This window comes from Hippopotamus amphibius, chromosome 5 (assembly GCF_030028045.1).
Source record: "Hippopotamus amphibius kiboko isolate mHipAmp2 chromosome 5, mHipAmp2.hap2, whole genome shotgun sequence".
Classification (NCBI taxonomy): Eukaryota; Metazoa; Chordata; class Mammalia; order Artiodactyla; family Hippopotamidae; genus Hippopotamus; species Hippopotamus amphibius.
Window position 1 is genome coordinate 166403459 of NC_080190.1, and position 144179 is coordinate 166547637.

General features: G+C 50.0%; 1 protein-coding gene across 2 annotated transcripts; it reads right to left on the reverse strand.

Annotated features, from left to right (window-relative positions):
• Positions 1–22260: 22260 nt before the first annotated feature.
• ST3GAL1 (ST3 beta-galactoside alpha-2,3-sialyltransferase 1) lies at positions 22261–120933 on the reverse strand. 2 transcript variants are annotated; one of them, XM_057736373.1, is made up of 9 exons: positions 120701–120933; positions 99699–99852; positions 63643–63697; positions 38214–39121; positions 32412–32608; positions 31078–31257; positions 29780–29825; positions 28513–28632; positions 22261–26699 (listed from the first exon to the last, which is right to left on the reverse strand). In XM_057736373.1, exons 4-9 carry the CDS (start codon positions 38514–38516, stop codon positions 26526–26528), a joined length of 1020 nt encoding a protein of 339 aa, XP_057592356.1. In that variant the 5' UTR covers positions 38517–39121; positions 63643–63697; positions 99699–99852; positions 120701–120933; the 3' UTR covers positions 22261–26525. The 2 variants fall into 2 exon arrangements, with proteins under 2 accessions (XP_057592356.1, XP_057592357.1); XM_057736374.1 differs by lacking the exons at positions 99699–99852; positions 120701–120933 and adding an exon at positions 74765–74812.
• Positions 120934–144179: the final 23246 nt, after the last annotated feature.

Consider the following 144179-nt stretch of genomic DNA (forward strand, 5'->3'; position numbering starts at 1 on the left):
AGCAAGAGAAAACATGGATAGTGAAGAGGTGGAAAACACAGCTCCCCTCACCAGCAACCAAAGAAACATACATCAATTACCGAGCACATCTGTAAAGTTAAAAAGGCTGATACTCGTGCTCTCAAAGGTCTTGAAACAAATTTGTCAGAAATCAATTTAGGCTTCTGTATTATTTTGAAAACCTCATCTTCTCTGACCCACTAATTGCACTAGAAGTGGACTCCTATTCAAAAGGGAAAGAAGACAAAACTGACATTTGAACAGTGATTTATGTAGAAATATCATCATTGCCATGTTAGATACAAGAATAAAAAAAGGACAATTCAAAAGTCAAATTAGGGTATCAGTTACAGTTTGGTAATTCTGTATGAATGCAGGCTGCATAGAGTATAAAATAAAAATTTTATAGAACTTTAATAGCATGAGAAACTTTTTTCTGATAAAGGATTATGTGAAAATGAGAAAATATAAATGTGTACATACTGTGATTCAATAAGGATGCAAACACACACACACACACATTTTTAAAAGAGTACACCAGAATGCTAAGCACAGTTATCTCTGTGACTACTAGCTATAGCTTTTATTTTCTTTCTTATAATTATTTGCATTTTCCAAAATAACATTATATTAAGCTTTGGTTACTTTTAAATCAGAATAAACACAGGTGCTATTTATTTAATCCACATCAGAGATACACTGTCTCCTTCATTCATCACATTTACCAAGTGCCGACTCTGCAGTCAGTACTAACAAACCCAGGTGTTACCGAGATGCTCAGGCCACAGCGACGAGAGCCCTCAAGTTCACAGAGGCAGCGAGCACTGTGGCCGGCCCAGTGACATGGAGCCCTTATGAACCACCTCTTACAGAAAGAGGCAGCTCTGTCTGTGAGCTCCACCAGCAACTGCACATTGAAGCAATCAGCCCCCGGGTGAGTCAGCTGACCTCACCTTGGCTTCAAATGTGCCTTCCCGGGAAGGACTCCAGGCCCCTCAGGTGGACGTTTATATTTTTGGAAACAAAACTGATCAACAACAGGCAAAAGCATCTTCTGCCACCACTTTCAGAAACCCAGCTCTGATCTCACATTGCGGTGTCTCAGACGCCTTCCTCGCCTCACCCGGCAGCCCTGGGTGCCCGAGCCCCAGACCTCTTCCCTTCTCCTTCCTGCGGTGTAGACAGTGCTCTTTCCCCAGAAGACATGGTTATGCAGACGGGAGGCTGAGAGCAGAGTGGAAGCCAGAGACCTGAGTCTGAAGTCGAGCTTCACCGCTTACAAGCCGTGTAACTTTTAGCAAATTACTAAACCTCTTCAAGCTCAGTTTCCTTATGCGAAAAATGGGCACAAGACAGTGCCTCTTCCAAGGAAACAGATTTGTGAGTGTTCCTCAACTACTGAGTTCTGACTGTGTGCGGTATGGAGGGCGAGAGGCCGCGCTGGGAAACCACACTCCGCAAAAGAAGAAAAAAGCCCTGGTGTGTGGCCTTTGCCAGATGCTGTGGTGTGAACACGCCCACCATATCCATTCAAGTTTAACTGGCTGGCAAGATGCCTGCATCTTTAGCAATCAGGTTCTCAAGAGCTTCTGCACCCCATCTGTCCCACGAGGACAGACTTAATCCTGATCTTCACGGGCTTGCGGTTTAATGGAAGGAAACCAAGAACTACTTGTATAGTAATTGAATATATATCTGTCCCACCTCTGGGCTTTGCGATGGCAAAGACAATTTTTATTTTTAAAAAACTTTTTCTTGCTGTGTTATCTTCGGTCCTGGCAGATAGGAAGGTACCTGATAACACATGTTGAATGAATGAATAAATGTCTTCAATAAAAACAAAATGATTGAACACTGAGTCAAATGCTGATGCAGAGTAACAGGAAAACATCTTTTCAATAGGTGGCGTCTCAGAGGAAAATATATTTAAGAATTAAATGAAACAATATTTTTAAAGGATGTAGCACAGATTTCCATTATATAGAAACTATTCAGTAAGTCAATATATGACACCTAATGTTTCCTTTCCTTTTTTTAAATTAATTAATTAATTAATTTATTGGCTGTGTTGGGTCTTCGTTGCTGTGCATGGGCTTTTGTCTAGCTACAGTGAGTGGGGGCTACTCTTCATTGTAGTGCACGGGCTTCTCATTGCAGTGGCTTCTCTTACTGCAGAGCACAGGCTCTGGGTGCACGGGCTTCAGTAGTTGCGGCACACAGGCTCAATGTTATGGCTCGAAGGCTCTAGAGCACAAGCTCAGTAGTTGTGGCGCACGGGCTCAGTTGCTCTGCAGCATGTGGGAAACTCCTGGAGCAGGGATCGAACCCGTGTCCCCTGCATTGGCAGGCGGATTCTTAACCACTGCACCACCTAGGAAGTCTCCCCTTTCTTTGTTTTTTGAGGCCAAATCTCATCACTACCCCAGTCCGAATGATACCTCTCTTCCTGTCACAGTTTGCTCCGACTTCCTGGCCCCCACCATGGCCCTCTGTGGAGACCTGCGTGGCGGCCCTCACAGCTTCCTGGAGGGATCTGCATCTTCTCTTGCCCACGGTGCTGATGGATGAACAGAAGCATCTGCCCGTTCTCACACCCACACTCTGGAATGTTCTGGCTCTTGCTGCCCAGCCGAGAACACTGGGTCTCGACAGGGCTGGCCTGGGAGCCTGAGGCTGCTGGGAGGAAGCCTGCAAGTTTAGGACTGGCCTGCGTGAGGTCACAGGTCTACCCAGGGCACAGCCCTGGTTAGGAAAATCTGGCCAGTTACCCAGCTGTCACCTTGGGCAAAGCCCCATGCTTTGGGGTCTCAGCTTCCCAATCTATAGAATGAGGATTTGGACCCAATAGGGTCCGCGCCTGCTTGAAGCTCTAACATGTTATGATTATACCAGTTGACACTCTCTGAAATGTCCTTCAAACTCTCCGGACCTCAAGAACCAGCTGTGCCTGGGACTTCCCTGGTGGTCCAGTGGTTTGAGCTCCATGCTTCCACAGCAGGGGACACAGGTTCCATCCCTGGTCAGCGAACTAAGATCCTATATACCACATGCTGCATGGCCAAAAACCAAACCAAACCAAACCAAAAAAGCCCAATAAAACAAGCTGTGCCTTAAACACAGCCACAAAAGAGCTTCTAGCAAGCACACCCAGCCTGGACCCTGTCCTGGTAGAAGGCAGGTCTGAGGAACAGACGTGTCCTCTCGACACCATCACCTCTACTGTTCTCCCCTGAAATTTCTTCCCATCTCCCTAATGGTCAGCATCTCTGGAGACCCCTGCCAGGAACAGGTGTCTCCGCAGAACCTCAGGCCACCACAGAGGTCCGCATATGTCAATCTTTTCTTCCTTTCTTTCTTTTCTTTCTTTCTTTCTTCCTTTCTTTCTTTCTTTCTTTCTTTCTTTCTTTCTTTCTTTCTTTCTTTCTTTCTTTCTTTCTTTCTTTCTTCTTTCTTTCTAATAAATTTTTATTTATTTATTTTTATTTAAAGAAATTTTTTGGCTGCACTGCACAGCCTGCAGGATCTTGGTTCCCTGACCAAAGATTGAACCCAGGCCCCAGCAGTGAAAGTGGAGTCCTAACCACTGGACCGCCAGAGAAGTCCCTCTGTCTTTTCTTAATAACCCACGTGTGCAAGTCCTATCTCTCCTGGAAAGCTTCCAGCCACGGGGAGCTCCCTACCATACAGAACAAGGCTTTCCATGGCTGGGGGGCTCTGAGTGCACGGCTGAGGGCTGTGGAGCTGAGACAGGGAGAAGGCAGCCTACCTCTGCTGCGTACCTACCACACGCCAGCCACACAGGGCACAGCGTCCTGTCAGGCATCTCACTGAATCCCCCTCACTGGCGGCCTCACTATCCTCGTTTCAGACCTAAGGAAACTGAGGCTCTGAGACACTGAGTCACTTGCTTGAGGACACACAGCTGGGATGCCCGAACCTGGCTCTTCACCTCGTGCCACTTACTGCCTGGCGCACAGAGCCTGAGCCTGAGGCTGCTGGGATGGCCACCCATCCCGTGTCCACCTGAAAGATGCCCGTCACCAGCCGGGCATGCCTCTCCTAGAGGCCCTGGGTCAAACTCACACCACCTTGGGTGACATCTGGGGAGTGAGGGAAAGGGGCTCCTTATTTATTAGGTAATTATTAGGTAAGTACCTGATGTGCTTTCCTTCCATCTATCACATACCCCTCAGCGCAGGCGGTAGAGTTCATGGTTAATAAGCGTTGGTTGAAAGGACAAAGGCATGCCCGTTGCAGAGGCAGACTCGGAGGCCTTGAGAGGCTGGGTGACCCACAGCAGGTCAGGAGAGCTGGGCCCAGAACCTGAGACCGGCAGGCTCAGGGCTCAGGTCCCCCTCCCCACGGGAGGCCGCATGTTCTCCACCATGTCAGATGTGTCCCCAGCCCAAAGTCCCTGGGGAGACTGGGCCCAATGAGCCATGTTTATAAAAGGCAGGTATGGAAGCCTCAGGACCCGGGTTACTCATTACATTTTATTAAATGCTGATATCGTCAACCCTCATAAATAGGCCAAGGGGTGCTAAGTCATCAGAAGGCCAGGCCAGACAAACAAGAGCCTTACTGATTAACCAAGCCCTGCTTTCCAGGCCTGCCAGCTGCTCGGCAGCCTTGGGGAGACCAAAACCGCCACCTCTGCCAACATCACCAAGGATGAAAGGCTGGGCTGTTTGGGGGCCCCACTGTCAGGGATCTTGAAAAGCAGCAGTGGAAAAGGCCCCTGGAGTCTCCCAAAAGCCCTGCTGTGGGCTGTTTTTCAGGGAAGGTGCTCCTCGAGTCCGGTTTCCTCTGACCCTACAAGTCCCACTGTAGGGAAACCGACTTTCCCCCGCCTGACCCCAGGGCATCCTGGGGACTTGGCTGCCTCCTTCCCACTGGTCCCGGGGTCTCCGCTGCATCTCTGCCCTGGCCCTCACGCTGGCTCCAAGTCGAGCACACTGGCAAACATTCTCTGGCCCTCCCAAGACGCACCCACAGCTCTTCTTGGCTTCAAAGTTTCCATGCATAATATTCGTAGAGAAACAGAAAAAAGAGAAGAAAAATGACCATTAAGAGAAGCAAACAACAACTGAAAAGTCCTGGAATCTTCCCAGGTCCCCAGGGCACTGTCTTAGTTGATGGGTGTATGAGTTTCCTGTGGCCGCTGTAACAAATTGCTACAAACTTAGGGGTTAAAGCAACAGGAACTGGTTATCTTATAGTTCTGGGCGTCAGGAGTCCAGCACGGGACTGTGTTCCTTCTGGAGGCTGGAGGGGAGATCATCTGCTTGCTCTTTCCAGCTTCCAGGGGCTGCCCCTGTCCTCAGCTCAGGGCCCTGTAACACTCTGCAGTCATCGCACCTCTGTCTGGGACTGTCTCTCCTGCCTCCTTCTTCTTCTTCTTTTTTTTTTTTTTTGGCTGTGTTGGGTCTTTGCTGCTGCTCACAGGCTTTCTCTAGTTGTGGCAAGAGGGGACTACTCTTCGTTGCAGTGCGTGGGCTCCTCAGTGAGGTGGCTTCTCTTGTGGAGCGTGGGCTCTAGGTGCGCGGGCTTCAGCAGTTGCAGTATACAGGCTCAGTAGTTGTGGCTTACAGGCTCTAGAGCACAGGCTCAGTAGTTGTGGCTTACAGGCTCTAGAGCACAGGCTCGGTAGTTGTAGTGCACGGGCTTAGTTGCTGCAAGGCATATGAGATCATCCCAGACCAGGGCTCGAACCCATGTCCCCTGAATTGGCAGGTGGATTCTTAACCACTGCGCCACAAGCGAAGTTCCCTGCCCCCTTCTTATAAGGACGCTTCTGATGAAATTAAGCACAGCTACATCCTGCAGGATGATCTTTCCATCTCAAGACCCTTAACTGAATCACATCTGCAAAATCCCTCTTGCCGCCACATAAGGTAACATATTCCCAGGTTCTGGGGTCAGGATGTGGACATCTTTGGGGATGGGGTTATTATTCAAGGGGGCATGTGGGTTTGTGCTCTCTCTGCAATGAGCACGGATAGACCTGTTATCCTAAGGTCATCAAGCTTCCCACTGACCCCCCAGGCACAGGCATCCCAGAATTTCCTTCCTTAAGGCGTGCTCCCCAGGGCTGGGAGGAGCCTTCCCTCAGGGTGACAAGGGGCAGCTCTGCTCTTGAGGGTGGCACTCCTGCTGCCAGGCATCAGCCTCTCTGGGCACATCCTCACCCCCACATCCTGATGGAGCTCTGGCTTCTATTCTCAACCAGGGCTCCTCTCTCAGCCTTGGCTTTGGAACCAGACTTGGCCACGCCAAGGTCATGAGTAACCCTGGACAAATTACTCCCACCTCTGACCTTCCATTTCCTCATGCGCACAAAAGCATCAACACCATCTCCTCCCCAAAGCTATTGTGAGGATTGGAAATGGCAAACTATAATTCAGATAACTCAGACATCCATAAAGGTCTCCTTGCCCTTTGGAACGAGGATAAGATCTCTGCAAAACACAGCTTGGATGCTGACACTCCCGGCCTGAAATGCTGCAGTGGCTTCCGGTCGTGCTTAGGTTAAGACCAAGCTCCCTCGCGAGGCCTCCAGCAGCTGCAGAGTCCAGCCCCTGCCCACCTCTCTGCTCTCACCCCAAATCACCCCCACTGGCCCACTTCCGGTTCCTTGAATCCATGCAACCCACTTCTGGGATGTGTCCTTCTCTTTGTGTCCAGAACACTCTTTCACAGCTGTGTGAACCACCATCTCCCTCTCAGCCTTTGGCTCTTAGCCCAAAGCCCATCTCTTAGGACCATTCATTCCTAGTTGGTTACTCCCACTTACTCCCCATCTGCCCTCTGTGCCTCTCTCCTTCATCACACGTGTTGTCACATTCCTCCTCCTCCTGGGCATCCAGCTGGACCACACCTCCCACCTTCCTTGCAGGCAGGTGTGGTCATGGGGCTGTGTCCTCACAGCCAGTGGCACATGGGCAGGGAACGGGGGGGAGATGTCCTTCATTACATCAGTCCATTATACAGACTTCCCGCATAGCCCTCCCTGCTCTCTCTGTGTCCCCGTTTGTTAGGCCAAGTACAGTGGATCCGGTGATGATTAGGAAGTCCTAGCAGATGGTGGGGGCATCACAGGCTAGTAAAGCCTGCACCCCCTAATCAGAGAAGCCCTGATAAACACCCACACCAGGTTTCTCCATGAGTAAGAAATAAAGTTCTGTTGCGTTAAGCTGCTGAGATTTGGGGGTTGTCGGCCAACCCTGACATGTTTGTTTGTATCTGCTTCATTGTTTTTTGTCCACTCACTAAAAATGTCAACTCCAGGAGAGCAGGGGCACTGGCTGTCCTGGTGCCTGTTGTTATCTCGGCTCTGAGCACAGGGTCTCTGACACAGGTAGGTGCACAACCTAAGTTTTTTGAAAAAAATAAATACATGAGTGAAAAAATAAAGTTGTCCTGACTCCCATTTCTATGCTCTATGGAAATCCAAAGCCCACCCCACGTATTCGCAAGTTCCCATGCACTTGGGCTCAAGGGTTCAGCGTTCTGGCGTTTTGCTTCCCTTTCCCCTGGATCATTTTAAGCCTAAGCGTCTTCATTTCATCGTATTCACAGTTTGATACATCGAGCACGGAACCCCATCTCTTTCTGTGCACACACACACGGGCACATCAACCCAGGGCATGTGTGGGTACAGGATACTTAACTACAGTTAATGGAGGGCAGAGGATGACATTCACCCCAGTGCAGCTTCCAAACGAAGTCAACCACCCATTTTTACTTTCCAGGGCTACCCCCTGCTCCACCCAGGCACTCTCCCCAGCCAGTTCCCTCTACACGTTGTTCTACACGTTGTTCTCACCATATGGCCCCTTTTCTGGTTCTTTTTCCTTTTCCTCCTCTCCTCTCTCTCTCCTTGTGGCAGACTGTGTCAAGATGGTTGTGACACCATCTCCCAGCCTGCACACTCTTCAACTATGGGACCTCACCACCCTCTGGTCAAGAGGTGTGGTCTCCGTCCCCTCCTCTTGACTCTGAGCAGGCCTGTGACTGCTTCATCCTGATACCACAACGGGGAAGTCATGTCACATGATTTCTGAGCCCAGGTCATGACAGGCAATGCAGCCTCTGGCTTGTCTGCTGGGATGATTGCTTTTGGCAACCGCGCTGACATGTAAGAGGTCCAGCTCCCTTGAGGCCACCACGGTGTAAAGATGCGCAGACCACATGGAGATGCTGTGATGCTGGCCCTGGTCACCAGCCCCAGCTGAGGCTGCAGTGCAGATGCGGGCAAGTGCAGATGCCTTTTGATGCTACCTGCTGTTGAAACAGCCCATTCGGCCAAGTCTCCCCAGCTGAGCCACCTTTCTTTGTTCCACCCCAATTTCCAACCTACTGAATTCATGAGCATAATCAAGTTGTGGTTTTCCACCACCAGGTTTGAGGGTGCTCTGCTCTCCAGTAATAGAGCAACTGGAACATCCCTTCCCAGCTCTGCCGGAGGCAAAAAAGATTTTCCTCATTTTCTTAAGCATCCCGTTAGTCACTTCTTTTGTTGTCCTAGACTCTGCCCTCAGGGTCTCAGATTCCAGCCCAAGTGGCTTGTTAAGGTATTTTCCTAAATAAAACCTCTCTGGGATGTGTCCTGATGACAGCAATTAAGATAGCAAAGTGTTTTATCTCTGCCAAGTTTTTGAGTGCTTGGCATCTAGAGATGCTGGGTTAATGTTAGTTTTGAATTCTGCCTTCTTTGAACTCCTGGGGAGGTGGAAGATGAATAGAAGGTTGGGGTAAGGGAGCAACTTTAGAATTCCCAAAACTGGCCATTGGATCCTGCTGGACTTGGCATTTATACCAAGCAGGATCCAGCAATGAGAAAGCCTTTACCAGGAAGTTTAATAGAGGACATTTAATACAGAGAGTTTGGTACAATGGTGTAAGAAGAATGGAGAGGCCTTACATGTAGGGTTGCCAAATAAAATACAGGACGGCCAGTAAAATTTGCACTTCAGGGAAAGGAGAATTTTTTTTTCATGTAAGTATGTCCCATGCAATATTTGGAAATGCTTACTTATATTAAAAAAAATGATGTGCTCTTTATCTGAAATGCAAAGTTAACTGGGCTTCATGTGTTTTTACTTCTTATTTCTTAACTCCTGGGGGACCTTGAGGCAACCTGGAGGTTAGCAGTAGAAGGAAGCATCCCTTCCTGGGGCTGGGGGACAAAAAAGAGACGCTATTACCACGGTCCAGGGACTGAGGCTGCCCCCTGGAGCTGGCATCCTGGCAGGGACCACCTCGCTGGGGCTGGGACCAGAGAGGGGATGCAGCCACTGCAAAGATGCTGCCTGAAGCAGAGGGACAAACAGCAGCACCTCCTCCTCCCTCCTGCCCTCTATTCCTTGCCAGTGCCTCCCATTGGCTGACCCCAGCTGGAAGTTGTTGGCAAGTGAGCCTCGGAAATGTAATTTATAGGGGTCAGCCCTCTGGGCCACAAGCAGAGCAGACAAGGGTATGGTGCCTACACTGTACATTTCACCGCATTTATCAAAAATGTATTAGACTTATTTAACCATTTCTTGAGCCCTCACAATGTTTGTGGTAGTGTTATAAGCAATTCATAGGCATCATTTCCTTTAATCCTTAACCAAACTGTGATGAAGACACAATTCTCTTTTCCATTTTAGAGATGAAGACATTGAGGCTCAGTGAGATTAAGAAATTTGCCCCAAATCCCACATAACGTATGTGGCAGGGTCAGGTCTTTGCTGTATCAGCCAGAGGCACTTCAGCCCTGTGGCAGCGTGAGGGAAGGGTTGGAGTCAGAGAACCATGGCAACATCAATTCATCATAGACCGTTGGATCTGGAAGGGGAGCCATCTTGATCCATCCGTGTCCACAGGTTTTGGCTAACACGGTACCTGAAATGCCTTCTCATTCTTGGTCTTCCTAAAGGCATTCAATCCATTAGTTCTTCCATTCCAGCACTGCAAACTCACATGTTGGCAGGCCAACATGGTAGAAAATAGCAGAGTGTAATAGTTCAGAGCTTGAACTATGGAGTCAAAGGGCCAGTTCAAATCCTGGCTCTGTTCTTTACTGGCTCTGTGACTTTGGGCAAGCTCCTGAAGCTCTCTGTGGCTCTCACGCTTCATTCATAAAGTGAGCCTGCTACCGATGACAATGACATGGTGACAAAGATACTGATGGTGTCTACATTACAGGTAGGGTGACCACTCACAGTCGTTCGTGTTGGTCACTGCTCAAGGCTGCCGCTACAAGTGATGGGCCAGCAGCAGCCCCACCTGTAGATGTGAACGTTCAATGAATGTACCCACGGGAGGCACCTGTGCGGCACCTGGCCCACAGTCTGCACCCGATAACTGTTGGCTGTTATCATATACGCATACACCACAGAATCGACTAAGCGCAGGGCAGTAAGGGAAGCACTGAGAGGACAAAACTAAAAGCGCCTGTGGACCGTGTGATGGGGGAGGCAAGAGGTGTCGAGGAACCGTGCCGTTTTAGCAAGCTGTACTGTGTGCTACTTAGGGCACTGTCCTTAGCCCAGGGGGACAGAGGACAGAAAGGACCAGTTCTGGCTGGAAAATAAACATCAGGACTGGGAAGGAGTCGGTCTTGTAGAAAAGGACGTCAGAGGTGGGAATAGCCGAGGTGTAGGCAGCGGGGAGAGCATACCCAGGAGCTGTGGGGTGATGAGATGTGGGGCCCAGGAGGGCAGGTGGCAGAGGGAAGGAGGGGAGGAGGGGGATGCAGATGCAGGAGGCTGGAGAGCTTGGCAAGAGGCAGGGCCCTCACAAGGAGCTCTGGCTGTCCTCAGTGGCAGGGAAGGTGTTCAAGTTGAGAGGTTGCTTGGGCGGGGGAGGGCGGGACGGAGCATGCTTGGTGTCCAGCCTGCCGCTGCTTTCCTCCCCGCTCCCCACCACCCATCAGCCATCACTGCTGCACGGAGGCTGGCATGCCAGGCGATTTACACAGAGGATCCTGGGCATCCGGACTTACTGAGTGCCTTCTCTTGGGTCAGTTTTGCCTGTGGACAGAGACCTTCAAAGGCTAATGAAGGATGGTATTGCTATGTGTTTTGGGGCCTTGATAAGTCACCGCACCTCCCTAACTGTGGAGCTGTGGCCTCTGCTCCCAGCTCTATGCAAGCTTGCATGCAGCAAATATGATTGTGGACCTGAATGTATAAAGGGAAAGTCGGAATTTGGAATCCTGCACGATATTCCTGGGGACCCTGATCCTAGCACAAAGTGCGCCCCTGTCCTGTCCACCCAGCTCCCCACCCCAGGTGGATCCTTCCAGGTGATGTATCGTGGTCCAAAATTCTGCTGACCTGAGTCTTTGGCCCTGGGAAAGCCCCCTCCGTCCCACCGAAGGCCCCAGGCTCTGAGTCTCATAGATGATCAGATTAGGAGAGGCCTTCTGGGATCCGGTCGCCCAAAGCCCTTACTTTATGGCTGAGAGATCCAGGGTCAAAGGAGGGACAGGGTGGTCCTATGGCTTTCCAATGGGTCAGGAATGATTTAGGTTGGACTCTCTGATCTTCTCACTTCTCGCCCCCTATCCTTCACATTCAGCTTCATCTCTTTCATTTACCTGTTCACCTATCCAGCCAGCATTTTTAAAGTGATGCCGGGACTTCCCTGGTGGCGCAGTGGTTAAGAATCCACCTGCCAATGCAGGGGACACAGGTTCTATCCCTGGTACGGGAAGATCCCACGTGCTGCAGAACGATTAAGCCCGTGCGCCACAACTACTGAGCCTGCGCTCTAGAGCTTGTGAGCCACAACTATTGAGCAGGCATGCTGCAACTACTGAAGCCCATGCACCTAGAGCCTGTGCTCTGTAACAAGAGAAGCCACCACAATGAGAAACCCGCACATCGCAAGAAAGAGTAGGCCCCATTCGCCACAACTAGAGAAAGCCCGTGTGCAGCAAAGAAGACACAATGCAGCCAATAAGTAAATAAATATATTAAAAAAATAAAATGATGCCCTTTCCCATTCAGTCAGCACTGATTGAGCACCTGGCATCTGTCAGACACTGTGAGAATACAAGGAGGACTTCCTCAGTCCCTGACTAAGAGCTGCCCAGGGGACAGGGTAGACAGGAAGACAAAGAAAATCTTTTTTAACTAACCATTTTATTTAGTCAGTTAGTTAGTTTTTGGCTGTACCACGCAGCATGTGGAACTTCCAGACTGGGGACCGAACCTGTGTTGGAGGCTGTGGAAGCACCAGGTCTTAACCACTGGACCACCAGGGAAGTCCACAAAGAAACAATTTTGATGTGGAATAAGCACGTTCTTCTGAGGGTGGATGGCTGTCCTGGGGGCTCTGGAAGCCCAATGAGACATGGGATATGGGTGCCAGGAGGGAAGGGGTGATCTACCCTGCAGACAAAGCTGAGAGGGCAGCGGATGACTTTCCAGTGGCCCAGAAGGCTGCTCCTGTCTCCACCCGGCCAGCTAGCGTGAACGCAGGAAGGGAGGTGATCCACGGTGGCCCAGCAAGGAGATGGCAGAGCGGGAAGTGGGGGATGGGGCTGGGACAGGGCCTTGGTCACCTGGGCTGGGACCTGGTTTCCCAGGGACTCAGAGCCCCGGGAAGAATCTGACCCGAGGCATTACCTGATCCGCTCTGCTCTTTCCAACCCCCCTACTTTCAGCTGTGCCTACGTGCACCAGGATGGAGAAACTTCCACTGTTTACGCAATGATGACCTGGAGAGGCTGGGCTGTGCATTTTCCACCTTTATTCGGAAAGTTCAGCTGGTAAAGGGAAGCCACGTGTGTGTAACAGGAAGTCGGATTTCCAGGACATGGCTGCAGTCACAGCTCTATTTCTGGAACAATTCTGTGGGCTCCAATCTCTTTAGAAAACTTACATGAAAGCTTGCAAGGCCAGCTTTTCTCTTTCGTTATTTCTGTCCTGACTCGCCCTCCCTGCCTTTTCCCCATCCCTCTTCCATCGCAGAGAACTGGCTGAGGGGAATGTGTAACCCGGACGCCTTCCTTCGGGGCTTCGAGAAGAATTTCCTACCCATCGGACACAGGGCTGGACAGCTGCCTGGGGAGCCTGCCCAGAGGGGGCTCCTGTCTCCCTAGCCTCTGGCCGTGGGCCCAGAGATGCAGACACTGGCCCCTAGATTCTCCCCCAAAAGCTGGACCGTCGGGAAATCAGGGTCTGATCTCCCTGCTGTTGCAAAGTCCTTGTTAGACTCTGAGCAAGCCTTTAAGACGCTGGGCCCTGGTTTCCACAGCCTTAAAGGGGATCATTAACCCATATTCTGTCCCCCTCATAGGACTCATCTAATCAAAGGAGAAAATATAAGAAAACAATTATTGATTACTATTTTAAATGATTTCTTTATTTAATTTTTAATTTTTTAAGTGAAATCCAAATACTACAAAAGTAAGCATTTTATAGTATACTGTCCAGTGGCATTTGGTACTTTCCCAATGGTGTGCAATTACCACTTCTAGTTCCACGACAATTGCATGAACCTAGACTATCACCCTGTACCTGTTCAACAGTTACGCCTAGCCCCACCCCCCACACCACCCCCAGTGCTGGCAACCACTAATCCACTTTCTGTCTCTGGATTTACAAAGTGTGGATATTTCGCATGAATGGGATCATATCATATGTGAACTTTTGTGTCTGGCTTCCTTCACCTGGCATAATTTGTGGGGGGTCTACACACACTGCAGCGTGTTTCAGTACTTCATCCCTTTTTATGACTAAATAATATGCCATTGTGTGTGTACATCACCATCTAGCCCCTCTTCTGTTGATAGACACTTGGGGTGCTTCCACCTTTTGGCGATCGTGAAGAGCGCTGCTACAAACCGTAGTATGTCAACAGCTGACGGACACAATCAAGTTTGGGTGTTAGTCGGTTAGTCCACACGCCTGTGGATGATGAATTGGAGAGTGACAGGATGAGTAGTAGAGAGAGGAATTTATAGTTAGTAAGTCCTTGATATTATCTAATCGGAAGGTAAAGGAAGGCTTAACGGGGGCTGGGGAGGAGTAGAAGTCAGCAACACGTGTTACAGAAGCAGAACTGACAGGGCGTGGGGGTGGGATAGCTGTGGTGGGGGAGAGAGAGGGAGCCCCAGGGATGCTGCCTTGCCCATCGGATGTGCCAACCAGGGAGGCCAGTGGAGTCCCCAGGGGCAGGAGCAAGGGAAGAAGATGATGGATTTGGTTTGGATTTGTGGAAGTTGAAGGGCTTTGGGACGTTGAAGGGAAGATATGCAGCAGACAGATGGATATGTGGGTCTGAGAGAGGAGAAAGAGAAAAAGTAGAGCGTCATGGCACCAGCAGTGAGGAGCAGGGTGACTGTCGTTTGTAAGACGATATTTGAAGGTGAAGTGGGGGATGTTCAACTTGCAAAGGGCCAAGAAGGAACTAGACAGAAAGGAGGCATGCCACAGAAGCCACAGGAAAAGTGCTGGCCTTCAGCTGGGGAGGCCATTTCCCTTGTTTTCTCCTTTTGGTAAACTCCTATTGTACCCTCCACACCCAGCTGGGTGTGACCATCGTCTCTTTCTGGAGCTGCACCAGTACTGCTGCACCCCTCCACCTCAGTCTGATGAGCACTCTTGGCCAAGGTGAAAATTAATCTTCTGGCAGCCCTGGCCATTCCCTGGACTGGGCTGGCTCTTCTGTGATGAATGAACCCACAGGGCTCACCTCCAAAATGCCTCGGTTTAGAGCAAAGCTGAGAGTTCCCTGTCCGTGGCCTTGGTGGGGGATGGAGCACACATAATCCTCAGTCATGACTCATCTCATCCCTAGCAGCTTGTACCTTCAGGCGCTTGTCCTCTATGTGTTCCATGGCCTCAGGCACCTCGAAAGTGTTTGACAGCTATTTTGGGAGACACTGCAAGGAGCTTAAGGGTTCTGAGTGCAGGCTCAGAGACTGGCCACCTGGTTTACAGTCAGGGTCCACTGCTGGTGAGCTGCGTGCCCCTGGGCAAGATAGATTACCTCTCAGAGGTGTTTTTTGGTTTTTTTTTAACTTTTTCTTTTATATTGGAGTATAGTTGATTAACAACGTTATGTCCGTTTCAGGTGTAGAGCAAAGTGATTCCATTATACACATACATGTATCTACTCTTTTTCAAATTCTTTTCCCATTTAGGTTGCTACAGAATATTGAGCAGAGTTCCCTGTGCTATATAGTAAGTCCTTGTTGGTTATCTATTTTAAATATAGCAGTATGTACATGTCAATCAGAAACTCCGTAACTATCCCTCCTCCTCCCCTTTCCCCCTTCCCCTGCCCCACAATCATAAGTTCGTTCTCTAAGTCTGTGAGTCTGTGTCTGCCTCGGGAATGAGTTCATTGGCATCAATTTTTTTTAAGATTCTGCATATAAGGGAAATCATATGATAATTTGTCCTTCTCTGACTCATTTCACTCAGTATGACAATCTCTAGGTCCATCTATGTTGCTGTAAATGGCATGATTTCATTCTTTTAATGGCTGTGTGATATTCCATTGTATATGTACCACATCTTCTTTATCCATTCCTCTGTCAATGTACATTTAGGTGGCTTCCATGTCTTGACTACTATAAATAGTGCTGCAATGAACATGGGGGTGCATGTGTCCTTTCAAACCATGTTCTTCTCTGGATATATGCCCAGGAGTGGGATGCTAGGATCATAAGGTAGCTCTATTTTTAGTTTCTTAAGGAACCTCCATACTGTTCTCCACAGTGGCTGTTTTGGGTTTGTTTTTGTAGGTCATTTTTCTTCCCTTCCTTTCTTGTTTTCTTCTCTTGTGGTTTGATGACCAGCTTTAGTGTTGTGTTTGGGTTGCTTTTTCCTTTTTATCTGTAAAATGTGCATGCCAGGAAGTGTACCTACCCCTGGAATTCTGTAGCAGTTAAGTTACATCCTGCAAACACTGCGAACAGACTGGAACATGGGAGATACTTAATAAATGTTAGCTTTTTCTATTTAAATAGAATAAATTCCCAAAGGCCCACTTAGTCAACCAACACAATTTTTGAGAGCCTACCATGTTCCTGCTACTATGCTAGGAGCAGGGGATTCAGAAGGGAAGAAACCATGTTCCTGGCCTCAGGGAAGTTCTGTTTGTGACTTTGGGCAAGTAGGGGACTAAGACATCCTTCGGCGTAAAAGGTTGAGATGCACAGATTTTGTCCAGGTCCTCCAATGTACAGATCTGAAGATGGAGACCCCAGAGCCTGTGTGTCAGCAGCTGCCGTGCCATCTGTGAGAATGGGAGGGGCTTGGAGTCACAGGGCAAAATCCACTCTTTCTTCCCGGTGTGTCTTCCCTGACACCAACATTGCTCTTAGCATCTCCCCAAAGTGGTTCTCTGGCCTTTGCTGAGATAGCTGCCCAGGACAGAGCTCACTGCCCCTATGAGACAGAAGCTCGTGCCATCGCTGGTGGGGTCTACATTGGGAAGAACCATCTTGCACAGAAGGAGCCAGGCAAAGGTAATGGTAACAGCCACCCGGATACACCAAGCTCCTCGTCCTCATAACAGCCCTTCGGATAATAGAAGGCATTGATGAAGACGAGGCTGAACAGCCTTGATTCCACTACCCCCTGTCTCTGGGGTCCCTCCCTAGGGTCTGAGCTGGCCTGTGCATTTCGCTGAGCCCACAGAATGGGCAGAGCCAGGGGGCCTCTCACCAGCCAGCTCCCTGAAGTCTGTGACATCAAGGAAAGACATGGGTGGAGACACTTCTCCTCTACTATCCTAAATGCTCTTCAGCATTCCCAGCCTCCCTTGCAGTTTTGTTTGGACCACATGGGTAGTTCTGGCCTCTAGACCTTGAGTGGAAGTGATGCGTGTGGACTTCAAATTAAGAATTAGTGAGTCATCACCATCCCCTCGTCCTCTTGCCAATGACCTTGAAGGCCACAGATTGAAGTTGAAGTTGGCACTGTCATAAGATGAAAACATTAGGGAGCTGAGTCACCACATGGAGGGCCCATGGAGGGAAATTGCCAAACCTATCAGACACTGACACAGCAAGAAATAAACCTCTGTCGTTCTGTTCTAAGTCACTGGGATTCGAGGGCTTACTTATTGCTGCAGCTCTAGCCTGTCTCATCCTAACTGATGGAGTCAGGTCTGATCTTGAATCCTCTGGTCTCTCATGGAGTGTGTGGCCACAGGCAAGTAACTTAGAGTCTCTGAGCCTCAGATCTTCCATGATGGTGGTAGCACTATCTCATCCATGGGGCTCTTGTGAGAATTGAATGAGAAAATGCATAACAAATGCCTGATACAGAGAAAGGACTCAGAAAATGTGATGTTGCCATCTTTGCTTTCCATATACCTTGTCATTTAATACCCATTTTACAGATTAAGAAACTAAGTCTAAGAAATCAGGTTTATCCCATAGGTTACAAAGCTAGTGAGTCACAGAGAAAGGGTGGAGTTTGAAGCTAGGGGAATTCTGAGGTCCAGAGGTCCATCAGGGGCCTGGAGCCACCTATGTTCTGTGACAATGTGACACCGTGTATAGCTTTTTAGCCAGTTCACATTTGCTTGGGGTTTTGACCTGTTCCAACTGCACCTAGACTTTTCCTCTTGACCCAGTTCTCTTGGCTGAGGGGCAGAGACCTCGATCTCCTTATCTGGAGGGTGTGGACTTCATAATAACCAATGCCGAGTCTTTTTAAGTTCTCATCTGGGTGTGTGTGTGTTTTCTCTTGTGGCTTTCAAACCCTTTCTGTGTTGAAAATCTGGCTGAAGGTGATTCCATTGCACCCTCTGGTGGCCACTGTCTCTTGGCTTTCTGGTCAGGCTCTTGACCAAGGTCACTGTGAAATTTTAGCAGCTCCCAGGGCAGGGAGAACCAGCCGGCGGAGGTGCGTCTCCAAAGTGCTTCGGTTTAGAGCAAAGCAGACAGTCCCCTGTCCCCACGCTATTGCGGGGAACACAGCACCTTCATTTTGAAGTCCTGGCTCTACCCCTCCCTCCCTGGCAAACTACTTCATCTCCTGGAATCTCAGTTTCCTTGTTAAATTCTCTAGAAGGAACAGTGGCTCTTGGCAGGATGGTTGTAGGATTAAATGAGATTAGCATAGGCAAAGCACTTAGCTCGTGTTGACAGCGTGTGAAAGGGAAGTATGATCATTATTGATAATCTCCCACTTTTCCTGGTGTTACCATTGTCCGCCCATGAGACTGTGACCTTTCAATGGCAGAGAACCTGTCTTGTCCAGCCCCAGCCCCCAGGGGCTTTCAGTACCTGTTTATCAAAAGTATGTATATATAACGTATGTCCGTTTCTCACACACTCCCAGGAGGCAGGCAAATCAGGAATCATCATTCCCACTTTACAGAAAAGGTCCATGTCTGAATCCAGGTCTTTGCCTCCCAGCACCTGCGGGTGCCCGTGATGCAGCCAAGCTCCCTTCCTGGGGGACTTACAAAGGGAAGGAATCTTCCAGCAATACACAAACCTACACCACCTCGAGCTCCCTGTTTTGGATAAAGTGTCAAGAAAGCCAGTCCAAACGTTTTAAAACATGGAAGGGAAGGAGTTCTCAGAATTGGTTGGTCCCCACAAGAAGTTGGTCTGAAGGCGCCTTCAGGGCTCTCAGCTTTCCACAGTAATAGGTTATACGGTAACACCCCTTCCCCAGGGATGGAAAGGATGCTGTGAATTGAGAGCAGTCAGGACCCTTTGCTGAGGTCTTCCGCATGCCAGGAAGTATGCCAGGCCTGTGGCATCAAGGGGCACCCCAGTCCTGCAAAGAGGCTGGCTTGTTGCCCTGACTTCTGTGATGCCTCAGAGGGTCCTGCAGATGCCATCCCAGCCTCTGGCCTCTCTTGTCCACCTCCCAGCTGCAGTGTCCAGGGTGAGAACCATGTCTCTGTTGGCCACACTGACATTTCTGGACGTCACACATCCCCACTCCCCAAACCTTCCTTTAAAGCGTGTGCTGTCTGGGTGCAGCATGTTCCCTTTTCCTATCACTGGTACCCAATGTCTTACTGCCTACATCCCCCCACTCAGGGAAGACTACAGATGAGTGATGTGTGTTTCTACCAACTTGTGCCCTTGGCCTGCAGGCTTCCATGCAGACGCACGGCCCCCATGGTCCATAGCCTGACAAGGCCCAGGTCTCTGACTCCAAATGGCTGCGGTCATAGAGCCTCAAGTCCACCTTTCCGTCCTGGGCTCTGGGCTCATGGAGCGATCGCTCCGGGAGACAGTCAAATCAAATGCTAATTGTACTCTGGGTCAAGCTGAATTGGAGAGTGTGGCTTAGAATTGGAGCAAAATATTCAGTTCCTTCTTGCTTATCTCAACCAATTGAACTGACTTTTCTGTCCCCAACTGCAGCGTCCTGCCTGCAGCAGCCAGGCCAGCCTGATCAGTGGGCCCCGTGGAGGTCTGGAGACAGGGGAGAGATCGGGGGAGGGATGTGCTTCCCAGAGCCCAGCTGGGATCTGGTTTTGCTGAGCTGCCTTCTCGCTATGTATCTTCTTATAAGGGCACTAATCCCACCCTCACACTCTCATCTAAACCTAATCACCTCCCAAAGGCCTCATTTCTAAATACCATCACATAGGGTGTGACGGCTTCGACATATGCATTTTGGGGACACAATTCACTCCACAGCAGTGGAACTGGAGTTGAGTGTAGCCAGTCTCTGAATCCTTCCATGTGCCCACAGATAAAAGCTGTGGTGAGGTGCCCAGTGTCTCTGAGAAGCAGGTTACCTGGAATTTGCCGATTCCATGAGGACCTGATGTTTCAGCTGAAGATGACTGAAGATCCGCGACTCTGACATGGGGAAGAGGCCTCGTCTTGCTCTCCAGGGCTCCGGAGTTTGGACAGGCCCCGTGGTGGGCACTGGGGGAGGGGGTGGACGGGGCAAATGCCTCATCGTCATCATCCCGCAGATGCATATTGATGAAGTCGGCTGGGTAGCACCTGGGCCCTGGAGGTGTTTGGTGGGTGCTGAGTCAGTGAACACAGCAGAAGTGAAGGAGAAGCCAGCCCCTCCCCAGTGGCTACAGAGGACCTGCAGATCAGTGGGGGGTTTCTCCTCAGGCCCCAGAAGCACAGCGTCCTGGACCTCACATGATATCCTCACTTAGGAATGCACAGACCTTTGGTGACATGACTTTAGTGAATCCTGGTGTAAATAAACCACCTTCCAAAGGCATTTGGATGCTGGGGGGCCAGAGGGCCCAGGGACACCTCCACTTGGTGGGTGACACGCAGACGGATGGGACAGGCACGCTCCGAGGGACCCACTCTCTCACGCACAGGGGCAAAGCGACATCTGAGGCGGATCCCCAAACACAGCTGGACGTGAAAAGTGATGACGAAAAAGAAGGGAAAAGAAAAAATGAGGGGGGCGTATGTGGAAGACATTGACGATCGTTGAATCTAGCACCTGGGATCATACACTGTTTCCTTTCAGTCCTTGTGTACATGTAAAGATCCTTATGGTAGAATGTAAAAAGAAATTAGAACCGCTCCCTGTCCCGTACATTTTTTGGTTGGTTTGTTTTTATCTATTTTTTAAAATTTAATTAACTTTTTTAAATTTTAAAATATTTTTATACAGTTTTAAAGGTTACTTTCCATGTAGTTACTACAAAATATTGTCTGTATCCCCCGTGTTGGACAGTACATCCTTGAGCCTGCCTTACACCCAGTACTCTGTACCTCCCACTCCCCCCACCCCACCCCTGCCCGTAACCGCATCTCTACATCTGTGAGTCTATTTCTTTTTGGTTATATTCACTAGTCTGTTGTATTTTTTAGACTCCACATATAAGTGATATCATACAGTATGTGCCTTTCTCTGTCTGACTTGTTTCACTTAGCATAATGCCCTCCAAATCCATCCATGTTGTTGCAAATGGCAAAATTTTTTTTTTTATTCCATCAGCTCTTTGTTGAACAATCAAGTGCGTGTTTGGAGCAGACTGAGGGGGGTGTTGCTGGGTGGATTTCCCCAGGGTTCCCACAACCAAATCCTAGGGGACCTGCGTTTGTGGGAGGGGTCGCGTGGTGCAGAGCAAGCCGGCTTCGGCTTGTATCTGGCAGGTGCCTGAAGGGTCCCAAAGAAGTGCCTTTAGATCCTCGGGGCTCCCTGTGGAGGGTCCTGGCTGATTCCTTTCCCAGCTGGGGGCTCCAGCCTCGATGGCCTGGGACCAGGGAGTGATGAGTTTCCACCTGGCCGAGTTCATCCGGTGGGACTGGGCTTCATGTTTCGCCACCTGGTGGCCACCTGTCCACATTGCCGCTCTAATGTGATCCCAACCAGGAGAGAATATGGAGGAAGATGGGTCCCTGATACAAGCAGAGGGTCAGGAAGCCTGTTAACAACTGATGAGAGCAGGGCCCGGGGAAGGATCTCACTCACTTAACCCTCAATGGATGTTTATATGGGAGGTACTTCATCACCGCAACTTTATCCATAAAGAAATATGCACAGAGAAGTTAAGTAAGTCACTCACACGCACACAGCAAATAAGTAGGAACCCAGGCAGCCTAAGTCCTGGGCAGCTGTGTTCATCTCTGCACCATCCTGCCTCTGGGGGCTGCCTTCAGAAGGTCACCACAAACTTTTCAAGTGACTCGGCAGGTGTCACTGCAGAGAACATGGAGCCCCAGATCCGGAGAGAGAAGGCTTGGCGTGAACCTTACCTCTGCCTTCAACTGCTTGGAGTCGTTCACCAGCCCTGCAAGGCTGTTGAGAGTTCAAGATGGTGCCTAGGGAGGTGCTGTGCAAACTGTAAAGTGCCACAGAAATCGGGAAGTAGTATTATTTACAACAGCTTTACACTGCAGAGTGCCGGTAGTGCACGGCTGGATCTATTTTAAAACTTGGGAGATTTGTGTCAACTCCGGATCAGACGTGCATCCACCCAAGGATGAAACTTCTTTGGGAAGGATGGACACTAACTCTGTCCACATTGGGCTATTTCATTCAGCAAACACATGCATCTCCCTCCAGCATCCGACAATGCATTTGTTCTTGATCTCACAGCCACTCTGATGGCCCGTATTGTGGTCCCCATCGGACAGATGAGACTGAGGTTCAGAAAGGTTAGGCGACTTGCCATAGTCACACAGCGGGGAGAAGACACAGTTGCATCTGAGGTGATGTCTCCGTGTCCTGAAACTGGGCACTAACCCAGGAGGCGTCCTTTTAGGACTGAAAATATCTCCTAAGTGGAAACTCTGAGAGACAGCACCAAGGCACAGCCCCCACAGAACAACAACAGAAACACCCAAACGATAAAATAGTTTTTTTTATTCACTTTGATTCAGATCATTGGAAATATTCAACAATAAATTAAAAATAAAAAAACAGAGCAGAGGCTGAGGAAGGCAGACTCTTGCCAACTTCACTCAAAAAGTATCCAGATGAACTCAGCTGCAAAAACACAGGAGCGAGGCAAGGGGACGGCGGCGGGGAGCAAAGAAAGCAGATTTTAAAACACCACCAACCAACCCAACAAGATTGCGAAGAGGAAAAAGTGCTCAGGAAACTTTGGCTTTGACATGAATTCCGTTAAGTGTGAATGTGATGGTGCACCCACGTCCAACCTACACAGACCCAGGTGAAAGCTGGCGTCCGGACCAGGACCTTGGGCAGGTGGGCGACAATGGCAGTTCAGAAGCTGAGCAACGGGGTCAAGTTCAACACAAGTACAGGAGTCTGGATCTCTGACGGGCTGGGAGGGAAACAGGAGGCCGGAGGCAGGCTGGCTGCTCATAGGAAACGCAGTGCTTTGGGTAAGAACAGGCTGTGTGATGCTGCTTTGCCCGGCCTGCTGTGCCTCCTACACCCTCTTCTTTTTTTTTTTTGCTGCTCCCCCCACCCCAGGAGGGCTCAAAACTTGTTTGCCCAGACCCCACAAGAGGATGACCAGCTGGTGGCCTGTGGCCACATCTGCTGCAAACCAGATATCCACGATGGACACCGTGACAGCCCCGAACTCTGGAGGAGTGAGGACAGTTGCCCGTCCCTTTGGCTTCCCCGGAGAAAGCACTTCCGACCACAACCACGTGAGGGAGACTGAGCTCTTTTCAGTTTTCCATTTTGCCTTTGGGTTCAGAGAACACTTAAAGCAAACATCACAGTCCTAAATGTTCGCTGTGATTCCATTCCGTCTTTGACCCAGAGGCCCAGTTTGCATCGAGGTAGGATGGGCCTCTCGCTGGTCCTTCTGGCCACAGCAGAGCCTGGGACACCATCAAGCCTCCTATCTGCCCTCCCCCTACAGGAGCTGCCTGTCCCTCCCCCCTTACCTGGCTTTTCTCTTTTACATCCTATTGCCTTGGATCTGGCTTCTCCCACTAAGCCCAGCCCACGTGGTGTGCTGGATGACACCCGATGAAGCCAGGGCAAAAGGCATCAATTCAAGAACTTCCTTCTCTGCCCCAGATCACTACAAACCCATCCTCCTTCCTTCCCCTACAGGTGGGTGAGGGCAGGGGCTCCAGCAGGGTGTGGCTGCAGGTGTTGGTTTTGCTCCAGCTTGAGAAAGCAGCCTCCTCGTTCCCTGGGGGAGTCGGAAGCCTGGGATGTTGCTGACATCTTTCTCCCTCATCAGCCTGGCCTTTTTTGGCTTCAGGCTCAGCACTGATTGTTGCAGGCAGACACCTCTGCTCCATGCCCGGGGCTGGTCTCTAAGGAGCTCTCCGACTATATGCACATCAGAGCCCTGGGCTGGGATCCCGGGAAGCCCAGCTGCATATACTGGTCATGAGAGGAGCCTTCCCATGTGGGTCCTTCTCATCCTCCAGCTGACGGCCAAACCCCCACGGGAAACCCTCTTTCCCAGTTCTCAGCCGCCCTGACCCCAGGTATGGGCCCCGCTGGTTTAAGGCAATGGTGCATTAATCCCGGCCACGTTGGCTGGCTCTATTCGGTTAGGTGGCCGTTGTTACGCCAATGAGACAGACACAGAGTGACGTCTACCGCAGCTATGGGAAAGCACGCTGCTGTCTCCTCCACTGGGAGGATGCTGTGAGAAGGCCGAGGTGCCAGCTTGTCTCGGGCCACCGTGCGCAGCCTGAGAACGAAGCCTGGTGGTGAGAGGCTTGCAGTCAGAAAAACCTACACCAACTACAGTTCTTTGAGGGGCTGGATGAGCCTGGCTGGGAAAGCCCACCTCTAGATGTTATAACATGGGGCCAATAACACCCTCTTTCGGCTCAAAATCTGTTTCACCATTGGTTCACTTTTGCAGTCACTTCCCTGCTCTGGCCTTGCTTTTCGCATCTGTAAAATGGGATCTGAGGGCTGAAAGGCATCTCACAGTGAACAGCCTAGTGGGAGGGAGAGACGGGGTGGGGACCAGGCATCTGACCAGGTGGCGTGCAGCTCAGCCGTGGACACCTGCCTACTCTGGGGACCTCACTCAGCACATCCAGAGAAGCCGAGCGCTCCCTCCGACCCCATCGTCCGGAACAGACTCGGCTTTCAGGAGAAGGGGAGAGAGAGCTTAGGGGTCGGCCCACACTGCTCCCTGCGTCAGAGTCCATTTCTGTAAGGTTTGTCCCTGGGATTAATCAGCTGACCAACACGTTTGCCGAGTTCCTCACGTCAAGCACTGCCATGAACTCTGGCCTCTGAGGATTTACGTTCAGAATAATGACCTCAAGGCAATTTACAAGGCTTTATCTGTCAAGAGAGTCTTCAGTTTTGGAGAATTTTAAAGCTGGAACAGGTTTTTGTTTGTTTGCTTTAAAAAAAAAAACTTTCTGGCTCCTGAATTTTTGAGAATCAAATAAAAACTAGAACCTCTCCCCAGGAAAATACTCGTATACAGAGACTCAGGGGAAAAACAAATGTGGTGTGTGACTTCTAGGGGCGCTTGTGAATGTCCGATACCATGACCTCTCATGATTCCTTCCTCTCCATTTGCAGAGGGAGAAACTGAGGCTGGGGAGGGCAGGGCTTATCCAGAGGGCTGCAGGGAGCAGCAGAGGCAGGCCCCCTGGCTTCTCAGACTGGCATCCTTCACACTCCACCAGGACACAGTCGCACCTCCTCAAAGTATCAGTGGCCTTTTTAGGAAATGCTCTCGACAGGAAAAATGGAGTTTGTTTTGTTTTGTTTTTGTTTTCTTTGATTAAATGTCAGTAACTGGAGCCAACAATCTCACTGTCCTCTTCTGCCTGCGACTCTACTCCCCACCCAGCCCCAAGGCAGTTCCGCTGGGTTTGGCAACTCCTAGCCTGAGAGTGAATCTAAGCCCATATGAGAAAGAAGAAAGGGAGGGCTGGGAGAGAAGGAGGTACACGGCATTCTGCAAACCTACCAACCTGACACCCCATGATTTGCCCACTAGCCTAGACATCATGGCGGTAACCCCACGTCTGAGGGTTCCTACAAACCTGGCTTTGAACACCCACACCCCAGCTGCCAGCAGAAGCGAGAGCAATTGAGTCACAAAGTGCAGACGACGTCAGCTGAATCTAAAAAACAGAACAATAAATAATCAGGAAGGCTGACAAGGAAGAAAGAGCAGCTGGGACATGAAGGATGAGGTATGACTTCTCCCCTCTGATGGTCACATTCCTAGAATGTCCCCACAACCGCCAGGACACCACGCAGGTGGCCAGGAGGGATCTGGTCCAGAGCGTCGACTCCTGGGGAAACTGCTGGCTGGTGGCGGCCCCCTGCACGGCTCTGAAGGTTACAGGCACCAAATCCAACAGTCTGTGAAAATCAGAAAGGACGGTCCATGGCTTGGGCCTCTGGATGGAGCTGAGCTTTGTTCCAACTCAGACGCTGGCTCAGGAAACTAGAAAACTGTCCCCAGATACAGAGCGAGGGGAGTGCATGGCTGGGGTCCCCCTTTCCAAGTCGGAGCTTCTGCCTCATTTCAGCCAGTGCGTGTGTTACTCTCCCAAATACAAAGGCACACAGAAGGCATCAGAGCTGCTCTCCGCCATCATGATAGCCACAAAGATTGATTACTCAAGGGAACACGAACTTGAGGAGAAGACATGTCCTGGGTATTTAAAGTCTCTGAAGACCTTTGGGGTGGGGAGCCCCCCTGGCCACTGTAAATGAGCTGTGGGCAGAAAGGGGAGGTGGGGTGGTCCTGCCACATGAGGGAGGCCCCACGTGGCTGTCCTGGAGGTCATCCTCACCCAGGAACTTCCCAGAGAAAATTAGAGCGTTGGCCCCAGGCCCCTCCGCAGAGGAGAGTCTCTGCACATCCTCCCCGGGAGACCATCCTCTCCTTTAGAACATGGGAATCTTCGAACGGACCTCTCCCGAGTGTCCCCACCTCCCCCCAGCCCAGAACAGCAGCGAGGGGGGTCTCCCCACCCGAGATTGGTTCTGCAGTCCTGGCAGGGCTTGGCGACCTTGCTGAGTAGATGCTGCCGAACGTTGGGGTGCAAGAGGCTGCAAGGGGCACCTGGGCACACCCCTGAGGCTGTCCCTCCAAGTTCCCGGAACAGAACGGCTCCGGCGAGAAGCTGGGTCAGGCTGTGGAGAGGTGCGCTCTGGTGCATCTGCCCTGAACCCTTCGCAGCGTCATCTTCCCTTGAAGATCCGGATTTTGCTGATGGATGCCAAGGTGGCCGTCACGTTGGACTCAAAGTCCCCATCGTGCACCCCGGTCTTCCGAAAAGCCCCCGCCGACGGGTTGTTCTCCCAGTAGTGGTGCCAGTTTCCTTTGCTGTCCGCCCCGAAGCCGTACAGGTCCACCTGCCGGGGCAAAACAAAAGTCAGAAGCGGACAGCAGGGCTGCAGGTGGACCCTCTAGGGAAGGGAAACTGTAAACACCCCTCCCAAGGATTCACATAAACCCTTCTCCAGCAGCCTGGAACTCCCAGGGGCTTGGCGAAGCAAAAGCAGGTTGAGGAAAAGTCAAGTCCAACACCAGAAGGTGCAATGGGAGGCTACTGCCTGTGGGTGGCCCTGAGGGTGCTGGGTCTACCTCTGCAGAGGTACAACCTCTTCTCCAAGGCTTGAGGGGCAGGGCTTCAAAGCCCAGCAGCCTGCCCTAGACCGCAGCTCTGCCTTGTATTGGTACACCCTGCGAGTGCCAAATCACATCTCTGAGCCTCACTTTCCTCATCTGGAAAATGGGGCCAAGAGTGACGACCACAGTGAGGCAGGCTGCAGTGCTGATCCTTTCCTTCCCTTGGGCTAATATCCATCTGGCCCAGGGGTCCTCACTGTCTGGTGGGTGGGGTTGGGGGGGCTTCTTGTACGTGACGAGCATTTACCGAGCCCTTATTCTGTGCAATAAATCCATCAGAGTTGAGGCAGGTGCTGGGAAATTAGGGACTCGGGAGTCAGGTCTGAGCCCTTCATGCTTCTAAATTATGACAAGCACCAACCGAGCCCTCGTGAGGGACAGGGACTGATGCCGGAGCTCCCCCAGCACCGAGGATGGAGGGGCAGGAGGCCGGAGAGAGAGCTCGTGACATTTGACCTGGGTCTTGGGAAATGACTAGAAGCTGACCAGGAAGGGACGGGGAGGAGGGGCTGCAGCGTGGCAGACAGATTTCGGGGGTGGGGACCCACCAGGGGCAGGAGACAGCTCTGTGGCGAGTGCAGCCTTTCCAGACAATGCCAGCACGGACACAGGCCCGCCCCAGAGCAGGAGGGAAGAGATGGGAGGAGCTTTTCTGAGGCAAAAGCCCACGGGCTCCGTGACCAGTGGGCTGGAGGTGGGGGCTGGGTGGGGAGATGAGAGGCAGATACGGTTTCTGGGAGGGACACCCAGGTTTCTGGCTGGAGGGCCAGATGGTGGCAGAACTACGGAGGCAGAGACGGTGGGCGGGCTTTGCTCCCCCCTCGACCCCTTCCCTGCGATGTCCAACCATGAGCCTGGTGGGGTGGGGGCGGGGATGGGCTGTAGGTGACAAGAAGGGACATCGGCGTGCCCTGCCTGAACCAGGGCCGCTGGTGGGGCCCCTGTGGTCCCCCTCCTGCTTCACTGCCCAGGGGCAGGGAGCACCCCACACCGTTGACAGAAACCCAGGCACAGCCTGAGACGGAGAGGCGAGTCCATGATGGGAAACAGAGGCTCGGCAAGGTCACTGGTGCTCAACCCTGGTGAACGGTGGAACCCCTGGGTGCCTGGTTCCCAAGGTCAGGAATTCTGGTGGAAGTGGGCCGGGCTGTGGCCTGGAACTTAGCTCCATAGGTGGTATTAATGAGCAGCTGGGATCGAAACTGCGGCCCCAGACAGCTCCCCGGATTACCACCTGCTCCTCTATTTTGCCCCCAGATCTGAGCTTCTACCCGCCGGGCCCGGCTCTGCCTTGGGAGCTCACAGACCAGAACACAGCTCCTCCCCAGCACATCCTGTGGGGGAAGCACTGCACGCCCCACCATGGAGACAGGCTAGGAGCTCCCAGAAGAGACAGGCTGTGCCGGGCCTGGAGGCGGGGTGGAGATGGGCCTGACCGCAGGCGTTCTCTCTGCCCCTCTTGGGAACATGGGATGAGGAGCCCTCAGTCCCCGTCCCCCCGGGGGGAGTGGGCAGGCAGGGAGGAGGAGGTCCTACCTCATCACAGATGTGCAGTGAGAAGATGACCGAGAGGATGCCAGTGGATGGGTACCGCCCGTGGCCCTGAAGCCAGCTGTCGAAGACGTACTTGATGAAGGCCGGGTGGTAAATCAGGATCTGTGAGAGGGGAGGACACGGCCCTGGGTGAGGTGGCCGGCAAGGGGTACCAGGCATGTGTGAGGTGCCACATGCTGCTGTGACCACAGGGGGCACTGCAGTGACTGGAACTCACACCCCTGCAGTGACTGGAACTCACACCCCTGCACTTGTGGCGGGGGAAGCTACGTTCTAGGCGAGAAGATGGACCCTGACCTAAATCACGGAGAGACAGAGGATGCTAGAAAAGGGTGATGAGATTATGGAGAGAAACAAAGCAGAGAAAGGTGATGAAGTGCTGGGGTGAGCAGGCTTGATGACAAGGTGATATCTGAAAACAACCAGATGAGGCCAGGGGGCCGGACAGGAGGCTGCAGGAGGTTCCAGGGAACAGCATGAGCTGCAGACAAGGACGCCCCTGTCACACTGCAGGAAGACGCCGAGCCACTCCTTCTGCCTGACACGGGCCTGAATGGTCTCCAGTCCCTAAAATAACCCCACGTACTGGCTTTCCCTCTCCTCGTGTTACAGATGAGGAAACCGAGGCTCAGAGAGGCTAAGTGATGTGCTCAATGTCACACAGCCACCACCAGGAGGACATTAGCTCCAGCTGCACAGTGAACTAGCTGTGTGTCTCTGGGCAAGTCACCCGACCTCTCTGAATCCGATCTCTCCATCTACATATGACGGTGTGTGCAAAGGTCTGGTGTAGTAGACAGTTCATTTCCTTCGTCCCTCTGCCCTTTACCCACATCTCAGCCAACCCCATTCCAGGGCCCACTGGGGAAGATGGAGATATGGAGACAGGAGGCTTGGAGATGCTCACACCGCAGGGCAGTGGTTCTCAAACTGTGTCAGCACCCCTGGGGGTCTTGTAAAAACCCAGGGTTCCTGACTCAGCAGATCTGGGGTGGCCCGAGGACTCGCATTGGTAACAAGCTCCCAGGTGGTGCTGCTGGTCCAGGGTCCAGTCTTAAGGAAGCTCTGTAGGGTTCGTCTCTCCACTCTCGAAGTGGAGGGCCACCACCCCCACTAGCCTGGGCGCCCAGGGGCTCTCCACAGGCAGATGTTGGCGGGGGCGGGGGGCGGGGGGAGACGGTACCCTCTGTCGTCATGCAGATCCTTGAAAGCGAGGCTGAGCTCAGAGGACATCTGAGCCTCGACTCACCTTATTCTTTTTCACTTTGATCTTCGTGGGGACAGGAACGTAGGTGCTGCAGGAGGACAAGGCAGGTGGTTACTGTGGGGAGGGGGCCGGCTGCCTGGACATCAGCTGCGGGCAGGGCTGGAGAGGCAGGTGAGGCGAGGGGAGAGGCTCACGCATTCCCCGAGGGACTCCACCTCCTCGCAGAGGGCGATCGTGGCGAATCCGAGGACCTTCTGCTGTGCTGTGCTGCCTTTTCCCAGAAAGGTGAAGGAGGGGGATTGCTCCAAGCCATCCACACAGCACAAGGTCCACACAGCACAAGCGGCAGGGGGCACAGCACCTGTTCTGCCTGCTGGGATGCTGGCTGATAGGCCCACAACGGCCCCCTTTTCATCTCTGAGGTTGCGCGAGCCCCCAAGATAAAGGAATAAATGCCCGACCACCTGGCCTCACACGGCATCTAACTCAGGTACAAGTCACGCTCCGCCTGTGGGACCAGGAGGAAGGAGCCGGCAGCTGGGTCCCGGCAGGTCCAGCCCCTCCCCTGCCTGAGCCTGCTTCCCTCCCTGCCCTCCTCCTGCGAGCACAGCCCCCCAGTTTCCTGCACCCGAGTCCTTCAGGTTTCCTACCCAGGCCTCAGACAAGGAGGCTTTTGGCCATCTGGGCAGTAAGCCGCTGGTCTTCAGGCAGGAATGGGACCCGGGGCGAGCCTGGCTCTGCGTAAAGGCCAAGCCTCCGGGTCTCCCTGGAGGACGGGCGTCACGAGAAGGACTAGCGTGAATTCAGTGAGACACGTGCAAGCGCCCGGGACCAATCAGGAGATGTGAGCTCCCCGAAGCCCAAGGCAGCCAGAGCTGACACGCGCCTCACCCGGCCTCCCCACCCGGCCTCCCCACCCTCCCCCCAACCCAGCCGGGGCCATTTTGACAGTCTGAGAAGCAGGACGCTGTCATCCCTGAACACCACAGAGATGAGGAAGGCTCCAGAACAAACACGTGCTGGGGCCTTTCCAGCAGGGGGTTTCCAGGGTGTTTGGGGAAGCAAGCCTGGGAGGTCCATCTGGGGGCCAGGGAGTCATGAGGAGGAGGAAGGCCAGAGCTCGGCGTGCGCTGGGTGTTGGGAGGAGGGTCTGGAGCTGCCCTGGGGGCTGGGGCTCTGCCTTCCAGGAGGAGGCTTGGGGATGGGAGGCGTTCCGGAGGAACCGCATAAGCACGGCTGTGCGGAGTGGAACAGCATGGCCGAGGGCTCAGGGGCCCCCACCCAGCGAGGAGCAGCGGGGCAGGCAGTGACCCTCATGTAGACGCCCTGAGGGGACTTACTGGGAGATGGTGCCTGTGGTGGTGGCGCTGACCACCCACTCCAGGTCCATGGTCTTGAAGGGGACCAGGACCATGCTGACATTGTCCGCCAGCTCCCGGAAGCTCTCGGGGTACATGAGGTGGTGGGTGGTCTTGCTCCCGACGTCAGACTCAAAGCCCACTGTGGGGGCCTTGTTCATCCTGGGGGTTGGAGTGGGGAGAGGACACGCGTCACATTGTGGGCTCTGATTCTGGGGTCAGCGTTAGCTCCGTGAGGCTGCCCTGTGACCCCTTCACTGGGCCCCAACGTCCGCATCTGTAAAATGGGGGCAACTGCGGCACAGCTCAGAGGCTTTTGTTACTTTTCTCTCATTTACGGCCTCAAGTGAACCTAACCATCACCACCACTGAGGGCCAACTCTGTCGTGGTCCAGGGACGCACCTCATTAACCCTTAATGATAACTGTGTCCTGCGTGTATTTTATGGTCCTATTTTTATGGCCAAAGAAACCTGAGCTCAAGGAATTTTTCCCAGGACACAGAGCTATACCCAGCGGAAGCCTTGAACTCAGGGCCTGTCTGACCCTGAACCTGACTCTTTCCCCTTCACCATGGACATTCTCACTGGACACCAGGTACACAGAGGTTCCCTGAGGCCAGGTGAGTGGTCTAAAGACATAAAGTCAGAGACCAGAGAAATAGGGGATGGTCCTAGAAGGTGCCTAGGGATCGCTGCCTGTGCTTCTTCCCTGGGGCACTGGTGCCCCTGGGTCAGGTGATGGGTGTGGGAATGATGAGAAACCCAGGAGAGCCACGGGGCATCTTCCTGGAATATCCACTTTCCTTGGTGACATTACAAGGATATACTTATATTATGGCCTAGATGGCAAAATAGGGATGGATTTTATTTTGTACTTTATTTATTTTTTGGCTGTGCTGTGCTGCTTGCGGGAACTTAGTGCCCAGGCCAGGGATCAAATCCCAGCCCCTGAGAGCGCGAATGCCAAGTCCTCGCAGGGAGGTCCCAAACAGGGATGGATTTTACAGATTAAACAAGAATCCTCATGTTAGTCTTGGCCTCTGGCCAGGCCTCTCAAGGCCGCGCTCCAGGCCCACTGGCTACCTCTGTGTGTGGTTTCCTCTCTGCGTCCAGCGAGGCCCCACTGGCCCATCTCTATTCTGCAATGCAGATGGGGAGACTGAGGCCCGGAGGTAAGGGGCCCGGGGTCCCTGGGTAAGTCTGGGCATCCCGGGCTGGGGTCTTGACCTCCTGACGCTCAGCCGCGACGCCCCCTGCAGCTCCAGGGGCCCCCGGGGGGCAGTGGGGTGGGCTGGGGGCGAGGGCCGGCGCTCACCTGAGCACGAGGTCGTGACTGTCTATCTGAGGTCCGTACCAGGACTCCCTCAGGTTGCCCGAGTTGCCCACGACGGCGCAGCGCCGGCAGCCCACCGCACGCTTCTCCAGCAGGGGGTCCACGTTCCCGGGCACCACCTGGAACAGCGCCTTGATGGTGTCGTTCAAGTTACTGGGCTGCTTCTCCCGCTGGAGCCTCTGCAGGCGGAGAAGGCAGGACCCGGGTCAGCTGGGCTGTGCTGCTTCCGGCCCTGCTGCCGGGCCCCGAGCCCACCGTGGTGGGTGACCCAACCCCTCCCGCGTACCCTTCTCTCTGCTGGGCCACCTGCCCCCCTAGAAGCCCAAGGGCCCCTCAGGGAGATGGGAAGGTCAGAGAGCATTCATTCATTCTACAAAGGTTTACTGAGCACCTACTATGCACGAGGTACAGCTCCGGCCTCGAGGCAATGAGACTGGCTGCTATGAGTGAAGCACGTGGGAGAAGGGGCAGGTGACCCTCCACGCCTGCCTCCCCTGCCTCTGCTCCCTGCACCCTCCCACCCAGCAGCCCCAGGACCACAGGGTTCCAACCAGACCCAGAAATCAGCCCTTTGCCGGGTGCACCAAGGAGTCCAATGTCTACTTAAGAAATTGTTTTCATCCTTTAAGACCACGCCCAAGGTCAGCTGCCCTGGGACCTCAGGGATTACTCCCTACTCAGAGTGAAACGTGGAGAGATTTCCTAAAGAAGCATCACGTCTGCCTGTGTCACCAAGCCACGGGGCTGTGTCACTTCAAAGGTAGACAAGAAAGGATGCCCTAGGGCCCAGGGGAGTTGAGCACGTGTCCCAAATCCAAAGCAGGATTTGAAGCCAGGCTTTTATAAACCCACCTTAAAGTCTCTCCCACACCACCACCCCTGCTTCAGAGCCCTGGAACCTTGACATTTGGAAAGTCCAGTCCCTGGGTGTGCGGAGGGGGAGGTGGCTGTGGGGTGAGCCCACCAGTCACTCCCAGGCCCAGGGACCTGGGCGGCGGGGGGCAGGCGGGGAGGCAGGAGGTGCTGGGAGAGAAAGGTGAGGCTAGTAGCTGTTTGGCCACTGTCTAGGAGATCAGTGTCAGGGGGATGGGCTGGGGGGAGCCCTGGGCGTCTGGTCCCCACCTGGCATGGGAGGACTCAGCATCCCCAAGGAGAGACACACCGGGAGACCCGGATGATCTTCTAGATAAAACCACCTAGCATCTCCTCTAGCCTAAGACACTGCACTTGCCAGGGGAGCCGCAGGCAACAGTATCAGGACCGTGGAGTACACTTCTCTTTACAAATATCACACCAGGATGGTTATAATAAAAGAAAAAGGGAAAATAGCAAGCCTTGGTGCGGACGTGGAGGGTCTGGAACCCTCGCGCTTTGCTGGTGGGAATGTAACATGGTGCAGCCACTGTGGAAACCTGTTTGGTGGTTTCCCGGCAATTCCATTCCCAACTATTAAAAAGAACTGAAGTCAGGGAATTCCCTGGCGGTCCAGTGGTTAGGATTCTGCGCTTTCACTGCTGAGGACCCGGATTCAATTCCTAGTGGGGGAACTAAGTTCCCACAAGGCAAGAGGGGTGGCCAAAAACAAACAAACAAAAAAGAACTGAAATCGGGTCACAAGCAGATACTTCTTCACTCGTGTTCACAGCCGCATTACTCACAATAGCCAAAAGGTGGAAACAACCCAAGTGTCCATCAACGGATGAGTGAATACACAAACGGTGGAACACCCACACAACAGGATCTCATTCAGTTACAAAAAAGGGACATTTCAATATATGCTCCGAATGGATGAATCTTGTAAACACTCATGCTAAGTGTTGTTTCAGTGGCTTATCTGCCAGACACAGAGGACACATATTGTACGATTCCACCTGTAGGAGATACTAGAATCGCCAAATTCATCCAGAGAGGAAGTAGAATGGTGGTTGCCTGGGGGATGAGAGGGGTGTGGGGGTGGGGTTATTACTGTTGAATGGGTACGGGGTTTTGTTGGGGGTGATGAAAGTGCCAGGTATCACCATAAGACAATATCCAGATTAAACACCTGCTCTGAGGATCTCCCGGGCAGCTCCAGGCTCCTGAATCCATGATCACCCAGGCTACCGTGCGAGATCTGGGCAAGAGATCCGGCATCTCTAACAGGCTCCCAGGTGATGCTGCTGCTGCTGCCAAGTGATGTGGGGACCACACTCTGAGAACCCCTGGCATCGAGGACCACAGAAAAGCTCCCTGGCAGGAACCTCCTCGGAGGCCCCCACCCAGGAAGGGCCCCGACATTGTGAAGATGCTCTCAGGACCAGACGGCGTCCTCCATTTGTGTCATAAGCTTGGGAAGCGTGACACTGTACACTGGCTTAAGGAGTGACACGGCATTCTTTAGTCCAGCGCTCAGCAACATTTACTGAGCACCTACTACGTGACACACGTGCCTGCTTTGCCTTGGGGGCCCCGGGTTTTGAGGGCTCAGGGCGGGCAGGGTACCCGTGCTGGGAGCGCAGCATCGCGTTGTCCCGTCCACCTAGTACTGACTTACTCCTCTTTACCGATTCACTTAAAAAAGTAAGTTTATTTCAAAAGGAAATCTCATATCTCTGCCACACATGGAAAGTAAGAGTTATGTGGCGGAAGTAAAAAAGTAACTGTCAAAAAAATGTGTCCAATACAATGAAAACAAAACCACTTTATTGGATTCCAGCTCCATTCTGATGCTCGTGCAGGCAAGCCACCCTCCTCTGCTAGAACCAAGATGGGCAGGTGTTAAAGGGATGCATCACGAAACACGGAGCCATATTTAATCCTTGCAACTTCAAAGACGGAAAGAGAATTAAAGCTGGAATGACTTCCTTGCCTTGCGCGTGATGCGATGCTCTTAAAGGCCCCACCCCCATACCACCAGGAATCACGCAGCCCCAGGGGCTCATGCTTCAGGAACGTTGGCTCTGTCCCAGACCCTCAGTGACAGGAGGGGAGACTGAGGCCCAGCGAGGGAAAGATCTAGGCTACAGCGGGAGTGCAGAGCTGGGTAGAACTTGGGGGCGGCGGGCTGGAATCTAGCTGTGGTTCTGGGGATAAAAGCCTCAAAGCCTCCACTCCCCAGCTGGGGGAGATGAGGCAGGTCGTGCACCCCCAAAGTCCCTGTCTTCCTTGGGAAGGAACTTTCTGACTTTTCTGCCTTTTGTAAATGACAACAAAAGTTCCAGAGGGCTTCTGACACGCACACGGGAGAGAACGGGCAGAAGTCCAAAGACACCCTCTCCCCTCTCCCTCTTCCTGACCAGTTTCCAAGCAGTGTATTTCCTTGTCTACAATCAGCGCTCAACCAGTGCCTGCGGCTGGTGGTCAGGCTCCTTGAGGAAGCATCACGTCTTAGGGCAGAGCCTGGAGGCAGAGGCTGGGACAGCCAGCCTCACCCTGATGCTGCAGGACGCGGGGGATGTTGCGATCCCAGAGGCACCTGAGCTGTCAGCCTGCAGCTCCTGAAGGCTTCTTCCTGGTCCCCCACCCCTGCCCCCCCTCCCACGTGGGTCTGGAGGGGCAGCGGCGGGCAAGAGGGTGGGAAAAGAAGGCTGCCTTGGGACGGATGGCCGAGTCCCAGGCCTGGCTCTGTATGGATGGCTGAGTGACCTCGGTCAAGTCCTCCACTCCTCCTGGAGACGCAGCAGGAGAAGAGGGAGCAGACTGGAGGGGTCTGCTCCAAACCAGGGCCGCGAGTAGGCCTGGGGAAGAGCGTGTCTAGGGCCAGCCCCCCTGACACCCGGCATCAACCACCGTCCGTGGGCTCCCTGCCCGCTGAGCACCGGGCCGGGCGTTTCCCACCAGGCTCGTCACATTTCAAAGGCAGGGGCTCTGTGTCTGGGGTCCTCAGTCCGGATCTGTCAGAGATGGTCCTGGCTGTCTTGGGGCCTTTATGCAGTGTTACAGTGCCTCCTGGAATTCCCAGGGTGGTTTCGATTTCAATATTCTGTGTCCCTGCCTGGAGGGGCAAGAGTGCTTGTCAGATGTGGTGTCCTGATTCTTGATTCAAAACATGCGGTCTGCGTGTTGTCAAGGAACCCAGAAGCTCTAAAGCCCCGTTCCTTTCTGTTGATTTCTATTCATGAGGCCCCTTCTCCTCTCCTCTCCCCTTCCAAGTGGCCACCAGAGGCTAAACTATAGCAAAGAAGGACTGCAGGTAAAGGCCGAGGTGCGGATGCGGCTAACAGCCACATGGGGAGATACTCAGCCTTCCCAAGTGCTGAAAGAATGCAAATTCATTACACCTTGCCCAATAAACCAGCAAAACTAAATAAAAACGTTAAAACCTAATGTTTGCAGTGTTGTCGAGAAACCGGGTGGGGGGAACTATTATTACCTCAATCTGAGACTCGGTGAGATGAAGAGGTTCTTCAAAATCACCCTTGATAAAATATAGAACGTCAGGAGCAAAAGTCAGGTAGTCTATCACCTACCACCTTGCCTTGTGAGTGTCTGCTTTCCCTTCTCTTCCCACCATCCCTGCAAACTGGCACGGGAAGGTTGCCGTTTCCCTCTCAATATATCGGCAGCTAATAGGTGCTCAATAAATCTTGAATGACTGGCTATTTCTCACTCCCCGTCAATCCACTTTGCATTCGACAACCAGAATGACCTTTCAAACAGCTCCATCAGATCATGGACCTCCCCTGATTAAAATTCTACAGCGGTTTCCTGTTGCACTCAGTACACACCCCAGACTCCTCGCGGTGGGTCTCGCACACTCCCAGCCCTGCCCTGCTCACAGCCCCACAGAGCTCCTCCTCCCCTAAGACACCAAGCTGATGCTGCCCCAGGGCCCTTGTACTTGCTGTCCCCGTGACCTGCAGCACGTGCCCCGGATCCTTCCACGGCCGGTGCCCTCTCTACCGCTGGGTCTCAGCTCAAGTCCTGGCGCCTCAGAGACCTTCCCGATGACCCCATTCACAAAGGCCCCCGCCCTAAGTTTCTCCGTATCACGAATCCCTTTGTTCCTCCTCAAAGTACTTCTATCTGAGCCTATCTTGTCTGTGCGTTTCTTTTCTGTCTCTCTCTGCCAGAATATAATTCTGCAAGAATAAGGATCATGTCTTTTTTCGTTTCTCAATACCTGTAGTGGGTTAAATAGTGTCCTCTAAAAAGACATGTCCAAGTCCTAACCCCTGGAACCTATGGATGTGACTTTATTGGGGAAAATGGTCTTTGCAGATGCAATTACGGCATTCGAGATGAGGTCACTAGGGTGGACCCAAAACTCAGTGACAGGTGTCCTTACAAAGAAAGGCAGAGAGGCATTTGAGACACAGAGAAGAGGGTCATGTGAAGACGGAGGCAGAGACTGGAGGGATGTGTCTACAAGTCAAGGAACTAAAAGGACTGCCAGCGACCCTCAGAAGCAGGGAGAGAGGCGTGGGATGAGTTCTCCCCCAGAGCCCCCAGGAGGAACTGACCCTGCTCACACCTTGATCTCCGACTTCTGCCTACAGAACCACGAGAGAATGCACTTCTGTTGCTTTAAGCCACCACATGTGTGGTCACCTGTTACGGCAGACATGGGAAATGACTACAGAACCCTCTGCTCTAATTTATAATATATATAGTAGATCCTCAGTAAATAGATGCTGAATGAGTGAATGGATGGATAGATGGACGACCAATACTCTAAACCTGCCAAGCGCCTGGCAGGGCCCCCAGAGCACACTGGGGTCTGAGCCCGAGGCAGCCGGGAGCATTCCCTCCTACCCCGTCCCGCCACATCATGCCCCCAGACCCACACTCAGCCCCGGCTCTCACCAGCCACCAGTTGTATGTGTCGTCCTCCAGGAGCGCGTTCTTGGCCGTCAGCAGTGGCTGCATGGACCGGTTGAATCTCTCATCGAACCAAGCAGAGACCCTGCGCTGTCCGATGCAGTGGGCGCAGGTGCAGGGCCTGAGGGGGTACTTGACGAGCTTCTTGAAGTTCTCTGAGAGCTCGAGGACCATCTGCTTGGGGAACCAGGTGGTGGTCACCATGGTATGGGAGTAGTTCAGGAAGAAGGAGGTGAGGAAGATGAGGAGGACGAGGAACGTGAGCACTTTGAGAGTTCTTTTCCTCATGGTCCTTGTTTCTGCTTTCCTGATCGGGGGCCTCCCAGGGATGCCGGAGGTAATCACACGTAATCGAGGAGGAACTTTCAAGAAAGATCCCAGAGACAAAGGCTCGACTGCAGGGCAAGGCAGGGACTCCCCGGGAACCTTAAAGCCTCCTACGGCCACTTCTGCTGGGTCACGGCCACTGGGCTGTGTGGTATATCACCCGTGATACTCAGAGGCTAAGTGGACCACTCGTGGCAGGCTGGCTCTGTGGGCATATAATTTGTCTTTTCAGGAAATAAAGTGGCCTGCTTCGTCCGCAATCCTTAAACAGACGATGATGTCTCTTGAGGAAGCTTTAATCAAAACTTAATGACAGTGATTTCCTTTCCCATCCAAAGGGGTTGAGGGATAATTAATCCTCGTGACAGTCCGAGGTCCCTCAGAGGTGAGGACCCCGAAGGAAGGGTCACGGTGCAGGAGAGGGGGAGGCCGTCTTTGCCACCACCCTCTGGAAGGGATGTGGTGTGTGACAATCCTTAATTAGCACTTGGTCTTGCCTATGCTGTCACCAGAGACGTGGCGGTGAAGCAGCCGGCTTGACAAAGGCACAGAGGGTTGTCTGTCATCTGCACAGAAAAGGAGGAAGAAAACAGGATGAACTTTATTACTTTTTTATAAAAAACCATTCTCTCTCCACTTCCTCCTATCACCTTCCGCTCTGCTGTCAAGCCGATGTGGCAGGTGGCTACGAACAATTTTTCACCTCTGGGAGCCTCAGCGTGTGCATGTGTGCAGTGGGATGTTAACACCCATCCTGCAAGGTTGCTAAGAGACACAGAAGGTGGCCCACCCATCTTTCCTGCGGCCAGAACCTAGTACATTTGAGCATTCGACCAAAGTTTGTGAAATGAGTTAATAAGGCCCGTACAGTGCCAAGCACACAGAGATTGCTGAGTACATGCTACTTTCTCTCTCCTTCTCTCTCTCTCTCTCCCCCTCAGATTCTAAAGTTCAACAACCAAAACAGCATGCCTAGGGGGAGGCCCAGGCTTCCACCTGGCCCAGACTCAAGTACTGGTTTACCAGTTGTATGGCTTTGGGAGCGTTATTCAACCTTCCTGGCCCTCAGTTTTCCCTTCTATAAAGTGGGATAATAGTATCTCCACTTACGGAATGGTTATGAAGATAAGACAAAATGCTATAGGCTGAGTTTCTGGCATTCATTAGGCAATTGCTAAACTTTCATTTTCTGTTTTCAAGGTACAAATGAATATCCTTTGATGAGGCATGAAGGATAGTACATTCACACACATCTCTTTCCTCAGACGATGAACAGTATACCGTCAGCTAGATAGGGGTTTCCCAGGTTGTCCTAAGAAGAAATGGAGATTCGAAGAGATTGAACGACTTGCCCAAGATCATGGGGAAAGGAAGAAGCGGAATCTGAAACCAGAGCCACAACCGTCTGACTCCATGCACTTGGAGGGGCTGGGGTACCAGGAACAGGGGCAGGGGTGCTGCCCCAGGCAGGACGCCTTGTCTATTAACTGGTCTCCAGATGACCATAGTTCGAGGGATATAACGAAAGCTGGGAGTTATTTAATCAAAGAAAGCAAACCCGGACCCTTCAGATGTTCGTAACGCAAGTCCCCACATCTCACTGACTTTCCGGGCTTCTGCAGACACAGCTGTGGTCACACCTCCGCACTTGAACATGACTCCCTTTGGTCCTTGCTTGGAATGTGCCCCCATCTCTATCTGTCTGATCAATTCTTTCCCCATCCTCAACGTGCAGACTATCAACAAGCAAGATATATTTTTTCCAGGAAAGAGACAGCCGAAGGGAGGTTGATTACCTCTTGGCAGAAAGAGGAACAGCTCAAAAATCAGATTAAGTCCACAGGGCCTTCCTGGAGACAGCCAGGGCTCACGATGTGTTGCTTCTACTGTTTCCTCAACGCCTCAGCCCTGATGCATTTGCCTACTGCTCCACTATCCACATGTCACGACAACGTGACTTGTATGTAGAACCTAATGGTGTCCAGAGCTGTCCCTTCCAGCCATCCCCTGCTCCTCCATCAAGCACCAGCTCTGTCATCTGAGTTAGATTAACCTGCTTACCCTCAAGGGCGGGCTCTGATTTCACTTGGCAGCAGAGGGTTCCCACCCTTCCTACCACAGTAATTGGTCCAAGGATGGACAGGAAGCCTAACTCATCTAGAGTGAAACTCCTGACTTTTTGCAGAGGAGGGAAAGAAATGTTGTTTTGCTCCGTCCAGTGTGCTGTTTGGATGTGAAGTCAGGGTGGTACTGGACATTCTGCGAGCTCGTTGGAAGAGACGAACGGTGTTGAATCCCCAGTCGAGCCAACCCCGCAGCCCACCCTGTGCCTTGACTTTTCAGTGGCATGAGAGAATAAATCCCCTTTATTGTGTAAAGCAGATTGCTTGTAACTTGAAGCAACATGACTGACCCCCAGGTCACAGCTGCTCTTGCCTCTGGGCACCTACCCAGACTGTCCCCACCATCCAGAAAAATCCACCCCCATCTCCCTGCCCCGCTTGGCTCTGATTCAGTCCTCAGACTCAGCTGGCACTGACTCCCAGAGGGAGGCCTGCCCACTCCTGGCCGACTCTGAGTAGGGGCCTCTCCTGGCTTCCACAGCATCCTGGCTCTGCCCTGCCTGCATTGTGTACTGATCTGTCTCCCTCCTGAGCTGGGAGCTCCATGAGGATAGAAACTCGGTCCCACTCATTGTCGTGTCCCTGACACCAGAAACACATGGTGTGAAGGAACGCAGAGGTGAACGAAGGGAAAGAGACACCGATTCACAGGAGAGATCTGAAGATCTGAGCCAGAAAGCACAGACTATAAGAGTCAGAAGATTCTGATTTTCACCAGGCTGCATGACCCACTGGCTGTGTGACTGCAAATAACTTACCGACCCTCTCTGAACCATCCCTTCAACTGGAAAATGGGACTGACAACCCAGATGCTGCCCACTTCTCGAGGCTGTCAACCAAGCAAGTTCTGCCCATTCATCTGATTCACTCACTACATATTTGCCGGGGTCCTGAGCTGTGCCAGGGACTGGGCTGCTGGGGCAGCAGGGAATCCATCAAGGAAGATTCTAAGGTGGGAGCTTCCCAGGCATCTGCAAGGCCCCAGTGCCTTTGGGAGGAGGCTGGTGTCCCTGGACCGGAGAGGAGCATGTAGCTGGCATGTACATGGGTGGGCTGGAGGGTGTATGGGGCTCAGAGGCCATGATCAAGACTCAGTTTCTCTGAGCAACATGGAGACCCACTGGAGGCTCTGAGCAGAGGACTCACAAGGTCTCGTTACATTTGTCTCTGTCATGAGCAGGGCCCATGATGCTCTTACTGTTCTGTATCCTGATGCCAAGGGCAGAGACAAGTTCACTGAAACAGATGATTACTGAACCATGTTGACCAAATAAAACTGTGAATGACAGGTTAGGTTCCCTACAACGTCCCAGCTCCACGAGAGATATTAATATTCTACACTGATGCTGGTGGGGGTGAGAATTGGGACAGAGGGCAAGGCTGAGCTGCAGAAGCAAGGGGACTGTGACAGCCTCCTCCCGTCCAGTGGGCATGTCCTGGTAGCTGCAACTCCGAGGCCAGGGTGCTGGTTCTGAATCCACCTACCAGCAGACACTTCCAGGCTGGTATCAATTAGCACTTTTGAAAGTCCTGGAAAAAAACTGCAGTGGAAAAGCAAGAACAGCCCTCCACCTTCCCCCCAGCCCCAGGGAAGAAACGAGGAATGCGTGACTTTCTGTACTCTATTAAGTGAGGCAGCCTGCAACACACGGGGAGCGCCAGCCCTGGCTCCCTGAGATGGAACCGAGGCCAAAACGCCACAGGCCAAAGAGCTCCGCATGCCAAGTGTACAGCGAGGGAGGTTGGCCACGCCTCCCAAAACAAAGAGGACGAGGAGAGAGAGGGGGAGAAGGACACAGCTCCCTGTCCTCTCTGCAGAGAGACAGTCATCGCACAACCACAGGCGGGAGTTCTGGGGGAGGCACAGAGGACGTGGATGTGATGGTCTAACGGGGTCACCACACAAAGTTGACACAAGTCAGTGTCCTTTCAAGAACTCAGAAAGTAAGGATTCCCCGAAGGAGGGTCCCTAAAGAAGATACCTCACCACACCCCAGCAAGGTGGCAATTACCAGCCACTGAAAGAAAAGTTGTTTCCAGTACTTGGAAAACCAAATGAATGGACAGTATGGGCTGGTGAATGTCTAGGTAACGCCTGCTGAACTGCACAGTGGTTCTCACAAGGCTGGGATGCCCCCCTACTCTCTGCAGAGCCTCCTGCCCTATGACTCGGTGAAATGACTGAGTGAACACGAGGTTGTTGATAATATTAGCACTTCTAATAAAGAGCTTCCATGACTGTCCTCCACAGGATCCTCACGTCAACTGGGTGAAATGAGCCATCACACTTATTTCCCTGAAATGAGAAACTGAGGTTCAGAGAAGGCAAGCAACTTGTCCAAAGTCACACAGTGAGATGGTGGTAAAGCCAGCACTTTGCTCCAGGCTCCTGCCTCCTCCTGGGCCATCCTCTGTAGACACAGACAATTGTTTTATTTCATCAGGACCTGCTCTCATTTTCATTTCCTTTCTTGTCATTTCTTTGGCTTTGAGACCTGTCATCTTTCCAGCTTGCTGACATGGATACTACCTTGTCCATCCTCTCTTCTGCTGTGTCTAATCTGTTTAAATTGAATACCATATTCATTTCAGTTACTCTATTTTTCAGTTCTAGAATTTCCATCTGAGTAATTTTTTTTTTAAGAAGTTCCAGTTTTCAGGTGAAAACCTGCCCCTTGGCATCTACCTTCCTGCAATCATCCATCAGTTATTTTAAAGACCACATCTAGCCCTCGTGACATCTGGATGAAACGTGGGTCTCTTTCTGTTGTCTATTTTCTCTCCTTATGTGTCTTTGGTTGTTTGGTTCTCTCTGCCAGCATACCTGGTAACGGTGGATACTGCATGTGTGAAAGTGTAGAGGTCAAGGGTAAGGCTGTTCTTATTCAGGGAGGAATGTGCTTCCTCCTGGAGGCAGGTAGAGCACGGGCACGTTAGCTTGATCCAATTGGTGACCAGGACTGGGGCTGCTGTTTGTCTTCATGATGACTGGTTATTTCTGGCTTACCCTTACTTACAGGCATAGCCCTTCTTAAAGGAAAGCTGAGATGTCTATGAAGAGACTGCCTCCTTGCATGCTCTCACTTCCAATTTCTGTCTCCCCTACACTGTAAGACTGTCCAAAGCTCAGTCTAGCTTTTCGACCTCTCAGCTGCTGTTTTCAGCTTGTTTCCTTAGGCTCTGATCCCATGCGACGTAAATCCTGGCAAATGCCTTGAAAGGAAAAAGAGGTGCAGGATGACGTCTCTCTTCCTGTAGTTTCTGTTAGTCTAGGTTTTTGGCCCCTTAATTTTAGCTGACTTGGTACTCCTGCACTCCATTCTCTCAGGGATCTTCATCCCTCAAGTCCTGGCTGCCCACTTGTTCTCTAAGACCTTAAAAGAGCTGAATTTCTATCTTATCCAGCTTTTACAGTCCTTGGTGGGATAAGTGGTCTGACACAAGCCTCAGCCACAGCCAGAAGTGGAAGGCATGGAATCTTTCCTCCACCTCGCTGTGTGCCTGGCCTGGCGTCCTGCACCTGATAGGGGCTTGGTGGATCCGGGGAAGGGGGAGGGGCAGAGAGGCCCCAGAGGTGCCAGGGCAGAGCTCCTCACAGCAGCTGAGTGAGCAGAAGGAAGGAGGGAGCGCAGCAAACCAACAGTGGAGGGCTGCAGCTGCAGCCTCTCATCAGCCACCACCTCCCTGACCCCAAAGAGGCCCAGTTCCATCTGCTTTCACTTTGCCTCCTCACACCCCAGCTTTAGGATACACAATCTGTCCTGAGAACAGGATGAGCGGTTGTGGGGAACTGGCATCTGTGAACCTCCTGATCAGTGGAAAATGGATCCCACCACATCCTGGCCTTTGAGGTCCTGGCTGGCTTCATGTGGAGGCACAGGGTGGCATGAAATCACAACTGACTGGTGAAGGGCCACCAAACCTTCTATCAAAGAAGAACAATCCTGGGGGAGTGGCCAAGATGGTGGAGTAGGAAGACCCTAAGCTCATCTCCTCCCAGGGGCCAAATAAAATTACCACATATACAGAATAACTATTGATGAGAAAGGCCAGAATCTAGCAGAAAAGATCTTCTACAACTACAGATAAGAAGAAGGACCCACAAGGAGATGTGTGGGCGGGGGAGACGCAGGGTGTATTCAGGACCCACCCCCTCAGGCAGGCAACCTACAAACAAGAGGATTATCACAACTGCAGAGGCTCTCCCCAGGGAGTGAGGGGTCTGAGCCCACAGTGGTCACCCCCGCCGGGGCTCCTGAACCAGGAGGATGAGCCCTCAGAGTGTTTGGGTTTGAGGCCGCAGGGCTTACTTTGGGGAGAGCCGGAAGACTGTGGAAAATAGAGCCTCCACTCTTGAAGGATACACACAAAACCTCATGTGCTCCAGGACACAGGGCAGAAGCAGTAACTTGCAAGGAGCCTGGGTTAGACCCTGGTGCTGATCTTGGGGAGGCTCCTGGGGAGGCGGGAAGCAGCTGGGGCTCACCCCAGGGACGTAGAACGGGCAGCAACCATTTTTTGGAAGCTTATTCTACTACGAGGACACTGGCGCTGGCAAATGCCATTTTGGAGTCCTCCCTCTAGCTTATTGGCACCAGGACCCAGCCCTGCTCAACAGTCTTTGGGTACCAGTACTGGGATGCCTCAGGCCAAACAACTAACTGGGCGAGGTCACAGCCCCATCCACCAGCAGGCCAACTGCCACAAGACCTCCTGACCTCACAGCTACACTGGGACTCAGCCCTGTCCACGAGAGAGGGCTCAAGATCAAGCCTTGCACACCAGTGCACTGGCACTAGCCCCAGGACCAGCCTCACCCACGAGCGGGCAGGCACCAGCCCCAGGGACCGCTGGCACTGGGTCCACCCACCAGCATGCAAACACACTAACTCTGAGACCCCCAGGGCCCTGCAGCCAGAGACCCTGGAACCCAGCTCTCTCCATCAGCAGACTGACACTAGCCCCAGGAGGCCCTGCGCCCCAGCCCAACCCACCTGCTGGCCGACACCAGCCTCAGAAACCCTCCTCCCACCCACCACTGAGCCTCAGCCCTGCCCACCAGTAGGCAGGCTAACATCAGCTTCAAGACACTTTGGACACCTCAGCTAGCTGCCCCAGGATCCGGCCCCACTTAGCAGCTGGCTGACACCAGCTTTGGGACACCCTGGACCTTGCAGCTAGCCATTTCAGGATCTAACTCTGGCCACCAGCAGGATAACACTAGATCCAGGAACCTCGGACCTATAAGCACTCACCCTGGAACCCAGCTCCACCCACCAGCGGGCCAGCACTAGCCCTGGGGTCCCCTAGGGACCCACAGCCAGGTGCCTCATTACCCAACCACTCCCACCAGTGGCTGGCAACCTCCATGCAATGCAGGGCCTGGCCACCCACCAGACTGGGGGCCAGCCACACCTACCAGGCCACCCACAGTAGTCAGTCTGCCACAACAGAAAGACCCACACAGCCCGCCTAGGGGACACCCCTAGACCATATAGCCCTGGTGATGGGAGGGGAGTGGGCTGTTGGGACCCACAGGATATCTCCTACGAATGGCCACTTTTCCAGGGTCAGGAAACACAACCAACCTACCAAATAAACAGAAATGAGAATAGCACATTAGGCAAAATGAGGCAGCAGAGAAATATGCTGCAAACAAAGGAACAAGATAAAACCCCAGAAGAAGAACTAAGTGAAGCGGAGGTAAGCAATCTACCTGATAAAAAGTTCAAGGTAATGGTCATAAAGATGGTCAAAGAACTTGAGGGAAGACTGGATGTACAAAGTGAGACATCAGAAGTTTTTAACAGAGATAGAACATATAAAGAAGAACCAAACAGAGTGGAAGAATACAATACCTGATTTAAAAAAAATACAACAACAACACTAGAAGGAATCAAGAGTAACTTAGATGATACTGAGGAAAGGATCAGCGTGGAAGACACAGTAGTGGAAATCACTGAAGCTGAACAGGAATAATAACAAATATCTATGCTGCCTACAAGAGACTCACTTCAGATCTAAAGACACACCCAGACTGAAAGTGAGGGGATGAAAGAAGGTATTCCGTGCAAATGGAAATGAAAAGAAAGCGAGGTCTGTAATACTTATATCAGACAAATTAATCTTTAAAACAAAGAATGTAATGAGACAAGGAAGGACATTATATAATGATCAAGGGATCAATCCAGGAAGAAGATACATCAATTATAAATATATATGAACCAACATAGGTGTACTAAATACACAAAGCAAATATTAACAAGAATAAAGGAAGAAACTGTAATAGTAATAGAAATCTAATAGTGGGGGACTTTAGCACCCCACTTACATCAGTGGACATATCATCCAGAGAGAAAAATCAATAGGGAAACACTGGCCTTATATGACACATTAGACCAAATGGACTATATACATCCATAATATTTCATCCGGAAGTCACAGAATGCACATTCTTTTCAAGTGCACATGCAGCATTCTCCAGGGTAGATCATATGCCAGGCCACAAAACAAGTTTCTGTAACTTTAAGAAAACTGAAATCACATCAAGCATCTTTTCCAACCACAATCAACTACAAGAAAAAAAACTACAAAAATAAATAAATAAATAAACACATGAAGACTAAACAAGATAGTACTAAATAACCAATGGATCACTGAAAAAATCAAAAAGGAAATAAAAAAAATATACAGGGACAAAGGAAAATGAAAACACAATGATCCAAAATCTATGGGATGCAGCAAAAGCAGGGTTTTTTTGTTTTGTTTTATTTTGTTTTTGCCACACCACACGGCTTGTGGGATTTTAGTTCCCCAAGCAGGGGTGGAACCTGGGCCCCCAGCAGTGTAAGTGTGGAGTCCTAACCACTGGATTGCCAGGGAATTTCTGCAAAAGCAGTTCTAAGAGGGAAGTTTACAGTGATACAAGCCTAACTCAGGAAATAAGAAAAAATCTTAAGTAAATAACCTAACTTTACACTTAAAGGAACTAGAAGAAAAAGAACAAACAAAACCCAGTTAATAGTAGGAAAGAAATCAGAAAAATAAGGGCAGAAATACATGAAACAGAGACTAAAAAATAAGCAATAGAAAAGATTAATTAAACTAAAACCGGGTTCTTTGAGAAGATAAGCAAAATGGATAAACCTTCAGCCAGATGCATCAAAGAAAAAAAGGGGCCCAAATCAATAAAATCAGAGATGAAAAAGAAGTTACAACCAACACAACAAACACACAAGGGATCATAAGAGATTACGAAGAACAATGATACACCAATAAAAAGGACAGTCTAGAGGAAATGGATAAAGTCTTAGAAATGTTCCATCTCCCAAGACTAAATCAGGAATAAATATAAAAAATGAACAGACCAATTATCAGTAATGAAATTGAATCAGTAATAAAAACAAAAACAAAAACAAAAAACAAAAAACCAAACCTCCCAACAAACAAAGTCCAGGATCAGATTGCTTCACAGATGAACTCTATCAAACATTTTAAAGCGTAAACACCCTTCCTTCTCAAATTATACAAAAATATTGCAGAGGAAGGGACACTTCTGAACTCACTCTATGAGGCCAGCATGATAACCAAACCAGATAGAGATATCACACACACAAGAATTACAGGCCAAATATCACTGATGAACACAGAAGCAAAAATCCTCAACAAAATATTAGAAAACAACTCAATAATACATTAAAAGAACATACACCATGGTCAAGCGGGACTTATCCCAAAAGTGCAAGGATAGTTCAATAACCACAAATTAACAATATGATATATGCCATTAGCAAATTAAAGAATAAAAATCACATAATCATCTTAATAGATGCAGGAAAAGCTTTTGACAAAATTTAACATCCATTTATGATAAAAACTCTCAACAAAGTGGATATAGAAAGAATATATCTCAACATAATAAACACCATACATGACAAAGCCACAGTTAACATCATCCTCAATAGTGAAGAGGTAAAAGCATCCCCTCTAAGATCAGGAACAAGACAAGGGTGTCCACTCTCACCACTTTTATTCAACATGGTATTGGAAGTCTTAGCCACAGCACTTAGAGAGGAAAAAGAAATAAAAGGAATGCAAATTGGAAAGGAAGAAGTAAAACTGCCTCTGTTTGCAGATGACATGATACCATTCATAGAAAATCCTAATGGTGCCTCCAAACATTAAATCAGTTCACTAATGAACTCAGTAAAGTTTCAGGATACGAAATACACAGAAACCTGTTCCATTTCTATTCATTAAGAGCAAACTATCAGAAATAGAAACTAAGACAACAATCTCACTTACAATTATGTCCAAAAGAATAAAATACCTAAGTATGAATCTCACTAAGGAGGTAAAAGACCTATACTTGAAATTATCACCAAAACAAAAAGGCTGCCTACTAAATGAGAGAAGATATTTACACATGATACAGATGATAAGGGGATAATACCCAAAACATACAAAGAACTCATACAAACTCAACATCAAAACCCCCATGACCCAATTAAAAAATGGGTAGAAGACTGGAATAAACATTTTCCCAAGGAAGACCTGCAGATGACCCACAGGCACGTGAAAAGATGTTAACATCACTAACCAGCAGGGAAATGCAAATCAAAACCACAGTGATATCGTCTCACGCTTGTCAGAGAAGCTAGTATCAAAGAAGTATCACAACTAACAAGTGTTGGTGAGGATGTGGAGAAAAGGGAACCATTGTGCACTGTCAGTGGGACTGTGAATTGGTACAATCACTATGGAAAATAATATGGAGATTCCTCAGAAAATTAAAAATAGAACCACTGTGCAATCCAGCAATTCCACTTCTGGGTATTCATCCAAAGAAAACAAAAACACTAATTACAAATATATACACACACTCCTATGTTCATTGCAGCATTATTTACAATAGCCAAGATACAGAAGCAATCTAAGTGCCCATCAATAGATGAGTGGATAAAGAAAATGTGGGATAAATATACAATGGAATATCACTCTGCCATAAGACAGACTGAAATCTTGCTATTTGCACCAGCATAGATGGACATAAAGGGTATTATGCTTAGGGTGGTCAGACAAAGACAAATACTGGAAGGTCCCAATTGCATGTGGAACTGAAAAACTACAAATGAACAAACATAACAAAACAGAAACAGTCATAGATACAGAGAGCAAAACAGGTGGTTGCCAGAGGGTAGGTGAGTGAGGGAGGAAAGAAATAGGTAAAGCAGATTAAGAGGTACAAACTTCCAGTTGCCAAATAAATAAGTCATGGGTAAGAAAATACACAGTGTGGGGAATACAGTCAATAACTTGGTAATATCTCTGTATGGTGACATAACTGGAATTACTATGGTGATCACTTTGAAATGTAGAGAAATTTGGAATCACTATGCTGTGTAACAGGAGCTAACACAGTGTTGTAGGTCAATTACACTTCAAAGACAAACAAAGGAACTCACAGAAAAAGGGAACAGATTTGTTGTTACCAGAAGGGATGGGAGGAGTAGGAACTGGAGGAAGACGGTCAAAAGGTACAAACTTCCAGCTATAAGATAAATAAGTACTAGGGATGCAACGTACAACATGATAAAGATAACACTGCCGTATGTTATACATGAAAGCAGTTAAGAGAGTATGTCCTACGTATTATCATCACAAGAAACTTTTTTCTGTCTTTTACTTTGTATCTATATGAGATGTTGGATGTTCACTAAACTTTATTACTTTACATTTACCACTTTATATTATGGTAGTGATTTCATGATGTATGTTAAGTCTAATCATTATACAGTACACCTTAAACTTACACAGTGCTGTATGTCAATTATATCTCAGTAAAACTGGAGGAAAAAAAATCCCCGAAGGTCTCAAAATGACCAATAAAAATTAAATAAAAAAAGAATGACCTTTCCTGAACTGCTCTGCAGACCCTGGTCACTGGACACTAGGAATCTTACCTATTTTCTGGTTCTGTGCCAGTGGACATGGCCAATGGTTGCTGGAACAAAAATGGCCCGGAAATACCTGGGTTCAAAGCCCAACTCCTTCCATTCCCAGTTTTGTTCTCATGGGCAAGGCACTGCATCTCTCTGACACTCGGTTTCGGTATCCACAAAGTGGGGTTGATGATGCCCAAATGGAGGGCTGCTGCAGGATGAAATGATTTGCACAAAAGTGACCAGCTTGGTGTCGGGGCACAGAGCAGGGACATTATAAATGTCAGTTCTCCTCCCTCCCTAAGTTTCAGGTTCCTCATTTGTAAAAAAAATCCAAAAGAGTCTCTGGCTTGCCCTACTGGCAGGGTTACTTAAAAGACCAAATGAAATCAGGCATGAAAGAACAAACCGGGGGAATTAAGAAGATGATGATTCCGACTCGCTTCATTAGTTGCTTCCATTCCTCGAGGGACGGGACAACCAGCCCTTCACTGCTTTCTGCTCTCCTGGCCAGGACCTCTGAGAACCTGCAGGGAAGCGGGTCCCAAAGCAATGAAGGGACTCGAGGCACAGGGGGTACCTGTAATTCACACGGTCCAGATTCTCTCTTCAAAGGGTTAAATCTCAGTGTATCAACCCTGTGTGCATGTGAGGGCTTTAAGGGCATCCTCATTCCTTCTGCTTGCAGGGCCCCCCTGCTGCTTAGTGTCTATGGGACTGGGGTTTCTTTCCTCTCTCGGTGCTGTGGCTACTGCAGCCAGAGATAGGGCCCTGCAGGAAAATCCTAAAAGCACTGAGCCCTTTGTAGTATGAGCCAAGGGCTTTACAGGGGATGCTTGAGCTTCAAGTTCCTGATGTAGAAAATGGGGGTTAAAACCTATCCCTGCCTCTGAGGGGGCTGCACAGGGCATTAATCAATCAATTATTATCAGGGAACACACTCCATTCACGGAGGCTGTCTCTTTGGGAAACTGTTTTAACCACAGTACTGGACAGTCACGACACTGGTACTTGGTACCAGCTCCATCTTTCAGAGGTGGGAAAGAGGCCCAAGTGACCGACCTGCCCGAGGAGCTGGGATTCTGGGCAAGGAGGAGCCCAGCAGGTGATGGCCCAGCCCCGCAACATCTGAGATGAGAGAGAGGAACGGTGACAATCCCCACTCCACAGTGGCAGCCTGAGCACTAAACAGGGTTTGCGTGCGGCCCATTCAGGGCCTGGTAGGGGGCAGATGTGAACTCTCCTTTCCCAGTTTTGTTTTCTCCCCGGTCCGTTCCTCCAGCACAGCCCCACCCTCTGAGTCACACACGAAATTGGTAGCCAGGCTCCGGTGGCCAAGCCTGGACCAGCTCTGCGCCTCCTCCTCCCCTGGCTCAGGAAGGACCAGCCTCGGCTGCAGCCAAACCCAGGTCCCTCCAGAAAACATCATCCAAGAAGCCCAGCCTGGGTGCGGTGAGGCCTGAGAGATGGCCCAGCCAGGCAAACAGGCCGTGACAGAAAGTAACACAGAAATCCCACCTGACTTTCCAGCCCACTGGCCTGCCCTACAGATCTCACACTTAAGACCAAGACATCAACTCTTGCCTGGCAGCCTGCAGGTCTGCCACCCAGATTCTGAATGTGCCAGCCCTACGGGTACATGAGCCAATTCCTAAAAATTAATCTCTGAATAAACGCATACATCGATCGTGTTGGTTCTGTTTCCTCTGGAGAACCAGATGATACCGCCTCCTGCAGTGTGACAGAGGAGAGAGCATGGGAGGGGCTGGCGGGCATCCTGAGGAAGTGGTAATGGCTGGAGGACTGCAGGATGAGCCAGTAACTAGGCAAAAAGGAAAAGGGCCTCCAGCCAAAGGAAGCTGCAGGTGCAAAGACCTGTCAAGAGAGCAGATGAGTCCGAAGGAAGTGAAAGAGAGAAAGTTAAGTCAAGCAGAACCCAGAGAGGAAGATGTAAGGTGGGGTTGGGCGCGGGGGCTGGGGTTGGGGCCGGCAAGGTCTGGCAGTCCCCCTAAGGGCTGAAGCCACATACCAGGCACCAGGGGAAGCCGTTGCTGGGTTTGAAGCAGTGGGATCTCCTGATCAGGCCCAGGGGTCCAGACTTGCCTAAGTCACACGGGTTGGAGAAAAACCAGGACAGACAGCTGGCACCTCCCACAGCACCACCTCGTACCCACCCCGTCCTGGCCCTGCCTGCCAGGGAGGGTCGAATGTGTGCAGCCAGACCTTCCCGGGGCTCAGTGGTGAGCTGTGCACCTTCGATTTCCAGCCAGATGTTCCCTCCACCTCTCGCACCCTGCTCTGTGCCCAGGGGTGGCACCCATGGGTCCCCATGCTGGCCGGCTCCCTGTGGGCTTTGGACTGTGGGGACCTAGGAAGGAAACTGGAAGGGGCTTCCTTCGTGGCGCAGTGGTTAAGAATCCGCCTGCCAATGCAGGGGACACGGGTTCGATCCCTGCTCCAGGAGGATCCCACATGCCGCAGAGCAACTAGGCCCATGAGCCACAACTACTGAGCCCATGTGCTGCAACTACTGAAGCCCATACGCCTAGAGCCCATGCTCCGCAACAAGAGAAGCCACAGCAATGAGGAGCCTGCGCACCACAGCGAAGAGTAGTCCCCACTCACCGCAACTAAAGAAAGCCCACGCACAGCAAAAAAGACCTAGCCAATAAAATAAATAAATAAATAAATAAATAAATAAATTTATAAAAAAAAAAAGAAAGGAAACTGGAAGGAGAAAGGGAGCTGAGGTCAGGTGCTTAGGGTCCCGGCCCCTCCCTGTGGGGCAGCCAGGACCTGGCGGCCTCTGGCTCGTGTCAGGCGGCCCTCTCCACTGCAATGGCTCTGTTTGGGGGTCTTTGTTCTCAACCTCTTGCCTCTTTAGCCCTGGGGTTAGAAACACCCCACTGTTTTCATCCGCAGGGACCACACTGTCCTGTGTTTCCATGCCCTTGAGAATCACCCTTGCATCCACCCACCCTTGGTGGCCCACTGTGAGTTCACCCTCTGCGTCCTGAAAGCCCTGCCTCCCCACCCCTCCCCTCCCCAGAGAAACAACCTGTCCTAAGAAAAGCCCTGGCAGCCTAGAGGATTTGCAGGAAGTGCTGGCTCAGGCCGGCTGAATCCCCTGAGCCCCACTCCCCTCCTGTCTCGGGAGCTGCTCTTTCTGGAATCCTCCCAACCCTGCTGCTCCCAACACTGCCTGGGACTCACCCATCAGGAGGCCTCCTTGTCCTCCTCGTGTCATTGAGACAGCCTGGGGCCCCAAAACTGGGTGGGGAGTGGGCGTTGCTCCCCGTGGGCACCGCTCAAGCTCCAGGCTCAGCACATCCCAGGTCCCACTAGGGGGCACTCTAGCAAGCCCCACCTCCAGGCTCCCTGGGGACACCCACAGCCACCTCCCAGCACTGCCTCCCACTGGACAGCAGGGGAATCACAGGGCAAGGCCCCTTCTGGGTGGTGACTGGAGCTCAACCCCCAGCCACTCCCCAGCCCCCATCTGTGACTGATCACCTGCCCTCTCCCACATCAACACTCTGACTTCTGCTGGACTTAAATATCCAGGTATCACAGAACATCTCTAACCAGATCTGGTGGCCACTGGCACTGTCTCCATCGTCCTAAACCTGGGTTGATTTGGCAAATGCAACTGTCTCCCCATTTATCCACCCCATCCACCCATCCGGCAGTGTCAATATATAATGCTTTATGTGCCGGACACCTGGCAGGGTGCCCAGAGGATCTCTGGGGTGGGTACCCTTCAAGGCTACGTGGCTTCTTAGGGACCAGCCAGGGTGTGAACAGACAGTGGCAGGTCCTCTGGGGAAGGCAGTACTATCAAGTCCATCTTACAGAGGGGGAGCTGAGGTCACACGACTACGGAGGGCTGCGGCGGATTCCCAGGCCTGCTCTTCAAGGCCACCCTGCCTGGCTTCTCACCCAGGCACACGAGGACACCTATAACACCTCACTGAGCACCCGGGCCGTGACTCTCTTCACCACTACATGGTGAAGCCAGCCTGAGGCGTTCCAGGATCGAGTGCATGGCCATTTGTACTATAACTCTCTGCTCGGGAGGGACCAGCATCTCCAGGGAGGGAACGCCAAAGGCCCCAGTGATTCAGAAGCGGCGGGTTGGTGACAACTGAAGGGAGAAGGGAGACCACCTCTGTGGAGGAGGAGGGCATGGAGATGAGCCCTGAACACAGCGGGGCTCTGGCAGTGATGGAGGAGAACAGAGAGGGTGGGCAAACCATGCAGCTCCCAAACAGCGCACGGTGGAGGCAGTGGTGACGGGGGCACTTGGAAGAGTTATGGAAAACAGGGTGCCCTTAGGAGTGACTGTGGTGGGTGGGGGCCCGGTCATGGAAATCTTAAGAAATATGGACTTAGGGATGAAGGCAGCGGGGAGCCAATGATGGTGTGTGAGCAGCAGACAGTAGTGAAACAATTATGGAGTCTGGACTGGAGGGGGTTGCACACAGCACCCCCTGCAGTCTGGAGAGCAGCCCTGCCTCCGTCTTGGTGCCTTGGGAAGCCCGTTTTTCGGCAGCCTCAGTTTCCCCACTCCTTCCTGCACTGACTTGACCATTTGCCCGTTTCCCTCACACCCAAGAAGCGCGGCACGTTGGGAGAACCCTCTCCAGGGCGTGCAAATCCTCGTCTCCTCGCCCTCGTACCTGTTGCCTGCTGCTTTGCTGGGGAGCTGGAGGAAAAAGCAGAGGTTCCCGGAAGCACAAGCAGGGCTTCAGAGCAGGTGGTTTGGAGAAGCGCTCCCAACAAACATGATTAACCAGGATTAGGGTCATATGAGAAGGAGCTGGATACACTTTCATATTTTGAGCTGCACAAAAGGAATTTAAATCCACAAATCTTCTTATGTGTGTAGACTGAGGGGTGCTCAAACCACACAACACCCGAAGCGTGTAACATGGTCAGGAATTCAAGGAGTCGCTCCGCGTGGGCATGTCCCGGTAGACCCTGGTCCCGAGAAGAAAGAGGGATTCCCTGATGTGGGTGGCGCAGAAGTCATGACAAAGGGTAGACGGTCCAGAACTATGAGGCCCCCACCCCCACCCCCAGCCTCAGGGGCCTGTCCCTGGCTCTAAATAGCTTTGCAGAAGTGAGGGACTGGAGTGCTGACTGGTCTTAAAGAGATCACTTCCTCCCAGGCCCCCTGACTTCACGGGGAGATATGAACTCTAATGATTAACAAGGGGCATCCAGCAGGCTCCTGAAGGGGTTGGGGGTCAATCTCTGGTGGCGCCCAGAATGGGGATTCAGAATGCAGGATAAACCCAGCAGCCAAAGTGGTGAGAAGCCTGGTACCCCCACCCTGTGTTGTGAGATGGGCAGGGGCCCCAGACAAGCACGGGTCTGACACAAACCATCCCTGGAAACCCATGGTTGGAGGGATGTCATGGTATCCAGCAGGGTCACTGGGTAAACCTGCCCTGACCCAGGGGACGTCCCTGGTGGTCCAGCGGTTAAGACGTCACCTTCCAATGCAGGGGGTGTGGATTCGATCCCTGGTTGGGGAGCTAGGATTCCACATGCCTTGCGGCCAAAAAAATCAAAACATAAAACAGAAGCAATATTGTAACAAATTCAATAAAAGACTTTAAAAAATGGTCCACACCAAAAAAAAAAGAAAAAAGAAAAAGAAAAATCTGTTAAAAAAAAAAAAAACAACCGCCCTGGTCCAGTTCCCCTCTCCATCCCCCAGCCGAGCCCCACTTGGGAGGAGAGGAAGGGCAGTTCAGCCCATTCAACCCCGCAACACTCCGGGTTCAAGCCATCTGCATGGGGCCCCCTCCCAAGTCCTGAACCTGGGTAAGCAGGGAGACCTTGCCCCCCTGACAAGGGATGATACAGCAGTCCAATCAGAGAACAAGGGTGCCTGGAGCAGATGCTCAAGGATGGTATCATGGGGGCCAGGGAGCTTCCAGGGCAGCCGAGACCAGGCAGCCTGGCAGAGGCGGGGGCAGGAAGTCTGAGAGAACACGGGGCAGCCGGGGGCAGCAGAGGCCCAGCGAGCAGGGCAAGAGCACAGAGACCAGGGATGACCTGACGCACCGTGGGAGAGCGTGGCATTCGTGCCTAGAGCTGGGAGTGGCCGAGGGTCAGAGATCTCACAGCAGAGAGTGAGATCCCTGAGTTGATATCTCCCGTTTGCACCCAGAGCTGGTGAGTCCTGGAGAAATCCACACTAATGTGTGTCAGGGACCTGTCCCTAACATCCACAGCAGTGCTCCAGGCACCGAGCTGGGTGCCTCTCCCAGGGCGTAAGGGGGTGATGCTGCCTCTGTCATTGACAAGGCTGAGGGCACTTGTTCAAGGCCCTCAGCATATGGCCAGGGATGGATCTAAGATTCAACCCAGAGTCAAAGCTGCTCTGCAGGTGTCTGCATCTCATTCCCTGCTGGGAGTTGCTAAAGACTGGGCAACACCCAGATGGCCCTCTCCCGCTGCTCGAGCTTCTGCCCCTCAGCTCGCTTCTCCCTGTCTGTAATTAGTAGATATCATCTAAGAAATGCTCATCATCCAAGCACTTATTTGACCAAAGGGGCTCAAGAAGGTTAAAGGACCTGCTCACGGTCGCCCATCGGGCAGCAACGGATAGAGACAGAGAGCTCAGGCCAGCTTCCGTTTCCCGTGGCGGAAGTGGAAAGACGCTGGGGGGCTGCAGTTTCAAAGCCTGATTAGCCATGTGACCTAGGACGAGCCACCTGACGACACACCCGTACCTTGCCCTTGTGTGCAAAATCGAAACAGTAAAAACCCAAGTCTTAGGAGTCCTGAGGGAATGGAATGAGACAGGGACAAGCTTTGGCCTCCATGTGGGCCAGGAGCCTAACTGATCCCTCCTCTGTCTGATCCTATTCAAAGCAGACATATCCTGTGCCCTGACTTTGGGCTGAGTGCAGCTGTAAGAGCTTTGTTCCTGTGACCTCATTCAATCCATTAATACGCCCATTTTACAGATGAGAAAATGGAGGCTCAGAGAGGTTAAGGCACTTGGCCCAGGGCTGTTCATTTTGTAAGAGGGACACGAAAAGGTGATCCAAGCCATCTGGATCCAAGTCTGGATCCAAGAGCCTGGGCTCTGCACCAAAGTGTTCTGGCTGGATGGAGCCCATCACCTCCCCTGCGGGCACATCTATGCTGGCTGGACCCCACTCAGGACTACTCTCACCGCAGCCCCTCCTCGCAAAGTGCTCACAGCTGCTACTCATCCTGTATGCAATAGAGGAGGCAAGTCGAGCCAGAGAGAGGGAAAGAGTGAACTATGCGGACCCCCAGGATGGTGAAGGCCCCCGTTGTGGCCAGGGGTGTGCCATGGACAGAGCCGTTCTGCCCCAGCCCTCAAGCGACGTGGGCGGGAGACGGCAGGGTTTGTCCCCTGCCGCCCATCAAAGGGCCTCCCACTTGGGGAATACAGCCCTTTCAAAACCTCTTGTTCTGCCTAATTTGCTTTTAAAACACACAGGCGTCCTTTCATCTTCCCCCAAAATGCCTTGGTGAGAGGAGGGCTTTGAAGAGGCTGGCTGCTGTCCTGGGGTCTCAGGGGCTGGCCAGGGTGGCAAGTGCAGGTGTGTCGCAGGGTCCAATGGAGCACACCTGACACCTGGCAGGGTCTCCATCTGAGAGTCCCAGCGCTTCTATTTTGCCAGTTGGGTGACCTCATCCAGCCATGGGGCAACACACATCCTTGTGTTTGAGTATCCTGGGCTGACACAGGGATCGCTGGAATTTGTGGGAGAGACACTGGGGTAATTACGGCTCTCTCCGGATGTACGGCGTGGGGTGGGAGTGAAATCGAATTTGTATTTTATGACAACACAAGAAAAATTTAAACACAAAAATTTTCGTTGCCCATTTGGGCATATCTCCTCCTTCCATTCTAGTGTGTGCTGTGCATCTGTATTAACCAGACCTCCTTAGAAGATAAACATTCCTCCTTAATCTCTTAAAGGGTCACATAAAGAGATAACCTTTCCTTTTAATCTTGTAAGGGGTCACGATGACCCATGACCCACTGGATGTGTTAACTGCCCATAGTATGTCATTTGATGTACAACCCTTTGTCTCAAAAACTTGTATAACTGTGCTCTGACCTCTAACGGGAGGTACAGTCCTCAGAGCTTTCTGAAAGACCATCTCCTGGGTTATAATCCTCAGGATGGCTCAAATAAAATTTTCCATTTCTTTCTTAGATGGATTATTGATTAATTTTTTTCATCCACAGGGACAAGATCTGAAGAGGGGCCGCCCAGCCGTTTCTCTCTTGCTCTATTCTTTTGCCCTCTGGGAACCTGACCCTTTTCACCTTCACGTCCTTCCCACTCCCAATGACTGGCCAACATCTTTATCAAGTAAGATACTGGCAGGTGAATTCTACATGGCTGTCTGCGTGTGTGCTGTGAACTAGAGCTGCACATCAAACAGTTTCAATCTCAGTTAAGGAAAGGAAAAATCTGAAACCTAGAAGGCTGAGTTATTAGGATGAGGTTGCTTCCTCTTATTAATACAAATAATAAGTACATGGTCTTCTGATTCATCTTATAGTCACGAGGCCCCCACAATATGCCCAGATGCTAATTTACTTCCTGTTTTACAGGCAGAGAAGCAGGCTCACAGAATAAGTGCCTTCAGATAAGCCATGAAGGGGAGCTGTTCCCAAGAACCTTTACTCCCTTTTGTTTCCTGAGCTCAGCCTCTGAAGGTATTCACTGAGCTATAATCACCCCTAAAAAAATCACCCCGAGCTCAGGCTCCAGGCATGAAAAGAGTGGGGTCTCTCCCACTTTACAAGTCTCTCATCTCTGACCCAGGACTCTCCCGTCTTCCACCGGCATCCCTGAAACACTAACAAGCTAGCTTATTAGCTTGAAACTGGAATAAAATCAAACCTAAGACCTTACACCCACGTTGGTCTACTTTCCACATCTTGAAGTATTTTGTTCTCAACCAAGTGTCCTTGTTGATGGAGTGGCTTTCTGTCTCCTGTCCCCTCCCGCCCGGTGAACCTCATGTCTCCAGGATCACCTTCCCAGGAATTTCCCTGGTTCCCTCTCCTCCCCTTTTCCCCAGAAGTCTTATGTGCCTGGGATGTATTGGATGAAATGGATCAGAAGAAAATTTGACTTGGTTAAAGGAGAGTGAGTCACTAGCTTTAGTTAGTAAACACAGAACGTGTTAAATTTGGGGCAGACGTTGTGGAAAACAGAAAACGTAGAGAAGTGAAAGTTTCTGAACGTTTACATCATTGTGACCTTGAGAGTGAGCTCGGTCATGGACTCTCTGGAGTCCATGTCTACCAAATGTAGAAAACGGTCAGGTTGAGCCTGAACTGCCCTTGAGAGCACAGACTGTGTCTTATTTAGTTCTATGTCTCTGGTGCTGTGCCCTTGGTCCTGGCCCCTCATGGGGGCCAGTTAATGGGTAAATAGACAGGTGGATAGCCCAATGATACTGACGGGCTTGCTGGTCGACCACCAGGCTGCCTGCTCCCTGGGGAGAAGAGGGCTGGGCCTTATGTATAGGGGCTTTTTGACCCTTTCTTATGGGAAACTTTCAAGGAACTCAGGGTAACCAGGCAGAACTGCTTTCTGATTATCATTTTTCCAGCTGAATGAGATTCAGTTCATGGAAGACTTAATGAGTCCTTTTGGGCCCCGAGGAAAGAGACATATTCCTTTGCTTCTGGAAATGAGTTTCTGGCTCCGCAACCCCACGTCTCAGATCAGGGGGAGGTGAGGACTATTTGAAGCCCTTCTCTGAATGCCTGAGGCAGGACGGCCAAGGTCGTGCCCCCTTCGCTGGGCACCTCTCTGCTGAGAGCCTCATGTCTACAGAATCAAAGGGAAGCTGCTGAAAGTCTCTGTTCCTGGGCCTGGCTACTGCCTGCCTTGGAGGCAAAGACGTGTGGCATTTCAGGATCACAGAGGATCACAGGGAGGAGCACACCTTCCTGCTTTTTTTTTCCCCAGGTGCAGAAATTAAGGCTCCAGAGGGAGAGGATGTGACTCGTTCAAGGTTGTAAACGAGAATGTGGTGGCAGCAAGGTTAGAAGCAGGGGTGCCTCACCTGTCCCTTCAGGCACACCTGACCCGTGAGCTGCTCCCGCAGAAGCTAGACAAGCATCATACCCACACAGATGCCCAGCAAATGGAGCCCCAAGATCACAGCCTGCTAATGGCCATGCCGGAACCGTCCCACCCCAGGCTCCGTGTGCTGAAGCCCCCTCTCCTGCGTTCAGCTTGAGGTCAGTGGTGTGGCTCCAACCTACTTTCTTGCTCTGTTTCTGTGGCTTTGGAATCCAGGTGCCTGCCCTGCTTGGAAAGATGGGCCTGAAATAGTGCATTACAGTGTGCTGAAAATTCAGTCTTGGTTTAAACATATATTTTAAGAATGGATGCAAAGCAAGAATATGAAACTATTTCAAATGTCACTCAAGTGTGAACTGTGCAAAGAGGACAAAGGAATGAGACAAACAGATTCCTATTTGAGTGGTACATTCCCTCTGCCCCATTTAGTTCTGTTTGATTTTTCTTGCTATACAACTGCTACTCCCTGCCATACTCCTAGACAATTGGAGGTCACAGATAGAGGGAACAATGAAGATGGTTAGGAGCTGTGTTGCTGGGAAGGTGGGGAGGCAAACACAGAGAATCAGAATCCAAGGGTGCGAAGGCACCATAAGCACATGCCCTGCCCCAGGGCCTTTGCACGTGCCCTTCCCTCTACCTAGAATGTGTTCTTACGGTGGAACCCACAGGGCTAGCTCCCTCACTGCGTTCATGCGTCTGCCCAGCTGCCCTCCTAGGGGAGGCCTCCCCTGGTCACCCTAAGACAGCCTCGCTCTCCCTGTCCCTCTGCTTGGCTGCATTTTCCTTCACAGCCTTTATCACAAAAGGACACTCCATTGTATATGAATTGCTTCTTTCTTTGTCTGTCTCCCCCCACCAGGAAGGCAGGAACTTCATCTATATCCCTCACTGCTGTGTCCCCCACTGCTGAGAACAGCGTTAGGGCCTCAACAAATGTGTGACCGACGGCAGGATGAAAAGTGCTCCAAGCTCCGGGAGCAGAAGTTCATTCTGGTGTGTGCACATGAAAGTGAGGGGTCTTGGTGATTTCTGGGCCTCGGTGTCCACCTATGGTGAATGGGATGATCCCAGTGACCGCCTCAACCAGCCTGGCCCATAACGGCCGGCCACAGCACCCTGATCAGAGCAGGTGCCCTCTGATCTCTGGGCCTTGTGTCTGAAGGTTTCCTCTCCCAGCTGAGCTCTGCTTGTCCCCGCCCTAGCAGATTAGCCATCCTCAGGGAGAGGAAGTCAGGGCCCGCCTACAGACTTCCTTTAGCTTCTGCAAAAACAGCAAAACCAAAAATACTACGAAACCACATCGTGTATCTGTATAGGGCTCAGAGCTGTGGCCAGCAGTCGTGAGTCCTGCCTGCTGGCTTCCTCTGCGGCTGGGATAGGACGCAGGGACTATAGCTCGTGAGCGGGCACCTGGCCCCACTGTGGGGCCCACGAGTCTGGTTCCCGAGACCCTGGAGCCTTGGACTGACCTCCCTGGAATGGTGGGATGGCCTGTCAGCCACAGGAGGCTCATTCCTGAACCCACGTGTGCATCTGGCTCTGGGTTTGTCCTGACCAGGGTACGCACGGAGGATGGGGTCGTTTTTATCAAATGTCATCCCCTTCTCAGCGCTCTGCCCCCATGGCTCTTCCCCGTCAACCCAGGAATCTGCATAAGCATCTTCAAAGGCTCACTGACACCCCAGCTGGGAAACCACAGTCGAGGGTCAGTCTTAGCTGTGTTTGGCCCATAACCCACTGTACAGATGGGCAAACTGAGGCCCCGTGAAGAGGAGGGGCTTGGCAAAGTCCACACATGTGGTGTGGCAGAACCAGACCTAGAACTAGCTTTCTAGACTTCTGGACAAGGACGCTGGCCGTTAGATCGTGGTTTTCACATTTTCTTTAAACTGAATCTCACCCAGGCAGAAACTAGCTACTGAAACTCAGCCTTTCCGGTTGATGCAGGGGTGGGGGCCCTTGGCCCAGCTGCTTGGCCTTCTCATCACCCCTAACGGGATTGGAAAGCCAAAGCCCTTAATAGCCCAACCACACCCACCGTCCACTCTGGTTGTGAATGTCACAGCCACTTCCATTTCCGCTCCAGGGTTTTCTTTGAGGACTTTGGAGACCAAATCAGATAGTTTATTTGTGGTCATGTTACTAACTGGGGCTTGTTCATTCTCAAAGGTTTTCCAAAAATGAGTTCTAGGAAATCTTCTGAAAAGGAAGAGAGGATGTTTCAAGGATGAGAAAGAGGAGATGGAAGAGAGGGGATGTGAGAAGCAGCAGGACCACGAGTAAGTGGGTATAGTCAGAGCCACGGCGAGGATGCAGGAGAGAGGCTGGTGGAGAGCATTAGCGCCCAGTGTGCGCCTATCTGGATGTGGGGTGGAGGTGCTGGGGGCCTCCAGGCTGGACCCACCTCCACGCCTGCCCTGCCCTCCTCACCACGAACTCAAGGGTCCTACTTTCGAAATCACAAAAAAGGACCCATTCATGTTCAAAATAATCTATAGATACAGTCTGCGCGTGGAGTATCTGATCTTTATAATGTGGGTATAAGGCATTTCTTATTTGCACGTGTTGGCGAATTGCTGATGTATTTGAATGCGGCAAGAAAAGGGGAAACAGTTAACCAGGGCTCTTCAATGATTAGACACACATCCCATTCCCTGAACACCGCACAGCCATGTGGGATTAGAAAGGATTGCCTTCTGAACACCCTGTACCTCTAGAGAGCCTACTGTGTTCTGGATGCTGTAGGAGGCACAGGAAGAAATATGGTAATAACCAAGTCACAGGTCTCCCATAGTTGGATGGAAGAGGACGATCATTTCAACACAGTTTAAGGCGCAGAAAACAAGGTGATTAAAGGCACAGATTCTGGTGTTAAAGAGAGCTGGGTTCAAATCCCAGCTCTGCCACTTACCGGCTGTGTGATCTCTGGGGAGTTCCTTAACCTCTCTGAACCTCAGTTTCTGCATCTGAAAAATAGAAACAAATACTCAGACTTACAGAGAGGGCGTGAAGATCTAACAAGAGCGCTTACCTCCTGCTCAGCTCAGACACAGAGTAAGAGAAGAGGCAGTGCCACGGTGCGGGGAGGAAACAGCAGTCCCCTACAGAGCCCTGGGGGAGTCAGGGGACCAGAGTGTGGAGGCTTTCTGTGCTGTAAATGAAAGCTCCGTGCTGCCCGATCGCTAAGACCGCTTCCTGCTCTAGACAGAAGACAGGCAGGCGTGCTCTGATCCTGAGACTGCTGTGTGCCTCACACTGAGCTAAGATGCTCCACGTGCGGTTTAACCTCACAGCCTCCGATGGGACAGAGGAGGAAACCGAGTGTCAGGCGGAGCCTGGTGGGGTCAGAGCGGGGCTGGAAGCCGTCTGTCGGGTCAAAGCTGCTCTCTACCCAGAGGACAGACGTGAGCAGGTGGCACCTGCAGCTGAACTGGTGGCAGGTCCCAGATCACATGGGGCGGCGGCGGAGGGGATCTCACTCTGGAATATTCTAACTGGCAGCAAACAGACAGCTGTGCATTTTGTAGAGGGAGGGAAACTGAATCTGAGAATTAGGAGGTGTCATTGCTATTTTAGCTTTTTTTCCTAAACACAGAGTGGGGGAGGGCCCTCGCTAAACATCACCACCACCACCGCACAGTATTACATTGTTATTATTCCTAAGCCTGCAGGCTCGCAGCAACGTGAGCCACAGGCTGCCTTAGCTCTTGTCACCTGCGGTGTGCAAAATGCTCTCCCTCCTGGAGGGGAGGGTGAAAACCACTTTGTGAATGGCCAACACCTCCGTCCGCCTCATCTGAGCACACCAGTGACCACGGACCTGAGCTCGCTGACCTCCGCCCATCAACAATGGATGACCTGCGGACGTGAGGATCACATAGCGCCTGCCCCGGCCAGCAGGAGGAAGTTGCTGCCCAGGATGGGCCCGGCCTGCCTCTGACTCTCCATGGAAACCACACGAAAGGAGAAAACATTTTTTTTATTGAAGTATGGTTGATTTACAATGTTGTATTTGTTTCAGGTGTGCAGTACAGTGACTCAGTTATATACATATTCTTTTTTAGATTCTTTTTTCCGTTATAGTTTATCACAAAATATTGAGTATAGTTCCCTGTGCTATACAGTAGGTCTTTGTTGATTATCTATTTTATGCATACTAGTGTATATATGCTAATTCCAAACTTCTAATTTACTCCCCATCCCCTTCCCTTTTGGAAACCATAAATTTGCTTTCTTTTTTTCTTTTTCTTTTTTTTTCTTAAGCTCTTTATTGGAATATAATTGCTTTACACTCTTGTACCAGTTTTTGAGGTACACCAAAGTGAATCAGCTGTATTTAGACATATATCCCCATATCCCCTCCCTCCTGCCACTCCCTCCCACCCTCCCTGTCCTGGCCCTCTAAGGCATCACCCATCATCCCGTAAATTTGCTTTCTATGTCTCTGGGTCAATTTCTCTTTTGCAAATAAGTTCACTTACATCTTTTTTTTTTTTTTAGATTCCACATATAAGTGATGTCATATGATATTTGTTTTTCTCTTTCTGGCTTACTTCCCTTAATATGATAATCTCTACATCCATCCATGTTGTTATTATTTGGTGTTATTGGTATTATTGGTACAAATGGTATTATTTCATTCTTTTTTATGGCCGAGTAGTACTCTATTGTATATATGCACTACATCTTCTTTATCCATTCATCTGTCAGTAGACATTTAGGTTGCTTCCATATCTTGGCTATTGTAGATAGTGCTGCTGTGAACTTTGGGGTGCACGTATCATTTCAAATTACAGTTTTCTCTGGATGTATGCCCAGAAAGGAGGAATTTTTAAAAATCATAAAATAGTTTAAGTACTTTCCAGAACAATCAGCACGTATTGCTTGTACCCTTGCTCCCACCACATGCAGGGAGCTGTGGGGGACACGGTCCATGATTAACGTCAGGTGAGCCTCAAGGCCATATATGCAGTGACAAGGGGCACAGTCTCTGAAGCCAGACGGCCAGCTGTGTCACCCCTGGCTGCATGTCCTTCGGTGAGTCACTTACCCTCAGTTTCATCATCTGTAAAGTAGGAACACTGAGACTGCCTACCTCCTAGGGTTGCTGAGAAGATTAAGAAAGTCAGTGTATATGAAGTGGCAAGGAGACGGTGCTCTCTAAGGACTAAACTATCACCATCATCACCATGATGTCATCATCACCACCATCATATCATCATCCTAATTATATCATCATCATCATGTCACCATCATCACCATCATCACCACCATCCCCATCATCATCACCATCATCATCATCCCCATCATCACTACCACCACCATCATCACCACCATCCCCATCATCATCACCATCATCATCATCCCCATCATCACCACCATCATCATCCCCATCATCACCACCATCACCATCATCATCATCATCACCACCATCACCATCATCATCACCACCATCATCACCATCATCATCCCCATCATCATCATCACCATCATCACCACCACCACCATCATCACCACCATCACCATCACCATCATCACCACCATCATCCTCACCATCATCACCATCATCCTCACCATCATCACCATCATCATCACCACCATCACCATCATCATCACATCATCATCGTCTGCTCTGGGCCAGATGCTACACATCTCATGGAAAGTGTCATTGCTCCCATTTCCCAGATGAGGAAATTGAGCCTGAGAGAGTCAGCACACACGGAATTATTCATCATGCCAATAACTAATTAGCAGTGAGCTGGGAGGAGGCCCGGAACTTTCACATGGTACTCTCTTCTCCATGACACTGCCAGCTTGAGCACATCAAGCAGAGGGCTTAAAAAGGCCAGCTGTCCCCATGTCTCTTGACCTTTTCATCCCAGGCAGTAAGGGCTGTCTGCTAGATAAACAGCCTCAGACTGTGGAAAGAGAAACGGACACGAGGTTTTTGAGTGTTGCCATGGAACCCCAAGAGGTCGCTCCAAGCTTGGTGGTTCTGTGTCAGAAACCTCCCCAGACACAAAGCAGCGAGAATAAGTTCCATCCACGCGTGTGCCCATCCACGCGCAGCCCGGCCACATTATGGTGCTTTGCTTGTGGGGGACAGTATCTGTGGGAAGGGGTTTAGAGAATTATGGCCACCTTGGAGTTCATAACAACATCTTCTTGAAAAAGGGTCTCTCTGAGTAGACTCTGATTCTGAACATTGCCCAACTATCTCAGTGTAGGCACACAGGCCATGAGAAAATGAAATCTGCCGAGGCTTTGCTTTTTTTTTTTTTTTTTCGGTTGCACCAGATGTCTTAGTTGTGGCAGGCGGGCTCCTTAGTTGCAGCTCGCCAGCTCCTTAGTTGTGACACAACTTAGACGTGAACTCTTAGTTGCGGCATGCATGTGGGATCTAGTTCCCTGACGAGGTATCAAGCCCAGGCCCCCTGCATTGGGAGTGTGGAGTCTTAACCACTGGGCCACCAGGGAAGTCCCCCCAAAGCCCTTCTGTCTTAATGTGAAGGATCCTGCTTGGCCTGAGACAGTCACTTGTCCACCCAGCAGGCTTGCAATGCATCCAGGAGCACAGCCCAGGGCCTCCCAACCCTGGATGGCTCCTGTCAACTGCCTCAGGGTTCCAAAAATGTATTTTCTGAGCATCTACTGTGTGCCAGGAATTGAGATAGAGGCCAAGGACATAAAGATAAATGGAAGGAGAGGTCATCAACGTAGGGGAACACCCAGTCAGTCTACTGCGGGACAAACGACCACCAAGGACTCCCCGCACCTATTCATCTGCTCCTGAGCTAGATGCTGCCCTCAGCGCCTGGCCCATCGCATTCACAAAAGCCCTACAGAATACGGGCTTGTTACAGACTGAGCAGTATCCCCCTAGCAAGTATCAATATGCATGCTGAAACCCTAACCTCCAATGTGACTGCATTTGGAAATGGGGCCTTTAGGGAGGGAATTAAGGTCAAGTGAGGTCATAAGGGTGGGGTGTCCCTTATCTGATAGGACTGGTGTCCCTGTAGGACATGTGCACACACAGAAAGAATGCCACGTGAGGACACAGTGAGAAGGCAGCCGTCTACAAGCCAGGAAGAGAGGCCTCACCAGAAACCAACCCTGGAAGCACCTTGATCTTGGACTTTGAGCTGCTAAAACTGTAAAGAAATACATTTCTGTCACGTAAGCCACCCAGTGTGTGACACTGTTCTGGCAGCCCGCAAAGCTCACATAGGGCTACATTATCATCCCCTTTATGCAGATGAGGAAGCTGAGGTGCGAGGAGGTGACGGACGACACTGAAGGCCACACAACTACTAAGAGGTAGCACCAGGAGTGAGACCCACACATCTGGCTGCCGAGCCCAGTGGTTCACCACCAATTGTATTATGCAAACATTTTTCCCCTCTCTCTGCCCCCGGCCCCTCCCTGTGGGGGACTCTACCTCCCCGCACCACTGACGTTGGGCTCGGCCACATCACTTGCTTTGGCCAATAGAGTGTGAGCAGACATGCTCTGTGTGCCACCTCTGAGCAGAAGGTTTAAATTTGACTGTGTGGCACTCTCAGTTCTGGCGTGAGCACGGCATGTCTGAGATGGCGACTACCTTCTGCCTGGACCTTCGACTGAGAAAACTCCAGGAACATGGCTGAGCCGCCATCACCTGCCGTTGATCACCATCTACCTGTGATGTGAACAGGAAGCAGCATGTGCTGTACATCACTGAGATTCGGGGACTCTTTGTTATGTAGCACCACACAGGGTTCCTTTTGCAATTATCCAGTCTCCTTCCAACAAATATTCAATGTGGAAGAACTGAGAAGGCAGTCTAGAGATTTTAACCGAGGCCCTGCCATTCACCAGCTTTGTGACTCTGGATAAGCCATTTCACTTCTCTGGGCCTCCGTTTTCTCATCTGCAAAATGGGCATAATAACAGCACCCCATTTTGGGGTTGTTGCAAGGACTCAGTGAGAGATGATAGAAAGTTCCCAGCACAGTGTTTGACACAGTAGGCGCTCCGTATGGTTGGTAAGTGGGATGATGTTGTGATGTGTTAAGTCTGAAGGTGGACGGGGCTGGATTCGAACCAAAACAGTACAGCCTTACAGCAAGTGCTCCCCCAGTGTTGACAGTGTGGAGGTCTGCTTTCTGTAGAAGAGAGGTGGGGCCAGTCCCACTCAGGGGGCAGAGGGAGTTAGGCTGCGGGAGGAACACAGCGAAGGCAAGGCTGGGCTCTCCCCGGCCCAGAGTCAAGGAAGCCTCGACAGGAAGGAAGGCTGGGAAGGCACTGTGAGGGTCTGGCTCCTCTTCTCTGTCTCCAGTCCCACTTCACACATGAGAAACTCAGCCTGGAAAGGGGGAGTGTCTTCCCAGGGCCACACCACCACTGAATCGGAGCTTGAAATAGAACCTTGGTCTCCGGAGAGGAGCATCATCCCTCTGCCTCCTGCTCCTTTAGGAGGAAATGAGACTCATTCCTTATGCTGGCTTGGAAGGCAAATGTCAAGTTTCTCTACCTCCATGGGTGGATTTACCAAAACTCAACATAATTCAGCAAGCTGTCCTTTGAGTCACTTCAGAACATCTCCCTTCTCTTTCTGGGAGAGTCAATCTCATTCACACACTCCATGCATCCTGGAATGAGAAGTGGGGTAGTCAACTGTGAACTCAATGTATGGCATAAAGGAGGAGTCGGTGGGCTCTGCATTCGGTTTGAGGTCTCTGTTTGTTGTTCTGCTTTCCCCAAGGCCTTGCGATTGGCACTGTGGGAAGAGTGGATGTGAGAAGATACAGAATCCACTCTCCAGACCTGCTGCTCCAGAGCCAGGATGCTCTATTTAGAGAAGAGACAGGAAAGGTGAGCACGCTGTGCTAGACAGGGAGGGCTTCAGGGAGGAGGTGAGCCTGGCACTGATTCTAGAAAGATGGGAAGAATAAGACAATGCAGAGGAGAAAGAGAATTCCAGAGACTTGTGGGGTAAAGTTTTGAAGGAGAGCAAGGAGGACAAATGTTTGGCTTTTATGTTTTTTGTTTGTGTTCACAGGGTCACGAGCAGAGTTGATCCATGATATGAACATTCAGAGAGCATAACTAGAGTGAGCCTCAGTTTATCCATCTGCAAAATGGGGAAACTGCAGCCAACTACATAGGCTTCTGGAGCGTAGTGAAGGATGACACCCACGTGGGACATCCCAGAGGAGGCCCTGCAGGTGGTCTAGAGTTTGACCGCCCAGCACAGCAGTCACTGTTGAGAGGCAGCTCTTTGTGGGTCTCCTGCACGTCTGTGTGTCTCCGGAGCAGAAGCACTGACAGCTTCTGTTCTGGACCATCTTTTCAAAGATGCAGAGGGAATGGAAGATAAGGCAGTGTGTCCCTCTGGAGCAGAGCCCAGGTTTGTTTACCATCCAGTATTATAATAAAGATTACTTTGGACTTCCCTTGGTGGCGCAGTGGTTAAGAATCTGCCTGCCAGTGCAGGGGACATGGGTTCAAGCCCTGGTCCAGGAAGATCCCACATGACATAGAGCAACTAAGCCCGTGCACCACAACTACTGAGCCCGAGTGCCACAATTACTGAAGCCCGTGTGCCCAGAGCCCATGCTCCACAACAGGAGAAGGCACTGCAATGAGACACCCACACATCGCAATGAAGAGTAGCCCCAGCTCGCTGCAACTAGAGAAAAGCCCGCGTGCACCAACCAAGACCCAACGCAGCCATAAATAAATAAATAAATAAATAAATAAATAAATAAATACATTTATTAAAAGGATTATTTTTTATTCATAATAAAAGTTGGGCAGTTCTGCTTGCAGCCCATAACGAAACTGACTTATCTGTATTGAGGTGGATGGACCTAGAATCTGTCATACAGAGTGAAGTAAGTCAGAAAGAGAAAAACAAATACCGTATGCTAACGCATATATATGGACTCTAGAGAAATGGTACTGATGAACCTAGGGACAAGGCAGGACTAGAGACACAGACGTAGAGAATGGACTCGAGGACTCAGGCAGTAAGGGGAAGCTGGGATGAAGTGAGAGACTAGCACTGACACATATACAATACCAAATGTAAAATGGATAGCTAGTGGGAAGCTGCTGCATAATACAGGGAGAGCAACTCGGTGCTTTGTGATGACCTAGACAGGGTGGGATAGGGAGGCTGGGAGGGAGGCTCTAGAGCGAGGGGATATGGGGATATATGTATACATATATCTGATTCACTTTGTTGTACGGCAGAAACTAACACAACACTGTAATTACACTCCAATAAAGATGAAAAATAAATAAATACAATTTAACAGCTCAAAAATTTTTTAAAAAAAGATCATGGATCTTCATCTGTGAAGCAAAGTCTTGGACTTGCTTTGGAAGACTTGGGAAGCAAGTAAATGATACAAACTAAAGCTCGGGCTGCCTGCTGTGCTGTGAGTAATACAGTCCTTTGTCTCTGATCCAGGAAGCTCACATCTTCTGCCAGCATCTGCCAACAGGCTAATTTGTTAGCTTGCAAGTAGAATAGCATCTCAGGATTTTCAGTTCTTCACAGCCAATGGCCACATGTGGCTCTTTTTAATTACAATGAAATAAAATGTAAAATATAGTTCTTTAGTTGCATCAACCAAATTTCAACCACTTAATAGCCTCGTGTGGTTAGTGGTAGCTGGACAGGACAGATGCGGGCCATTCTTACCACTGGGAAAGTTCTACTGAAGAGAGCTGGTCTAATGCATAAGGGCAGAGGGTACGGGGACAGACCACCCTGGGTTTTATCTGTGCTTCTACAGTTTCTGGCTCTGAGACACTGAGCAGGTTATTTCAGCTGAGTTCCCTTTCCTTGTTTGTAAGACAAGAAAAACAGGACTGACCTTAGGGTTCTTATGAGGATTCCACAAGGTAACACATACAAAGTGCGCAGTCTAGCCTGCTGAGGCCTCCCGAAACAGGAACTAAAATTTTTAGATATTGAGCAAATGCCAGTTCCCCTTCACACTACAGTGGGAGGTGGTGGCAGACAACACTGAGGGGTGTGATTGAATAAGAAGCAAGGTGACAAACACACACAGGCCTTGGAAGAAAAGCTCAAAGGTTTGGTCTTAGCCCAAGGGCAAGTGGGAGCCTCAGAAGATTGTAGGCAGAGGGAGGCCTCTTCGCTGCCCACCCAAGCTCATGGAGGCAGCACAGGGAGTGGAAAGATCACAGGCTTTGGCCTAGAAGATGTGACTGGGATTCTGATGCTGTCCCTCTAGAACTGTGAGGCCTTGGACAAGTTAACAGACACCTGCATCGTAAGCAGGGCTGGCGGGAGAGGTAAATGAAATAATACACTTAAAGCCTCCAAAACAGTTCCTGGCACACAGTAGGTACGTTAAGAAAGCAAAACCCACTTCTTTCTTCTCTGGGCTGGCCTAGAGGACAGGCAGGAAACGCGAGTGGCCTGGAGGGGCAGGGGTTGGTAACCAGGAGCAGCTAGCCTTTCTTCAGGTAGCAGATACTCCCAGTGACCCTCGGAGTCACTTCACCTGGAAAGGCAGGTCTCAGGTTGGAATTTCCTCAGCTGGAATCAGGCTACGTGGGAGGGGACATTGGGTCCCTGTAGTGGCTGCTCTTGGTACCCAGGCCAGAGAGCCTTTTCTGGGTCGCTACCACCCCTCAGCTATTGTGTCTATTGGCTGTTAGCAGCTGTCCCTTCCTCCCGAGGACTGCCCTGGCCAGACAGGAGCTGCCTCGTCTGGGAGGTGACCACCCCTCGCCCCTGCCAGCCTGGGCCGCCCCCAGACTATGACGGAGGGAACTGGGGCTGCACGAAGCTAACCTCCTTCGCCTCCACATGGAACTAGCCCTGTGGTGGGTGCCCTGTATGCTCTGGGGTCCCGTGGGGTCAGGCGGAAGGTTGACTCCAGCCCAAGGAACATCCTTGCCAAGGCTCTGTCCTCCCCCTGCCCTGTCCGGCTTCCCTCACTGCCTTCTGGAATCCACAGGCACCAAATCCCTGCCCCAGGTTCTGCTGGGAGGGAACTGGGCCCCCTGCATGAGGCTGGTCCGGGCAGTGACTGGTAAGAAGAGAAAGCCTCAAAGTGCCGTGCTCGAGAACTTCTTCCAGAGCAGGGAGGCTCCTTGGCCAAGACTGGTCCCAACTCTTGGCTTTATACCGAGCAGCAGAAGCCATCGATCACTTAGCACAGACTGGGGCCCAGCACGTGCCGGGCCTTGTTTCAGATGCTGGCGACACTACTGTGAACAAGGAAACAGCCTTCTCTCCTGGAAGCTTAGGCATCAACTCAAACAGAGGAGATCACTGGAAATACTTCAGCAGTGAAGTCAAGGGGTGGCCTAACAGTGGAGGGCAGGGAAGGGGTTAACTCCAAGCTGAGCTCCTGAGTGACTCTCGGGCAGTGCAAAAGCAGGCCTGAGGAGAGCAGAGTTCAGGTGGGGGTTGGGGAAGAGTCTGTGCAAGATCCTAAGACAGAAACTAGCCGGGCATATTCAGCCTGACAGCCAGTGCTGTGCAAGTACGCTGAGCAAAGGGATAATTTTACAGGACGAGGTCAGAGAGGGAAGCACGGCCTGATCACGTGGCCCCAGGAGGGCAGTGGCTTGTCACCCAGCAAATTAGCAAAGGCGAGAGACTCTTCATGACCCCCTTTCTCGTCACCTCCTCTGGGTGTGCTCTGTCCTTGGGAAACCAGAGCACACCTGTCCCCCTGGGGTTCCCAGGCCAGGTCCATCTTTCACGTTGAATATTTCAAAACCAGAGATTAAGGCTCGTGAGTAAACCAGTTAGTGACCTTTGGGACATCAGCTCCACTTTCCAAAGTGTTTCTCCGGGCTTTCACGTGAAGACGCGCGGCAGTCACGGGGCCAATAAATATTTCATCGGGTTTCATTTCATCTCACATCAAATGAAGGGGTGGCAGGAGGCCTGGGGACGACCTGCTGGGGAGATGAGTTGGGGCAGAGCTCGGGCTTTTGGAGGGGGGTATCTGCAGGTCCTGCTGCTCGCTTGCCAGGCAACCCGAAGCCAGTGCTGAAAGCGTCTGGAGCCTCAGTCTCCTCCTCTGGAAAATGGGAGCACTAGGAACCATGAGAGAGTGGACTGAAGGCTGCTCGCAAGCTGGGCACACACTGAGGACAGGTGACTGGTCTTCGTCACTGACAGCATCACGTGCCTGGACTCAGGTCCTCCTCTGCCCAGGGCATCCACCCCAGCTAGGGGGGACACGGGGAACAGTCTTTCATTGGGGAAGGACAGGGCATGACGTAGAAAACTGAGGACGCTTATCTCCAGTCCTTCCTTCCTGAGTCCTCACATTGTGTGATTCATGCAAATAACCACTGACCTTTTCAAACAGGATTTCAAGTGATAAATGGAAGTGCTCGTTGCCATAGCAGATAGAGGGCAAAGAAAGGAAAACCTTGTCACTTTCCTCTTTAAATCTCTGGCCTTATTAAGCCAGTGCCTGAATTAAGTCCTTTTGATATACTTGCACATTTTGGCAGTAAATAGCCTTCTCAGGGGTTTTAAAAGATCAACAAACACACTTTGAAAATTCTCAGCAAGCCAAATTGGTAAGGATGGAAAAGCAAGGTTATCTGGGCTTGGGACTTTCATTAATGCTGTATGGGGAGGTAGATATGCATGAAATCTGCAGTCCCTTTGGAATTATATTAATTCCAAAGATTAATGTAATGGAATTGTTCTGGAGCATCTAATAACACAGAAGGGTGACTGTCTTTAATAAGCACCTCTTCTGTGTCCAGCACTTTACATACAATAGAACATTCACTAATTGCTTAGATGTGCACTGTTTCAAACACTTTATGTGGATAAAGCCACTCAGTCTTCCAAACAGCCTAGTATTAGGTACCTTATTGCCACCCCATATTTAGGCTAGCACAGAGAAGTCAAGTCACTTGTCCAAGGTCACACAGCAAGAAGATGGCAGAGTCAGTACCAGAATCACCAGGCTCTGGAGCTGACGCCAACAGTGACAAACTATCCTAAGGTATCTCCCCTCCTTCTAGCTACAGACCTTGACAGTGACATATCATCATTTCCATTCATAAGGGAAGTCCATCTGGCTTCAGAAGGCGAAGGGCTTTTCCCAGGCCAGCTGTGAGTCAACTCAGGGACAGTCCAAGTGCCAAGCCTCATTTCTGCAGTGTGTTCTGAGGCTAACCAAGCTGGGAGTGGGTGGGAAGTGAGCTGGGAGGAAAGGAAGACAAAGCCATTTGGCCTCTTCAGATTCAGAGAGCCAAATCTCCCTATTTGCCCTTTGCCAAACAAGTTTGGGTTTTCAAGTGAATAATTAAAATTCTTAACAGGAAATTTGTATCTTATGCACAGCACTGGGTATGAAGACATCTTCGAAATAGGATCAGAAGAAAAGAGTGGAGGAGTATCCTTTCACTTAGCATAAAATTCGCGCATGATTCTATAAGATCAGGCTGACAACCCAGTCCATGGAAGGGTCCTGGTTAGGGGGAAGGGACTGGTGGCTTCTGTGGAAGTGGGGGGTCCTCACTTGGGGTCCTATTGCCAAGGACTGGCTGGTGGACTGGACAGGTCTCTCAGGACCTGATGGGCCCAGTGTCCCCTGAGAACACAGTTTTCAAGGTCAGGGGAAAAGTACAGAGCGAGGACAGTGCTGTCCACACTTCAGCCACCCCTGCTCCGGGGTCCCAGCAGGCCCCCTGCCTCTGGTTTTTGCTCTGCCTACAGCAGTGCCCCCTCCCTTCTACTGCTGGGGACCTAAGACCGACCAAGATGCAGGCCAATGCCAGCACGCCCAGGATGCCTCGTCCAGAACCATCCCTTTATACTACTCTTGAGTACTTTTTTCTTGTTTATTTGTTTTTTACGTTTCATTTTGGAGTGGGGAAGCTCCTGCTTAGTGTAAAACTCCATATTTACATCAAGAAAAAGGCTGAATGCACAAGAACTGTAAACTTCTCTAAGGCAAGGGTTGGTAAACTACAGCCTGCGGGCTGGCTGCCTGCTTTTATAAATAAAGTTTTATTGAAACACCGTCACACACATTCATTTCCATATTGTCTGTGGCTGCTTTTGTGTTCCAAGGGCAGAGTTGAATAGTTGTAACAGAAACTATGGTCCTCAAAGACTAAAATATTTACTATCTGTCCCTTTACATAAAAAGATGGCTTTTTTTTTTATATCCCTGCTCTATGGGATCAAATGCCTTGAACTTTTTAAAAATGGGGAAAAGACATAAAAGGCAAATCAACACAAAAGAGACGCAGGTGATCTGTAAACTCTAAAGCACAGTTCAACTTCACTACTGGCCGAAGCGATCCTAACAGGAAACAGGCGCCATTTCTTACATATCAGAATCTCAAGGAGGACCACGCCTGGCCAACCCCCAGTCCCCTCCCGCCCTGCACAGCATGCTCCCAGGCAACCATCCATGTGGTTTCGTGGATGTTTCAGGCTCGCAGACTCACTCAGAGCGGACCAGAGCCACACGCACTGGCTCAGCATCACCTTGGGAAAACGACGGAGAGAGCGGACGCACCCTCCGTGCTGTGCGAGAGCAGCGAATGGGCGCGATCAGGAAAAGTGAGAGCCGCCTGGTCATCTTTTTCCCTTCCAACTGCTGCCCAGTCTCCTTCCAGTGAGTCCCTCTCCTCCTCCGCGTGCCCTCTGTGGGATGGTAAACACCCAGGCCTCCTGCCCACAACATGAGCACGGGGGTCCCTGGAGAGTCCTCAGACGTCTGCGTTCTCAAAAAGCAAGATTCCCTCCTGGGGCCCTGACCTCTGAGCACAGGAGCGAAGGTGGAAGGAATGGGAAGCGGGAGGCGAGGTCCTCCATTCCTGGGGCACTAGGTGGGGACGTGGGGTCCAGCCGTCATATGAGTTTGTGGCCTAAGACCCTGCCTTCCTAGTCCAGGGCTTGGGGTTTTCTCTTCATCCAGTTTCACAGAGAGAGGGAGGCCACGCGGCTCATTTCCACACTGGTCCCTCCGCCAATCCACAGCCCTATCGGCAAAATCCACCTCCCTCTCACTGTCCAGCCAACCCCACTCACACCTCACAGCGCCGACAATCTACCCTCCCTTCCTTGATGTCTTCTGGGGGTGATCGGCCCCTCCTCCCCACTGTCTTCTTCATTTTCTGGACCTCTTGTTCCCCACCCACAGTCCCGGCCTCGCTAGAAGTGCCTGTCTCAGAGCGTGAGCTCCTTGCCACCACCTCAGGGGAGAGCACCCTCCGTGAAAAGCCAGGCAGCTGGCCCTCCCTCCTGCTCCCGGAGTCCTCGGCCACCTCTCTCTGCTTCACTCTCACACGTTCTCCTCTGCCCTCTCTGTTCCCACCCTGCCAACTCCACATCTGCACTTGAACTCTCCAAGTTCATTCTGCCTCAGGGCCTTTGTACTTGCCGACTGTGCTGACTGCTTCTCATCCTTCCTTTCCCAGCTCAAGGCAAAAATAATTTACATTTCTCTAGGCTTTTCATTGGCCTCCACTTTTCATTGGCATCCACTCGATCACACTCTCACGATAACTCTGTGATAGCGGCAGGGCAACAACGATGAACTGGGCAACCCAGTGTCACAGCCAGGACATCAACTGGAACTGCTCATCACTCTCAACCCCAAGCCCAGGTTCGTTTCCCTAAGCCATGTGGCTGACCGCAAAGGAGAGGAAACATCCCACACTCTGCCTGAGATTTCACAGGCAGACTAAGGATGCCAGTTCAAGGGCAATCAGACTCCAGGCATTTAGCTGTAGGGACTCTTCAGAAAGAGGCCAGAGCTGATCTCTGCACCTTCAGAGCTGAAAGTGTTAGTTCAGCAAGTGCACGGATGGCTCTCCTGGCAGCAGGAGCGCCCTGGCATCTCTGTGCCACTGTGCGCTAACCATTTCCTGCTGATCGCTGATGAGTCAGAATTTGCCCTGTGCCACACTCTTGGTCAGGCTTTTACCGAAACCATTCCAGGGTCGTTTTTGGCAACACAGGCACTGGACAGTCCCACGGAGGTGGGCCCAGAAGCCCCGGTCCTACCCCAGTCTCTGCCATTATCAGCTGTGTGACTTCGAGCTGGTCCCCTTCCTCCTCTGGGCTTCAGTTCCTGCCTTGGAAAGCGGTGGGGTTAGGAGTCCCTTGGTATGTTGGACCATGCTTTACGACCCTCAGGGTTACCACCTCCCCAGGAACCTTTGGCATTCTGAACCTCAGTTTCCCAATCTGTCAAATGTAGTGCTAAATCAGAGGACATGGAAACTGCTGCCTCCGAAGCCTATGCTGTCTATACCATAGAGCCATTGACAAAACTTTGAATCAGCTATAAGCTTCAAAAATCAAGAAGCTTTACATAAAAATCTGGACCTCTGGCTTCTTGTGATAAAGAAGGGGAAGATTGAGGAACCCTGGCCTCACATTCCCCAATCCCCTGGGCTGAGCAGCAGGAGACGGTCTTACTAGGTCTCTTTATCAGTTCATATCACCCCCGTGGTTCCTATGCACACAGGGGACTATGACTCCTGGACTGCAGGTCCTAAAGGTCTCCGCTGCTCCTGCTTTCTGTGACTTTCCTGATATTATTCATACACACTAGTGCTACCCTGCCATCCCCCAGGGTAGAGAGTGGAGGGCCGCCAGCTTGAGGCTGAGACCTCCAGGGCTGCATCCCACTGCCCTGCTGGAGGGAGAGGCCCTGGCCCTGCCAGGACCCTGATCTCCTGGTCAGCGGAAAGATGATAGCCTCCGAACGCGCCTACCAGCCATCCGGCCACGCGGAGCTCCCTGCAGCCGCTGCAGCCTCCTATACTTACCTGCAGCGTGTAATAAGGCCCCATTTAGAAGCCTTAGAAAGGACCCCACAAGGAGAACTTTTCCTGGGTAATTTCCTGATCACAGAATTTCAGGGTTGGAAGGGACTTTTAAAAAGCATCTAGACCCACCATTGGATGCTTAAATCTCCTCCAGGGAAGCTAAGATTTGTTCCAGCTCTTACAATTTGTCCAGCGCCTTCGGGAGCGGAAAATATAAAAATGCAGCAAATGCAGCCCCCCACCCGCGAATCCTGCCAGGCTATGGAGCCCGGTCTGGCAAACAGATAATGAGGGTTCAGGATGACATGAGCTCTCACACCCAACAGCTACCATGAACTTGGCCATACTGTACACCGGACACTCTGCATAGATAATCTCAGCTAATTCCTAAGAAAACTCTCCCAGGAGGTGATACTCTTGTTTTATTATTTCCTCAACTTTTTGTTTTTTTCACAATGTAACTACAACAGGCACCACCTGTTAACATTTTCTCCATCACTTTCTTAAACCTAGACGATCAACAAAACAAAAATCAAGCTATGATTCACGTAGATTTGTCAATTTCCATATAAAAACATTCCCATTAGGGCCGATTTCAAGCTACAGGGAATTGGGAAGAGATATACAGTGGACAACATTATATAGCGTTTCCACAGTTAAACAGATCTAAGGAACCCAGCAGCACAGATATTACTCACGTGTACTAAAGCAATAATGAAGTGATGAATTTCAAGTACTTATTCAGGAGGTGCTATTCTTAACCCCTCATTTGCAGGTGAGGACTCTGAGGCTCAGAGAGGTTAAGGCCCTTGGTCCAGGTTGCACAGCCTATAGGTGCTGGAGCAGGCTTTGATCCCAGCGATTTGAGACTCCTGAACTGGGCTTGTAAATACAACCTTAGCCTGCTATTCTGGAAGGGCGGCCTGGGGAGCAAAGAGGAGAAACTGGGGAGTTTCAGAGCCTGCTGCAGGGAGAAAAACCTGTCCTGAATCCTGAAGGACACACAGAAAAGAGTGTAAGCCCAAGGTGGACGAAGGGCCAGGCTGAGGGCAAGGCAGGCGCGGAGGTCTAGGGCCTCATTTGCAATCAATGAAATGCCAATAAAAACAGGATGAGACATCAGTTGACACCTATTAGCTTGGCAAAAATTCGCAGGCTCTCTGATGCCAACTGTCGGTGGGTGGGTGCAGACGCGGAAACTCATGCCCTGGTGATAGGAAGGTGAACTCCGCAGCCATCCTAGGACACCACCTGGCAGCACCACGCCGGGGCAAGTGACACACAAGCATCCTCTAGGCCCCAGCAATTCCACTCCAAGCTACCCAAAGTGTTAAGACGTCTATCAGGCGAATATTGGAATGTTCTTACATATGATAAAGGAAGAAAAGTTCTGGTTCACAAAGAATTTTTAAAACATGGGGAACTATTTCTGTTGTAAGGCCAAGGAGGCAGGCGTTAGGAAACACAAGGGATGAGAACAGAGCCACTTTGTAAGGTAACCTGGGAAGCGTCCGGGATTACATGTCAGGCACATTTAATTCAATAAATCAAGGTGCTCAAGTCCTGTTACTTTTTTTTTAAATATTATTTTATTTACTTATTTATTTGTTTATTTATTTAGTCCGCATTGGGTCCTTATTGTTGTACGCGGGCTTCTAATTGCGGTGGCTTGTCTTGTTGCGGAGCATGGGCTCTATGCACATGGGCTTCAGTAGTTGTGGCTCGTGGGCTCTAGAGCACAGGCTCAGTAGTTGTGGCACACAGGCTGAGTTGCTCCGTGGCATGTGGGATCTTCCCGGACCAGGGATCGAATCCATGTCCCCTGCATTGGCAGGCGGATTCTTAGCCACTGTGCCACTAGGGAAGTCCCAGTCCTGTTACTTCTAACAATCACGTTTTGAGGACCTTTGATCTGATCTTTATATTTCCCCCCATTCATTCATTCATTCAATACATATTTACTGAACACCTGTTATATGTCAGGTAATGTGTCAGGTGGTAGGGCTACAACAGGGAGCAAAATGGATGAAGGGAGCTTAAGCTCTAGGTTCAAAAGAGGATCAACAAAGAAGTAAATGTGTCGGGTGTCCAGAGACCAGTGATGGAGAATACAGAATGGAGGATGCAGAGAGCGCTGGCAGCGGGTGTGTACACATGCAGCTGGACTGTTTTGTAGATATTCTGCAGTGAACCCCGTCTTGCTAGAGGCAGCCCCCTAGGCCAGCAGCACCAAAGCTTCTGCGTCCTGCCACATCTGCTTTCCTAGTCGTCCCAGTTTCAGGTGAAACTTAATTTAGCTCACGAGGACTCCTAGAGCTGCTCCGAAGTCACCAAGAAGAGATGCTGAGTCTGTTCCACCTGGTACCTTTCCTTTGAGTCGGGAACACGTGGTTTCAGGTCCTTTTCCAGCAGAAGCATGAGCCCCCTGCAGCAGAGGCACTGTTCCCACCAGCACTGCTCACCACGGTCTCCAACAAGAGGACATTCATGTGCGGCATCAAAAGCCTCAACAAATGCTCGGCTTCTACCCTGCGGTCCCCTTCTAGGAATCTGTTCCCGGAAATGGTTCAACGTGTCGACAGAGCTTTGTGCCCAAAGAGCTTTATCATCATGTTATTTTTTTCCTTCTAGTCTTGTTGAGATGTAATTTACATACAGCGCTGTATAAGTTTAAGGTGTACAGCATCATATTTGACTTACATACATCATGAAATGATGGTAAGTTTAGTGAATATCTGTCCTCTCACGGAGATACACAATTAAGGAAACAGAAAACATTTTGTGATGAGTACTCTTAGGATTTAGCCTCTTAATTTTTATATATAACATGCAGCAGTGTTAACTGTATTTATCATGTTGTACATTACATCCCTGGTACTTATTTATCTTAACCGAAAGTTTGTACCTTTTAACCACCTTCATCCAATTCTCCCTCCCTCACCTTCCCACCTCTGGTAACCACAGATCTGATCTCTCTTTATGGGTTTGTTTGTATGTTTGGTTATTTCTGAAGTGTAACTGACCTACAGCACCACGTTTCTTCCTGGTGTACAACCTAGTGATTTTTTTCTATATATTTCAAAATGATCACCACGGTAAATCTAGTTATGATATGTCACCAAAGATATTACATAGTTTCTGACTGTATTCCCCACTCCGTATATTTCATACCTGCGACTCCTTTATTTTGCAACTGGAAGTGTGTACCTCTTAATCTCCCTCACCTATTTCTTTCCTCCCTTCCGGCCCTTCTCTTCCGGCAACCACCTGTTCATTCTCTGTATCTGTAACTCTGCTTCTGTCTCGTAACGTTTGTTCATTTGTTTTGTTTTTTAATATTTCACATAGAGGTGAAATCACATAGTATTTGTCTTTGTCTGACTTATTTTGCTTAGCATAATACTCTCTAGGCCCACCCACATTATTGTAAATGGCAAGATTTCATTCTTTTTTTATGGCTAATTAATATTCCATTGTGTGTGTGTGTGTGTGTGTATCTATACACACACACCTTCTTTATCCATCATCATGTTATTTTTAACAGGAAAATGCCACAGAGCTCCAACATGCTCCACCTTAAAGAAATTACTAAGTGCATCATGGTACTTGCAAATATCTGTCATAACATGGACAAGTCTGCATTTTTAATAATGCTCATGAAGAATTTAAAATAATAGGAGGAATATCTGCTATACTGTTACATTGTTAAAAGACAGTGGAGACAACATTAGAATCAGAATGACAGCGTTAACAATAAAGGAACCGAAAAACACACAGTGAAAGGAAATTCTCTAAAATGTTAAGTAGGTACTTTCTGGAAGAAGTGGTTCTGTGGGATTTTTTTTTTTTTTTTCACACTTTTCTCTCTTTTCGGGATTTTCTTCAGTGATCATGGCTACTGTTATGATCATGAAATAAAACTACCAATGCTCCCCAACGCTGACAAATGGTGGCACCTTCAACGCCTTCTCCAGCCACCCAACTCTTGGCTCCAGGACCTTAACCTCACAATCTCCCAAGGTTGTCTTTAAAAAGAAAGCCTCCCAGGATTTGGGATTTCACTTGCAGAGGCTCAGACCCAAAGAAGAGAAGGAAAAACAGGAAGCAATATAGGATGTCAGCAAGGGTGTGTGAGAATGCAGACCCAGCCAGAGTGGACCCAGCGCCCAGGAATGAGGGCTTGGGAACACCATTCCTGGAGTCGGAAGCTCCCTAGGCCCCCCCCCCCACCCCAGCCCCCATTCCCCACTCCAACTCCCACTGAACGTCTGTGGGGACAGCGTCACTTTCACCCAGGAGCACAGAGAGGTCCTTCCTCACCTTTCAAAGCACCGTCACAGGCCCCCATGGGTGAAGCTCCCTGCACCATCCTTGTGGGAACACATTACAATGCCACGTATTATACGCCACAGCAGAAGGTCTAAGGCTCAGAGAGGTCAACCGACTTGCCTGAGGCCACACAGCTGGTAAGAGACAAAGCAAGGCCTGGGACTCAGGCTTCTGCTCTGACCCCCCGAGGACTTTACCCCACGCCACAGGTGGCCCAGGAGCCGAGCGCTGGCGTCTGGAAGCCTGGGTTCACATCCCGGCAGAGTCACTCGGCAGCCTCTTCCCGTGCTAGCGAACACCTAGGAGCCCAGGTTCCGTCCAAGAACTGAAGACAAACCTAATACTGACCCCAGGGGTCAAATTACATCATCACCCTGTAAGCACATCATCAACACTGTCACCGCTGTTGTCTGTCACCTTTGTCCTCCCTGGAGTTAGGTCCCTCTCTGGCTGCCCGGTGTGTCCCAGCACACTGCCCCCCGTCCCAGGCCAAGGGAAGGGCCTCCCCAGGCCCATCCCCAGCCCAGCGTGGAGAAGGTGCTGGACAAACCAGCTTTGGAGTAAAGAGACTGGGACAGACCCACAAGTGGAGAGGCTGCTCTGCTGAGACATCTGCGGCGCGTTTCCCAGCTCGGCTTTTTGGCTCAGTGTGGCTGCTTCCTGGCCAGCTGTGCTCAGTTCATGTCTAACTCCAAACAGATGGGTCTGTGCCCTGCCCCCACCCTGCTCAGTCGCTCCCCACCCGCTCAGGGGCCTCCGGCCTTGGGGCTTGGCCAAATGGGAGGGGAGGGCCTGGGGAGGGTGGGGCGCAGCCCTTCCTGGCAGGGAGCTCAGTCCTCTAGACACCACAGAGGTGGAGACTGAGCGGCCCAGGCCCACGTAAGCCAAAGGACAGGCCCACCCTGGCTCCGTGCACGCCTCTGTCACAGCACATGTCACATGGCGACAAGCACGCAGGTGCGCGGCTGTTGCCCTCTCCGTGTTGAGAGGCAGGAAAGCCTGGTGGTTAAGCACATGGACTCTGGGGCCAAGTGACCTGAGTCTGAATCTGCCTCTGCCAAATCTTTGCCGGACACTCCTGGGCAAGTCTCCTAACCTCTCTGTGCCTTTTTCTCCTTTCTCTGTGAAGCAGGGATGGTGATGCTAAAACTAGCACCTACCTCAGAGGGGCCCGGCCAGGATGGGTCGGGAGTTTATGTAAAGACTGAGAAGAGTCTTGCCGTAGACGGAGACCAGCCATGTCACCCGCTCTGTGCCAAATGCACAGTCAACTCTCATGGGAGTCCCAGGACCTCCCTAAGGCCTGCACTGGGGTCAGTGCTCTTCCCGGGGAATATTTATGACCAGTAAAGAAGTATCTGTTTTTAATGAAGGTTAGTATCATCCTAATTTTTCAGATGAAAATCTGAAACACAGAGAGGTTAAGACCTTGTCCAAGGTCACCCAGCCTGTAAGTGGTAGAACCAGGACACAAACACAGGCAGTGTCCCCAGGACAGAGCTTTAACCACCAGGCAACACTGCCGCCTCCAGCTGACATCACCGTTCTGCAGGTGAATGGACCCTGCTACTTCCTTTAGTTCTCCTGAAGGTAGCCTTGCACCAGAAGGCAGGCCTGGACCCCACGCAGCCTGCCTTTTGACAAGCTCCTAAGCTGAAGATTCCTCCACCTTTGTAAATAGGACAACTCACCAGCCCTGGCCACAAGGCACCCTTACCCTCTTCCGGTCCCTCTTCCATCACTCATTCCCCAGCCAGCACCCACAGTGTGGGCTCCTACAGATTGTTCTAGATCAAGAGGAAGGAAGCTAGAAAGAGCTAATGAAGACTTCAAGTCTCCTCAAGCAACCAGAGCCAGCGAATCCATGCAGAGGCTTCACTAAAGGGTTTGTCTCATCACAGAGCTTGCCCTAACCAGCTAATGTCTTCCTTTTCATCCAGATATCTGTCTCCATAGAAAAAAGGCATCCACCAAGGGGCCAGGGGCCTAATTACTGCGGGTTCCTGAGATACAATTACATGTCAGAGAGAAACGGAGCAAATACTGGGACTTTCAGGCAACAGAGAAACCACTGTAAAACCCTGCAATTACAGGGCAAGAACAAAAAAGTGAGCTGCCACGGCCCCTGGGGTGGAAATAGCCCAGGGTGTTTTCCTGGATTTACAATACTATCCAAGATGAGGTCAGAGCGGCCGCTCACAAGAGGAATCACGGGATGAGGCTCTGCAGCTGAGCACGGTGGGCGGATGCTCGTGGTTCCCTGATGCAGAGCGGGTGAGGGTGCTGCAGGGAGTAAGTGAGGAAGTGGGGACCGGAGGCCACACTTGCTGAGGGCAAGGGCTCCGTGGTGGCTTGACACGCAGATACCTCACTGTACTTAGATCTCAGAACAACTTGGCCAGCTGGGGCCTGTAGCTCCAGTTGCCAGATGAGAAACCAGAGGGTCGGAGATTTGCCCCAGCCCATCAGAGTACTGATGCTTGAGCCCAGATCCATGTTAACTAATGTGAACGTCTGTATTGCCAACTCCTGGAGAAGGGGCTGCTGTTTAATAAAGAATAAGGAGAGAGGTTGTGTGTGGGGGGCGGGGCTGGGGTTCCTACAGGTCCCAAGCCAAAGGAGAGGTTTGGGCTTGTAGGATCAAGTACTGGACTGGAAATCGAATCCCAGTTCAAATCTTGCCTCTACTACCAGTGCTGTGTGATCTTGGGCAAATTACTTCAGTTCTCTGTGCAATGGTGTCCCAGCTGGAGAAAGGGGTGGTGGGTGAGTTTGATCCACTCTGGTTCCCTCCAGCTTCTGTATTCTTTCTACTGCCTGTCAGTTTGGCGTGGGGTTATTAGCCAAGGCTCTGTATCAGATTGCTGGGTTTGAATCCCAGCTCCGCCCCTCGTGGTGTAACCCCCGTGATGCAATAGGCCCTGTGTAACATCAGGGTAATAATATCCACAGCACAGGCAGTTATGACAATTAAATAATGTGTGTGAACCGTACTTGGAGCATACAGGGTGCTGCCTAAGTATATATCGGGACTCAAGCCAGGGCCACGCAGAGCCCAGGACCATCCAAATGCAGGAAAGGAACAGCTTGCCTCCCAGTGGGTCTCGTACCTCAATGCCTCCTTTTCAGGGACTAAAAGCAGACAGGAAGTTCCAGGTGCCCCTGGCCCCCCTCACAGCTCTGTGGGTTAAGGCTGGGTGGCTTAGAAATCTGTGGTCTGTGGCCAGGAGGGAGGCATTCCTAGGATGTCAGGAGTCTGGAGGGCTGAGCAGAATCCTCCCAGGGCCACCTCCAGGGGATGGCACCCATCCTCACCCCATTAAAATCAGTGCAGAAACAGTGCCCCTGGAGGAGGAGATTTGGTTTCCTGCCCAGCAGCCCCAGAGCCCATGTCCAGCCCCCTCCCCAGCATACGGTGCTGGCAGGGAGGAGGCAAGGTCCAGCCCGGACTGCCAGGCTCAGGACCTGCAGGGATGTGATTCCCTCGTTCACTGACTGGTCCCGTGTCCTGGCGGCCAGCCTCGTGTCAGGCACGTGCCAGTCACTGAGTATGTGATGCTGGGTGCAAACCCTCTGTGCTCTGGGAGGGCCCCTGTCCAATGAGGGGGGCCCAAGGCATGTTTAGCAGACAGTGCAGACGTGTGCTAGTCAAGCTGTTTTCCACTACAGCCAAGGCTGAGTCAAGACCAGGATTCCGCGAATGACCACCCGTGGGCCCAATCTGGCCGGCCGCCTGTTTTGGTAAATGAAGTTTTACTGGAACACAATGACGCCTGTTCATTTACGTTTTGCCTGTGGCTGCTTTAGCGCTGCCATGGCAGATCTGAGCAGTCACAACACAGGGGATCTGGCCCACAAAAACGAAACTATTTACTATCTCCGGTCGTTTTTAGAAAGAGTTCACTGCCCCTGCTCCAGACCGCGAGGGCTCCGAGGGCAGGGCCACGTGAATCCTTCTGGCCCGTCAGAGCCTCCTTGTCCCTTGCGACGAGAATAAAAGCAGCCAATATGATCAAAAAGGGGCCGGCGCTAAAGGGGAGGGGGCATCGGGGACAGTTTCCCGAGGAGGTGGCCCTTTTGATGAGTTAGTAATGACCAGCGGGTGACCTGATGGGTAGAGAGATAGGACAAGGGCACTCCTGGCAGAGGAATCGCCGTGCAAGGACGCGTGGGCGCTGCAGGTACTGAGTTGGTAAATGGGCGCATGCGCGGGGCGGGGAGGAGCACAAGAGCACCACACAGCCAGGCACTGGAGGCTTCGGGGGCAAACCTTGCAGCGGCGGGTCCGCATCCCCAGCTGTCTCCAGCCACAGCGAAGGTGACACACATAGAGTTCAGGCTGCCGTACCTTGCCCTGTGGAATTTAGCATCTGGTGGGGGAATGTGGCCGGCAAATGCCAGGCAGAATGTGCTGAGTGCCTGGGAGGGGCACGAGAGAATGTGAGTGGGTTCTGATGAAGGACAGAGGTCGGTCCATTTGGGAACAGGATGAAAAGGGGAGAGCTGGAATTTGAGAAAGGCCCTAGGGACTTAGCAGTTGAGGGTGGTGCTCCTGAACAAGAACAGGAGGTCATGAAACCCAGGACCAGCTGCTGCCCACTTGGCAGAGAGAAAATTGAGAGACCCAGCTAATGGGTCTTAATCTGGCAGAAGGATTAATTTCCATCTGAGGTTGGGGATGTGAGGCTAGGGGCCAACGCGGGCTATCACAGGAGCCCAGAGGAGGGGCTCCAGGCCCAGGCACCAGTTCAGGGCTGGTTTCCCAGAGGAGGCGAGGCTGGATAATTGGAGGAGCATAGGGAACGAGCCACAGGAAGTCACTGAAGTCCACCAAGACACACAGGGTCACCCTTGGAGGCGAGCGGCATCCAAAGGCCAAGCTGCCCTCCCCTTTTCTCCCTGACCACCTACTGGCCCCCCACTCACTCTGCAGGGCCTCCTGAGTCCTCTGCTGGCACACTCCTCCCAACCTAGGGCTTGGCCATGGCTGTGCCCCCAGGTGCCCACCTGGATCAGGTCCTCACTGCCTCCAGGTCTGTTCACCTTTCTGCTCTCAGTGTGGCCAGCCCATCACCTCCACCAGCAGCCTCCTCGCTTCTCCCTCTCACAGCACTTCCCATCTGCCTACAGATCCTTGAATCTGTTAACTTTGTCGTGTACCAGAAGTCGCCCTCACCCAGATGCACATTTCACAAGGGATTACTGTCAGTCAGTTGACTGAAGCAGCCCCAGCTTTCTGAACTCTGCCCGGCACAAGGGGGCATCCAATCAATATTTGTTAGTAGAATTAATGAATAAAGCAGGCGGAAGAGAAGGAGCCAGGACTTTATTAAGAGCTCCCCCCATTCCTTCTCCATGTGCTCAAATGCTGTGACTGGATAACCCACGCCCACCTTTTATCTTTTTTTTTCTTTTTGAACCGATGTGTATTTTCAAAGGCTAAGGGAATGCATATGCCTTTCTAAAGCTCACACTGAGAGCTTCCAGACAAAAAGCATTTCAGGGAAACACTCCCAGTGTGAGCCATCAGGAGCAGCCTGGGGTTTCTTGGGAATCCCTGGGGCCAGGCACCAGGGACTCCCGCTTTGATTTCTGGCCTGGCGGCCAGATGTTCCCAATCAGGCAGCTAAATGAAGACAGCCACTTCACCAGCAAAGCGAGGAAAAGAAAATGAGGAGGATGTTCGGGGGTTGTCACCAAGCCCTTGATCGGGGCTCCAGGGAGCACGAGCTGGGACAGACACATGGCCCCCGGGGGCCCCCAGCTGAGCTCCTGTCTGGGTCCTGCTCCATAAGGCAGACCCTAAACACAATGTGTCTGTACCCTCCTGTGCCCCCACAGGGGTGAGGGGACAGAAACGCTGCCTTAAGATATGCCTCTGTTTAAGATTCAGATTCTTAGAAATGAAGTGAAATGGCTAACTTTTGCTGTATTGACTTAAAATTGTTTTTTATTGTCTTCAGTATATATAGATGCATATATACAGTATATGTATATAGTATATGTGTACATACACACATGCACATATATAATGTATATATAGTATGACATGTATACACGTACACATGCACATATATAGTATATACATAGTACGTGTATACATACATAGTGTATAAATAGTGTATACATACACGTATACAGTGTGTAATATGCACACATATACATGCCTACACATGTAGCATGTATGTACACATGTATGGATGGATACCTAGCATTTAATAAGTATTCAATACCAGGCATTTTTCTCTAAGAGCATTATACATATTAGCTCATTCAATTCTCATAACAATCCTGACAAGTAGGTACTATTATCCCATTTTATACAGGATGGAAGTGAAGCACAGAAAAGTTACATATCTTGCCTAAGGTCACCCAGCTGGATGCAGATGAACCTGAGGGATGACCTCCCCTCCCCCCACAGCAGCCTGCTTGTAAAGCCATATTCTTAACCTGGTACTTGTGCTTCATAAATTACGTTCCAGGGACCACAAGGGGTCAACGAGGCCCTCCAGGGAGTCCATGACACCAGAACCTTCTTCATAGTGATAGTAAGACATCACTTGCTTTCTCACTCTCACTCTCTCAGGAATGTACAGGGGTTTCCTGGAGGCAAGCAGCGTGGGATTTCAGTGCAGACCCAGCAACAGGAGACTGAGGACCTAGCTAACTTCCTTTAACCAGACACAGAGGAGATCCGTAAGACAATACTACTTTTCTCACTAATTTTCTTTGTTGTTTGGGAAAGGAGCTGGTTTTTACTATACTAATGTTGATATGCGATGGACTTGTTATTTTTAAAGTAATAAATATGTAAAGAATTTCTCAGTTTTAATAGCTAACATGATTCACATTAAAAGATACAAGACATAAAAGCTATTTGGGACCATCAGTAATGTTTAAGAGTGTAAGGAGGCCTTGAAAACAAAAAAGTTTAAGAACTGCTGCATTGCTACTCGATACCAAATCTCCCTCTCTCCCTGGGGGGTTTTTCTTTTTTCCTTTTTCTTCTTTTTTTTTTTTCTTTTTTGGCAGTGCCACATGGCATGTGGTGGGATCCTAGTTCTGCAACCAGGGATCCAACCTAAACCTCCTTCCCCTCCCCTACCCCCGCACACCCCCCGTAATCCCCCCACCCCCCACAGTGGAAACACACAGCCCTAACCACTGGACCACCAGGGAAGTCCTCCCTCGGGGTTTTTGAAGAAGGCATCTTAGCAATTTGGAGAAGACTATTCTTCCTGTCCAGTGCCGGTCTGGCCATGCTGCAGGGTATATAGCATCCTGGGGCCCTACCTACAAAACGCTAGGAGACTCCCCAGGTGCTGGGACAGCCAACATGCCTCTCTCTATGTGTGTGAGTGTGTGTGAGCATCTGTGTGTGTGTGTGAGTGTGTGTATGTGTATGTGTATACATGTGTGTGTGTATTGGTGGGGGGAGGGTGGACACCGGACCCAGCTGAGAGCAGATCCACTCACCCTCACAAGATCACTGCTGCCCCCTCCGGCCTTTGCACTGGTTCCTCTCCCAGTCCCAGAAAAAATTGTCTTCCAGTTCCTGTCCCCCGTCTGCCTTCCTCTCCTTGTCCCATGACAAAGTCACAATTGATCAGAGCTGGCACGGACTCAGAAAAGATTCTCAGGATCTCTCTCCTGGGAACTTATCCCAAGGAAATAGTCCAAATGAAGGAAAACAGCAAAAGCGGGAAGATGTTCAGTGAAGTGTTGTTTACACTAACGATGATGAAGATGATATACACTGACATATATTATACAGAAATATGTAGTCATGGTGACGGTTAAGTCACATAGTACTGCTACTCGATGGTTCATGACACAGCCACACAGTATGACAGCTGTTCAGGATGACTCCAGAAATACTCACCGAGTGACCCCTCCTCGACCCGGGTACTGGGGACTCAATGGGAAAGATGGCCCCTGCCCTCAAGGAGGTTCCAGTTAAGTGACTGTCCACCTACTGTGGTTTCAAAGTACAGGGAGCCAATTCCATACATCCTACCACTAAGAGGAACAAATCCACCTGCCCTGCCCCAAAGGGCTTCCCGTCCATCCTTCTCTTTTTCTGATGGCCAGTCCCCAAGCCCTGAGGCTATTTTTAGTGCCTGTGAGAACGTGTTTACAGGAAGGCTATTGAGCCACACAGTGACGTGTCTTTTCCCTGCACAGTGCCCAGGACATGCTGGCCAAGTGGATTTCAGGCAGGGTGGCTTTGGTTCCCTCCCATGTCCTTCTTCCTCTTTCTCATGATCCAGATCCAAAAGAGTGGTAGGCTATCCTGGTAGGGTGTGCCTGCTTAACTTTGGCTGAGGCATGCACATCTATAAAGAGCAGGTGTTCTACAAGCAGGCAGAGCTGTGGGCAACACAGAGACACGTCCCAATATTAAAGGGCCATGAGCCTCCAGACATGGGACCCCCCCATCTCCAGTTCTCCAACAGCTGGAGGTAGAGGATGTGTGGCAGGTTGAGTGATGCCTAAAGGGGGCCGAAGGAGAGAGAAATGATCCCCAAGGAGGCGCGGGTCTGTGTCCAGCTCAGCAGAGAGGTCAGCTAGCTGGACATCATGTTGACCAAACCAACAGCCGGAGATGGCTCTGTGTGGCTGAGACAAGTGGACAAACTGTGCCTGCTTTCAGATGCCCATTCTCAGTCCTGGAGATGCAGAGATGCACCTGGCCCAGGTGGCTTCTCAGTAAGTCCCCACAGAGGGTGACACACATTCCTGTTCCCCATGGAGCTCCCGGGCCCGCAGGGAAAACAGACATGCACACGGGCCATGCACTGTAAGCAGTGGGGTCAGTGGGAAGAAAGCCAGACACACACACACGCACACACACGCAGTATTTGGGGGCACAGAGAGGGCAGATAGGGGAAGGATTCCCAGAAGAGGCGGTACTGGAATTGAGTTTTGAAGGAGAGAAGACTGAAGCAGGAAGGTAAAAGAAGAGCGTTCTAGGTGGAGGGCAGAGCAGATGCAGACCACATATTCCAAGTCCTGGACACAGGAAAGTTACTTCATTTAGACTGAACGTTATTTAGGGTAATGAGAACATAGGATGCATCTATATCTACATCTGTATCTACAGCCACATCTTTCTCTATGTATCTTGTTGGATTGTAAGGTAAGTCCCTGACATTAAGCTTTTAATTGCTGAGGCATCTAATATTTCAAAGGCACCCGTCTCTGAATAAACATACTGCCACAGCTACACAAGTAAACAAACAGCCAGGTGGCCCCACCCACGAAGTTCCTCTTTCTAGAAAGCCCTGGGTGGCCTGGATAACTCACCTTTCCAGCGGCCTCGCTTTTTTCTCTTCCCACGCTTCAATTCCCACTCTTCTGTTTTAAATTTGCCAATAAAGAGTGACCCTGCAAAATACCAGGGCCCCCGCCTTGGCCCCAATAAAGGCAGACCCCCAGGTCTGTGCACGCCTCCACCTTCCTGTGTGGCCCCGGGTGATAAACCTTGGGTTTTTTTCAGAGTTCCCTGATGGTCGTTGCAGAGGTGCATCCTCCAATTGTGACAAGAACCACAAGAACCAGAGAGCAGCGATAAGGCCGGGCTGATGGCGGGGCCCCGGGTCGTGGTGGCCTTGTCCGCCCTGCTATGGAATTTGGACTCGGTCCCAAGGCCATAAAAGAAATGGTCACTGAAAGCAGTAAAGGCACAACTGGATGCCCTTCGGGAACAAAGGTTATTGGTAAATGCCTACACACTTATCAGCCGGACCTGATCAGAACAGAAATTATTCTTTTGAGGATGACTCAGTCTGTGGGTTTGGTTCCTAAAAGACCATAGTAAACGTTCATGCTTTGGGGTGATGCCCTCTTCTTGTGACACCAGTGTGGTCAAGGCCTCTGGGCCCGGCCACAGCAGCTACCCCTGGATGGCCATCGTTTCACGGGAGAAATGTCTTTGCTGTAGCCAGACACCTTTCCCTCCTGCCCTCACAGCTCCCCCATGTCCCACCAGCGCGGCTCAGCTCTAACGTAATAATAATAATAATAATAATAATAACATGATTGTGACATCCAGCACTGGGCTATGGGCCAGGCACCGTGCCCAGCTTTTTGAGTCATTGTATCATTTAATTCTCACAACCCCTTGTAGGTGGGGCGCTGTGATCGTCTCCTTCCTTACAGACCAGGAATCTGAGCCACAGAGAAGCAAAATGCCTGCCCAAGAGCTGCAGAGGGACAGATGCTGGTGCCTGCCAGGAGGGTGCCACTCCAGGGCCTTGAACCTGCTACAGCTTGCATGTCCCCATGGGGTCCATCTCTCCGGTGGGATTTATCAGGAGAACAAAGCTCAGCAGGTTAAGGACGGGCAGCTGGCAAGTAGAGAGCCATCCTGAAGCTTTTTCTTTGGAATCCAGGGCCCTTGCTTCCTCCCTTCCAGCCCGGCTGTCCACCGGGGCTGGATCTCTGAATATCCAGGGAGGAGGGCACTCCCTGCAGCTGTCAGGAGCCTGACCTTTTCTAGAAGATGGTAACGATGTGAGGTACGCCTGCTGACAACTGCGAAGAGCCTACATTCTGAAGTCTGGGAGGTCTGTGGGTCCCTGGTCCATCTTCAAAATGAGGCAACAGGTGCAGGGAGGGGCTGGATCAGAGGACTGGGGGCCAATCAGGGCCTTGGGAAGGTACGTCCAGGGCGACAGGGAGGGAGAAGGCGCAGGCAGGCTGTGCAGACAGAAGCTGGATGGTAAGTAAGCAGCAGGAGAGCAGAAACCACGTGTGAGTTTGTAACCACTGCATTCCCAGTACCAGGCGCAAAACAGGGCCTCAGTTAAAACCTACTGAATGGATGCGTGAACGAATGAGCTGTTATAACAGTCCAGGAGAGGGTGCAAAGGCTGAGAGGGGGGGTTCAAGCACTGCTAACGCTTAGTTACTGTTGATAGTGTTATTTCCTGTGTATTCCACCTTTGAGCCTAATCGAAGCATTTCAACGTGCTGATAAGAACTCTGCATGGATTCAACGTGTCAGCGCATTCTATGGAAGTAGTTTAGCCACTGTCCAATGCTAGCCACTCGGGATGCTTCCAGAATGTTGCTATAACAGAGTTAGGCAGCGAGGACCATGGAGAGGCCACGCGGCAAGAGTGTGGAGCCCTGGAGGAGGCTATGTACCTTGAAAGCCCAGCTCCTCCACTTATTAGCTGTGCATCTGTGAGCAAGTTACTTAACCACCCTGTGCCTCGGTTCCATCATCAGTAAACCAGGGAGAATGTCAGCCCCTGGCTTTCAGAGTGGCTGTGGGGTTAAACCTGTCAACATTGGGGGCTGTGAGGAAAGCGAATGAGCCTCAGACAGCCCTCTGTAAGGGCTCCCAACCACTCCACCAGCTCCTAAAGTCCAGGTGATTCCCTAGAACACCATACCGGACGTGGGATCATAAGGTCAGCCCGCAGAACTGTAAGGAAAGCATCTTTGAAAATCCCAGCAGTGCTAAGAAAAAAAAAAAAAGGTCTTTAGCCCAAGAACAAGGGCTAGGGAGACTCAGAAGATGGGCCGCCCTACTATATGGACACTAGAATTCCCACTGCTGGCCTTTCTGCCAAGTGTCCATGCAGCCTCTTGCAAGACACAAGCCATCGTGCCCTCTCACCTTCCTCAGAGGAGGCTGGGGCCACACCAAGGAAGCATATGCACCCAGGGCCCCTCCGTGGCTCCCCACTAATCTAGGGCTTGTATTTTAAATTCCTAACCTTGTATTCTTTTTCTTAAAGAGAACGCGCAGATTTGATCAGCTTTGGGCCTCACAGAACTTGGAACTGCATCGCGACATACCACTGATGTGTCCATGTTTCTCCCACTAAATTATTAACCTCTTAAAGACACAGCCCTTGTCTTATTCTGTCATACCTCCAAAGTCAGCACACTCCCAGGCACCTAGGTGTGTTTGTTGAAGGAATGAATGAATGAATGAATGGTGGGGTGAGAAGGAAAAACACTCTGTGAACTGAAATCTGTTCATTTCATTCGTTCCACTTGGACCCCCTCCTCAAAAGCTCCCACAACAAGTTAACCTTTTCCCGCCTGACAGCCTCTCAGATATTGAAAGATGGCTCCTCTCTTCCAGGAAAACAACCCTGTTTCTGTAAGTAGTGCTCTTTTCTGAAAGGTTATCAGCAACAGAAATTCCACCAGCCTTTCACTGCCGTCCATTTTCATATGTGCCAGGCTCTGCTCTTATCTATGCAGAGTGCCTTGGCCTGCAGTCTGTCTATGGGTCAGCTGATAACATTTATTCTTGGGGAGGGAATGCTTGAGTTCTGAGGGAGAGAGCCCACAGCACGTGACTCCTCAGGCCTGAAAGGATGCACTGGAGAAACCAGGCCTGGCTCTGCAGTGGGGAGGCCACAGCCCCCAGAGGAGAGTAAAAGAGTCTCCTGCCTGTCCTTTGATCTGCAGCCCCTGCCCTCCCCACCCCTCATTGTTTGTTCTCTCCTATCAGCAGTGGCACTGGTTCCATAAACATGTCCTCAGAGTGACCTTCCTGGACACCACACTTACACTGCTGTCTCCCCCCAACCCCCTGCCAGCCACCGCCCTGCCACTCACATATCTGTTTTTTCCTGCTCACGGCCAATCTCCTCCCTTCCCCGCTGTTTGCGAGGATGTGAATCCCCTGGGTCTTTGTCTGCCTAGAACAGTGCCCGGAACATAGAGAGATCTCAGAGATATTTGCTAATGCACTAATGAAACTAGCATTGATCCACGGCACATTCTGCAAATATTCTGCTGGGAGCTGGGGGCACATGTGTTTACGTTAAGGCCTCTGTGCTTAAGTAACTTGCCTGGGGAAAACCCTCCTGCAAGAGAGGAAATGCCCTCTCCTCAGAGAGGCCCAGTTCTGTAATCATACCCTCAACCTGATCAAGGTCTTTGCAAGCATAGAGCAGCAGCCGCACGCCAGCCCTCACGGAAACACACACGCACACCGACAACTGCACACAGATGCACATTTCACCACGTGCATCTCTGCACACCCTATTACATGTTACATGATTCTATCAGTAATGCAGACCATAATGAGCTCAGCTTCCAGGGTGTGAAGGAGGTAGGCGTCCACCAGCATGCTTTGGCTTTCTTGCTTTTGTGAGGGCCAGAGACCCCAGGTCCACAGGGACAAGCCCTTCCCCCGCCTTTTACTTTTTTTTTTTTTTCCTAGGACAGTACTGTCTCCCAGGGACATCTGATCAAATGTCAACCTGCAGACAGGCACTCTCTGCAAGCTTGCCACGTTCACTAGCTGCATCACTTTGCACAAGTTAATGAGCTTGTCAGAATCTTGCTTCCTCCTCTGAACTTGGGCCACTGGGATTTTGTGAGCAGTAATGGCAAGGAAAGGGTCAGGAACAGGACCTGATCCAGTTTAATAAATGTGGTGGGAGGTGGTATTGACGGTGGGGGCAGGGTGATTCTTCAGCCTCATTTAGACAGATATGAATTTCAAGAACATTCTAGCATCATCAGTGTGCATTCACGGTGGTTTTAATATACAAATAGGCTGATTTAGAAATTACCCAGATGATGTGTATATGTATGTATAGACATATATATAATGTAGATGGATGTACACATGGACATGTGTGTATAGCCATGTACACCCCACCCCCGCCCCCCACATACACACACATTTCACATTGCCCAGCTGTGTCTGTTGGGAGGGCCTGGAAGCAATGCTACCCCGCCCCCCCCCAGTGGTAGTGAACACAGTTTGTGACCAGATGCTATTTCTAAATACCAACCTGCACTGAAAGAAGCCAGGGTTCCTTGACAAAATGTTGATTCCAAGGTGGGGGCAGAGAAAGCACAAAATAAGGCTAGAAATCACGTTGCACCAACAAGTAAGAAAGTGCTCAAGAAACAATGGGGAAATATTAAAAAGACACAGGAGCCAGCCCTTTCTGGATAAGTCTGGGACAACTTAACTATCAAGAAAACTAATGATGACAAAGGATTAAAACCTATAGAGTACAGTTAAAATCCGCAAGTCCACACTCAAGAAAAGAAAGGAAAGAGGGAAGAAAGGAAGGAGGAAAGTTTTTCTTTACAGTGGAAAACCAACTAACAAACGAGAAAGTAATGATGAATTAGAAAAATCGCTATTTGGTTACCATGATAATAATAAACAGATCCAGGCAAGAATCGTCAATAGATGCTAAAACTATGGGTGACAGATGAAGGAGTAATAGGATATTTACATAGTCTCAGAGATGCTCTGCATAAGATATTTAATAATTACAAAAGTGAAATAATAACTTCACATGGAGACACCTGGCAGATGCCACCTTAACTAAGTGATAGAGCAACATCACCAGCTCGGGGGAGAGACAACATCATCCTCCCGATAGGAGGCACTAAGGACCCCACATCAGTTCTACGGGATTCCTGGCAAAAGCCTACAGTCTAAATTGAATCATAGGGAAATATCAGACAAACACAAACTGAGGGGTATTCTGGAAAATAATTGGCTTGAATGTGTCAAAAAGAAGGTGAATGTCGTGAAATACAAATCAATGTTAGCAGCCAATCAATGTTACGTTTCTGACTTAGCGGTACTGTGGTTATAGTAATTCTGTGATTTCAGGAATCTAGTAAAATAACACTTGAGAAACCTGGGGGAAGGGTATCCATGATTTTTTGGCTAGTCTTGCAGCTTACCTGTACATTTGCAATTATATAAAAATAAACTAATTGAAAAAACAGTTTTTAACTGAAAAGCAATGCTCTGGGTTCATATGATTAAGAAAAAGTGAATATACGGCTTAGCACAAATGATCGGCACATTATGTGTACGTGCCCGATAATTTAAAGCTATGATGATAGTAATTGTTATTATTGCAGACCAGTGCCTCTGGCACATGGTAAGTTGGAAATAAATGGACAATATCATCACCATCAATCATCATCACTATCAGTTTCATCATTCTTGATGTGCTCAGAATTAAGAACTAAAAAATCAATACCTTTATTATTGCTACTTCTAATTACTCAATGTCTGCATTAAACTCCATTACTTGAAGGTTTGTTAGAGAAATACCTGTCGCCTGTTCAAATGCATTAAACACTCACTGACAACAGTGAGGAACTTGAAAGCCAACCAAGAGAAGAGAAGCAGAAGTCATTTTCAGATTTAGATGTACCAGATGCATATCAATGGAATCTTTTTTATCATCTGAATCTCTACTTTGTTCTTGCTAGTTCCTGGGCAACCCAAGGTTGAGAAAGCCCAGCTTCTAAACACACAACCTGGGATCTCTGCCCAGACCTCTTGGCTACCTAGAACTTATTGTCTGTTCCCCCTTGAGACCCATCCATAAAGACGGGTATCTCAGTACCTAGCACTTGTTATTCCCCATTGCACACGGGCTCAATCAACAAGTGGAACCTTCCATTATGCCCCCAATCCTGACCCATCCAAGATGGCAGGACTACTGCCAAGTCTAAGGCTCTCCCCAAGGGTCTGCTGTATAGAACTGGCTGTGCTCAGCCCAGTTCTGAGATGATAAGGTCCCAACTATCATTTCTATGTTCAACGCGTTCTTTGAAAGTAAACCTGTGCCCTTTCCTATCATCTTTTGTCTCCATCATTCCTCATTCTTCCAGGACTCACAGATATCTTATCTTTAGCTCATTTTCTTCCTCTCCTTGTTTCCTATCTCTCTTGTCCCTATCTTCAGCTGATGGGAACCCTGTGGCCATTGCTTCTTCCCCTTTACAGGAGGCGCCATACTTTGTCTACCTGCCTGTAACCATAGAAGGGATAAAACTCTTATCTCTATCTCCCTATTTGCACATGTAAAACTAACAAATCCCAAGGCCCAAGTGCCTTAGTGTCTATATGGACTCATATACAGAGACCATAGGTCGGCTGCCCAAAGAAACTTTAAAAGTAATTCCATTTTTATAGATGAGTAGGTACGCAGGTGGGTAGATAGATGTCTTGCCAAAAATGATTTAGAACAGCTACACACACACACACACACACACCCACCCCCAACCTTCCTTCTTCCACAGTGGTTCCAATGATGCCCACACTGAGTTAGAGGCTGACAGGGTGAGAAGCAACATCCCAGGGTGAGCACAGTTTCCCCAAGCCAACTTTCCCAAGCCGTGATGGAAACATTCTCAGTTTGCACTGTCCAAAATGGTAGCCACCAGCCACATGTGGCTATTCGCACTTGAAAAGTGGTCAGAGTGACCGAGGACCAAATGTTTAGTTTTATTTGATTTTCATTCATTAAAATGTAAATAGCCACAGATGGACTGGATACACGTGGACAGCTCAGCTCTAGATCAGGGACTGGCACGTTTTTTCTGTTAAGGACCAGACTATAACTATTTTAGGCTTTGTGCTCACACCTTCTCTGTCACAACAGCCGCTGTGGTGTGACATCCCATACACGTCCCCGATGGATGAGCATGGCTGGGTGCCAATAAAACTTTATTTATAAAACACGGCCAGCCTGCATTTGTCCTGTGGGTCACAGTGTTTGCTATGAGTGCTCACACCAGGACACACCACAGTGTCACTGCAGGCCTTCTGTGGGATGGCAGGCACTTGTCATAAGGATTTACCAGTTTTGTGAGAGCTCAGTACACTGTTCTTTTAAGAAAAAGAGAGGTTGCTTGATACTCTAAGAGGTCTGCATTCTTCCCTGAGGGAGAAAGCATTCCCTCCGTATGGAATATCCAGGGAGAACAGGCCAAGTTACAAACAGACCCAGAAACAGGGGAAATCTCCCCACCCCCGCCCGACGTAATCCACGGAAGAAACTGGAAAGACAGTTTCTCGCTCGTGTTAGTCATTACCTCAGTGGGCTGCGGGATTGTCCATCTCTGGTCCTCAGACAGCTGTCTGTGGCCACAAAGCTCAAAGTGTCTGCTCACTGCAGCCGCTGCAGATGCTAATAACTGCTACTGGCATTTCCACGTTCAGAAAGGTTGAATCTGAAAACGGTACCAGCTGGAAAGGAAGAGGAGAAAAGTTTGTCAGCTGTGACATTTCACTCGCTGCCTTTTGAAGATGACTCAGGCAGTTAAAAGGCATTCACCTACTTCCCCACTCACTCACCCAATGATTTATACATCAAGTATTTTGTAAATAAACCCCTATTCTGTTCCATGCACAGAGCCAAGTTCCAGAGACAGAAAGGTGAGTAAAGCACAGTTCACGGCCTCCAGGAGCTCAGCCTGGTGGAAAAAAACAAATAAGTAATCCAGGACAATGTGACACGGGGATGTAGGTGATATTTGGGAGAGCTGGGAAGGAAATGGCCAACTCAATCTGAAAGATGAATTTGAAGAGGAGATGCTATTTTTAGCTGCTCCTCGATCAAGGTACAAGTGAGATGCTGTTTGGTGAAAAGAAAAGCCTTGGGGAAAGTATCTCTAAGGATGAACATAAATAAATAGTTAAGATGAAAGTGAAAATTGTGAGATCAAAGTTAGGATAAACCATGCTGGAGCCAGACAGGAAAGGGCTTTTGAAGACCCCATCCGAGGAAGGTAACAGAGACTCTTAGCTGAGTGCCTTGTGCCCCAAGCACTGCGATGTGCAGACCATGGTTTTTCTCAGCTGATCCTCTCGTGAAATCCGAGATGACCAGACTGATCATTCCCATAACGTGAATGGGCAGCTGAAGCTTGGAAAGCTGACGTGCGTAAACTTGCCCAGCATGACTAAGGCAGTAAGTGGTAGCGAAGAGACAACGACAGGACACCCCCATTCTTTCTGATTCCAAAGCCTTCATCTTAGCCACTGGGAGAGATAATTGCAGGAAAGGCCCCCAGTTTGCTCACACATCACATTGCAGCAACCCTCTGTGGGGTGGCTTTGCCTCCCCTCCCACCACAAAGTGGAGTCCATTTCTACATCCTTTGAGTCTGAACTTGGCCGTGTGACTTGCTTTTGAACAATGACCCGATATCAAACATGACACAAAGAAAGGCTTAAGAATGCTTGTGCACAGAACAACTTCTCTCTTGCTTCTGGGAATCATTCTGCTGCCACATTAACACACCCGAGGTAGCCCCCTGGAGGATGAGAAACAACAAGGCGAGAAGCAGAAGGCATCCTGGCCATCCCAGCTGAGCCCCCAGGCTTGCAGGTGAGGCCATCATAGGCAATTGAGCCCAGCCAAGCTGCCCAGACCAAAAGAAATACCCAGTCTACCCACAGCATTGGGAGAAATAAATGTTTCTTGTTGAAGGCACTAAGGTTTAGGGCTGTTTGTTATACAGAGAAAGCTAGCTGATACAACTGTCAAGTTATCTTCATACTGCTGGCAGTGACACAACATGATTTTTGCTTCAGAAAGAAAGGTCAGCCTGTGCTGGTGATTGTCAAAGAGACGATGAGGGCCAGGGCTGTGGGCAAGACAAGGAGTAGAAGATTCAAGAACTATTTTAGATGTAAAATCAACAGGGTTTAGTGACCAACTGACTCCAGATTTGTCTAAAGGCGGTTGTCTGGTGTTGACCATAAACAGACTCTATTTGGAGCTCCTGATGGGGGCAGGATGTTTATACAGAAGAAACACAAAGTAGCCAGAGCCAGAGCAGCTAGGGGAAGTTCTGGGAATGAAACTTTATTTTCAGCCCCAGTTGTCTGGAAGAATGAAGGTGGGGGCTCACTGCCCCAGCCTCCTCATGGGGTTTGTGGTTGCCACCTCCTCCTCCTCCGGTGCCAGCCCCATTCTTAGCAGCAGCCACAGGGGTCCTTGTACTTTGCAGCTCACACCATGCCCTCCCCTGCTGTACTGCCTACTCACCCTTTGGATTTCAGTGTCAACGCATTTCCCAGGGACATCTTTGCTGACTGCACAGACAAGGCCAGGCACTGCCACCACACCTTCCCAGAATTCCCTGCACTCCTGCAGAGCATCTATCACAGCCTGCTGATTCCATGAGGCAAGCGTGTGTCTGTCCTACACACCACTCCGCCATCACCAGCCAGCACACTGCTTCCCCACGGGAGAAAGTCAATCAGCATTTCCTGAGTCAGAGAACGAGCAAGGCCATTCATGTACCATACTTCCAAGATGTTTCCTTGGACACACTGCTGTCCCCACCCCAAAATGGGTTAGGGACCTTACAGGGACCCATGGCTTCTTGCGCTGATCTTCATTCGTTTATTCTTTCATTTAGCAAGAATTTACTAAACACTGGGCATCACCTCAATCCTATTGTCCATCGTTCTCACTGGACTGAGCCCCTTAGGGGTGGGGGAGGGGGGCAGTATTTTACTTATCACTAGATTTCCCCACCTCCATGAGACACTGGATGGGTATAGGAGGCACTCGGTAATGACTGCTGAATAAATGAGTGAGTGAACATCACTATTTACAATAGCCAAGACATGGAAGCAACCTAAGTGTCCATCAACAGAGGAATGGATAAAGAAGATGTGGTACATATATACAATGGGATATTACTCAGCCATAAAAAAGAATGTAACCATCCCATTGGCAGCAACATGGACCTAGAGATTATCATACTAAGTGAAGTAAGGCAGACAGAGAAAAACAAATATCATATGATGTCACTCACATGGGGAATCTTAAAAAAAAAACTTATTTACAGAACAGAAATAGACTCACAGACACAGAATCAAATTTATGGTTACCAAAGGAGAAAGAGGGGGAAGGGATAAATTAGGAGTTTGGGATTAAAATAAACATACTACCGTATACAAAATAGTTAACCAACAAGGACCTACTGTACAGCACAGGGAACTATAGTCAATATCTTGTAATAACCTATAAAGGATAAGAATCTGAAAAAGAATATATATATATATATATACACACACACACACACACACACATATATATATAACTGAATCACTTTGCTGTACACCTGAAATGAACACAACATCATGAATCAACTATACTTCAATATTAAAAAAAAAAAAGAATGAATGAGTGAAGAAGCAGATACATTTCTGAGTGTTGGTTGGGATGTGGGCGATTTACAACTTATCAGGAACCTATATCTGAGTGTTACGTATGTCACATCTCACTAAGGAATTGATAATCACCTACAGGTACACATGCATCTACGGGGACATATATTGTCAGTATCCTACAACAGTAAGACATAAGAGGGGAATCTGTGAGTTAAACATGGAGCCCTTCTCCCAACTCAGCCCCAGGTCTCTGACTCCATGGCCTGGCACTTGTGGCCACCTGTGACCTTCAGTCAAAGCCTAAGACTTGCCTTGGAGCAAAATGTAATCCTGAACCAACTTTTGCATTAATCTTCAGTTGGCTTTTAAACACACACACACACACACACACATCTGGCAACTCTATTGGACTATCAACCCCAACTAGCAGGCTTGCAACCACGGGGCTCTTAAAAATTGGATCTGTACCCCAAGTGTCACCCACCTTCCAGAGTTTGGGTTTCTCAGCTCCACTAACAGGGTGCAAGGCACTGATCACACAGAGAAGGTGAGTATCCCACTACTACCTGCTGGCCCCAGGAAGCAGCCTCATCAGCTACTTTGACTCTCCCTGCCTTTTGTTTTTGGCATGAGCCTTAAAAATCTCTTCTAAAATGCCACATCACAGCTTTCCTCCCCACCCTCCTGCCCTGCATCTTCCTATAGTCCTCTTGTTTCCCCTACCCTTTCACAATTGCTTCATTCCACTCTTAAAAAAAGGTGAAGGGACTTCCCTGGGGGCGCAGTGGTTAAGAATTGCCTGCCAATGCAGGGGACACAGGTTTGAGCCCTGGGCCGGGAAGATCTCACATGCTGTGGAGCAGCTAAGCCCGTGCACCGCAACTACCAAGCCTGTACTCTAGCACCCACACGGCACAACTACTGAGCCCACATGCCTCAACTACTGAAGCCCGTGTGCCTTGAGCCCATGCTCTGCAACAAGAGAAGCCACCACACTGAGAAGGCCATGCACTGCAACGAAGAGTAGCCCCCACTCACCACAACTAGAGAAAGCCCATGCACAGCAGTGAAGACCCAATGCAGCCAAATAAATAAATAAATAAATAAATAAATAAATAAATAATTTTTTAAAAATAGAAAAAAAAGTTTAAAAAATTAAAAAAAAATAGGTGAAATGTGTTCATATACATGGACTATATAGGAAGACAAATCAGATACAATCCCCATTTTCAGGGAGGCCCAGGAAAGCTCATGTGACTCTCCAAGATCACAAATGAGGAAACTGAGGTTCAGAGACGTGGGCCCACAAGTCACATGACTGAGAGCAGGGCTGTGGGAACACGGGCAGAGAGCGTGTCTGATTCCAGGCTCAGGGCTCTTCCTACTACCAAACTGACTTGCTCTCATCCCATCCCAGCTCATTTCGCCCCCTTATTTCTCTCTATCCAACTGGCAGCCACCACTACCAACCAGGCCCTTAGTGGCAAACTGCTGGGTTTAAACCAGGACCTGGAGGCAAGAAATATGCCCACCAGTTCCAGCCAATGCACAAAAGATTAGGACAAATGCCAGCCAAACAAACCAGTTAGTTCTCACTTCTACTCTGGATCCACAGATCATTCCGTCTTTGCCCCTGTTGGTACAGCCACCACCTGAAATTCCTTTCTCCTGTACAACAGAATGCAATAAATCTTATGAGATCGTGTTCTCCAATTTTCCTTCTTCTTGGGGTAGAGCAGGGGACTGGATGGGAAACTCTACATCACACCTGGAGTACAGCAGTTTGCTTAATAAATCACAGCCTTTCTCCTCCAAGAGAAAAATGATCATCTGAATAATTGTTAACACGGGGCCTGGATGAAAAAATATTGCTGTGCTTTTAAATTACAGGAATCTTTTCTCATAGGCCCGTGGTCATGTCATGTTCCAAAACAGTGCGGCCGGCTGCTAGGTGTGCCAAGCAGAGGAGGCCGGCCAAGTCTAGCTCTGTGAGTTTAGAAAAACAGCCTCTCTCTGAGTCATAGTTTACTCACTAGTCAAATGGAAACTGTACCTGCTTCATTGCTTTACAGGATTGTACTGTAAAGCAAGAGAATAAGAAACAACATGAAATTGCTTTAATAATAATTATAAGGTCAAACTAGCAGCAGTAATAGTAGCAGATCCCATTTTTAAATGCTTATGAACACTTTGCCAAATTAAGCCCTTTGTCCTCAAAAGCTCGGTGGATCCTCATAATGGTCTTGTAATGTGTGTGTTATTATTTGCATCACTGTGTGGATGAGAAAACGGAGGCTTGCAGGGATGAAGTAACCTGCTCATGGTTATGGTGAAGAGCGGAGCCTGAGTGATAAACTAATTCCTATGTGGACTCTATTTCAGACCAACACACCCTTCAATCAGGGTGTACTGAGCCTGCTCTGTGCTGTGCGAGCACTCTGCTCTGCTCTGCCCTGATGGGGACAGCTGTACACTCATGGGCTCTGGCTGGAAGGGGCCCACTGTGGGGAGAAGGACTCGGGCTCACAAGTCTCTCACACCACTCTGCACCCAGTGGGAGACAGCACATGATTAAGTGGGTGGTTTCTTAATCTGAATTCCTGACCAGCACAAGATGATCATGGAAAATGAGAGCAAGAACTGAGACTGGGGGTTTCCCTGGTGGTGCAGTGGTTAAGAATCCGCCTGCCAACGCAGGGGACACGAGTTCAAGCACTGGTCCGGGAATATCCCACCTGCCGTGGAGCAACTAAGCCCCTGCGCCACAACTACTAAGCCTGCGCTCTAGAGCCCATGAGCCACAACTACTGAGCCCAAATGCCTCAACTACTGAAGCCTGAGCGCCTAGAGCCAGTACTCCACAACAAGAGAAGCCACCGCAATGAGAAGTCTGCGCACCGCAACGAAGAGTAGCCCCTGCTCACCGCAACTAGAGAAAGCCCGTGCATAGCAATGAAGACCCAACTCAGCCAATAAATAAATAATTTATTTTATTTTATTTTATTTTAGTCTGTCCTTTTTATTAGTTATTGGGATAGGAAGTTCTGTAATTCTGTTTTACCCCACTATCTTTACTTAAAAGTCTGTATGATTTTCTAAATATTTACTTTCTACACAATTAACAACACGTAATAAATAAATTTATAAAAAAGAAAAAAAAGAAGAACTGAGACTGTCTGGCCAGATCAGGTTGCAAAGCGAACAGGTGACCTAGAAGTGCAACGGCAGATGGCAAGATGCCCTAGAAAAGCCTGGTGTAAGTGCTAGAATATTCAGGGCCTGGCTGGTGGCCGGGCTGCACGATGAAAGTGGGGCACAGGGGCAGAAATTCTGGGGTGACAGGGTTAATGCCGAGAGCAGAAGGAAGCTGAGTTGGCAGCTCGGATGGCCCCCTCGGGGTTTTCCTGCATCTCCCTCCTTGCGGCCCAGGGGCTGGGGAAGCCAGCCCGGCGGGTCTGAATATGAAACAGAACTCAGGCAGGAAGCAGGTGTGCTCGCCAGGCTGGGAAAGCTGGCGTGCACCCTCCCTCTCTGAAAGGGTTTTCCACATGTTGCAGTCCTGAGGATGAGTGGATTTCTGAATTCAGAACCTAAATGCTGAGTTCTGGCTGCTCTGCCAGGGGATATATTATTATCGATATTAACAGCAGCTACCACGGAATTAGTCTGGACAAGGAGGCACCCCGCTAAGATTTCACATGTGTGATTTCATTCAATCAGCACGGCCAGCCTCTGAGGGTGTTGGTCTTACCCCCACTTCACAGATGTGGAAACTGAGCCTCTGAGAGAGTTAGGCATCTGCTCACGGCCACATGGTTAGCAATCATCAGAGGTGTGAATCAAAGCCAGGGCCATCTTGAACCCCAGGCTTTCTCTTCACCATCCAGACTGGTGGAGGACAACCTCCCCCACCTCAAATCCCACAGGTCCGGGATGGGACAGGCAGCGCAGCAGCTCACGGGCGTGTCCCGTTGCTGTGCTCCCTGCGGTCACCCACGGCTCCCTAGTGACCTCCGCAACCAAGCTGGAAGTCTCCAAGTGGCTTTCGATTTCTAATTTCTCAGCACCGGAGTGAATCAATCCTCAAACTGCAGAGAAGTAAAGTCACCACTTCTTCCGACGTCGGAGCAACGCAAACACTCCCACGTGGACTACCCATGAGATGCTCAGGCCTCTGCCCCCACCCACTGCAAACTTCAGCCCACTGGTTTGCCCAAAACGTGGGTCTGGCTAAATCTCTTTCTGCACACAGGAAAAGACACCTTGATCACTCCTCACAACTGGAAGAAGGCAGAATTGTTAGGACCCACAAAGCAGGAACCCTGTTCCCTCTCTTCCTCCCCATCACACAACTGGGGAGATGTCCTGACTCCATCTGTGGGTTGCTCCCCGGGGTCCCCCGTGCACTGGCTCTCCCCACTCTCACTGCTGCTCTCAGCAGCTCACACCCATCTTCCAGCTTGAAGACCCTCCGTTCTCTGGGGTTTCCCCCACGCTCTCCTGCTTGATTTATCTCAGCCCCCAATCGCCATCCTCAAGAGGGATGGTGGTATCCCCAGAGCACAAATAGGGACCTGAGGCTCAGATAAGGAAGACACTTGCCCCAGATGCCACAGCTAACAAACAGTGGACCTGATCCCTCGCCCCCTGGCCCTTGCTGATCTCTCCGCCCCCTTGGCCTCTGGGACGAGAAGCCTTCCCTCAGCCGTCCTGGTTGGGTACACGGACTGCCTTCAGAGGACAGAGATGCTGGTAGCTGAGCAGCCTCCCCTGGGGCCTCCTGATGGGCACTGTTCCGTGTCTGCCAGAACTGGGAGGAATCATGAAATATGCATGTGTTTGTTTTCTAGGCAACCACGGACTAATTAAGGAGGCTTAACTATGTACTTTGGGACAAGATTTTGTGGATGAGGGGAAAGAAGGAAGGAAGAAAAAGAAAGAAGGAAGTGAGAGGGAGGGAAGGAAGAAAGAAGGGAAAGGAGGGAGAGAGAGAGGGAAGAAAACCTGCGCTGACCGTGAAAACCTTGGGCTGAAGGACATGCTGGCATTGCACAGATTCTGTGACCCGACACTCCGTGTCCTATTTATAGCCATTGAAATAGCGTTTGGTGAAGGAGAGACTTCATTCTTTTCGGCCTCTTATCTGATTCTCAGAACAATGTGAAGGCAGGTGGGAGGAAGTTGGGTGGTGTGAGGTCAGAAAGGGCAGAGGAAGCTGCTGTCCTCTGGGGGTGGTGGGAGGGGACCGGTCCCCACCTGGGTAGGCCTTAGGTCAAGTGGCCCACTTCCATGAGCCTCGGTGCTCTCAACAGTTGAAATACTAATAAGAAGAATGACCGCAACGCTCTGTTTAGAAGGTTAAATGAGTCCAGAATGTCCAATACTGGTATTTCCTGGGAAGAAACTCAGGACAAAAGGGCAGAGACACGCCAGAATTCCCAAAAGCCAACACCAACTTGCTCAGAGGCAGGTCTCAGGGATACTGGGGGGTCAGGGGTGGTCTGGGAGCCTGAGGTGTGAACAGGATGGGGATCCCTAGAGAAGGGGACCCGCCCAGCGGGGTCATCCAGGAGCCCTGGCACCCGGGTCTGTGCCTACTGCCATGTCCCGTGCTCTGGCATGCAGGTGGGCACCGGAAGCTCATCTCTAGGGCACCCTGAGCTGCCCAAGTCAGGTGGAAAAAGTGGTGAAAGTCGGCCGTGGCAGCCTTGAACGCAGGGCTGACTTTTTACTCTGGCTCTGCCTGCTAACGGGCTGAGGAATCACACAGGTCAGGCCTCCATCTGAGCTGTCTTAGCGGTGAAATACCGGGCAGGGAATGGCTGAAATGTCATGTCCAAAGTCTCAAGTGGACTTTGTCTACCATTAGTGCCCAGGAGCCACACTGTAGCTTCTTAAGGCCAGAGAACTTTCGCAGCCTTAAATTCAGACAGCTCCGGAGAACCCCACCCTACCACCTCCTCCAGGAAGCCCTCCACAGTTGGAAGCTCTACATGAGGACGAGCTTTCTAATCCACAGAGGTGTCCACAGGTCAGAGAGCCACTGGGTGGGCACAGATCTGGCTAACACTGGCAACATTCAAGCAGGGAAGGGATAACCACATGGTAAAGCTGAAGTTAGGAAACTTCAGTGGGAAGCCGAGCAGGGGATTTTTTACCTCAAAAGATGATGTTGATCATAGCATGTACTCAGCAGGCACTTTAAAGTGGGCACGCACAGGGCTCTGTTCTGAACACTTTCCAAGTATTAACTCATTTGGTACCCACCAGGAGGTAGGTACTATTATTATCCATATTTTATGGATGAGGCAATGGAGGCACAGAGAGGTTATGAAACATGCTGAAGGTCACACAGCAAGGAAGTGGCAGAGCCAGTACTTTTATTGCGTGAATCAATGAATGACTCAGTCGATGAATAATTGAAGCCTGGGAGTAGAGGAAGGTTGAACAAGGGCACTGCTAAGGATCTTTGCAAATGCTCGGATTTTACAATTCTTTCTGATTTCATGCTCTTTAAATGTGTAACCTTTATAACTTGCTCTCATTTAAGCAACTCAACACAACTTCCTCCCAACCTCTCCTGTAATGGTCACAGCTTATGTGCAGAGAAAAAGAGAAAACCCCTTTACTCCACCCCAGGGGCAGGTTCCTGACGATGCCGGGGTATTCTCATATTCCAAACTGTCCCCAGGGCCAGTACATTTTTTCTCCTTGTTTGGATGTTTGGATTGTGGAGACATCAGTTTCACTTCTATAATCCTGTAGTTCGCGAATGATTTTCACTTAGCTCAGTTTGTTCCCTGTCATAGGTTACAGACAGAAAAACAGAAGCGGCCTTTATGTTGGAACCAACTCTTCAAACCATTCTCAAAGGTGTGTTTTTCATCTGAAATTTCCCTTAGGTGGTGGTACACAGCCACACTCTCTTCTAATCTCTCCTTTTCATTTTAATTTCCTTTTCTGCCAAAAGACTGCAGTTTCAAATTTAAGAATAGGGCTCAGAAACAACCAGGAATACCCCCTACTAAGGCATTCTTGTTGATGGCAGCTAATGTTTCCCAAGCAACAGCTTTTATTCTTCAACCTCTCCACCAGGTGGTAGGATTAACAGTGTTTTCAAGTAACAAGAACAACAAACACTTATTCTCCAGTGTGAGGATGTTATTAAAAGGGAAGTTTTCAATGTTGCAACAGCAACTTTTACTGTTCATTTTTCTTGAAGCAGATTGCCCAAGAGACACCTGTCTAGGGACCTGGGTAGGTTTACACTCCTGATGACAAACTTTATACCAAGCCTTCCAGCTCAGTCCTTCCTCAACCCCCAGGCACCGTGGGGCTCTCTGAATTCAATTTATGCAGACAAGCCAAGGGATGAGTACTTGCAATGAGCAATGCAGGCATCCACGTGGAGATCTGAGAATCCAGCCAGACTATCATAAGCTAAATAAACCCATGCAGGACTTCCCTGGTGGCGAAGTGGTTAAGAATCTGCCTCCAGTGCAGGAGACATGGGTTCGAGCCCTGGTCTGGGAAGATCCCATATGCCGCGGAACAACTAAGCCCGTGCACCACAACTGCTGAGCCTGCGCTCTACAGCCCTTGAGCCACAACTACTGAAGCCGGAGCACCTAGAGCCCGTGCTCCGCAACAAGAGAAGCCAGTGCACTAAGCCCTCGCACCACAATGAAGAGTAGCCCCCGCTCGCCGCAACTAGAGAAAGCCCACGCTCAGCAACAAAGACCCAACACAGCCAATAAATAAATTCATTAAAAAATAAAATAAAAAAATAAACCCATGCAACGAGCCCCAAATGGTGAATCAGGGAAAAGGCTTGGAGCCCCAGCCCTGGGCAAACAGCACGTGAAGAAAAATCAGAACCTCCTCCCAAAAAGGATGTTACAGCACTTGGGTCCATCTGTCGCGTCCATCGGGTGGGATGGCACGTGCCTTGGGCTACGGCTGGAGGCAGATACCTGGTGTGATGCGTTTCATAGCTGCACCTCTTAGGGAGGCTGCCCCCCAACCCCTTCCTGGCTCCCCTGATCTAGAGACACAGGACAATCCTGACAATGTCACAGCACGCTGCCTGAGATCTTGGGCTTCAGGCAGAAGTGGGACAGAATTATGAACTTTGGCTCTGCCACTTTCAAGCTATGTGACCTTGGGCAAGTGGCTTAACTTCTCTTGAGTTTGTTTCCACATCGGTTAAATGGGTTAGGGAAAAAATATAAACCGGAAAAAAATATAAAACAGGTGACTTTACAGGGTTGTTATGAAGACTAGGGATCCAATATTAACGAAATGATCAACTCTAACCGAGGAGGAGAAGTCAACATCCTAACCCAGCGGAGGTGGAGGTGCAGACGGCAGGCCCTGGGCACAGGGGAGCCCAGAGATCACCTATCCCTTGGCTCCAAGGTTAAATGCTCGGGGTTTTCAAGAAAATCCATCAAGTGAAATTGTAGTCTTTGAAATCCTACTCAAGGACAGAATGCACACAATAACCTCTTTGCTCACTGAGAGTTTATCACTTTACCCCCCAAAGCTGCGCAGGCCAGCTTCCCTGTTCCCAGACTGCCTGCAGGTGTCTTCCCTCTTCTTTCCCATCCCCTAAGCTTTATTCAGGCAGTTGTTCTATGACTTTGACTCCATGTACTAGCTGACTCCCTCCCTGGGAGAAAATATGAGTAATTTACAGGCAAAATAACTAAATAGCAGGGAGATTATCTGGCGAAATGTATGAGTTAGTGGTTGACAGCTCTTTCTGGAGGTTCCACCGTGATCTGCCTTACCTGGGTCTCACCAGCAGAACCCCATCTCCGCCCCTCCCCTAAGGCTCCCCTGGAGGTGGTGCTCTCTAGCTTCCTAATAATGGTAAAGCCGGTTCTTGCTAAAGTCTGTTTCTGGTCTAGTTCATCCATACGTTGCATGAACTGTAAATGGCAGTTGTGGTCGTTATGTGGTGTTGTGCTGTCTTGTGTTATGTTATGCTGTGTTGTACTGTATTGTTAGGATGGTAACGTTTTGGTTCCCAAAGTTGACTCTAGGACCTAAAGAGGAGGCCGAGACTTAGTTGATGGGATTTTTTGCACTGTTCTCTGACTCAGCCAAGCAGAGGGAGGGAACAGGGGGTGAGGTGGAAAGAGCAAGGCCCTGAGGGGCCAGGATGCTGGGAGCTGGCTCCACCAAGGTCAGAGGCTGTTTCCATGTGGACCTGGTCACCTGACTGACCTTCAGCTTCCTCACCTGTACAGTTCAAGGTGGGACGGGTAGGTGGTGGGTGCTTTAAAGGGTGAGTGGAGGAAGATGTGTGATGGGGCTTCGAGGCAGCTGGAAGTGTGGGCTTATTCCTTCCCCAGGAGACACCTACTTCCCATGAGGGTAATTCCGGGCACACGGAAGATCCAGGTGCGGGCAAGATCTTGTGACTTTGGGTAAGTTATTCATCTACAAAATGGGGAGGACCGGCATCCCAGTGGAGCACACAGAGGAGACAAACTGAGGTCCAAATAGGGTCAGAGCTGCAGATGCCAAGGGCTGTGAGTGCAGATGTGGACGTTTCGGAGGGTGTTTTGCTCTCAGACCACTGGGAGCTCTCTGAGCTAGACCAAGGGCAGGGAGGGAGAATGCAGCCCTTCATGACTTGGCCAAATTCCGGGGATTTACTTTGGGCTCTGGTCTAGTCTTCTGAGGAAAAAGGTTTCCTGAGTTTGTTTTTTTGGTTTTTTTTTTCATTTTCTTTTCTTTCCACCGAGCCTTTTATTTCTGAAAAGGTAAATGCCCAATTAGATGGCTTTTGTCTTTCATGCGTGGTTGTTTTAGGCTTTTTGGACATGAAATAATCTTTTGGAGTCATTCCACCCTCTCAGTTAGAGAAGCAGCAGGGTTTGCTTTGGTTGTGTTTTTTCGGTTGGGTTTTTCTCAAGAGCCCTCTGCTAGGTAAATATGCATGAAGGGAATTTTTAGCCACTCTGGTCTCTTGGTTCCATGTGGATTCAAATGTTTTTTTTTTTTTTTTAAATGCAGCAAAATCTATCACAGATATCAATGTGGGTTTGATTTTTTTTAAAGGTATCTGATGAAATTCAGAGAAAGTATTTTCTTCGCACACCCAAAACTGGACCTTCCAAAAGTCATTTGCAACCTCTTTTTTTAATTCTGCCACATAATTTGGAACTAACGTTTTCTTCTCAACTTCTCTGAATGATTGTAAATGATTTCTAATTTGTATTTTATACTCTCATAAGGGTTCCAGAATCAAACCTAGTTAGACAGCTTTTATGTATTTTAGAGAAGAAAAAAAATATATATATATATGTATACATACACATAGAGGCAGAAGAAATTGCCCAAACATCTTCAGATATTTTTGGAAGGAAAAAAATCTTTAATATAAGAATATGCAAATAGTATTCCTTGAATATTGAATAGGTTAAAAGGACGTGATGGAGCACAGCCCACCCCTATACCAACATGTCTGAATCTTGACCTTTTCAGGAATAAAAGCTAACATTTGCTGAGAGTGACTCTCCTTTATCTTTCACATTAACTATCCAAAGTATCATCCCCATGACAAAGGAAGAAACCCAGACACAGAAAAGGTAGGTAACTGGATCACTGAGTAATAAGTGATAAACCTTGGACCAAAAGCTTAATACTTGGGCTATTCTGTTTCTCACGAAGATGCTAATGAAATAACATACGGGTCTTAATAATAATATCTTAGACTTGACACATTTATTTTATTAGTGTGGACAGAGCACAACAGGTTAAAACTTGGGCTTCCACCAGCCCTGTGGCCTTGGGCTAGGGAGTTCTTTTCAGCCTCTAGTTTCTCCTCTGTACTTTGGGGACCCCACCCCCCACCCCAGCTCAGGCTGCCGCAGAATCACCTAAGATGGCAGGAGGCAACATCACCCTCCAGGCCCACTCCTGACCTGTCTCTATCCTGTCCTGTCCTTGAGAAGCTCCAACAAGGAAGCCTTTAGCCTCTGGCTGCTGGGAGGGCTCGGCTCTCGGTGGTGCAGGGATTGCAGTGGGGGGGGGCAGGCAGAGTGTATCCTCCTGGCCCCTCCCTGCCAGGGGAAAGGGGGAGGCTCTTGCACAGGCTCCTACTGCCAGGCTCTCCTGGTTGCCCTCACCCATCCCGCCCTTTGCCTCCCCTGGGGGCGGGGGGAATGGGAATGGTGGGGCTTGGTCACTGGGCCCAGGTACTGCTACATCCTGTGCTGATTTCCCTAAATACTGCTCCCAGCTGTGTAAACACTCTCTTTACTAAACTCTCCACTCTATTTGAGTGTAATATTTTCTACCAGAACACAAAATGATCTGAAGCTTAAAATACTCGCCACTGCACTGGGCACACACTATATATGTAATAAAACGTAGATGTTACGTAATTTATAATCAAGAAGCCCTATTCATCAGCCTCATCCTGTCTTGGGGGATTTGCACTGCCCTCTACTAGTTGAGAAAATGGACACTCAGAGGTTCAGTGTGTGAATGAAAAATGCTGCCTGCTATATCAGCGATCATATCAGCAAACAAAGGATGCTGTGGCCACCAAGTCACTACAGCTGCCCCTGAGGGACCTCAGGATGGAAACAAACCCTCAGCCACTGAAGCCACCCTGTAAGGTGCATCCCGAGGGGACTCAGGATGGGAAAGAACAGGATACTGGCCCTAGATAGCTGAGGTGCACATCAAAGGAATGACTTCACTGAGCCCAGACTCTTGTATCTTCCCATACACAGAAAAGCACTACATTCATTACCTTGAGATTTCTGGTTTTCTTTAATTAACAGTAATCTTTTGATGTTCAGACTACCTGGTCTTTGTTGCAAAAAACCCTATCAATCCTGGCTCCACCCTTACCTCCTTGGGGCAGTCCCTATTTGAGACGCTGTCTCCCTGGCTTGAAGCCCTCAGAAAGTCTGCCAAAAAAAAATGTAATTCTCAACCTCAACTTTTAGGCTGACCATATTTTTTAGTCGGCAAATGATGTACCCAAGGTCACTGGGCAGGAGCAGGTGGAATAGGATCAGGACCAGGACAGAGGAGTTCTAGTCCTGGGCCAGTGGTCCCCCCGGCCCAGAGGAAGTATCCTGACACCCCAGGTTGGCCACTACAGAGTCCACTCCAGGTGCCCTCCTGCGGATCAGCCAGGCCACACAGGACAGGCTCAGGACAAGGAGTCCTCTCCACCCATGCAGATATCCCTGCCTCCGGGAACTCTCCAGGTCACGCCAGAGGAAAAAAGAAACTTTCAAACTTCACACAACCTGCAGGGACCCAGCCATTCTGCCTTGTTTTCCTCCAGAGCAGGTTATTAACCAACCCTGTAACATCACAGCCAGCCTAGGGTGTCAAGTGTTTTTCCGTTAGCTTTCCAAAACTTTCCACCTCCGGTCACCTATTCTGTTCCCACATGCTCTGTCCTGAGGCAGTATCTCCAGCCAGCAGCACTTTCTCTTATAACCCTCTGGAACCAGATTCTCAACTGGGTCCCGGGTGTCTCCGGGAGCCTGGTCCCACAGGCAATATTCTCTTATGCCACACCTGGCTTCATCCTCACGGTGGCCCGCATCCCACGGGGGATAATCACACACCTGCATCTCAAATTTGGCCCACAGAGGTGCGGGGCGTGCCGAGCTGTGTCGGCGTGATCCTGAAAACCTGGGCGCTTTTCCCCCACGCTGCCTAAGGTGCCATTTCACTGCGCTCTCCCAAATCAGCTCTTCCAACCTGAGCTAAAGTCTAAGGATGAGTATTAAAGATAAAGCACTGAATTTTATTTTTTAAAGCCAAAGCAGCCACTGGCACTGTTACACGCCATCACTCTGAAGCCCGGAGCCCTTGGAGGCGCGCCGAGTTCAGGGACCTGCCCTCTGGCTGCGTAGCAACGATGAATCCCACGCAAGCAAACCGGAGATCAGTGCAGGAACAGGGGGCCAAAGCACCAAACCCCTAAAGTCCCCAGTTCCCTCACCTTTGCAGAACCATGCACAAGAGATCTCTGGCCATTGTGTTATTTTACTTTATTTTTCTCGTGCACATAGGGCACACGCCACGTTGATTCGATACCAGTTCTATGCATTCAAGAAAATACCTTCGCTCTCGGCGGTCTGACTTATGCCTAGAAGAATTCCCCAAGGTGCCCATGGGTTGTCTCCTCAATGAATCCTTCCGTGGGTCCCCCAAGGTAGAGGAATCCCTTCTCTTCTCTGTAGAAACCCTGCCTCAGCCTGTGCATATTTCTGCTCTAGTGCAAACCCCACTGCAGAGAAGCTCTTCATGTCCCCATGCACCTCCCCACGACACCGTGACCTCTGCCAGGGTGGGGACGGAGGGGCCAAGGTCCGACCACAGGTCCTTCCATCTGTATAGTTCCAGCACCTTGCATGGTGCCTGGGACAAAATAAGTTCCTAATAAGTGTTGGTTCAACCCAAATCATAACAATCCAGGCAACAGCAAAACCTAAACAAATAAGAATACCCCGTATCTGATACCAAGCAGGACAAAAGCCTTTCTGTGCCCCCATTTGTTGATTACAGAAAATACATTTCATTGGACCTCCAAGACCTTCCCTGAGTGTCAAGGAGCAGGTTCAAAACAGTTGCTAATTAGGGAAGCAGAGGATGTGGAGACGTGGCAGAAGTAGCCAAGAAACAATGCTGCAGCTCTGGGGCAGGATCCTGGTTACCCCTCAAAAGATATACATAACAATACCTTTGTGCTGTTTTGCAGGAAACTCCCACCAGATAGGAGAAATTAACTCTCTGCTGCCCACAGCAGACCCCAGACTGGCTGGAACCAGAGGTTGATGACGCTGACGCCCACTCACCTCACCACCAGCCAATCAGAAGAGTGTTCACAAGCTGACCACGCCCTCTTTGAACCATTACTATATAAAAAACTCCTCACTACCTCCTCCAGGTGGGGACACCCAGTTTTGAGGGCATCAGCCGGCTGTGGCCCCCTTTGCCTGGCAAAGAAATAAAGCCATGCTTTTCTACTTCACCCGAAGCTCTGTCTCTGAGATTTAATTCAGTGTCGGGGTACAGAGGTTGGATTCAGCTTCATTTCCAAGGTGCTATTTGTCTCCAAACAATGAAACAGAGATGTAAGTGTACAGAAAAGAGTGGGCTTGGGGAAGGGGGAGCCCAGACAGCAAATGTATCTAAAGTTTGAGACCAGCCAGCGATCTAGATCAGCTCTGTCACCCCAGGGCCCTGTGACCTCCCCACGGGGCCCCAGTATTTTTGCATAAAATGAAAGAGTTGAACAAAATGATTTCTGAGAACACCTTCCCAGCTCTTATGGTGGGAACAAACTAGGTCCTGGAGAGGTCGCCATGGCTCCTATTTGCAATATGAACTATTGGAGAGTCCTTACAGATGTCACTCCAGAGTCTGAAACTTCTGGGCCCTGTCTCCATACCCAAAGCTGAGAATCGCTGGAGGATGACTTTGCCGAGTGACGGTGGGCTCCTCAAGGCTCCAGGAGTGAAAGGGGGTACACGGCTGGCATGAGGTGGGCGAGGGTTGTCTGTGATGCCAGGGATGGAGCTGGAGGCAAAAGCGGATGGGGGGGGTGCTGTCTTCACAAAGAAAGGCTCTAATGGGCCCAAGGTGATGTCAGCAGAGCGCCAAGCCTCATTTCCCAGAGTGAAACACACCCAGAGCCTGAAAGAGTCTGGGTGCCAAGTGGTCAAGTAACTGAGCACTGGCCCTGGGGCTAGAACACAGGCTCTCACTGGGGCCCAAGGCTGGGCTCCTAGAACCAAATTAGAGCAGGAGAGAGCGCCCAGATCCTCTGCTCTGCAAGGGGGTTGGTGGTGCTGGCGGTTCCACAGGGCTCGGTAACTGAACAAAGTGTATGCAAGCCTTATTCTAGAGTACTTCTTTGTGACCAGGCCAGCTCTTCCACCGGCCTGTGGCGTGTGTGTGCAGATGTGCACAGAAGACTCACTGGGAAGCAGTGTAAGGACGAGATAACCCGTGGATTTTATTTTTTGCTTTCTTGGCTGCTTTTTGTGGTGTGGGAGGGGGCCTAGGAGAGGGTTAAGGTTTAGATCCTACAAGGCAAAGCCCTGTCCAAATATAACTCCTTTGAGTCAGCAACCGACCAGAAGATTAAGAGGTCCCTTCCTACTGGGCTGCGGACAGTTTGCCTCCAAGTTGATGTTCCTGGGGCTGGCGGTGGAGAGAGGAGAGCCCCACGCACCCCCAAGGCTCCAGGACCTCCAAGGAATCCTCACCACCAGGCCCACAGATGGACCCAGCCCACCAAAGCTGGGGCACCAAAGGCTCCCGACGGCCAGTACTAGGCAGGTCCCCAACTTCAGGACTTCAGGTGCTGCTGAGCCCAGGTAGGGAGCGCTTGGCCCTGTGCCTCCAAGTGGAAACAGTCCTGAGGTCAGCAGAAGGCTGCTTAAGAGCCAGCTTCCGCCTGCTGATAAGAGCTTGGAGCAGCAGAACCTGCACCCCCTAAAGAAATTCCTCTGCTGGCACTTCTAGCAACACCTCCTGTTTTTTTCTCCAAGCCCAGTGCTCCAGGGGGGTGCTGTGCAGACCTCAACAGCAAATGCGGGCCTAGCACAACGCAGGGACAGCATGTTCCCACGCTGGTGGGATTGTTCAAAAGTGGGGGAAGGGACCTCGAACTTATTCTGTCATTTACTCAGCAAAATAAATTTTTCGTATGATGAAATTCCTTTCCCCAAAACTTGAAATCAGGCATATGAATATATACATACACACACATAGTGTGTGAACATATGTATGTATATAAACGTATACACACATTCACACAATTATATATAATATTTATTTTCTGTAACATATTTGTAAGGTAATAGCAATATCCCCATTTCACCCCCACTCCGCACCCCAATCGGGACATGTTATGGTGAACTCGAGTAGGTCTTTTCAGCAAACCGCAGGCTTTCAGAAAAAGACCGGGCCATGGTGTTTGGGGGTAGGAACCGGAGGTGCAAGAAGGTGCAGGGAGAGACCCCAGGCACCCGGCCGCCGCACCCCTTCCCACCTCTGGGAGCCAAGAGGCAGTTTCCACAGTCGTCGGCAGGGGGCAGTGCGCTTCGCCTTTTCCGAACCTCGGGAACGGTCTCCCGCAGCTCCCCGCAAAGAAAACCTGGCGATTCCGCCTGCAGCGTCTCGGAACAGCCCACCTTTGCGCCCAGCACATAGTAGGTGCTCGAGGTACGTCTACAAGCCAAAAGCACTGGACAGGGTAGATGGATGCGAAGTCAACCGTAAACATGGGGAGAAACAGCGCCTTCCCTCGAAGAGGCCTTTTCAGACAGTCTTCGTACCTACTGTGCGCCAGGCGCGATGGCTGGGCAACCTCGTTCCCAGCCGACCACACACACACACACACACACCCCCTCAGAGAGGGAGTGGGTGCTCGCTGTCTCCCTGGGGAGTCATCTCGGCGCAAACTGGGGTCGGACCTGGGAGGGGGGTGAGCCGGGGAAGAGGCGAGGGGTCCCCGGACATGGGCACTTGAAAGCCTGGCGGATGCCTGATGCGGCGACGCGGCGAGGAAGTGGCTGCCCTCAGGGTCAAGGCTGTCTCCCTCTGCGGGACACGCAGAGCCCGCGAGACGCAGTGACCCGCCCAGCCCCCACCCACTCACACACTTCGGAGCCGGCACGTGTCCGCTCGCCCAGCGCCCCCACCAAGCCCCGCGCGTGGACGGCGCTGGCTGGGACCCTCGGGTAGGAGGGAGGAGAGACTCAGGTCTCCGGCGGAAGGGCAGCGCCCAGAGGAGCCCAGCACCCCTCCCAGGAGACCAGGCCTCGGGATAGAGCGAAGGCGCCCTGGGGCATAACTGTGCCCGGCTGGGGAGCAGCCTCAATCCCCATCTCAAATTCAGCCGCGCTTCCTCCCGCAAGGTCAAGCTCAAACACACTCTCGCTTAGTGAAAGAAGGCGCTGAAAGTTGCGCCACTGTCCCGATTCCGAATCAGGCTGTACCCCGATCTGGGCGCTCTGCCCAAGTGGCACTGCTCCCCGCTCCTGCGCTCTCCCCAGGAGCGGCCCCTGCCCCGCGCGGGTCACACACCCGAGACGCAGACAAGTTGCTAACTTTTGTCAGATTATTTCGCGGCAGCTGCGGCGCCTAACGGGATTGGGGCGGACCCAGAGTTTCGAGTTGCCACCGGCGCCACCCCCGCCACGCTCCCCTTCGCCCACCCCAGCGCCTCACTGCCCACCACGCCACGTCCAGCTGTCCTGTGGGTGCCAACCTCTCCACCGTATCCGGAGCAACGCGGGCCTGCGGTGTCCCTGGGGGCGAAGGCCACCCGGATCTGCGCCTGCTCGCAGCGGATTTGGAAGCTCGATCCGGATACCATCCCGCGGCCGCCCGGCCGAATCACTGGGCGGCCTCCGCGCGCCCCCGCACCCCCGGTTCCGCTCCAAAGGGCCGGAGGGCGACCCCGCTGGCCACTCCGCCTTTCGGCGGCCCCGACCGGGAAGATGCCAGCCCAGCGCCGAGTGCAATGTCACTGGGGCCACCCCGGGGACCGATGCCCCAGAACTGGTATGGGCTCCCCGCTGAGCGCTCAGCAGCTGTTTTTGAAAGGACTGTAGACCTCAGAGCCCGACCCTCCTCTCCGACCTCCCTCCCCTCGCAGAGACCCCGGAGACGCCACTGCTAAGGAAGGGATCTCCTCCCAACGTGTGCCTTCCTCTCTCCTGGCGCCTAGGGTCTTCAATCCACTTCCACCCTCCTGTCACACCCTCCTGGATCCTCCCCCACCACTTCTGTCCCCGCGTGCGGACAATCACCCCTCCCGTCGGACAACACACACGAAACTGCCCCAGCCCCAACTCCGGCGGCTGCAGCCCCCGCGCACCCCCGGCTCCGCGCGCTCACTCACCGCAGCCGGAGACACGCGGAAGTTTCCGGGGCTTTGGGGGACGCGGGGATCCGGAGGAGAAGAAGAGGGGGGTGTCCCGAGCACTCGCCCCCTTCCCAGCTCACATCGCCCCTTCCTGCTCTCTCTCCTCCTCCTCGTCCTGCTCGTCCTCCTCGTCCTCCTCCCTCTGGTCTTTGTCTTAGCAAAGTGTCGAAACTGTCTGGCATAGTGGAGCTCCGCCGGCGGAGGCTGGAGCCGGGGAAGCGGGGAGGCGGGGTGAGGATGGGAGCGGTCTCGGGAACACCTTCCCCCGGGTGTAACGGGCGGGGGAGGCGGGCCGGCCGGGGAGGGGCGGGCCCGGGCCGGGGAGCCGGGGCGCCGGGGCGCGCCGCGGCGGGCAGGCGCCTCTGGCGCGCGCGGCCCTCCCCTTCCTCCGCCCAGCGCCCGCCCCTCGCGGCCCCGCGCTCCCCCCGCCGCCCCCTCCCACCCGGGCTCGGCTCGGCTCTCCCCTCGCGCCAGGCTGCCTGCGAGCCGAACGTAGAGCGCCAGCCACGTGGACTGCCGCCCGCTCGGCGGAGGCCCGGCTGGGGACACGGCGGAGGCGGCGCGGGGAGCGGATCGCCGCCCCAAGAGGGGCTCTGCGGGGACGGCTCGGCGACCCTTCGCGCCGGGGTCGCCGCCTTCGGGCTGGCCGGGCCGGGGAAGCGCGCACGGCCAGAGGGCCCGGGGGCCTGGGGGATCAGCCCCGCGGAGAAGGCGACGGCGCCCTGCCGGAGGACGCGGCGGTGCTCCGGGGAGCCCGAGTCGGGTGCGCGGTAGCGGAAAGGGGCCGATCCCCCTGCTGGCGGCTGGGCCGAGCCGCCCACTTCCTCCAAGGGCGCCGGCCTCTCGGTGGGATTGAGAGAGAGGGAGGGGAGGAGCGGGGCCGGGGCGCCGGTGAGGCCTGGGCGGGGGCCCAGATATGAGGCCCAGAGACGCCGCCGCGGCCCGGCCCCCGCCCTGGCCCTCCTGCCCGCCGCGGTTCTTTCCTCCCCAATGCGGAGGCTGCTACGTGATCCAGGGCAGGGCAAGCTCTTGGCAGCCGGACCCCAGGCAGGAGCAGCCCCAAAGCGGCCCGGGGCCGGGGCTTCGAGGAGCGGGCCCCCTTTCAGGGTCAGGTTGGGGGGGGGCGGGGTTTGCCCGTCCTCCTTTATAGGGAAGTGGAGGGCAGTGGAGGCATCTTCCTCAGTGGCAAAATGCCCGTCCTAGGGCGAAGTGCTGGACACACGATTTAAGAGGCATTACCCAAAAATCTGGATTTACAGCTCTTATGGCCTTACTGGGACTTTTCCTCTTTCACAACTTTTCTGAGGAATGCTAAGAGGAAAAAGACACCGTTTGGCCTAGGGGTTAGTTAATTCTTCCAGCTTCCCTTGCCCCAGTTGGAGAGGTCAGCCTTCTGCAGTGGAGGTGGAGAGAGCTCCCTGGCTCTTCATCAGAGGGTGTGCTTCAGACCAGACCAGCTGGACCAGACTTCTTGGTTCAGACCTGCACTGCCACTCCCTGGATGTGTAAAATTAGGCTATTTTCAGAATCCCTAAGTTTACTAACTCTGTGCCTCAGTTTCTTCACCTGTGAAAATGGGCTTAATACTGTCCATCCCACCAGGTTGCTGTGATGGTTAAGTGAATTCATATATGTCCAGTACTAAAAACACTACTTGGAGTATGGTAAGTGCTCAATAAAAATGTTCTGTGCCAATGGTGGACTTCTCCTGCACCAGGTCCCTGCCCACAGCTGGGGGAGGCCTGCTCTAGAGAATGGGGTGGTACTATGGAGAAGACTTCTGGGACTTGACGGAGAAAAGGAGAGATATTTAGAGCAGTAGAAGAGATAAGGATTAAAAGGGGCAGGGGGGAGAGTGAGAAAATCCCCTACTAGAAGGGGAAGGAAAAGAGGAATAGAGATGTCCAAATGGCAAGGTGCGGGGAGGGGAAGCTGAGACAAAAAACATGCAGATCTGCAAGAATTCTTCTGGGAGCCCTGCCAGGCTGCACCAGGGCCCTGCTGCCTGGCTAGGTTTCCTGCCCTCCATGAGTTTGTGAGAAAAGTTCTGGGTATTTCATGACCTGAGACCTCTTGCCTGAACCTATTGGTTTCTGTTTCAGTGCTAGAGGAGGGTGGAGGTGAACCTTCTGGCCTGCCGGGAAGCATCTTGTGGGCTTTGCTGTTTCTGAGATGTGAGTCAGGGTGTCCCCTGCACTTGGCATTCCCCAAAATACTTTCGTTTATGGGACCAGCAGAGCAGAGAGGGTTCCTAAGAGCATCTACTGCTGTTCTCTGCAGCAGCAGCATCTTCCAGCCATGGGAACCTTCTGACATGGACCTCTCAGGCTCATACCTGGAGGCGTGGCCTGGAGCATCATCCAGGTCCAATTCATCATCTGTAATACAAGAGTGGTCATCTTGACGTCTTCACAGGGACAACTGCCTGCAGTGTCCTGTTGGTTTTCCTGATTATACAGTTGGTGGCTTTTGCCTTCTGATTTGATTCAGCTTGCTGGGGGCAGGGATAGCATTGTGTTTTGCTCCTTGTTGACTGCAGCACCCATCTCATACCAGTCACATGCTCAATAAAGAGTTCCTGGATGGATTAATAAAGGAACATTGTTTATTCCAAGGATCAAATAATATAATGTACAGAAAAGCACTTTGCAAAATAGAAATTGCTTCAGTCATTAAGTCTATCCGATTATGCCCTGGTAGGAGAGAGGATCAGATTGGGCAAGTAAGTAGCTCCAGGTCGTTCAGCTCTTCTGCTTTGCAGCCAAGAATCAAAGTCAGCTCTCAGTGTCAGCCCTGGGTTCTTGACAGTTCCCCTGAATGACTGTACAGTGAGATGGAAATTTCTTATTAAGCAGCTCTGATGAAACATGCATAAATCATCAGCTTATCGATATAAAAACATGTACATCAGATGCATCTTTTCCCAGTCTCTGATGGGTTAACCTGGCAAGGCTTTTCCTAGCCCCACTTCCTTTCTTTTTACAATGTATTTCTTACCAGGTAGCAGAGAGGGCCTCTCTCCCTCTCCCTTTTTTCCTAGAGTTGTGACGTTTTATGAAAGCACTTCTGGCGCCCTGGCCAGTTTCCAGGAGCCCAGATCTGGGGCTAAGTGTCAGGAATGTGTGTCTGTGAACATTCCTCTCTCACCCTCAGTGTGTCTCCCAACATGGCCTACCGGTAACAGTCATGACTGGAGTGTCTGCACAGTGAATTCCCGCCAGGGAGCCCTGACATTGATTTAATACTCACCATTGCCCCACCCACCCCCACAATGTCTTCAAAGCAACAGCAAAGCTCTCAGTCAGGTTGGTTAAGGAAATTGATCTCATCCTTTCCCCATCCTCTGTCTTGGCACATTAAAGTAGAAAGATCCTAATGGGTTCTGATGCCACCTGGATGATTGTGCAGAAAAGGAAAGAGCTGCCTTTCTTGTCAAAGGTGAGTTCAGAGCTGCTGGGCACTTGGTGCTGGGCAGTGTTTCACTTCTGGTTCATGGGGCTGTGAGGACCTGGCCCAACTTTCTTTAGATCAGAAGAAGTGCTGCAGGGATGTACAGATTGATGCTGAAAGTGGGGAGCCAGAAGAAGAAAGATAGCCTGGCTCTCTGGCTCTCTCTTTCTCCTCTCCTTTCTCTCTCGCTGCTCTCTCCCTGCCCATAGGCTTTCTCTGTTAAGTCCAGAAAACATAAATAGTTTTCTGTATGTCTGTGGCTCCAGCCCCTCTACATGGTGGCCACTGCTCACCCACCCCAGGTTTTAGTTTTTCCAGGAGAGGAATCTGATGGGCAGGTCTCACTCTGTTATAGGTCAACAGTCCAACTGTGGATAGGCTGCCCAGGCAGCATGTGCCCACCTCAAGAGTAAACATGTGAATGAAGACCTGTACAGGAGATTTCGCATTGGAGGGAATATAGGACCCATGACGCTTCAGTCCCTTTCCAACTCTGAAACTCTCAAGGCATTTGAGTCAGCTGTCGTAAACAGAGCCATAAACTACACTACTCACTTATATTAGATCCAACGGCTAAGGCAGCTCATTAGTCTTGTCCAATTGTGACTCCCCTAATCTCTTTGCCAGAAATTGGCTCAGGGATAAGTAGATTTAATCCCTGTTTGGATCAACAAGATAGAAATATACTTGGATCTTATAGAAAAGAAGTTCTTGAAAGTATGCCCTGGGAAGCTTCTCTTTATTTCCAACTGGACATGAACAAGAAAGTATTTTTAACTCAGTTTCTCTGGAAGACATCTTATACCCCTAAGGGAAGCCAAATTGAAGTTAAATAGATCCAGAGCCCAGATCACATTGTACCTGAAGCCTGCATTCTAGCCTTTCTTTGGTATGAGTCAATACAGTTACTTTATTTAAGCCACTTTAGGTCATTGTTCTGTTCCTTGCAGCCAGACACTTGATAACCTATATACAACTACAGCCAGAGTAATTTTTCTGCAGTCCCCCTTCAAGAAAGTCCCCTAAGTCACTCCCAAGCTTCCAACCCTTAAAACTTTAATTGCTCCCATTGACTTGGGAAGTAAATCCAGACTTCTGAGTCTAGCAATTAAGGTCCTCCTTGATATGGTCCCAGTCTATATTTCTCACTTGTTTCCTTCCACTCTTCCTCTTTATGAACCCTATATAGCAAACATGACTCAGCCCAGAAGCTCTGGTTAAATTACATGTTTTTGTGTCCTTGAAATCAACATAGATCTCTGTGTTGCTGGGCTAGTAAAGATTTCCCTAACATCCATCACGGGACTCTTCAACCCCTGAGGTGTGCAAAGGTCCAGAGGTCTCACACAGCGGCTGGTACAAGGGAACTCTGCTTCTTGGTAGCATTCACTGTACCAGCACAGCTTCCTGCTGGCCTAGGCTGCCCCACCCACAAAGGACCATGGCTCCTAAACACTCTTGTCATGCGGTCCAGCCTTCCTGGATGTGTTAGTTTCCGAGAGATGCCAGTACAAATTTCCACAAACAGGGTGGCCAAAAACAGCAGAAATGTATTTTCTCACAGTTCAGGAGGCCAGAAGTCTGAAATCAAGGTGTCAGCAGTATTGGCTCCTCTTGGAAGCTCTGAGAGAATCTGTCTCCTGCCTGTCTCTCAGCTTCTGGTGGCTTCCGGCAGTCCTTGGCCTTCCTTGGCCTGTGGAAGCATCGCTTTGATCTCTGCCTCTATCTTGCCATGGCTCTGTGTGTGTGTCTGTGCGTGTGTGTGTCTAGGAATCTTCTCTAGTAGGGACACCAGGATTCAGGAGGCCCACCCTAATCCAATATAACCTCATCTTAATTTATGTAACTAATTATATGTGCAAAGACCCTATTTCCAAAGAAGATCACATTCTGAGGTTCCCCGGGGAAGCATGAATCTGGGGGGGAACACTATTCAACCCACAATACCGGGGACACTTGACCTTCCTGCTCACCTTTTCTCAGGGCGCTGACCTTGAGAGGTGGCTGCCCTCCGCAGACCTCCAGCTGACCTCCAGCTGACCTCCAGCTTCAGAGATCCTTTTTGTCCCTTTCCCTCCTAGTGTTCTCAGAGGCACACTCCTCTCTCCTTTTCCTATGTAAATGGACTGAAACAGGATTTCAAAGGATTCCTACTTCTAATTCTCCCTTTGGCAAAAGACTAAAGACTTTGAGGCAAAGAAACATCCAAGACCTGGTATGAGATGGGGAAAATTGGAGCACATAGGGGATAAAACCCACAAACTAACATGTAAATAGAGCGTCCTGTTGTCTCACACATCACCAGTCCTTCTAGAAAACCCACCACTAGGTGCCCTGGAAGGCTCTCCATCAGGCTGACCCCTCCTATCTCCCTGTCCACACATGAAGCCAGTATTGTCATCCCCTGTGGAGCTTTTTCTCTCTTCCCTTTGTGAAGTCCTACTGTGTCTTTCTTAACATCTGTTATTCCTTTGTACCTTTGTAGATTATTTGCATATTAGGCTACATTTCCAATGAGATAGAAGTGTCCTGGGGAAAAGGTGCAATCCCTTATTCATCCAACACAAATTTATTGAGCACCTACTAAGTGTCAGAAGCTGTGCCGAGTGCTGGGGACAAGCAGGTGGACACGACAGAGTTCCGGTCCCCCAGGGGCCCACACTTTGCAGGGGGCTGACTGTGGCTGGTTATTTCACCACATTGGGGAAGCATCTTGATAAGCTAACAAGTGGGTAGAGTGAGATGGCAAGCCGGTTGTTGGTTTGCAACCTCAAATGTGAAATGGGTGAAATGTGAAACCAGCCCTGTAGGCGGAGACCAAAGAGAGAGGCAGACACACAAGAGTGTACTTTTGGGAACACTAGGAGGTGGCAGGTTAAATAAGCAAGGAAACTTACGAAACTTGTTTTCGGGAACAAGACAGGTAGGTTCCTGCACCTGCCCTCCAGAATCTTACCAGTTTATAGAGAGGCCTTAAAGGGGCTCAGTGACATACATCAATCCAGAGGGTCTCAACCACGCATGTGCTCTCAAGGCTGCATCCTTGAAAACAGCTCCCTCTGGGAATGATGGGCAGAGTGTACATCGCGAGGACAGGGGAGGAGCGAGGAGCCTCCAATTGCCTGGGTCCAGCTCACGGGTCAACCGGAGGTCATGGCCTCTGATGACTTCCTCCAACATTTTCTTTTTTGTGACTGATTTTTACAGTTTTATATGTTTCCTTTTTTTTTTTTTTTCTTTGTAATGTGCCCTGAGCGGTCAGCAACAGGTTTGCTAGTGCAAAAGTGGCCTGTCTGGTGGCTGCCTGGCTGTAATGGAAGCAGAAACTACAGCAGTAGTAAAGGTGCATGTAAAACAAAGCACAGTTAAGATAGTGATTTTTAAAGTAAGTAAAAGTTTTGTTTTGTTTTTAATGAAGTGCCCCATGATCTAAACCATTTTTTTAGGCTGGGGGGCTGGGGATAGGATCATTGAGGGTGTTTCTTTGTGTTTTTATGTGATTTAATAAAGGTGATATATTAGTAGACGTACCAGGTATGAACATATAATATTTTGTTTGAATAATGGCATAGGTGTCTCTTTGTGAGGCAATAATAATGTTTAAGGCCATTTTATTTGGGAGGACTGGTGTTTTTACTAGAGACATTTTAGTGGTTGGTAAAGGCAGGCTTTGTTGGCTATTGTTTAAGGCTTTAGGTTGAATTTAGCAAGAGGTTTCACACGTGTGATCATGTTTTCCAGACCAGTGGAGGAAACAAAGATGGCAGCCAGGCCAACTGATTGCACGAGTGGAAAACAGAATGTGTCCACCTGGCTGCTCTAGGAACTTGACCTGGTTGTGGACACCATACACGTTGGCATCAGTGGGAATTAAAAAAAAAATTGTGTGGGGGAATCTACCTGCCAGTGCAGGGGACACGGGTTCGATCCCTGCTCCAGGAAGATCCTACGTGCTTCGGAGCAACTAAGCCTGCACACCACAACTGTTGAGCCTGAGCTCTAGAGCCCGTGAGCCACAACTGTTGAGCCCATATGACACAACTACTGAAGCCTGCACATCTAGAGCCCATGCTCCACAACAAGAGAAGCCACCATAATGAGGAGCCCACGCACAGCAATGAAGAGTACCCCACCTCTGCTCGCCACAACTAGAGAAAGCCTGTGCACAGCAACAAAGACCCAAAGCAGCCAATAAATAAATAAATTAAAAAAAAATTTTTTTTTAGATGTAGAGGTCACCATAGGAATAGGGGCATGGCATTTGGAGGATTACATATTTTTTAAGGCCTAGTAGCACCGGCATTTTTAGAGATAGCGGGGCTGATGGGCAGGGTGTTCCTTTGTTGTAAATGTCACTGATGCCTCTTCATCAGAGGCGGATCAATGGAACATATTTTCTATAAGAAGGGAAGTACTTGTGGCCTATTGTTTATTTGCACCAAGTTTCACCCAGAGGAATGTTATGTATGTTGTTAGGAGCTGTTGCTCTAAAGGGGTATATCTGGTCTCTGTTCCCTTTTAGCATTTAAGGGGTATTTTGGTATCAAAATGCTAAGGGTATTTTTTCTTTCATGGTCTTTGCCGCAGTGTCTAATTTTTACCCCCTGGATTCTGAGACGGAGCACCCCAGGAGAACCAGGTAGAAACTGCATGCCTTTTATGACCTAGCTTCTGAAACAACATACCATCATTCATTGTGCTCTATTCTCCAAGCAATCTCAAGCCTGTCCAGACAGTAGGGAGAGGCTCTAGACCCTGCCCAAGAAGGGAGGAGAGGCAGAGTTTGCAGCCCTGTTTTGGAAAGGCACACAGCCTCAGGCAGCTGTTTTCAGAACTGGGTTGCAGGACCCAGGAGTTGCCAGATTCACAGGCAACAGGGGGTGGTGGAGACCAGGGTGTGGATGAGATCACTTGGGGACTTTGCGGAAAATGAAAAGAGGAATAAGGAAAGAGGCCTAAGGACATGGTGATTGTCAGTAAATGATTCTGGAATTTGTTCAAGAACATAACTCTCTATAGGTAACTCCCCAGGCTGGTGGTTCTTCAGTCTGGCCCCAAGCAGAAGGACCACGGTTATCTGAGAATCCAGTTATCTCCTGAGCCAAATAAGGAACTCCTGAGTCTGCTTCTGAAACCTCACTGTGCACAAGGATGACTCCGGGAGGCTTGTTCTAAACACAGACTCCCAAATTCCATTCCCAGAGGTTTGGAATTCAGCAGACCTGCAGTAGGGTCCAGGAATCTGCCTTTTTAAACAACTTCCATCTGTAATATGGCTGCAGGGCCTGGGTGGGCGTTACAGTACTCAGTCACTCAGCCGTAAATCCCAATGGGGCCAGGGACAGTCTTTTTGATAAGATGTCCTGATTCGAAGTCCTGGCTCCACTGCTTTGTCGCCACCTGACCCCAGACAGTTTCCTTCTTCTGATATCAGTTTTCTCATCTGTACAGTTAAGAGGCTGAGTTACAGCAATATTCTCAAACTGTGCTGTAGGGGACCATGTTGGGTCTCCATCTGCATCATTCCATTTAGCAGCTGTTTGCTGTAGGCTGGGCCCTGGGCTGGATACTGGGGATGTGACCACATCAAGTGACTGAGTACCATTAAGAAAGGTACTTCAAAAGAGAAGCACAGGAAGGGGTCAGAGAGGGAGCCGACAAGGGTGGTTTAAATTGTTGTGTGTGTTTGCTTCCCATTGGGTTGCCACTGGGGCAAACCCTTCCCAGGATTGAAACCACTGGCTTAGGTGATCTCTAAGTGTCCATGCAACCGGAAACCTTTTTGTTCCATGATGTTTTTCAATTATTTGACTTCTGAGTAAAGTCAGATCAGGCAGAATGCAATTACTGGATTTGAAGGCTGTCCAAGACCCCAAGGTGAACACCTTCATTCTTGAAGAAAAATTATGGGGCTCTTTAGAGATCAAACATGTTCTATATCATGGTTTTATGACATTTAAAAACCAGCACCTTACTCTGGTAAAGTGAGTGAAAGCACAGACAGAGAAGGGTGAAATGCAGCCCTACTTGCTGGAGGAAGCAGCTGAGCACAGGGGTGCAGGGCAGGGACTGAAGCCGCTTATCAGATGATTCACACTTTCTGAGTCTACTAGTTTCCATCTGCAGAGTGGGCATATGGTACCTGCCTCTCAGAGTCCTTTTAAGGAGAAAGAGTACATATAAAAAATTACTGTTTCACTGCCAGATACTTAGTAAGCATTCAATAAATGATGGTCATTATTAATTTAAGTATGTTTCTAATGTATATGATATGTGTCAACATTCCTGCAGATGTTTTATAAATGAGAATAGAAAATCACACAGTTAAAGAGCTACCCAGTGTCTGGGCTCTGCCAGGCCAGCAGCATCTCTCTAGGGGAAGAAAGCCTTGTAATTCTTCCTTTTTTAAAATACACACCCATGGTGGTGGCCTTCAAAATTTGAATTTGCCTATTTCTTTTTCCCCCCAAAGGAGAGTAAATTATTTTTCCCAGTTGAAACCAAGCCTAAATATCCAAATTTGGGATATAAGTGTTCCATGTGTAAAAAGAATGAAGATGGCATTCATATATGTTATTAAGAAATAAAAAGAGTCCCTGAAATTATTTCTCTGTATTTTTTGTAGTTGAATAGGTTAACTTTCCTTGAGACTAAATCTGCAAACATCTTTTTTTTCCCACTCTTTTGATAATTAAAACAATACAGAGAATTCACAAGGGCTGAAGTACCTCTATAGCTCATTGGTTTATGGGGCGGAGCTGCAGGTATGAACTTGGACAAAGCATTTAGCTTCAGCTTGCTTGTGTCTAAAATAAGGATAATGATAGGATCAACACTCTAGGATTGTTGGGAAGGTTAAATAAGGTGATTATTAAATGGGCCATGCACATAGTAGGTGCACAGTAAGTTAGCTATTGCTATTTTTATGTGTATCGATGTACTAAGTATTTTAGTGTTGACATATATTTTGAGCTGCAAACTCATAACATATAAATTAATATTAGCTTCTTGCACTTGATCTGCATTTAATGATTCTGGAGGCAGCTATGTCTACCTTGAGATTGTGTTGGGAGCTATGGTATCAATTTTAAGAGGCGTGACATCTGCTACTAATTTGGGCTGTCACTTTGGTGAAATCATTTAAGTCATTAGGGTGCCTTAGGACTGTGGTCTATAGCCAGATATGGGAGAGGGCAGAGTTCCATCAGGCAGTAAAATAGCTGACTGGTGAAAAATCTTGTTGCTCGAGGAAATATTCAGGATTTTATCTATGTAGGTCAAATGATAATATCTGTAGCAGTTAGGATGAAGTTTGGCTGCAGAAAACATGAAATAACAGTGGCTTAATCAGGTAGAAGTTAATTTCTCTCTTTTACAAGTCCTGGTAGAAAGGCTGTTATGGCAGTCCATTGTTTCAGGGACCCAGGCTTCATCTATCTTGTTGTTCTACAAGAGTGCATACCATAAGCTTGCTTCCTAGTTCAAATTGGCTGCTGCAGCTCCAGCCATCAAATCTTTATTCCAGGCATTTAGAAAAAGATAAGAGCATGTCTTTTACCTCCAACAGATTGCCCACACCAATATCTTCTTACATCTTATCCCCCAGGTCACTCCCAACTGCCTAGCTACAAGGAATGCTGGTAATGTAGTCTTTATCCTGGGAACCTACACTGAAAGAAGTGGGTATTTGGGGACAATTAGCAGTCTGTGCCATAGGGTTAAAAGGGGTTAGATCACTCAATTTTGACCAGGGCCAAGAGTGCAGAAACTAATCCCATGTACAAAGAGAGGACTCTTGGAGTTGCTTGTTGCCATAGTAACCAGAAAAGACTGAACATGCCAACTGTCATGGAGAAAAAAATTGGCCTTGCATCTCAGATCCTGTGTTCTGGCAGAAAACTCTGGCTGATAAGCTCCTAAGTTTAGGATAGTACTTGCTTATGATGTTAAAACAACTTGTTTATTCTCTTAGTGCTAAACATTTTTTTCACCCTGGGACAGTTTAGAAATACACCGAGTGATGGGAAAGCAAATCACAGAAATAATACTTGGGGGAAAATCAGCACATGTTTGGTATTTGAAGTATGTGGTATAATAAAAAAATATTTTTGACATATTAGAGACAGATTAGCTTGATAACACCACTTTAAAATATAACCGAGAGCAGCAGTTTAATTTAGACTTGTAAACTTTTATTGGAAAATTTACAGAAAGAAAATTTGCCACATTTAATTGTCTAGAAGAATCTAAGAGTCTTTAAACTTGGTTGTAAGTTTCTCACTTCACTAGATGTTTTGAATACTTAGGAAGGCTTTTGCTTATCATATCGGTATAAATATTGGAAGAGATTTAATGAATGGAGTTGTTATCTGGGCCCATTGTTTAAAGTTATTTAGTTTTCTTTAAACATTGAATAAGAGAATTCCTCATAGTAACTGTTAAAATATATTTTACTTTAAAAGACAATTGTAAATTGAATTCAAAGGCCTAAGGAAAAAAATGGATTTCCTAATTACTTTCATATTTATACATTTACAAAATCAACCTTAAATATTTTTTACGTGTAAAAGCTGCCTAATAGTGATGACGATAAGAAACACTAAGAGCTTCAACTTTTAAAACTTTTTATTTATTCGCATACAAATAGGAGGGCTCTGGTGATAATTTTTTTTCTTTTAGTAGCGGTGCTCTTTTGGTTTGCTTCTTTGTTTGTTGCTTCCAATTAGATCTTATGTGGAATCCAGTGTTGGGCTTGCTTTGGGAAATGACCCTCCCTTATTCCAAGTAGTCCGGGGAGGCTTCCAGTCAAGGGGCCCTCCCCTTCCTCAGTTACCAGATGGCAGGCGTCCCAAGCTAGGCCCGTCACACGTGACACTTCTCTGAAGACATCAATCATTCTTTATTTCCTTCTACCTAGAATAGTCAATTTTACCTTCCTCGTTCCTGTTTTTTAGCACAGCAGTAAAAAGCACTGATTCAGAAACCAGATTCTGTGTGTTCAAATCATGGCTCTGATGCTGCCTTGCTGTGTGATTTTGGGTTCATTATTTAACCTTTCCGAGTCTCAGTTTCCTAATGTATAACGTTAGCATCATACTAGTGTCCTCTTTAATGTTTATTATTGTTGTAAAGATGAAATGAATTGTATATATGTACCATGACTTCTTTATCCATTTATCTGTCATCGATGGGCATTTAGGTTGCTTCCATGTCCTGGCTATTGTAAATAGTGCTGCTATGAACATTGGGGTGCATGTGTCTTTTTGAATTATGGTGTTCTCAGGGTATATGCCCAGTAGTGGGATTGGCGGGTCATATGATAGTTCTATTTCTAGTTTTTTAAGGAACCTCCATACTATTTTCCATAGTGGCTGTATCACTTTACATTCCCATCAGCAGTGCAAGAGTGTTCCCTTTTCTACACACCTTCTCCAGCATTTATTGTTTGTAGATTTTTTGATGATGGCCATTCTGACCAGTGTGAGGTGATACCTCATCGTAGTTTTGATTTGCATTTCTGTGAAAAAAACTAAAAAATAAAAAAGTAAATGATTAAGTGAATTAATATGTAAAGTTCTGGAATGGCGACTGATATATAGTAGGTGCTCAATATATATATTTATTATTATTACCTGAGTTTTCCTTTCAACTATATGAATGAACCCACATTTTCCCATCAGATTCCTTTTATCCTCCTTACTTTTTAACTATGGACTATTTCTGTTCCTTGCAAGCAACGCTTTCCGGCTGGAATAACCCCAGTGTAAAAAAGATATCCTCAGTGGATGGGGGGACAGCTCCTAGGGCCCCTGTAACTGCTACAGAAGCTTAACATCACCTCTGCATGACACGGCCTGAAACCCACTGGATCCAGCCATGTTAAGGGCTCCTCCTCAGTTTGTGTGCTCTGATTCTTTTCCCCAGTCACACGTGCCATCCTGGCCATAAGGATCATGTACTAAATAGTGACCTCAACTTCTGGACAAACATCCAAGGAGGATCTATGATTACAAGAGTCTCTTCCTGTTAAGAAAGAGGAATAAACTCATAATTGTACAATATATTCAACAAGGGTCGACTTTAGAAGGAGAGAAGGAGGAGGAGAAGAAGGAGACAGAGAAGAGGAAAATGGCCACCACCGTCTCAGGATTACCTGGATGTTCCACTGAACTGGTCAGTGTGATCTTCTCTGAGCTCCCCTCATCTACGGGATAAAGGTGACAGCTCCTCAGCATGGTATACAGACCTTCCGGGACTGCCTTTGGTTGCCTCTGCACCCCCAATTCTGCTCCTTCACTCCTCTTCCCATCATATTTTATGTTTCATAACAGAATCCCGCTACATCTTATTTACTCCGCGCTCTCTCATGCCTCCATATCTTTGTATATTTCCTTCCCTCCTTGACATCTTGTCCAGCGGGCACTGACCGTTCATCTTCAAGCCTCAGATCACACTCTGTCTTCCCTGAAACAGTCCCTGACTTCCCCAAGCATGTTATTGAATCACTGCCCCTCCTGCTCTATGCATCTTATGTATAACCCCACTTGGCACTCAACAGATGTGACCTCCTTGTGGGCAGGGTATGTATGTCTCTCCATTTTGTACCCCCTGCTAACCTAGGCCGTGACCCAGAGCTGGTGGTCCTAACTATGTACTGAACATGGTCTTCCCCAGACTGTGCTGTCCTTCTCTGATGTGCTTCCCTTCCCTGCAACCGGCTGCTAGGGCATCATCCCTGCTGGAAATCGGTTGTTGGGGGAAGCAGTGGTTCAGTTTCTGAATCTCCTTTTAAACGATGCTCTCTGAGAGTAAAGACTAACATCCTTTTTCCCTGCTGAGTCTCCAGTGCTTAAAAAGGTACTCAAATCATCATGCATTAAATAGAATAATAAACCCATCCACTGATCATTCTGCATATCTGAATCCAAGCCCACCCTGCCCTTAAATAAAGTAATCTCTGCCAAACAGATGGCCTGTTATGTCCTGTTCGCCCCAACTCCAGGACCTGTCTGAGCTTCCCCGAGAAGCAGAAGCATGTTTCTTGGAATCTGTAGATGCCAGGGTTTGGTGTCAAGATGAAATGATTCTGATACTGTAAGCAATGAATCTGGTCCTGTGATACCAAGGCGAAAAGCAAAGAAAGCCTGTCAGTGCCACTCTCGGGGGACAGTGTGACAATGTCAAAATAAACTCACAGCAAATGCTATTAGCTTGGACTGAAGGGAGATGTTTGGGCTTCTGCAGAAATGAGACCCAAAGCAGGGAGATACTATTACTGGAGCACTTCTCTCTTCCTCTCTCCCCTGACCCCTCCATCCTCCAACGACCCCTCAGCCTAGTCCCCCTTCAAACCTACGAAGAAAGTCTGGGGCTCTGAATTTCTGCCACTGCCATTCTTCTACGAAGGTGACAAAAGAAACCATGCCTTATTTATTTTATGCAATTGTTTCTTTAATAAAATATGAAGTGTTTTACAGTAACAGGGACAACATCTTGCCAAAAAAAAAAACAAAAAAACCCCAACCAAGCATTCATCTATCCAAATTTGCTGGGAAAGCTGAACTAGCTCCATGAAAACCTGTGCTGGGCATCCACCGTAGGCCAGATTCAATATGGGACCTGGCAGACAGAGAAACAAACACGTGAATTCTAACCCAAATGATATTTTCCCTCCAGAATGTGTGCTTCGTTCCTTATCCGGATCCTTATGTTACAGCTCACGGATCAACCCATCTCGTCTCACAGTCTGGCCCCGGACCACTGGGCAACTGTCACCCTTTTTCTCGGGAGCCATTGAGGATGCAGAAGGATGCCCAGCCAGTAATCTACAGATTGCCGAAATGCAACCAGCCCACTCTTCACATCTTGAACTCCAGAACGTAGATCTCTATCATTGTAGTTTGTCAGCCCTAGAACAGGATGATATCACTTGGTAGGGCTTTTCAGTCAACTGGATCCAAGTTTGCATTCTGCCCCTGCAGTTCACCCTGTAACCACACACAAGTTACTAACTCTCTGAGCCTCCTCTTTCTCATCTGTAAAATACAGGGAACTCTGTAGCAACATAGACCTCTTGTGAGGATTAATCATGGCATAATTTATATAAAACTTAAGACCAATTTATATAAGATTTTAAGACCATTCCTGCCCCACAGTGGTGCTGGATTTGCATTAGTACCTGGATTCTCCTTAAAATACCAGGGTCAGAACTGGTCAGATACTCGACTGTAACTCAAGCCTTTTATTTTATTGCTAAAGAAACTGTGGCCCAGAGAAACTCCCTAACTTCCTTAGAATCCTGCATATCCGTTCAAAGGAGAGGCATTTGTTGATTTGTATGTTTAATAAGCACATAATGCTTATCAGACACTGTTCCAGGTGTTTTACGAAGATCAGAACATTTAATATTTACAGAAACCCTATGACGCAGGAAATATTATAATCTACACTTTACAGATGAGGAAACAGAAGGGTCAGTAACTTGCCCAATTACAGGCTTGTAATTAATGAAAGAGGGATGCAACCCAGGCAGTTGGCTGTAGAGTGTGCACCGAACCTGAACCACTGTACTGGCCTCAACTCCTGTAATACTCATCATGCTTCTTTAATGTTCATCTACAGTCAGTGCCACTTCTTCTCTCCCTCTCCATCCCTCCTCTCCCTCTCCCTCCCTCCCTCCAGCCTTTTATCCATCCTAATTAAAAACAAAGAGAGTGAAATTACTTTCTCTGAGAATCCCACTGAGTAGAGGCTGAGCAAAAGCTATGTGTTACTATTTGACTAGAGAGAATTCCAAAGAAGCTGGAGAGACAGAAAAGGGGAGTCAGGAGAGAAGGAAGGGGATGCCTGGAGGGTGCATCACTGAGCTGGCCTCCATTTGGTATTGGAGGGACCCTCCCTGAGAGGCACGTGAAGTACCACACCAGGAAACAGATTGGTGGGGAGGGGAGAAGGGGGAGAGGGAAGAATGTATCCATTGGCTCCCACTTCCCACAGGTCAAAGGTTTGCTGGAGGTGGGCGTGGTTCATTCTCCTGAATTTCCTGGGCAACTAATGCGAGTGATGGGAAAGAGGAACCGGTATGAATATCTCTATTTTCCAGATGAGGAAAATGAGGCTCAGAGAAGTCAAGTCACCGGCCCCACGTCACACAGGTGTGTGAGGTGGAACTGACAGAACCCATCAGGCATCTGGTTCTGGACTTCATGCTCTAGACTTCCACTCGCTGCTGTTTGAGACTCACCACAACCCAAATGTGGCCCCCAGGGTTGCCAAGCACCACTGTTGTTCGAAGGATAAAATGCAAACTCTTTGCAGGATGGGCTACCTAGCCAGCGTCCCCAACTCACCAATCCTTTCCATTCTGTGCCCCTCGATGGTGCTGGGAAAGTTACTGTTCAAACCCTGATCAGCTGCATTCTAGCTCTCTGACCTTGAACAGGTCATCGTTGCCTCTCTAAAACTCTGTGTCCTTAGCTGCAAAATGAGGGGAAAAGCCCTTCCTTTGCAAGGGTCTTGTGAAGTGCAACCAGACAACCTATGTGAAAACCTCTAGTTCAATGCCAGGAGGACAATGGAATTTAGCCAATGCCCGTTTTCTTCCCTGTGCTCTTCTGAACTTCTGAACTTCAGCAGAGATTAGTTTGCAATTTATCTGCCTGCCTCCCACATGCCCCCAGCCAAAATGCCCCTCCTGCAGGTTGCAGAAGCCTAGGGAGTGAGCCACTGTGCTATATTTATCATGGAATGTGTCCTCTTCCTGAGTTATTTGAGGGTGAAGCTTCTGAGTTTACCTCTTTGTAACTACCCCAGTGCCCAACACAGTTTCTGAGAAATGCAGGAGCTTAACAGATATCTGTTGAATAAACAAATGAATAACCGAATGCAACCTTTTCTGGTCCATCATAGGAGCGTAATAATGACTAGGTGACTTCAGACTTGACTTGGTTGTACCTGTGTGCGCCTGGATTGACCTTCAAGGGAACATAGTTGAGAGGGATTATTTTTCAGCTTCTCTGTGCTCAGTTTAGTTCAACGAACATTTCACGTACATCCACCGTGAGCCTAAAGTGGGGCGAGGCAGTCTTATGCTCTTTGAGAACGTACAGCCTTGCCCTAATTTCTGGGCTCATCATGCCAGCTTTTCCAAACCCCTGCACAGACTACCACTTGAGAAGCGTTTTTAATGAGTACATGTTTGTCCACATCCTTTGTCCAGACTAACAACCCAGCAGAAAAAGGAAGAACACAGATTCCAAGATAAAAGGGAATTTGGGGTGCTTGTCTACCACGTTCTGTTCTCTCTCCGTCACACACACTCATGTACACACACGCTATACTTTCCAGGATTAAGAGGAAGCAATCTCATTTTAATTAGCATGGAAATAGTGGGTCTGCCCCATCCTTCCAGTTCTGGTTTTAAAATAGTTTTATGACTGCTTAATAGAGGTTTGCCATGAAACACTTCACACAATCAGGAGGGACGTGCCCTGCACACCCTTCTAAGTGCTCAAGTCGCTTTCAGGCTAAGGCAGCTGCACAGGCAGAACAGGTGTGACAGGGAAGAACAAATCTGATGCCATATTGGACCTGTTTCTTTTCCTTTAACCTTTGTATTCTCTTTGCTACAAGTTAAGAATATTGCCTGTAGCCTGAAATATACAGGATAGGCTCTGACCTTTAAAGGTACAACACTTTTTCATTCACACAGAGATAAAAAGTTGCAGAACAGAGAATAACATTTGTCCTGTTGACCAGGTTTATAGGAACACTGTAACCTGACCTTGTGGACAGCTGCAAGAACAAAGGATTCTGGGGCACCAAGAAGTTTGCAACAACCAACCATACCTCCTCTCCTTTAAGTGTAAAAGAAGCCTGAATTCTAACTCATCTAAGATGGTTCTTTGGGACACCATCTCCTCACTCTGCTGGCTGTCTGAATTAAGTCACAACTCCTTGCCCCAATGCCTGGTCTCTCGGTTTATTGACCTGTCCTGCGGCAACGAGTATGAGCGTGGACTCGATAACAGCAGGACACAAGTGCTGTCCAGATGGGATCCACCCTAACATCCCAACAGCCAGCCTGCGGTTCAGTTCATCAGTGCACAATGGCATCCACCTCAGTTAGCAGGATGCACAGATGAAGCAGAGCTGGAGAGGTAGACAGGATGCTGACCCGCCCACTTCCATGATGACCAAGGGTTTACAGACAAACCCATGTGATCTAATTTAGCAGGAACCACTTTCAGGTAAAGAAGCAGCATTTCCAGGAGACTGTCTGAACTTGTATTGGCGAGTGACAGAGCTGAGCTTCCTCCTCTGTAAACCCATCCACAATTCCATGCAGGTGTGCAGTGAGGATGAAAGCAGACATGTGACCGTCCTGTGGTGGAAAGACACACCAAAGGGACATTTGCCCTTTTTATATGGTGTACCTTATACAGAGTGCACTAATCTTCAGTGTAAAGCTCAATGCATTTTACACATGCATGCACCTGTGGACAGAAATGCCACCTCCAACAGACTATATGACATTCCCAGCACCCCAGCACACTCCATCCTAGGGATGCTTGGTGTAAATACCTCTCTTTTGATACCTATTCACCCAATATACGTTATCCCTAGCTCCTAACTTACAGGGATAAAATAGACCTTTGAAATATAGCACTATATTTGAAAAATAGAAGTTGACTAGAAAATTACCCCAATTTATTGCTGCTGCTGCTGCTATTATTATTTTCACTGGGATGCACTGAATATAGTTATCCATGATATGATGCCATTTACGAAGAATTTGAGAGACTCCTGACTACAGGGAATTTGAGTTTCCGAGAAGTAATAAAGACATGGCACCGGGCTTCCCAGGTGGCGAGGTGGTTAAGAATCCGCCTGCAAATGCAGGGAACACGGGTTCGAGCCCTGCTCCAGGAAGATCCCGCATATCTCCGAGCAACTAAGCCCGTGAGTGCACCACAACTACTGAGCCTGCGCTCTAGAGCCCTCGAGCCACAACTACTGAGCCCATGTGCCACAACTACTGAAGCCTGCGCACCTAGAGCCTGTGATCCACAACAAGAGAAGCCACTGCAATGAGAAGCCCACGCACCACAACAAAGAGTAGCCCCCACTCTCCACAACTAGAGAAAGCCCGTGTGCAGCAAAGAAGACCCAAAGGAGCCAAAAATAAATAAAATTAAAAAAAAAAAAAGAAAGAAAGACACGGCACCATCCTGAAGCCCGGTCACAGTCTGTGAAGCTGGGGAAAGACCCCCCAGCCCCAGCTTTCTTTGTCCTATTCCTTGCATTTTGAGAGACACTCTCAGAAACTGCAGGGCTTAGCGGGAAGCCTGCCCAACGTAAGGGTCAGTTCTACTCCGAATTGTGTCACTAACAAGTCGTGTGGCCCCTGGGCAAGTTGGGCTGCCTCCTGGAGTCTGGGAGTCCCCGTCTGTAAAACCTCAGGATCGATATTTGTTTTGTCTTTCTCTGTGCCTTAAAGGCGAAAATGTCTCAATCCCCGAGACCACCAGGCCTGGCTCCCTCCAAATCCTCGGACACAGTTGGGACATTGATAGCTTATATGGAGTCTCTATGTGGTTTGAAAAAGATGCACCTGGTGGCAGGGTGCAGCCCCACAGCTTGGGGAAGGAGGGCGGGTGGCCCCTTCATGAGAAGAAAAGTCCCACTTGCTTTGGACAGGTGCGGTCATACACCAGAGCACACAAGCTGGCCAGAAGAAAGAGGGCTGCATTTCAGCTCTCACTCGTCCCCTTTGTGCAGTGTGCAACTTGCAGAGCTATATGCAGCAGCTCTGCAAAGTCTGCTGTTGCCTCAGTGCATTTGCATTTTTTGGAGTCCTTGCTCTGACTGTGTTATTTTCAACTGCGCCCAACATGCTTTTAGAAACCACTCCATCCGGCAGCTCCTCCAACTTGTCTGGTACCTGCACACACTTCCACCAGGCTGCTCTGGAATCCTGCTTCCTGTCTCCCCCTTAGGATTTCAGGAGCTTGTGAGGGCAGAGAATGGGTCTGCTGCTTCTTTATGTTTTTCTCTGTATCCAGCACAGTACTGGGCTCAGGAAATATTGGTGAGAGGGAGGAAGGAAGGGAAGGGGAGGGGAAAAAAGGAAAGAAGGACGAAAGGGAAACAGATGCCAATGAACAAGTCCAAGGGTCCCTCTCCTCCTTATTCACCCATGAGGGCTTCACCTGTGCGTCCTCCATCACACCTGCACTGCAGCTTGTTGACACAGGCCTCATCTCAGCAGTCTGTTCTCCTCTACCTGCTAGCGTGACTTCAGGGCAAGGAGGAGGTCTTCTTCACCTTCTCATTCTCAAAGCACCTGGCATGTACCTAGCACATGGGTGGGGCCCCATCAACTGATCACTTGAGTGCGGATAAAGCACGCGGAGGTAATAACCCACAAAGCCCACTTCAGTGCCCCATGGTCTCCTCCTAACACCCCAACACCCCTGCCCAGCCCAGGCCAGGCGTGAAACAGCCTACCAGGTCTCTCCTGCTCTCTGCTCCTGTGAGGACCCAGACCTTCATCACCCCAGACGCAGCTGGCTTAGCTTCCCTGATGGGGCTTTGGGTGTGCATGTCCCCACTAGCCATGTCCTCTCCCTCGGACTGCCGAGTGGACCCTGGGCATTCTTGGATTTGCCTTTCTTGGTTTAGACTCTTTGTCAAATCAATTCAGAAGGTCCATGACAAAGTCATTTGTTTAGAGCAGTGACACTCCATCCAGGCTCGGCCACTCATTAGCTTTGTGGCTCTGGTCAAATTATGCATGCTTTCGAAGCTTCAGTTTTCTCATCTGCAGAATGAGACAATGATGGGTGTCTTCCTTGTTTCCTGCGAAGACTGACCAAGGCTATCTGTGAAGGCAACTATGCACATGGTGTGCACTCAATACGGGAGGCTGTTCGTAGGACTATTCTCTAATCCAGGGCCAGCAAACCTTTTCTTAAACTTTCTTTAAAAATATAAAATGTATTCTTGTCTGTGGACAATACGCCATGAATGGATTTGGCCCCTAGGCCACTATTGTCTTAAATATCTGAAGAAGTCATATACCCTTTAATTTTTTGAGGGTTTATTGAGTTTTGTGCAGGAAAACGTCTCTCTGTGTGTTGGTGTGTGTTTTAAGAATTGGAGGATTCATGACATTTGTGAGCTCTGTCCCTTAATGACCTACTATGGAATCAAATTACAAGCTCTCTTTTAGGAAGTGTCTGTATGTAACAGGCCTGGTGTCTAGTATTTCAATTATATTATCCAGTTTAACCCCCAGAGGTGGGCATCATAATCCCATTTTATAGATGAGAAGAGGGAGGCTCAAGGTGGGTAAGTAATTTATCCAACGTTGCCCAGCAAATAAGAAGCAGAACCGAGAAACGAATCCAGCCTCAGTTCTGTCTGAGCTTAGAGCCCTGGGTTTTCAAGGCTGCTCTGTTCTGACCTCTGCCTTCCCTAGCTAACCCCTGGGGTCCCATCCTGGGTCCTAACCTAGCAGCTACCCTCCTCCCCTGCCATCCTTGAGGGGGAGGAAGAGTCTGCTTTGTGTTACCTGTACTTAACACTGAGCCAGGTGCCTCTCCTCACCTAGCAGTCTCTACTCCCAGCAAAGCTGGGAAAGAAGGTCTGAAAAGGACTTTAGTTGAGTCCAGAAAATTCTCAAAGAATGACAGGCAGTAAGGACTCAGCCAGTGTTGGATCCCAATTCACCCAGAGAATTGCAGGTGGGACTCAGCTATCTTATCTGTGGGGTGAGGGCAGGAGCAAAGGCCACTGTGGGTCACAGGGGCCTTCCAAAGGGAAACACTGGGTTGTTGCTTAAACTTCAATGTGCTCTAGGGTCAAACTAAGTCAGAAATTCAGATAAACCAGAGATAGCTGAAAGAAGAGGGGAAGTTTTACGAAATATATGGCAGAAATGCTAACTAGACAAACATACCACCAGAAACGTAACATTGATCTCGTTGGGAGAGCAGAACATCTTGTCTTGCCAAAGGCTTTGAGGTCAGCTGTTGGCTGATAAGCAAAACAGATTATAATCTTTTCCGGTTAAATGATATTTTAAAAGGCTTGGGGAGGTCTGTGGTTGACTCAGGACGCCAAGCTTAAGTACAATGATTACTTTTATTTTTATTTCTAATGGTAAAAATTCTTCCTGCAAGTCTGAAATGATACGTCATCCACAAATGTTCCTCAAGCTGTTAAGCGGATCCCACAGGGCTCTTGTTAAAATGCAGAGTTTGAGTGAGCAGGTCTGGGGCAGAGCCTGAGCCTCTGCATTTCTAACTAGCTCCCAGGGGTTGTAGACGCTGCTGGTCCACGGACCACACTTTGAGTAGCAAACGTCTCTACACCACACCTATGTGCACTGTGCCCTGCATCTCCTAGGATTTACTTAGCATCACTTTGTGGATTTGTCTGTAGCTGGCTTATAGCAGAAAGAGTCTGAGGCTAGGGATCAAGATATTAGAGTCCAAATCGTAGTCTGTCTCTTGTCTGTAATGTGACCTTTGGCAAATTATTTTGGTTCTCAGCATCTCAGTTTCCTTACTTGTGAAGTAGAGAAAATATATACATATTCCAGAGAGCTAGCGGGAAGATTCAATGAACTAACATGGGTAAAGACACTTGGCACATCTGCAGACGTATATGGGTCTGAACTTATTCTCAAAGGGGCAAGCCCTCACTCCAAGCCCCCTCGGGGAGGCCCTGGCAGCCACAGCCTGGAGCCCAAGGTGCTCTGTTTCGCTGATTCTCCCAGGTGGAGTGCTGACTTGGTGCATGAGAGTTTGCCAAAGCATTTTCTTTTCCCACACCTGCTCCCGTCCCTTCCCCAGCCTGGATGCCACCACCACCCCCCTTCTTCCTCTCTCATGCCCTTTCTCCCCCTCCTCTGCTGTCACTGTCTCCCTGCATGGTTGCGTGGCTGCCCCTAGTTCCCTGCCCCCAAGGTTCTATTTGGAGATTTGCCCTCCTGTCTGGG

Coding starts and splice junctions, on each gene's coding strand:
- ST3GAL1 (XM_057736373.1), bottom strand. CDS start 38,516: ATGAGGAAAAGAACTCTCAAAGTGCTCACGTTCCTCGTCCTCCTCATC. Junction 31,258..32,411: donor AGTCACGACCTCGTGCTCAG/GTGAGCGCCGGC, acceptor TCCAACCCCCAG/GATGAACAAGGCCCCCACAG. Junction 26,700..28,512: donor CACTGCACATCTGTGATGAG/GTAGGACCTCCT, acceptor TTGCCCCGGCAG/GTGGACCTGTACGGCTTCGG.